Source organism: Ziziphus jujuba, chromosome 1 (assembly GCF_031755915.1).
Source record: "Ziziphus jujuba cultivar Dongzao chromosome 1, ASM3175591v1".
Lineage (NCBI taxonomy): Eukaryota > Viridiplantae > Streptophyta > Magnoliopsida > Rosales > Rhamnaceae > Ziziphus > Ziziphus jujuba.
Genome location: NC_083379.1, coordinates 9,767,417 through 9,903,984, shown reverse-complemented (window position 1 = coordinate 9,903,984; position 136,568 = coordinate 9,767,417). Strand labels below are relative to the sequence as shown.

The following is a 136,568-nucleotide window of genomic DNA, read 5'->3' as shown; positions in this document are numbered from 1 at the left end:
AAAGTAGAGTAGAAAGACTTTGGATTTCTAAGAATGGAAAGGAAAATTGATAGGATTAACACGGTCGTCATAACGCACTGGGGCAAGCATGTGGGGGTTTATATAAACTCGGAAAACACCGCGTTCCATATTGCGTCGAGGAAATTGTATCGCAATTCCATTCTTAGATTTTGCATGGCTTTTATAAGTATATGTGTGTGTGTGTGTGTGTGTGTATATTTTTTTTTTTTTAATATATTTTATAGTTTTCTATCGCTTTCCATTTATTTATTTGTTTTCGTCAGCTTTACGAAAATGATGTGCGGTTGATCAGCACGTCTGTGCCGCAGCGTGACCAAAGAATATATATATGTGAATTTTTAAAAGTAATTTAAATATTTCTACTTGCTACTGTTTGTTGTTTAAAATGCAGATAATATATAATATTATTAAATTATATTATTATGTTTTTGCTAAAAATGGATTGAGTATTTAGGACTGGTATGACATAATTAAATATTCGCAGATTTGTCGATGCGAGAACAGTCTAATCTAACGATAATGTTCATACTCCTACTAATTAAAAATAAATAAATTCCTATTGTATAAATAAACGTAAAATAAATTGTAGAAGCCGAGTTTTCTTTAATAGCAAATTGTGATATGCTAAATCTCATTTATTTTTATATTTTTTCAAAAATTTTAAAAAAAAAGTATAAGAAAATTAGAATTAGTACGAGTTTCTTATTTTTGTAAAATTACTTCCTCTAATTAATCACACAAATAAATAAATAAAATTATATATATATATATATATATATATATATTTATATCTAATTGTTATTGTAGATAAAATTAGACTACTGAAATGTTTGAGTAATGATAAAGTTAGTGAAAATGTAAAATTCTCCAAGAAAGTGAAATTTTTTTTGTTTGGATAATTTTTAAAAAAAAAATTTGTAAATTCCAGTAAAAAATAAATCTCATAATATGGAAAAAAAAATAAATCCTACTAAAAGATGTTATTTTAAAATTATCTAAAAGATTAATTTTATTTATTTTTTAATTATAATTTTATTTTTTATATTTATTGTATAAATTTATTTAATTACTTATTAGTTTTTTTTATAATTAATAAACATCATAAAAAAATTCTAAAAAGATTTATTTTTAGAAAATTAAATTTTAAAAAATTAATTTTTAAAAAAAAATATTTTTTTTATTTTTTTTACCAAATACCTCATATAGATGGACAAAAAAAATCTACAAAATCTATTTGGATTGACAATCAATTAACTATTTATGATAGGTAGATTTACAAGATCTATTTGATTTGACAACCAGTGGAAGACTTCTCCACAATAAAATTTTTGTGTTTATATATAGTGTTAAAAGTTATTAAAATCTTTATCTAATCTATTATCAAATTATATGTTAAAATTTAATTAATTTTTTTAATATTTTTTATTTAATAATTTATTATTTTTATAAATATATAAATCAATAATAATTTATTATGTAAATTTAATAAATATTTTAATTACTTAGAGCATTTGCGTGTGTGCATATATTGTTCTTTGGCACCTTTAGACAACGACTTTTGTCACCGTACGACCATACCCGATCTGCTTAGCATCTTACAACGTATTATGTTGTTTGGGACGTTTACACAACGACCGGCGTCACCGTACGACCATATCCCACCTACTCAGCATCTTACCACGAATTTTCGGAGTTATTGTTAACTTAGTTTGAAATTTGGTGACGACCACGGAGAGATACATAAATAGAAGCTTAGAACCAGGCCCTTAAATATACACAAACGCACATGCAGCTTTGATCAAAATTCTCTATCAATCCGATAGTCAAAATTTAACTTCCCATAAAATCAATTTCCATATATTTATATGATAGCGACAATTTGAAAAAGAAAAAACAATGAAAAGAATTAATTACCAGAATCTATGTAAATAAAATGAATTCGAGAAAAATCTTGCGTGTGTAGGTTTATTAACTTGTTTTACTTATTATTATTATAATTATTAATTTTTAATGTATTATTAGTTATTAGAGATAAATAAAAATTTCGGAAATCACAAATTCATCAAATTGGAGAGAGCATATACAAGTTATAAAATTTGAGTGCAATATTATTATTATATATTGGTTATAAATCTTTATCTTCATAAAGTCGCTAATTAAGAAACAAACTCTTTAATCTTATATATTAATTAATTAACAAATAAAGCACAGGACAAAAAAGAAAGTAAAAACAAAACAAAGAAAAATATGGAAGGTGTTTGTGGGATTCCATATTTCAGTTGGAACTACAGGGAAAAGAGACCAAAAGCCACAATATCAATAACCTCAGTCCCTCCTCTCCGATTCTGCTGGTCCACATGAAGAAATATTGAATAAGGTTTCACTACAAAACAAAAGAAAAACAAACCAGTCCACCAACAAAAGTTTATTAAAAGTAGTGGAGATTTTCCAACAAATTTAATCAATGGGATCAAAACTCACAACTTTTTAAATATATCATAAAATCTTAACCATATTTAGCTATTTAGAGTTTCTATCATTTTATCTTCCAAACTATGATATGCTTTTATTTTCCCTTCTAAACTATGAAATTTCTCAAATTGCCATATACATTATTGTTTTGATATCATTTCAGTCTAATCTAAATATTTTTTTATGAGTGACTCTAATGAAATTAACCGGCCTATAAATGTAATTTTGCTTAAAAACAATTTTATGATATTTTATTTTACTTTTATATAATGTACCTATATGGACTTGAATGACTAAATTAATTGGAAATAATTGTATAATCGGAAGAAAATGAAACACTAAAACAATAATTTGTAATGCTATGTGATAAATTTTATAATAATTTGGAGGCAATATAAAAAATATATATATATTGTCATAGTTTAACGGATAAATTAAATTATACTAACCCTAAAATTTCTGTCTTATTAATAAGAAAAATTTACATTCAATCTAGTTTTATTAAGAAAAATGAGGGTTTTCATATTAGATATCTTATCTAGACATCCCATCATATGCAGTCCTCTAGGTTTTTAATTGGAATTTCAAGGGTAACCCCACCAATTCTTCAAGTCTACATCAGAGCAAAAGCACCCTGACCCAACACATCTCTAACCCCATTGCTAGTCAACATCAGCAAAGACCAATTCTTCAAGTCTACACTAAAGCAAAAGCACCCTTACCCAACACATTTATAGCCCCTTTGCCAGTCTACATTAGCAATAAACACAAAAGATCCCCTTACAAAATTAAAAACCCCTCTAGACTTCTTTGCTTCTTTATGTTTCAAAAGTCTACCTCAAAAATCCTGTCCCCTTGCTTTTATTAATTAAAAAAAAAAAAATACACTTTGCTTACATCAAAGATCATTTTAATTAACAGGTGAAGTTGGCTAAGTGGTATTGTCCTTTACATTCATATGTTCAAGGTCGTTAATTCAAATTAATGAGGAAACTACATCATAGCAGCATGATTCTCAAATCATCTAACAAAAGGAAAGTCTTACAAATCTTCATTAGTAAGGTACAATTACAATTCAAATAATCAAACATAATAGCGCCTGCAATTATTTATTTATCTTTGGAAATTATATTGGTGCCTGCAGAATAAAAATAAACAAATCCCTTACAAAAAAACTCCTTACATTAAAAATCCTTCCTTACATTATAAAAGCCTACATCAATAACACTCTTTGCTAGATTAAATTAAATACCCCCCTAAAAAAACCTCATTAACTTAAAAACCCTCTCCTTTGCTAATGTTACACATTCTAAATGTCTACACCAGGGTAAAAAAGCCCTTGCCCCGTACATCTATAACCCCTTTGCTATCCTCGTATATTCCAAAAGTTTCCATCAGAGCAAAACAATTCCTCACCCTATGCATACATCTTTTAACTTCTTTGCTCACCCCCCACTTTCTAAGAGCCAATATTGGCAAACACATGAAAAGCTCCTTTATAAAACCTCCTTACCTTAAAAACCCCACTTGTGCTTCTTTGCTTTGTTACATTCTAAAAGTCTATATCAAAAACCACACATTTGCTTACATCAAAGACTCGTTTTGTGTACATCAAAGATCCCTTAAATAGACAACTAAGATAAGCCAAGCAATATAGCTCTCACACCCATATTTTTAGGTTCATAGATTTTAATCACCCTCCTCTCTTCTTTAAATTAGGATTATATTGTAATAAGAACAATAATTCTCTTAAAAACTCATCTTTACAATAAAACCCCACTATGCTTCCTTACTTTTTAAAAGTGTACATCAATAACATTCTTTACAAGATCAAATTAAAGACCCCCCTTAAAAATCCTCCTTGACTTAAAAACCTTTATTTGCTAACTCCGCACATTCCAAAGTCTACATAGAGCGAAAAAAACCTTTAAACCATACATCTCTAACCCCTTTGCTAACTCCATATATTTTGAAAGTCTACATAAGAGCAAAAAAGTCCTTATTCCACACATCTCTAACCCTTTTGCTAACCCCAACCATTCTAAAAGTCCACATTAACAAAGCAAGAAAGTCCTTTTATAAAACCCCCTTAACTTAAAAACCTTTTTATGCTTCTTTGCTTTTTCACATTTTAAAATCATTAAAAAATACACTTCTAATTTCTAGATTCAATTAAGCCTAAATGAAATACTTTTCCTTTTTAGTTTAGAGTAATACTTTAATCCTTATATTTTGAAAGTCTACCTCAAAAACCCCATTAATTTATTTACAACATCAAAGGTCCATTTTGGTTACATTAAAGATCACTTAAAATAACAAGGTTGGCTAAGTGTTATGCTTTTTACATCCACACTTTTGAGGTCATGGGTTCAAATCACCTTCTCCTCCCTTTTAAATCAAAATTTACTTGTAATCATGATTTAAAAAAAAAAAAAAAATTGAAGTTATGCTTCCGTACATTCGTTGGTAGATTAAATCGTCAACCCTTTTGTTAACTCCATATATTCTAAATACTACATAAAACATCTCCTTGTTTCTAAATGTGTACATCAAAAGCACTCATTTGCTTCCTTTCAATCCAGTAATTCTACGTCAAAAACCCCGCTTACTTACTTCAAAGACCCATTAAATATAAAGCCTCCTTACATTAAAAACCCCCTTTGCTAACTCCACATATTCTAAAACTCTACATAGAAACACCCACCCCCCCCCCCCCCCCCTTTTTTTTTTTTTCTTCTTCTGCGAGTCGTTCTTTCAACACTGGTTTTTGTTTTCCACTTTTTTTTTTTAACATAAAATTTAAAAATATCCATCTCACAAAATGTTTGTTAGACTCCGATTAAATAATATTAAATTGTTTATTAAACTCGGGTTAAACAATATTAACTCGCTCATTATATATATTAAGTGACCAATATAAATATATTCAACTAACTAGAATTACGTATTTTTTATATTGAAAACTAAATTAATTATCTTCTTATAACAGAAATAAAAATATTTAATCATCCAATAATTATAATAGATAAAAATGTTTAAGGTATTCAAAACTTGAAAACGTTAATTAAAATAAAAATTTAGAAATCCCCTTTGTCAAATAAAATTATATTTAAAACACTTCAATATTGCATATGTATAAATTATATTACATAAAAATGAATTAAAATTGTATATTTATATTGTGAACAAAATATTTTTCAAAAGTTAAAAGTATGTTTACTTATTGTTAAATGAACAAAAATAAAGTGTTTGGTGGTTGATACGTAAAGAACAATTTAAAATAAATAAATAAATCCTTCACAAAACATGACTCTGGACGCCATAGAAGTCCATTATTCTGACTAAGGCCCAAATAAGAAAGATCGTTAAGCCCAAGGTCAAAGAACCAGAGGCTCAAACGAGCAAGTAGGAAAAGAGAATCGGGGGCAAGGAAGTGCGACTGTGAGAGAGAGTTGGTAAAAGACACAGCTAGCTAAGCTAAGGGGGGAGAAGATGAACACAGACATCACAGCATCGACGAAGCCAGAATACCCGGTCATAGATCGGAACCCTCCTTTCACCAAAGTCGTTGGAAACTTCAGCTCCCTTGACTACCTACGTTTTGTTACCATCACCGGCGTCTCCGTCACCGTCGGCTATCTTTCCGGTTTTTCCATCTTTTTTTTTTTTTTTTTTTTTTTGGGCGCCATTTTTCAACCCCTAATCCTTTACATATTTCGGATTCGGTTTTCTTATTGTATAAATTTTCGTTTGATGAACTAAGTTTTTGCCTCTAAATCTGATATGCAGGAATAAAGCCAGGGATTAGGGGACCGTCAATGGTGACGGGAGGTCTGATTGGGCTGATGGGTGGCTTCATGTACGCTTACCAGAACTCCGCTGGCAGACTCATGGGCTTTTTCCCCAACGACGATGAGGTAGCTCGTTACAGGAAATGAACCCCACAAAAATTTTAAAAAAATAAAAATTTAAAACTTGAAACATAATTTCCAAGTTTAGGGTTTTTCTCTTCTTAATTTCTTTTTCCAGACATTTACATGATCTTCAACTCAAATGAGATTGTTGTTGTTTTTCTGAAGAAATTCAGACTGTGGAGTGGAATTTTTGTAATTTTCTGAGGTTAATTGTGATTTATGGATTGCAAGTCTACTCAGAAATGCTTATTTTTTCATTCTGTTTTCCAAATTGTCGTGAATCCAGCACCAGTAGATTTGAAAGCTAATATATGGGTTAGCGTTTCCTCATTGGTAATTATGCAAGATGGAGTAGTGCATTGTCTATCGGCTGCTTTTTTGAGTGGATTAGTTTTCTTTTAGCTCGGTACTCTTGTTAATGGTAGATTATGCTGCAGTTTTGCTTGCTGCTGATTTGGTGTTGGTTAGCACACTGCATTCGTTTTTATGTTTTTGCTTACGTTGAATTTATCAAATTTTGAGATGCACCATGTTATCGGCGGATCCAAATTTTGGAATGAGAGTGATAAAATCTATACTTCCATTTTCTGTTGAATTTGCTTGTTTTCTATGTCTTTAAGGCTTTAATCTTTTTTGATAAAGCTTTTTGATAACAGTAAATATGAATCCTTTAAGTTTTTGGTGGTGTCTACTACATTTTTTTAATTTATTATTATTATTATTTTTTTTTTTTTTTGGGTGAAGGTGTCTACTTCATATGGATTTGGTTGTTGTTGAGCATTTATATAATTTTTGGGTATCACATAAATAATCACGAAGGGTGCACCGTGTTTTGTCAAATTTAACAATATGTTCCAATGCATTTTCTCATTTGATTTAACAAACACCATGGTGTTGCATTCAAAGTAACCACCAGTCTTACCACTAGGCACATGTTTTTGTTGTTTTTCTTAATTGATAAGCATGCTCATTGAACCATATGCTTTCGGTCAGGCTTTTTGCCTTTTATGTAATTAAACCAGGTGATCACAAGTAACCCTCTGAACCTAAGGTGCAACAATATTGTTGCTCTCTTTTCCATGGTTGTTTCTAATTGTCCACAGCCATGAGACTGGAATTTTAAATTTGTACTTGGTTGCTGAGAATTTGGTGTCCTGGTATGATTTGGAATCAGAATTTTCATAGAATCTCACTTTCCAGAAGTCATGAAGATGACATTTTTGCCAACTGAGATTGAACTTTATTGTGAATGGAGGTCAGCCTTGGGTTAACAATACTGATTTAAAGGATAATTCTAATGAAACTAAGGGACATGTAATTTATTATGTTGCGGATGGAGAGGAAGGACTAGCATTCACACTTTAGCTTCAGATTGACCAAGGCATAATACAAACCTTTTGTTCACATCATAAGATTGTTAATTGAGTTACTAATCTGGCAAAATGGTGCAATGGCTTCAAAACAGGAGGGTTCTGGGCAGAAAATGAGGTATCAAATGCAGCTGTTTAATTGATTATTACATTTTTGACATTAGACTGGCTGAAAAATGTTGCAAAGTTGTGCACTAGAGCCTTCTTTTCTGCAAATCCACTGGGACCATGGTATATTAGGCGGATTTTACCTAGGCAGTCGTGGAATGAATTATTTTAAACATTAGCACAAATGAAATGTCTGACTTTTTAATGTTTTTCTTTTTGAAAGTTCACATAGGTTTTTAGAGGTGGAATAATGAAAGTCGCTAGTTTAGCATTTCAAATAGAACAAGTAGCATTTTGTATGATATGTCATATTTGATTGCAGTTACACTAATTACCTGTTGGGATCCCATTTTCTATTTTCAACACACAAGAATTTTGAAGTTGATTATCATATGATATTTGACGTAGGAGAGCAGTGGATGATGTTTGGATAGCTTATTAGACTATAGAGATAAGGTAAAAGAGGGGAGATAGATCTTCAGGTAAATACAGCTTGGAGTTGATGTTTGTTTAGCTTGCTTTCGGTGATACTTAAGGATCAAACTTATCATGAATGTTATTTGCTGAACGTGAGTTTGAATTGTGAGGAGTTTATGTTATAAGCCATCTAACTCTTCATGCTTCTGGAAGACAGCATTTAGTAATGACCACCCATCTGATTTAAGAACGAACTGAGCTTGCGAGCTGTTAAAATCTTTTGATGATCGAAATTTGTCTGTTAACCACAAGCTAGCTAGTAGCTTACTCTCTAGCTTCCCTTGGTTTACCCTTAACAATTTATATATATATATATATATATATATATATATATATATATATATATATATTTTTACAATTTGATTATGCACAGTATTACTACGTTTCAGTCATTTTCTGATCAGAATGAAAATTAAAAATTAAAAATTCCTCTTTCTAATCGCTATTTCTTGAGTTGTGATCGGAATTAATTATAGTAGGGAAAGGAGGAGAATGTATTCATGATTAAAATTACTAAATTTTGTACATTTGTATTCGCCTCGAAGTTCAACAAGTAATGGAAGCATTTGGTTTATGGTAATTTCCAAGTACCAAACATATGGAGGGAAGGAGGAAACACCTCGGGTATTACTTGGAGTCAGTGGTGTTCTTATGGACCAAGTTTGTTTTGTAGGCCAGAATATGCTGAGGCCGTTAAGGCCTGCTCTTAGACTTGAAGGTGGAGGAGCAAATTTGGAGCTGCCTCGCATTTTGAAAAATGTTCAGTAATCCTATTAACAAAAACTATATAATATATATATATATATATATATGCATACCCCACATCTGTGAAGACGTAAAGCAAGGAAAGATTACTTTTACCAAAAAAAATAAATAAATAAATAAAGGAAAGATTGCGAAAATTACCCAATTTACTTTAAGGATATGTTTCAAATTTGGTCTATGTTCTTCTTTTGATAAAGAAAAAATCAATGCCACCCGTGAACCAGACATCACCTAGTTATTAAAAAAATGATTGTAATAATTTTCTTTAAAATAAAAGTCTAAACAGATAAATCCAACCTATTAGTGGACTTGACCCAGCGGTTCCACCAGATCAACCAAGTCCGGATAAAAATCTCCTCCAACACTCGAAAGAAGTATTCAACACTTCCATTACACGTGTTCAACCTTCAAAGATGGTGATTCTATTTTCATTTACCAGCTTTGTTTTCCTTTTTTTCTTTTTTTTTTCTTTTTTTTTTATTTTTTTTTATTTTTTTTTTATTTTTTGGGATGATGAAAAAAAGAAGCAAAGTGATATCATCCCACCAGTTGTGTTTGGAAGCTTTTGGCCTTTATTGATGGCAAAAAGTGGAGATCGTTCCATACAAAGCCACTAAAGATCAATATCGTTCTATACACGCCCATACAAAGCCACTAAAGATCAAAGTCTTGTGCTACAAACAGTTATAATTTTCTCTTTTGCTTCCATTCAATAAGAATCGCGGGACCCATCTTTTTTCCTTTTTTCTTGGCTCTTGGAAAGAAAAAAAAAGTAATTTACTTGAACGAAGAAGATTAGGACAAAAAAATCTTTGATTAGAGATAAAAACATTGTTGCCTGAGGGCTTTTTCTAAATCAGTCAAGAAAGCTGAAATAGTCTCTCCACCCACATGACGTAGTGGATGATCCTTTTGGACCCCATGAAGATGACGTTCCTTGATTTTTATAAAGCCGTTTGATGATGGTTGGTGTGTAATAATTGACCCACTTGATTGTTTTTCTTCTGTTTTTTTTTTTTTTTTTTTTGGCATTTTATTTTTATCAAATTTGAGCATCATCTCATGTTTGTTACATTATTGTTTATTTAATGTTTTAATTTATTCTTATCTCAGTGGTCTGCCTTATTATAAGATTTTGCCATGACTAAATTGCATCCGCAGGTTCTTCGAAATACCCATACAAGAAAATTTATATTTAAAAAAAAAAAAAAGGTTAGACACATGCACTGCAACCACTAAGGCCCTGTTTGTTTTGGTTGATAAGTAGGTAAAATCAAGACCATAATACCTAACCATAGTGAATAATCCCTTAGCCTTAGGAGAGTAATTTTCTGTTCATTAACTTTTTCTAGAGGCGAGGATTACAATAATTTTCTTCTTTTTTTTTAAAAAAAAAAAAAAAGGAAGTATACTATTTATCAATTTTATTCGTTCTAATCTTGTTGAAAATAAGATTACAATAAAGTGTTATTTATTAATATGGTTAGTTTTTAGTTTTTATTTTTTCCTACATATTTTGCTTAATTTTTTAATATTAATTAATAATAATTAAAGTACAAACTATAATTACTAATAATGCAACTAAATTACATATAATTAAATAGAAAAATTAAAAATTAAAGTTCAATCACATTAACCAACCAAATTTAAGTTTTTGTTGATTCACTTTGTTTGTATAATTTATGCCAATCTTGACAAAAGAAAAGAGAAGAAAAGAAAAGAAAATCAAGTTGAGGATATGATTTGGCAGCATATTTTATGTACTTGTAGATGTGGAAAGACAAGAAAGAGGCATAGGCTTGCTCATGAAAACATCAAAAAAAATGAGTCCTAGGCTTCTTCACTCTTTATGGAAGCTCGAAGCACACATTATTTACAGCTTTGGGCAAACATGAGCTTTCACCTTTTCTATTTACCAAAAAAAAAAAAATTAATAATAATAATAATAAAAAGCGAGTTGATGAAGATAAGAAAAGTGGGGCCCAAAACTCTGCTCTTTCTCTGAAACAAGGCTACAAGATTCTCCTTTTGTCAAATTCCTTTGCCAATACCTTTATCATCATCACCATCGTTATCAGCGTCAGCAGATCTGACGGTTTCCTAAACATACCTGAGACATGAATTATATAAAAATGGAAAAAAAAATAAAATAAAATAAAATAAAATAAAAGAAGCAAGCATATACAAGCTTGGTATAAATTCCTTATGCTCCAAAAACTCCCTCCTAAAGTTGAATTCTGAATGATTAAAAAAAAAAACAAAAAACAAAAAACTTTGAATTCTGAATTATCCCTTCCTTTTTTTCTATTTTTTGGCTACAATTTTGAATTATCCCTTAAGGTATTTATCGGTGATGGGAAAAGTATTCGATTTCAATTTTTGATTTCGTTTAGAGGATCGGAATGGGGCATTAGAGAGAATTGATTCTGGTTATATAGACAAAGGAATGGACGTGGAGCTGTTCGTTTTGCAACAAAATCTGTCTTTATTAACAAAATCTTTGATTCATTCAATATGTCAATGTTACAACTATTGTTGTACACTTTTCATAATGGAATTGGTGGGGCTAATTGATAATGGCCGGTGGAGTGCTTGCCAATAAGTGATGTTTGAATTTTTTGAAAAAGAATGCCAATGTTAATTTTAATTTAAAATAGGTACTAATTAACGGGTTTATATAAAGCAATTACTAGTTCTACAAGGCCTATATAAAGCAGTTACTAAAGATATATATATATATATATATATGAATTCAGATTTCATTTATGCCAAATAACATTTTAAATAAATGATTATTAATAAAGTTTATATTGATATTATATTAAATTTTAATAGAATCTCATTTAATTTTTTATGTTTAAAAATTTTTTAACATTAAAATTCTATATTGGAAAATTAAACCCTTAATATTGGTATTTAAATTTATTAATCAAACTGTTATTGATTTCAAAAACTTAAATGAATTAAAAAAAATAGGTATTAACATTTTCAATGTCTCTAATTTTAAATTTTATTATTGAAATTTACATCTAAAATAAATTGTATGGGTTTCACTAGTATCATGGTTATGGAGACTTTTTTTTTTTTTTTTTATATCGATATAGTTATGGAGATTGGTTGGGGGTTTCAAAGTCTAATGAAAAGATAATATGTTTAAAAAAAAAAAGGGGGGGGGGAAGGTTTCTTCTAGAAACTAAAATGAAATAGAGCTTATGCATGAATGATGGAATCTCCATTTGCTAGTTACATTTTTTGTATATTTGGTATAAGAATTTGTTTATATCTTCCCTTTTAATGTTGATTCTTGGATTCTTGGGGGAAATAAATATGTGTATATATATATATATATATATATATTGTAGGGGTCAAATGGAAAAATAAACATAAAAACATAAGAAAATGAGATGCGGACTCGTGTCGCACGTAGCACGGTAGGGGGGTAGGGGCAAGGGGTACGGATGTGGCTATTATAATACCTTATCTTCCAAAAATAAAAAATAAAAAATAAAAAATTTGATGGTATTGGGATTGGTGGGTCCCACTGAATAAACCTCTCAAAAATTCCACATTTTCATCGTCGTTTCCTTCCGTACTGCTCCATTAAATGCATGTGTCGGAATATGATACCGCGTCCATTTTCATATTTTGATTTTGGACGGCGCCTCGTCCTCTTCGCTTTATTTAGTTATTTAGTTATTTATTTTTTTCCGCTTGAAAATAATTATATTCCAGAGATGAATTAAAAACTAAAGTTATATATTCTACAATAATTCTGCACATGCTCGTTCCCGTTTTATTTAGTTGTTGGTGTATCAAATAAAGCGATAATAATTTACTAGTTTTTATTAGAATTTATTTGATTTGTGTATTACTTAATTTATGTATTTTTTTAACCATAAATATATCAAACAACGTAATATACGTATCAATGATAAATAAATTGGAAAATAAAATTTTGTCTTTTATGGTATTACTATTACTCTATTTTATAACTAAATAGCAAAAGATTATTCTATATTACGTGCGAAAAAGGAAACAAAAGTCACCACGGAATGGCGATTAAAGCTTGCAATTATTTATTTATTTACTTTTTGGATTAATGTATGCTGTTATTCTCAATTTTCAAAAATTTTATAATTTAAATTTTTAAATTGTTGATTTAGGAATTTCATTTTTATCTTTAAATTTATTGTAAATTATATTTTGTTTGTCTTTTGACAATGGAATTTAACTGTAGTATCACAAGTCACCTAGCTGGTTTAAACTATATATATCAAATTACAAAATACTAAAATACTAAAATTCCATATTTTCAAAACAAGTTTTATAATTTTATAATTTAATGTTTTCTAATTTGTAATTTGATATAAGTTTAAGATTAGTTATATAAGATAAGTATTAAGCTTTATTAGTTGGATGAAAAAGAAGCTCAAATTGCCAAATTAAAAATTTAAAAGCCTGAATTGACAAGTTGAATAAATTAAAGGCTTGATATACCAAACTTTAAAGTTAAGGGTATTAAAATATAATTAAAATTTTTTTTTTTTTTATAATGGTCATTTTGTTCTTTTGGTAGCCACATGCACCAGCGCCTGTATATATAACATGGTTTGCATCTATAATTTTACTTCTGTTTTACTGTTTGCAATGATGATTCTATTAGATTAGTTAATTTTATCATAAGATGATGAAGAATAAAAAGTTTTATCATGTTGATGAGTTAGGCGCAATTGACCACCTTAATATTATCTTTATTTTTATTTTTTTGACATATGACACGTTTAAATTTAATTTGTTGTTATGGTTTTTATTTTTTTTATTGGTTTTTTTGTCTCCTTCAATTTACTCTCTACAGGTGTCTTCCCCAGCAATGTGCAATAGTACTAGTTTTTTGAACATTTAACAAAAAAAAATATATATATATATATATATATATATATGTGTGTGTGTGTGTGTTTCTTAGCAACTCTAAATAGACATTACTTTTTAAAATAACCCATTTCATTTTTTTTTGTAAAATTATGTATCAACTTTATTCTTTTCTCAGTACAGGAAAGATGTCAACTTGAGCAATCCAAATGACTAATAAATTTTCAAACCTCAATCCAAAGCCAACTCAATTAGTATCAGTTGCCCAAACCAAACCAAGTTTTAGTTAAGACTTGTATATAAATTATCTAGAAGGCTAACACTGTTTAAATTGGAAAATAAAGTGGAAATGCATGAATTTTGCAGATATTTTGTCTCAGGCTTTTATTGAGCTCTTCCATGACTCATCAATTCTACTCCTATTTTGCCCACCATAACGCCAGCATACAGCTAGCTTACTATTTTAGAAATGTTTTACCAGTTGGTATTACAATGGAAAGAGTATAGATTATAGGTACGTGTTTCATGTAATAATATGTTTTGACAAATATCTTTGATAATTCATCATGGCTTGTAATATTGGGTATATGCAAGGGTTCTAATAAATATTGAAAAGTTATAAATTGTTATATTCAATGTTTATACTTTATTGTATCTATCTATTTAATGAACAATATAATATTTGTAAAAAAATATTCGCAAAAATATCTTGGAATATATATATATATATATATATATATATATATATATATATTTTTATATAACAAATCCTTTATCAAGTGAATTTGATAATGTTATGGTAATAAAAAATTAATTTCACAAGTCTTTAGCATGATATTACAAAAAGTAAATAAAAAATTAACAATTTTGATATAATAAGAATTTGTAAAAATCTTATGGATCTAAGCATATCATTTTAACTGTTACATAGAAAAAAGAAACTAAATCAAACTCTAATAAGAGTTGAATCAACCACTAACAATAATCACCAGTCCCATACCGATTATGTGGTCTTTTTTTAAAAATTTATTTAACTATTATTTTAAAAGTAAAAAGAAAATTTAAAATATATGTCATTATTTTGATACTGTAGATAACACATAGGAATTAAAACCCACATTATTGACCAATGATGGATAATCATATTTCTTAGAGGTACTAAAAGAAACTCCATGAATGAGCAAAATGAAAGTAGCATTAATGATAAAGATTATAGGAAACCGTTAAAGAAAAAAAAAAAATCTTTCCGTAAGTTTCTAACAAGGTTAATATAAAAATATATATTATATATAGAATTTGTGATAAAAAGTGTATACATATATGCATTTAAAACATTTACATGCATATTTTATAAAGGATATATATATAAATTATTTACACATATATCATTTAATGATTCATTTATAAATGATTAAACACACATATTATGTAGAATGATAGATATTTACTATAACATTACTATATAAATAATTAATTTATATGTAAATTTTTTAAGATATACGTGTATCAATATTTTAAATGTCCATAGCTAGGCATTTTTTATAGTAAAATCATATATATATATATATATATATATATAAGTTTTATCATAGAGAGGTTTGTGTTTATTGGTGAAAATTTAATATAAAATATCATTTTAAAAATATCAACTTTGTTAAAAAAATTAAATAAATTCATTCTATAGGCATGTTACATGATAGAGTTGTTTACTTGTAAGCAAAATTAACCCTTTCAATATGATGTTCAATATTAAATTTTCATCTTATAAAATAAATATAATTTTTATACAACAAAACTTATATACATATATATCCTAACAAGTTTCTTACTCTTATCAAATTTTTATAAGAGAAAAATAATAATTTTTGTTATAGAAAAAATATATCATATTTAATAAAATATTTAGAGATAATAAACAAACTATGTAGTAGTTAATGTACATATAGCACATGCATGTACTTTTATTTTGATTTTATTAGGCATGCATTTATGATCTTTTTATAGGAAATAAAAAAATGACACAATTTTAGTTGTAAAGTGTCAAATACGGAAAAGAAAGGTTTTGTTTTACATAGTAATAGAGATTCTATAATAATTAGCTGCCATTGACCAACAAAATAATAATTGGTTGCCAATAATATTTATAATTTTGCCCTTTCCTTTTACTGAAAAAAAAAAAAAGAAAAAAAAAATTTGAAACTACTTGACTTCTTTTTTAAATACGGTAACATGATAAATTATAATTAATGGGCTATTTGATGAGTTACATTGCCGTCGATTTGTTAAATAAAACATTTAGTTTCATTCATTTATTGAAAGCTCAATTTAATTATACCCCAAAAAAAAAAAAAAAAAATCAATTAAAATCAGCGACAGTTTATATCATATGATTAAAGAATGCAAGATGACATGGAAAAAGGACGAGCCACGTCACCATGTTAATTTAATAATATTAGTTATCTCTAATTGTCCAATAAAAAAAACATTGGGTAAAAGGAAGGAAGAAGAAACGGAAGATGCTTCGGGGAATGTGAGGTGGCGTCAAGCTTCGTGGCAAAGGCGGTCAGTAAAGAAAGGGCTTGTTTTTGTGTAAATTTTACGAGTTATACCATTTGACTCTCATACGCGGTCACCAAAATCGCCCACGATTTTGTCTTAACGGGGAATTGGCATGCCAAGCCTCCTAAGCGACAAATATCCTTTTTTTTTTTTTTTTTTTGGTTTTTTTTGGCACTTAATAATGTCTCCATAGCTATCCTTATCTATCTCCTTCATATTTACTTTTCATAAACCAAATTTTTTTTTAATTATTGGTTTTCTATGGATATCTTCGGTTCAACTCTCACATCCTCACATGTCAAGTTTCTATCGATACATTTAATTTTAGAATACTGACTAATTTTTTTTTTCTTTTTTATATAAATAACAACTTTTTTTATTACTTAAAATTTGAACAATATCACATAATAGCTAATTCTTATAAAAGGTACAGTGAAATATATATATATATATATATATATATATATATATATATATATATATATATATATATATATATGTATGTATTTTACACTTTATTTGGTGCATGAGTTAATTAAAGTTATGAAGTAATTTATAATTGTTTTTATATTACAATTATTTATTTATTTTTTTAATGCAAGATCGATTATTGCCTATTTGACTAGAATTTATTTACACAGAAAACTAGCTAGTAGATAAAACTAGGCCATCAGTATGACAAAGCATGCAATTTTCTTGGCCCAATTTCAATTTTCAATTTTCAATTCCAGGTCCTTCAACTATCTGAAATTAAGTGCAAAATTTTTATGTAATTCATTGAGTCGGTCAACTATCTATTATATGTTTGTCATACTGTTTGTAAATTGTTCCCAAAATAAAACATATGGAGAAGAATTTACTAGAAGACGATATCTCACTTGATTCATATACGCAACTAGACTTTAAAATTAATCTCTGCTTAATAATCATTAACAAAGAAACATATCCGTTGAATTGCTACCACCAAAACTTTAGTTTCAAAAGGAAATAAAAATACTCAAAAGTCTTTCCCCATCTTATTTCCTCTTTGAAAAATCTTAAACCCCATCATTAATAGTAACTATTAACATCACGCATCTAGATCTTCTAAATATTGTAGATAATAATTTATTCATAAAAAAAATATTATAAAAACATTACTATAATATATATTTTTCTATGTATATATAAAATTAATTTTTCCCTTTTTTATTTTATTTTATATAATTCAATTCAATTCACAAAGTCCAGTCCCAATTTTAGAGGGATATATAAACAATGTATGAGAAGGTTTCTATTTGAATATTTATATCTGAGAAATTATTATGATTTTTTATTTTATTTAAATTGACCCGGTTGTACTATTTTTAAGCCTGTGTTAATCAAAGTACAAAGCACAGTCTACCTTCATCGACTTAACCCAAAAGGAGGCATTTTGCTAACGCACTTTTGGAGTGGCACTGACCACACGTTGTTAATAAAAACAAAAAAATATATATATATATATATATATTTTTTTTAAAATATAAGTATTTTCGTTACTCGGGGCGAAAATTAAATGGAACAACGAAAGTCTATTTTCAACGGGGGTACACAATGTAATTAAGATAAAACCCAAGGGCATTTATTGGTCATGTGCAGGTATAAAATCATTACAAAGCAAGCTGGTGGATCATTTTAAATTTTTTTTGAGAAGGCAGGTAGTAGTTAGTCTGTGGCTTCTGAAAGAGAATCTTGGAAACAATAGCCAGATGAATCTGAGCTGAGAGTGGGAGGTGTCTCTAACCAAAGGTATTTTACAGTATAAGCTCTTTGCTTTCATTTTTTTGTTTTTCTTTATTACTTGTGTGCTTTTGGATAAATAAGTTGTTCTTTAATTGTGGGTTTGAATCATTTTTGATCTTCTTCTTTGCTTTGTGGCTTGGCTGATTGTTTCTTTGGAAAGATTTTGAGGTTCAACTTCAATTTTTGTTTGAAAAATTCAGGAATTAGGAATATGGGTTTCCTTTGTGATTTGTAAAAGTTAGTTTTTTTAATTTATTTTTTTAATTTTTTTAATGAATTTTTCTTGGGTGGCCGGTCCTTTGAATTCTACTTTGGCGTCTGAAAAATGGATATTATATTGGAGCGATGGTGATAAATATTAAGATTTGTATTAAAAAACACCGATATCAAATTCAATGGTTTTAATCTTCATTTTTATGAATTACCAGCTTGGTGATTCATGGTCCTTCTTAATTCCAGGAGTTCTGAGTTCTTTTAGATCTGCTGAACTGAGATTCCTAATTTGAACCCTAACGTTACGCTTCGTTTATGAGAAATTTGTCGTATATGAAGTTGATACCTGGTAACCAAGGAATTTTTTTTTTAATTTTTATTTTCGCTTTTCTTCCATATATTTCCATATAATTACTTTATTTTAATATATATCCTTGTCCTTGGTAATACAGCTGCTTCTGTGTTCCCCACCACTCCCACCGTAACTTTTTAACTTTCAAAGTGCCTTTTTCTTTCCCTTGGTGGTTGGTGACTTTATATTTCTTTTAGTGGTGATTTGATTCTAATAGTAAAGTCAATTTCTTTTACAGTGAACACGGATGATAGTAAACAGTTATAGGAAACACAAGATCTAGCATTTGGTCATCTATTGTTTAATAAGGCTTAAAGCTGATTAGGTCTAGTTAGAGTTGTGAAATATGTTCTTTAGTCTGATTTATGAAGTTTGTAGGATGGGAAAAACTTATAGCCTCAGCAGCGAAAAAGAATCGAGGCCCATGGACATTTTTAAGCGTGCAAAGGTCAACATAACTAATTAAGAACGTGTACAAAGCAGTGAGGCATGCTACCCTTTCTCTCTCTCTCTGTTTATTTTGGCATGTTGTTAGTTTCAGAAATTGTGATAGATGGCATTTTTAGGCACTTGGTCATATTGAAAGGGAGTTATTGTCGAGTTTATTCTATGTAATTTTAGTATGGTTCTCAGGACTTTGAGTGGTGTATGTTTCGACCTCTTTGTGTTGCTATATAATCAATTTGAGTGTTAGGATATATTTAAGCAATACTGTTTGTCTCATGTTTGTGGATACCTTTCTTTATCTGCTATTCAGCTTTTGCTTGCATTATATGCAGTCTGATATTCTTGTAAAACGACTTAATCTGATTTTTCTGTTTGGGAACAATTCTTGATAAAACTTAGAAGACTTTGTAAGCGGAATACTTTAGTTATTTCTACAAAGAAACACCTGGATATTGCCTCTCTACATATCTGTAAAATGGTCATCTTGTAAACTTTTCTAGAACACTAAAAAGGTGGATTTCTGCATAGGAGGATTGACAAGGCTAAATGTATGAATCACTGCAATTGCTAATCACTGAATGCAATAAATTCTAACTATGGTTGATTGATTATGTTATTTTCTTCTTGGTGCAGATTATGGTTGTCTTTAGTGGTTTTTTTTTCCCAAACCAGAAGTAAGTAACCACAATTGCTGGTGACAAACAAATCAGCTAGCTAATTGGGACCTGACCTGACTGTGTGTGGACTATATTGTTATATTTTAACAGACACAATTTGACCATCTTGCGAACACATCTTGGAAAGGGCTAGCAGAAAATAGTTATTTGGCTTGTGTAGGTAATTTCTTGTATCTAGATGCAAACATCTCAAAAACACAAAGGTAGTGGCGTTATCCATGGCTTATACCATCAGCCTGTGCAAGAGATCGATCCCTACAATTTTTCTCATTTCCAAATTTTAGAAAACAATATGTGCCCAGACATTGGCAGCCGAGGAAAAAGTGTTTCCTTTGAGACCTACAAGGAACAGTACTTTACCCTGGAATCCTCCCCTGCAACTGCTGATTTTCTTGTCTGTGATTCTCCTTCTGCTGTTAGTGTATTGTCGAACAGGAGTTCCTTTTCACCTCAAGGTTCTCAATCATGCTTGTCTGATCCACACCATTCCCCTGATATCTACTCTGGATCTCCTGTTAGTGGGTGCTCTGTGGCTGATGATGCAAATGAATTTAAGCACAAACTACGGGAACTGGAAATAACTCTGCTGGGGCCTGAATCAGATATTGTTGACAGCTGTTATTGCTGCTACAAGAGAGAATCCACTTCTACGGCAAGGTGGACTCATAGTCAAATGGTGGAAATGATACCTAGGTTGGACCTAAAAGAAGTCCTCATACACTGTGCAAGAGCTGTATCAGACTCTGATTTACCAGCAGCGATGGATTTAATGGATTTGTTGGGGCATATGGTGTCAGTTTCTGGGGATCCAATCCAAAGACTGGGTGCTTACTTGTTGGAAGGTCTTAGAGCACGGTTGGAAAAATCAGGTAGTTCAATCTACAAAGCTCTGAAGTGTGAAGAACCAACAAGCTCAGAACTATTGTCATACATGTCTGTTCTCTATCAGATCTGCCCATATTGGAGGTTTGCTTACGTGTCTGCAAATGTTGTCATTAAGGAAGCTGTGGAAAATGAACAGAGAATCCACATCATTGACTTCCAGATCGCGCAGGGCACCCAATGGATGGCCTTGATCCAGGATCTTGCACGTCGGCCTGGTGGGCCCCCATCTATCCGCATCACATGCGTTGATGATCCCCAGTCAGCTCATGCTCGTGGTGGCGGACTTCGTATTGTTGGGGAAAAGCTGTCAAGGCATGCTGAGTCATGGAATGTACCATTTGAGTTCCATGGTGCTGCCATGTGTGGTAGTGAGGTTGTATTAGAAACCCTTCAGATTCGACCTGGAGAAGCAATAGTAGCTAATTTCCCATTTGTGTTGCACCATATGCCGGATGAGAGTGTTAGCACTCAAAATCATAGGGACCGGTTATTGAGGCTGGTTAAAAGTTTGTCACCAAAGGTGATGACCCTTGTTGAGCAAGACTCAAATACCAATACTTCACCCTTCTTTGCAAGGTTTCTTGAGACACTGGATTACTATACAGCTATGTTTGAAAGTATTGATGTGGCTCGGCCAAGAAATGACAAACAGCGGATCAATGCAGAGCAGCAGTGCGTGGCCCGCGACATAGTCAATATGATTGCATGTGAAGGGCCTGATAGGGTGGAAAGACATGAACTTTTTGGTAAGTGGAGTGTAAGATTAAGGATGGCTGGTTTTACACAATGCCCATTGAGTCCTTCAGTCAATGTTGCTATCAAGAATCTGTTGAAGGAATATAATGGGAATTATAGAGTTGAAGAAAAAGACGGGGCGCTTTATCTTAAATGGAAGAACAGAGCTATGGCAACCTCTTCTGCATGGAGATGAAAAACTGATATTGACGCCGGAAAACAAAAATTTGTAAATTTTTCTTCTCAATTATTCTTTTTTGGAGCACAAGAGACAATTATGTATGTAGTTTTGTAGAACTGAGATAGTAGCTCTCTTCTAGTGTCTGTTTAGATGCCACTGCCACAAACCCAACTCAGAAAAGTCTTCTGTAAATGTCGAGTTATACTGCACAATACGATACCTAGTTCACGCATTTACGCTTTTCATTCTTTATTTGCATCAGCTCAGAATTTGATATTTTGATGTCTTGTTACAGAGGCTCTGCTTTTTGCTCATTGTGTGATCCCTGAACCCAGTGACCAAAACCAAAAGCAAAGTAGACCAGAGCATTTAAATAAAATCTTAATATATATATATATATATATATGTTTGGCTTCTTTTTCAACAAAATGACTCGTTAGTAGTCATTTGATGACTTTAGACATAATATAATTATATGAGTCACTGTCACTTGTGCCAAAAGCTGTAAATATATAAAATTTACGTATCCACATGGGATTCAGAAACTCTTAAAGGGGGAGACCAAGTTGGACACGTTTATATGACCTGAGAGAAGAACCAAAACATATAGTCGAATTTTTGAACAATCAACGCGATTGTTATTGCTCTTGCAATTATATTTTCTCAATAAATTTTTTCCGAGTTCAACAGATAAAATTGGTATTACAAAACTTAAAAAAAAAAAAAAAAAAAAAAAAAAAAAAAAAAAAAAAAACAAGAGGTCGGATTTCAAAAAGTTTTTTTTCTCAAAATTTTCATGATTATCTTATCCTTAAAATATTATTAAGGGCAAAAAAAAAAAAAAATAATGGGTAAGGATCCTTTCAAAAAAATAATAGTGGGTAAGGATGACCAACTTTTGAGGCAAAAAAAAAAAAAAAAAAGAGGACGACCAACTTTTTGTACAAATCCTTTTGCCCAACCGCAGCCACCATTTAATTCGGGTTAACCCGAAGCGTCAACGATGGGCCAAATGCTCCGAAAACGTTCCAAGTTTTTAAACAAAACTAAGAAACGCTGCTTGGCCATTTTAATGTTTTTTTAACCCCAGAGAATTGGTCTTTCTGATACCTAAGGAGTACGGACTCCCCGATTCCCAAATAGATTTATGAGGTGTCAGTCATTTATTTGCCATCTCACTGAAACATTCATAAAAAGCCCCCTGCAAAAACCAAAAATTAAACCCCCCCCAAAAAAAAAAAAACAATTTTTTTTATATAAGAAATAAATTTTAAGAAGAAACAAGAACCGTTGTACGGATCACCTTAATCAAAATGGAAGTAAATTGCTCGCTCTCTGTCCATGAAAAGGTGCGTTATTAAATGATTTAGTTTCAACTTTTTCTTTTAATAAATGATTAAATTATTATGTGAAATGGTCCCATTTTCTTACGCATCGTACCGATACCATTTTTCTCTTTAATCAGATATTAGAAAGTCATAGTCTTTTCTTTACTGATCGCAAAGTCATCGAAATTTAGTAATTTTGATTATTTTAATTACACTGATTTGTTATTTTTGTGTTTTTGATTTATTACCGCCAGTCGAATCGAATCCAATTTTTTCCTTTTTTTATTTTATTTTTTATTTTTATAACATCACTTTAATGGGTCTTTCGCTTGCCAGTTTTTGTTTTTGGTTTTTGGATTAAAAACCCAATTTATTTGCTTGTTTGATTCATTATCACGCAAAAGAGCAACACTTTATTTGTTTATTAAGGAAAAAAGAAAAAAAAAAGAAGGAAACTGAAAGAAGCTGGTTTTTTGAGTTATAGACAAAGTAGATGAATTTGGGGATTGTTTTGGATGTTTAACGGCGGATTATTCAAATGGCAATGGAAGAGTCAGGAGAGAGATCGGATTTGCGCAGAATGCAAAGAGAGCAAGAAAGAGAACGACGTCGTATACGGGACAGACAGAGAAGGCAATCCATGACCTTGGAACAGAGAGAGAGACACCTCGCTAGGCGTCGTCGAAACTATCAGCTTAGAAGACTAAGAGCTGAGAGTTCTAGATTGGGTTCTCATTGTGCAGATCCAAACATAATAGCAGATGCAAATGAAATGGCATTTAACAATGAATATGACGCAATAGATTCAAACCCAGAAAGTGGTTTCCATTCTGATGGTGTTAATCCCATTGGATTTATTCAAGCAGAAGAACAAAATGCCCAAGGTTTACAATCTGTGGGTATGTTTTTTGGGTCGATGTTTATGCATATATAGTTTAAGTAGTAGATGCATACTTCTTTGCAATGTAAAATAGTTTTTGGGATTTTCTTGTAGGTGTAGAGGCTCTAGCTCACAACATCACAAGCAGGTTAAGGTTGAGTCACATAAGACGTCTTGCGCGGTCTTTGAATCAATCCCGGGGTGAGGCTCTGGTCACTGGCAATCATCAAGTTGTAGCAGAGCCAATGCAAAGGCATCAGGCTAATACTACTGGTGAGTTTGTTATTGTACTGATTTTGAGGTCATCGAATTATGAGTAGCAGTCAAGTTATATGAACTTTGTATTGATGTAATTTGATGAGTAGGTTTGCAAGTTGGAGACTGTGATCTGGTTAGATCAACTGGTGGACTGCGGTTGAACCGTGTTAAACGTCTTGCACGGTCACAGAATACTGGTACCGTTCAGACTAATGGTCAGAGCCACCAACGTGATAAAGAGACTATGAGTGATACATGTAAGCTTAGTTTACACTTGCATTCCGGGTATGTTCTTTTGTATAAAAAATCATTATGGTCCTGGCAATTGTTTCTGACTGTTGAGATTTTAATTCAGTGGAGCAGAGTCTGCTCCAGGGTGATACCCAAGTTATAAACAGTGACAAATCTAAACTTGGACGGCCTACCAGTGGCAGAGTTGAAGATGAACTACCTAGTGTGGATGGTAATTGCTAGCTGCATTTTATATTCAATTGATATTATTAGTTAATTTACACTAGAATTTTGCATAAACAAGTTTAATAAGCTTTCTGTATCACATTTCAGGATGAAAGGCTTCAATTGGCTAATGAATTTTTCAGTTCACCACAGACAAGGAATGAATGTTTTGCTCATTTCAACTGCTTTCTGACTGAAGACTAGTAAGTTAAAAGTGATTCATCAATTTTTGATAATATGTTCTCATAACAAAAACATTGTATATGTATTTTCATTTTTTCCATCGTTGATGCATCTATTACCAAGTGTCATCTTGTTTGCTTGTTATGCTTATAATGTGCTGTTTTTGTCAGTAAAATTGGTTTAAACTCTTCAAGGAAGTTGGTATGTGAAGTGATTACTTGCAATTTCTTAATAGAAGACGAAATCTTGCTTGTTAAACTACATCTATGAGATCTGAATAGTTATGGTAAAGGGATGTAGATCAAATGTAGTTTTCCCTTCAAGTAGAAGACATTAGAAGGATAGAATACACGAAGAATGCTGGAGATATTGTTGAAAGTGTGCATAAAAGATTCCTTGGCTTTTTGTGTAAGTATAGCCTTGGATATATATATATATATATATATATATATGTGAGAGTTTTTGTGGCAAAATTGGGGGTTGTTGGTTGACAGGGTGCTCTCCCCTTCACGTCAAAATACTAATATTATTGTCATTGTTGTTATCAACGGCCTGTTGCTTACTCTAGTCTTGAATCTTAAAACAAGTTGTATTCCATCTGAAGTGTTGTAGGGTTAAAATTTTGGCACACATAATATTCTAATTTTTAATTGGAGTGCGATCGAAAAAAGGAAAAAATGAATAGAAAAGCTTGGTTTGTTTACACTTCCTGAGTCATAGAATCACTCTGATTTGAAGTTTGAACATTGCTTAACGTTATGTTGCTTTTAAGGAGCTTGCAAAAATTGTCAGGTTTTTATGTTTTGTAGAGGGAGTTTTCTCTTACTCAGCTGTTGTTTGATGTTATTTTGCTTCATGGTGCTTTCATATTTTGCTTTCTCATGGATAATTAATCCATTGGACTAACTCTTAAACGCGAATGATTGGGTAATTATAAACATTTGCCTTGTTTTTCAAGATTGCAGGATGGTGAAAGGCAACAGTTTGCCAATGGCATGTAGAAACTTGGTGAACAAGGCCTCATGTATTTATAGAAATTGAATTACACGATCAATTTACAACTCAGCCGACGGATTTGGACAGGAGTGGAGTAGCCAAAGCCTAAAGGACCTAGGGCCCACAAAAAGAATTCTTAATATATTTTACTTTTTTCTTGTAATTTTTTTTTTCAAAATATTTTATTTGTTATATACAACAATTTAATTTATTGTTGGAAATATAAAACATTTAATCAAGGTGGTTATATCGTAAGGAATAGGCTCAAATAAGGTCAATTTTTTTTTTTTTTAAAATAACATCTACTATTCATGGTCATTAGATTTCCATTTAAATTTTTTTTAATGAAATAGATTTTGGTTTAAATGATAAAGCCCTGTCCAATTGAGAAATTAAATGGCTATGAAGGGTGAAATTTTTTTAAAAAGTAAAGTGCATCTCTTTTTTTTTTTTTTTTTTTTTTGAAGAAATAAGTGAGTCCTTTTTGGCCTCACTTTGTATTTTTCGGGCGTAACAGCGGTGGAACGTAACGTATAAGTTATTATATAACTTAGTATATTTAAAATATAAATAAGAGTAATAATAATTATATGATTTATGTTCAAATTTATTTGAACTAAAGAAAGGAATAGCGTTATAATACCAAAGAGGTTATAATATGAAATCTAACATATTTATTTATTTATTTTTTTCTTTTCTTGAAAGGTTAATATATTTATCTAGCTATTGTTCTTTCTTGAAAACAAACAAAAGGGTTATGGCCAAAAAAATGCCTCACTAGCTAAATAATTATGAATGACACATAATGTCACTTTTCCATAAGAAAAGACTATTTAAAAAAAAATAAAAATAAAAAAGCCCCTAAGCTCTCCCAGTACTATGTTTTTTTTCCTCAAAAGTATAAACCTCTTCTTTTTCAAATAAAAAAAAAATAATAATAATAAAAATTATTGTTACCCATACTGTAAACGAACTGCAATAATTAATTAGTCTACACAATTTTTTATATGAATTGGATTGCATTTGTGCAAACTATAATTAAAGCTTTAAAAGATTGATCAAGATTTTTTCTGGATTTTAAATTATCAAGGTTAGATTGTTTGGATTTTCTTTTTCAAAATATAATCATGATCACTCTATGGTAATAGTAATAATTTGGCGTTCTACGTTTAAAAATACACGTGCTTGAAATAAACTATTTCATAAGTATGTTGAGTTAAATATTATTCAAAAATAAGATGGCAACAAGCTTTCATAGCTCAGTTGGTTAGAGCACCCGTTTAGTAAGCGGGAGGTCTTGAGTTCGACTCTCAATGAAAGCAAAAATGTTTCTCACATTTAATTTTGCTTTTTTAATTCTTCTATCATACAATTTTTATTTTTTATTTTTTTGTCAATATAATATTTAATCTTGTTTTTTAGTGCATTTTTATGATACACGGAGATGGTTTTTTTTTTTTTTTTTTTTTTTTTTTTTTTTTTTTTTTTTTGGTGTGTGGATATATATACAAATATAGTTCTAGAGATAGCGTGCATAATATATTATTTGATTTTTATCCAACTGCATTATTAAAGAATTCTTATATCGTACAAAGACAGTTCTATCTTATTAGTGTTCTACTATGACTCAGCTTACTAGTGATTTACTCTGCCTAAGTTATTCAGCTAATCCTTGTTGTAGAAGTAGTAGAATTCTAATTCACATACCATTCCTAGTCACTGTATATTTCTAATTTGATCATACATTATATATAGAGTCAAAACCAAAAGCAACCAGCTCACCTTCTACCTTAAAAAGTTGGGAACTTTTAAAGAAAAAAATAAATAAATAAATAAAGAAGAAGCTCACCTTAGTTTCTTAGTGATTTGCTCTGCCTCAGTTTTCACATTCCTCATTCCTCATTCCTCATTCCTCATTCTTCTGTGTTTTTATTTTTTCTCTTATTGTTGTTCTAGTTCTTCTTGGTGGTTTTCTTGGTTTTATTACCACTGATCTCTACCGCTCGTATAGACATGTCTTACGTTAACCCCGACGGTAAAGAAGTTGATCCAGACGACGAACCATTCATGGAGGTTGACCCAACGGGTCGATTCGGGAGGTACAAAGAGAAGCTTGGTTCAGGAGCCGTGAAGAAAGTTTTCAGAGCTTTTGACATGAAAGATGGTAAAGAAGTTGCCTGGAACCAGGTTTGTTTGAAAAGGTTCATAGAGTACGACAAGCCCATGATAACAAGGTTGTATACGGAGGCAAAGCTTCTGGGGTCTTTGAAAAACGATAACATTCTCACTTCCTTTGCTTCTTGGACGGACAAAGAACACCAAACCCTCAACTTCATCACTGAAGTTTGCTCTTCTGGGAATCTCAGAGACTACAGGAAGAAGCACCACTATATCTCTTTGAAGGCCATGAAGAAGTGGTCAAGACAAATACTTAAGGGTTTGGATTTCCTCCATTCTCAACAGCCCTGCATTATCCATAGAGACCTCAACTGCAGCAACGTTTTCATCAATGGCCACTTGGGTGAGGTCAAGATTGGCGACTTGGGTTTAGCAGCTTTGGTGGGGAAGAGCCATCTTGCGCATTCAATTCTCGGGACACCAGAGTTTATGGCTCCAGAGCTTTATGATGAGGAGTATACAGAGAAAGTTGATATATACTCGTTTGGTATGTGTGTTTTGGAGTTGGTCACTAGGGAAATACCTTACAGCGAGTGTGATAGTGTGGCTAAGATATACAAGAAGGTATCTTCTGGGGTGAAGCCTCTAGCTTTGAGCAAGATTAGGGATAAGGAGGTTAAAGGATTCGTCGAGAAGTGCCTTGCTCATGAACCAGATCAGAGACCTTCTGCTTCTCAACTCCTTGAAGATTCCTTCTTTGAGGGACTTGATGATGATGATGATGGTGATGATGACCAAGATTTCTATGATTTTGATTCAGATTTTGCTAGCTTGTTGCACTAGTTATGCAGTTACCTAAATGAAAGATTCAGTTTTTGTTTTGGTCTTGTAAATTTATCGACCATATATGTATAACTGGTTTCCATTCATTATTATATATGTTTAGATCTTACTTTTCTGTTTGTTTTTCTCTCAAATTCTAGATAACTTATTCTTTTCCCTGCCTAATGAAAATAATAAAAAAATATATATACATCTATAGATCCAAGAATCAAATTGTTCATTTGGAGATGGGAAGGTCATGAATTACTACAAAATTTAAGCATGAAAAAATAAAAACACAAGAAAATACCAATTGTAACAGAGATTGGAAGAGGTAGAGAATAAACAAGTATAGGTCACAAGTTGTTAGATTAAAGGAGGGAACAATATAATAGCCGAACACAAGTGACCCCACTACAGAAAGGGAAACTTCTCCAAAAGCTTAAAAATAAAAAACCCCTCCTCAAGGAAAGCAGATTACTCCACTCTTCCAATGCCGTTAAAAAATCTTGCCCATTTACCTAAATTATACCAAAAACTTAAAGATTTGCTTTCCTTAACGACAAAAGCCGTGATTCAAATACTCAAATCCAAATTGTTTCCATCTTCGCCCCAGAGATACAGAATTCAACTACCAGTTTCAAAGCCCTGAAACGGCTATTTCTGTCTGTCCTCAATATCTAACAGCGATCAACATTTATAAATTAGCTATAAGAGGAGCGTAACAAGTCCAAACCAAACAAATTCCAATGGTCTAAAAGAAAGATACATAAAGTAATAAAAATTTGCGCCCAAACAAATATTCAATGAGATACATTTTTTGAAGAATACAAAAACAATGTGACTATCAGTTCAAACACATCCATATCATTTAACAAACTCAAATGACCCACCAAGAAAAAAAAAATTTCAAGAGCAGAAGCTTCCCTCAGCCACTAAAAAAATAGGCTAAAGAAAATTCCTACTCTCCTTGTTACTTCCTTTCACCAACATTGCTGAGCTATATACAAATGATTGCCACTTTCTTTAACCAAATTATTGACCAAGATATACCAAGTCACATCATTTGGTACAATGCCATTCTGAATGCCTCTATCTAGAAGTAAACAAGCATCATTAACCTTACCTTCTTTGCAATGCCAACTGATCAATGTGTTGTAAGTGATAACATCAGGACATATTCCTTCAACTGGTAATTTGTCAAGGAGATCCAACGCATCCAAAATGCGCCCCATCTTGCACATACCATTAATCAGGCTATTATAAGTGACTATGTCCGGATTCAAACCACGACTAATCATTCTCTTTAAAAACTCACATGCATCTTGTACTTTACCACTTCTACAAAGACCATTAATCAAGATATTACATGAGATGTTATCAGCATCAAGCCCCTTGCTCATCATTTCTTCAAAGAACCACACTCCTTTCTCAATAGCCCCAGCTTTACAATGTGCCTTTATTAGGGCATTATATGTGATTTTGTCAAGAGGACATCCACTGAATGACATGTTGCCAACAAGCTTGATTGCTTCTTGGATTTCACCATGCCTCAGAAAAGCATGAATTAGCGTGTTGTAAGTGACAGTGTTGGCAACAACACCCTTTGACAACATTTCCTGATAAAGTCCCCAGGCCTTTTTGATTTTATCAACCTTGCAGAGTCCAAATATTAGAGAGTTAAATGTAAATATGTCTGGCTTACATCCTTGCCCGGGCATTCCATGATACATTGCTAAAGCTTCATCAACCTTCCCACCCTTGCATAGAGCAGATATTAGGACATTGTATCCAACAATATTCAGTTCGAGTCCTTTTAAAAACATTTCATTTAAAATACTGCAGGCTCTCTCCAGTTCGCCTTCCTTGCAGAACCCATCAATCAATATTGTGTATGTTATCACATTAGGCTTGCAACCCTTCCTTGCCATCTCATTGAGCAATTCACAAGCTGAACCCAAAAAACCCTTCTTACAAAGTCCATGAATCCGTACATTATATGTAAGGATATCAGGATGACAGCCACTACTTAACATGTAATTGTACAAAACATCCTCAGCTTCATCATATCGTCCACCCATCACATAACCATTAATCAAGGTATTGAAAAGCACAATATTTGGGCTAGACGATTCATTCAACAAGGCCCTTGCTTCATCAAGCTGTCCCATTCTACATAATCCATGCATTAGAACCCCATACGTTACATCATTAGGGGTACAATCACGACGATGCATCCGTTTAAACAATTTTTTTGCTTCATTGATCCTGTTGACTTTGCAAAGGGCATGGATAACATGGTTGAAAGTCTGTACATCAGGTGTGCAATCCATCATAAACATTTCTTCCAACAGTGTCTTTGCCTCATTCACGTTATTATTCTTTAAAAGCGCATGTATGAGAGTCTGGTAAATCACCGAATTTGCAACACACCCATGTTTTGTCATGTCTTTAAGGAGAGAGCATGCGGAATCAACCTCATTAAGCATACAATGTGCATTCATCACCACTCCAAACGTGTAAACAGTGGGAGAGATACCCTTGCTCAGCATATCATCGAAAACATTGCATGCATGTCTAGCACAATCCCTCGCTACCAGAATATCCAATACGACGTTATAGGACTTAAAAGTTGGTTCACAAAGATAAATACTTTTCATATCCAAGAGCAGAGTAACTGCTTGTCCAGGAAGATTAGCTCTCCCATAGTGTTTCATGATCAAGATGAAAAGAGACTCTCTAAAAACAACCCCTTCTTCTTTCATCTGCATCAACAACTTATCTATAAGCTTAAGTTCCTTTGCTGCCCCAAGCTTATCAATTAGAACATAGTACACATCGAAAGAGGGGCAATAGCCCTTTTGGGAACCAGCCCATTCAAATATCTCCATCGACGTGGGCACATCGATTGGCAGCTGAAGCAACTTAAAAAGTTGAAATGGGGTAATCCCAGTGAGCGACTTTCGAAGCTGTTTGAGGTCAAAAGGCTTAAGTAGCCTCACCCATTCGTTCTCGGACTCTGACGCATTATCATTTTTATGAGCACTAATAGAATCCTTGACACCCCCAACGGAGCAAATTGCAAAACAGGGGATTTTGAACAGAGATTGCAAGCTTTTGCTCACATGGTTTGTGAGTTTTGGTCTTTTTAACATTACTCTTAAACATAAAGAGCTAAGAACTTTTTAGCAAACTAACCGAATAACCAGACGATTGGCGGGTCAGAAAAGCCAAATGCCCACGACCCTTTCTAATTGCGCGTTGTTGTTTTCCACTGGATTGGTCTTTTGGTACCATCTGCGCTGAAACTTTGCGAAGCTTTGAACGAGCTAAATATTGAATATTGAAAGAGTTACCATTAACGACGTCAAATTGGGGTGGACCGCAAAACAAAAGAAAGCGAGAAAAATCCAAACTTTAAGAATACTACTTACCTGGACGGGAAATCCATGGTAGCAAATGAGAAACAACTGAAGGGAATTGAAGCTCTGCCATGGAAGTATCTACAAGTACAAGAAGTCCCAAAGAAAAGACCTGAGCTTTAACGATTCGTGAAATCGGGTCTTTTCAGTTGTTCCCGGTTAGGTTTCTTCGACCCGGAAATGAGGAATAGGGAAAGGAAACAAATGGTACTACACAGAGACAGTCGTCCATTTTTTCTGTTGCATTTTTCAAACACACTTTATTATTAAAAAAACTGTAATAAATAAAATAATTCTCATTTCATTATTTTCAAAAAAAATATACATATAATTATTATTTCGTTTTGATTGCAATATCACTTACTTAATGCGTAAAATTACATATAAACTATCATATTTTTATATAAGTACAATAAAATATACTACGATTAATATTTACACATGTTATACATTCTCAAAAAAAAAAAGAAAAAAAAATTTACGTGAAAAAATTTTAGAAAAATATAAACAGATGACATCACAACAAATGAAATATCAAGGAATGTTCCTGTAATTTCTAAAAATATAAAGACATTTTGTGCAAAATTATTAAAGTAGGAGGGTGTTCATGTAACTTTCACAAAAATAGTATATGGCCTAGATTTTAGTGTGTACTAAGAAATGAAAAATAAAATAAAGCGAGTCCAAAGACACTCTAATTTATGACTTTACAAATTAACATTTCAAAACACCAAGCTTGAGAAATCTCGGAGATCACATACGCGCTTGCAAGGATTTGGATCCTTGATAAAGTTATATAGTATTTACGTTTATTTATTTGCCAAGTTGATCACGCCTCAAGACCAAGGGCTCAAGGATTCTCAGGGAACACCTTGATAACTAGTTTTTCCTTCAAAGATCAAACAAAAAAAAGTATGTCAAACATCTATTATTGAACAAATAATGGTATCTTTTTTTTGTTTGTATTTTAAGCAGACCAGTGCAAGAGTGTCATTGCAGGTTTCATGGAACAATTAGCCCAAAGAAATATTTAAAGGGCATGCACAACAGAGACAAACTCAACTTGTAAGGATTTGGATATTTTAGGGCATTTTCATAATCTAACTAAAAAACTCAAATTGAACTTCGAATGGTCTACAAACATTGGTGGATAGTTTAACAAGAGCCACAAGATATATGATATTCTTCAGACATGGAGGTGACAAATTTACAATCAGTGATTGAGTTTGAGACAAATGCAGCTGAAGATTCACTAATTAACATATGCAAACAACAAATCAAGCACATGTTGGATTTCCACCAAGTTGTGTTACTTACAACAACTAGCCATCCATATATTCCTATTCTAATCGCAACGCTACTATGAATAGGAGCTGCAAGTGACTTGAGATTCCAGTACAACTCTTGCAGCCTCTAGGACAACTTGCCCGCTAACATAGTGCTGCCGACAGACAGGCATGTAGACATCAGCCCCGCCAATGAGCTCTGTCTGTGTTTCCTGTGTCTTTCTTAATGTGAAGAAAGCACGTTTTCCACAAAGTTCACATCTAGCAGTTAACTTGGTTACAGAATCAGCAAGGGGGATTATATCAAGCACACAACCAAAACTTTTCCTGCAGAAGTATTAAAATCTAACATAAAAAAGGGGCATATAGCAGAATCTTAGACAAAACACAGCAAGGTTTGGGTATAGCAAGAAAGTTCCCTCAAAATATATCCAGTAATGAGTATATCAATCTTGAACAAACTGGAAGTGGATTTAAATAAACCTCAAATAGTCACCGTCCAGTCCAGCAACTATAACTGTTTTGCCATCATGATCAGCAGCTTCACGGCAGAAATCATATAGGTCTTCAAAGAATTGAGCTTCATCAATACCAATCACATCTAACTGTCACCACATTGGAGCCAAGTGAGTGCATGAAGAATTCTAATATAAAATACCCAGGTTGAAAACCAACACTGAAAATTGCAATAGAACCACACTCATCAACTTTCAGAACTCTTTTAGGCCTTATTTCAATTATGAATTGTCTCTCCACAGTTCCTACAGAGACTACTTCATCTTCTAACTAATACTATTGAGAAATGCAAATGCCAAGACAAAAAACCTTTTCATTCATATAACAAAATTATAATTGTAGATAATTCTTCTTTCTATAAAACATCTAATCACAGTTTAGAACAAAGATACCTGATCATATGCATCAGGACCAAATTTCTGTCTGAAAGATGACAAATTTGCCAATGGCCAACATGGCAATTTCACCCCGTCATGTGTCACAATTGAATCCAATCCATATCTTGTATCCTTGTTTGATTTTATTATGGCTACACTTCTGTAAAACAGACATACAAAAATAATAAATATACGATAAAATAATATTTGCACTAATACATTGATCTAGTTAAACCACCGTGACACTATGACTATCCACTTCAAATCATCATATTTTTCAAGAATTGCTGCTTTTAATATGCACCAAGCAGGAGAAGAGATGCAGTTGTACTCTCATAAATATAGTTGGAGCAGTTAAATAGTGGCAAATGATTTACAATTTTACACCATATTTTTAAAGAGAAACAAAAAAAAAATCAAACAGTTGTCAAATCTCTCGATTGTCTATGGAATACACAGGCCATTAAAGTATACACAAACCTAAATCTGACCAATTCAGGTGAACACGAATCTGAATAGTAGCCTAAAGGCAGTTCTACAGATACAATGATCAAGGTGCATTATTCAAACTTCAAAACAAAAGATCACATAATCTCACCATTGTAAACAATAAAACAAAACCCCTTAAATAGTTAGAAACCAGTTTTTCTTTTGGCTAACGAGAATATTCATCTTAAATCAAATAACGCTAAGAAAATTTAATTGGAAACAATTTTACCCATCTTACTTGCATAATGTGCATTAAATAAATGTAAACCTAATGTGATGGGTAACAATTTTTATTTGCATCACATAGAAAAAAAATTTGATTCTTTTGAATGTGACTGATATGAAAACAGCAGTACCCCTGTAACTGGACATGTAATTCTGCTATATAGATATTACTGCATGTTTGTTGAGTCTTCCATAGAGCGCTTTGTTGAATATTAAAGCATGAAGCTACTAAATCACTTAAAGAGCCCTACTTTTAATGCAAAAAGCAAGAAATTCATAGGAAATAAATTCTTTCCTGTTACCTAAACTAGTAGCCACCTAAATCTGGAACACATCCTACATCTTTTAGGATCCAATTAATTGATTTAACCATCTCATAAATCTCCTTATATTGTTTATGAGATTTATCACCCTTATGGAAGAAGTGGACCTCCTTTTGAACCTCAATCTTACTATAACCAGGCTCCTTTATCATCCCTGATTCCTTCATCACAGCCCTGACTTTTGCAACATTTTCCCACAGTCCAAAGGTGGCATAAGCATTAGACAAGACCACATATTTCCCTGCATTCTCTGGTTCTAACTCAAAATATTTGTTTGCCGCAAGCTTTAACAAGTCAATGTCTCCATGAATCCTACAAGCCCCAAGCAGAGCACCCCATATGACCGAGTGCTCCTTGCAAGGTGAGCTCAGAACAAACTCATAAGCATCTCGTAACCTCCCAGCGCGACCTAGAAGATCAACCATAGCTGCATAATGCTCTCCTCTTGGCTCAATTCCATAATCTCTTGTCATTGAAGAAAAATATTCCCAGCCTTTATCTACCAAACCTCCATGGCTACAAGCAGAAAGAACTGAAAGAAAAGTAACATAATTTGGTTTAAAACCTTCAGCATTCAGCCTGTGGAAGAAATCCAAAACCTCTGTTACTCTTCCATGCTGACCATACCCCGATATCAAAGCAGTCCAGGTAATGACATTCCTATTTACAGATGTATCAAACAGCTGATGTCCATCAGATAAACTACTGCACTTAAAGTACATATCCATGAGGGCACTATTGACTACAACATTTTCCTTGATTTTGCACTTTATCATGACACCATGGGCTTGCTTTCCTTGCTCCAGTGTTGCTAAAGTGGCACAGGCTTTGAAGACAGATGCAAAAGTAAACTGGTCAGGCACCAAACCACCTAGTCTCATCTGGTAATAAAAGCTCAATCCCACTTTTTCAAGTCCTTTTTGCACATATCCTGCAAGTAATGCATTCCATGAGACTAAGCTTTTCTCAACCAAGTTATCAAACAAAATGCATGCTGTTCCAAGATCCCCAGATTTTGAATACAATATTAGCAACTTGGTCTTCAAATATTCACCAGGAACAAATCCCACAACAATCATTTGGGCGTGGATTCTTTTCCCTTTCTTATATTCTTTCCTGAATATGCATTCTTGCAAGAGAAGAGAGTATGTCCCAGGGTCCACTTGCAATCCTGTACAGCACAACAGCCTGACAGCTTCCTTCAACCTTCCCGAGAAACAAAGACCCCTTAATGTTCTATCCAGCTGGAGGCCTTTGTTAACGGGCTTGACCTGAAAGCTGGTGATATCTCATTGGTAATAATTTACCCAATCAATGAAACCAGAGATACTGTTAAAAGTTTTGCCTTGTCTAACAATGACACAATGAACGATGAAGAAAATGGAAAATTCACCCCATTACAAATCAATGTTTAATAAAATCCTTGTCTGTTTACCTATAAACTATGATTTGATTCAGCAAGACTGCAATCGCAGTAAACTAAGAAACCAAGTAACAAGTAGCATAGTAAAGAATCAAAACTCCAAGCAAAAATAAATGAATGAATAAATAAATAAATAAATCATACTAATAGTAACTTTATACATGTATGATTAAGTAAGCAACCAAATTTCATTTCAAACATTATAATCCAAATACCAAGTCAACAATTCCACATACCAAAATCACCCTCAGCGGAAAGAAGAGTATTATCAACCAATTAGCCAAGCAAAAAACACACATAATTTCCAAACTTTGAAAACCTAAAACTCACAGCAGCAATGAAACAAAAAGAAGCAAAGTAAAAGGCCCAAAACCTGCCACTGGTGCTTTCAGATTGAATCCTGCGGAGGAGTGTGGTGGTCTTTCCGGCGAACATGGGGCCAACAATCACATGAATCTCACCGGAAGACGACGCCCGAGACGACGGCGCCGACTCCGATTCCATTTGCAGGCCTCGTTTCTGAACCGGACAAACGACTGAAGTTGGGGTGGGTTTAATGTGAAAAAGACTGGGTTTTGGGAAAAGGGATGGTGGGTTTTGCAGAATGGATTTACATGCTAAAGAAAACAGCACAAATGGTGCTTTCTGGGGAAGGTGGGGGGAGGAAGAGAAAATTGTCAACTTTGTTGGGGAAATAAGGGTTTTCATTCTTGAAATAGAAATGGACAGCATTAATTTTTGGGAGGAAGAGAGAAGAGAAAGGAGGTGTTAAAGGGTTTTAAGGGTTTTGCAATTTGAATGGTAAAGAGGGCTTTTGGTTTTTCCTTGGGTTGCGGGGTCGACCATGTCAGAGGCTTCCCTTTGGAGGGAAAACAAGGAGGCAGACTCCCCGGGTAATACGACGTCGTATGTGCTTGGTTTACATTTTTACTATTTTTTGAAAAAAAAATGATTTTTGACATTTATTAAGAAAAAAAAAAATTAGTAGTTCCAAATATATAAATATATATGTAGCACAAGTAATCTTTCCTGATATGAAATTTAATAGGTTGAGGTTAGCTATGCTATTAAAAAATAAATAAACAATTACCTTCTTTATTTTGTTAATTATGCAGAAATATTTCTATAAGTTGAGTTTTTACAGAAACATTCTTTTTGCCTTTTTATTTTATAGCATTGTCACTTATTTTGTGCATAGTTTTTTAAAATTTTCATATATATATATATATATAAATAGAGCTTATGAAAATATACAAATTTCGATTGAAGTTTAATTGATTATCTTTATGCACATGAATATATAACAATTCACATTTGAAAATTTTGAAGATAAAAAATAAAATGTGCAAGAGTGTCTCTGTAAATTTTGGAAAATACAAAGGGATATCTTCAAAAATAGATATAAACCAAACGGGATTTTTTATAATTTTTCCTAAAATATACTACTCTTTCTCTTTGGCTGTACAGAAGATCTGAACAGATTAAAGCTCAATCAACCAAGAGTTACGTATCATATTGTCTTAAAAAGAATGGAATGATCTGGACCATCCATGTCTTGTAATCTATGCTATGTGTGCAGATTTGTTATGCAGCTTTGTTGTTGTACCAAAGCAGTCGTTGTAGTAATGAGCAGTGTAATTTCTAAGCCAAGCTAAGCATTATTTTGGTAAATGGGTTTGGTAACCTAATGTTTGCAACTTGATGTCTTAAGCACCAGAAAAGAAAAAGAAAAATGTGTATGTATCCAAGTTGATATGCGTTAACGTTGATTCTTTTAGTATTTCAAATTTTTTTAGCCATTGGAAAAGACCCTTCAATTCATCAATTTATTAAGGTCCTTGGTTGGTTTTTACATATAATAAATTGGCAGATTAAAAGATCGATCAAATAATCCTATTTTCATTTTAAAATATCTAGACCTCCCATATAATAAATACGTAATGTATGTGTGCTTTGATATTGTGGCAATTAATAAATCAAAATACATGTGCAATTAAGAGCTGAAAATATATAAAATTCAATTTCATCCAAAAAAGCTGAAGATATTTTAATTTGCAAGCCATATATCATTATAATGGAAATGACTTTTATTTGAATCCTGTAGAGAGAGAAAAAGAAAAATAAATAAATAAAATTTTACAATAATTTTGTGAACATCAAATCCTCGCAAGTGTATAGTATTAGATGATGGTCTGTCATGTTAGTTGGCCTTTCATCTTGCTTCATAATTGGCTTCAATTGTGACAACATGTATTAAATTCATAATGTTTTTGTATGAGAGGTTAAATATCAATCTTAATTCGAATGTGAATGGATTATATATCTCCAAGTTTGCTAATTGATGTGGGTATAACCCACCATTATGGCTTTAAATAGTAAGATGATGGGAATCAAGGAGACAAATTATAGGGAACCCTTTTGCTAAATTATTATCTTCCATGTGACCTAATCATGCATGCAAATATAAATAAGTATGTAATTCAATAAGCATATCCATTATCCATTGGTCACCCATGAATTATAATATAGCTCGGTTGTTAACAACATGTACAGATAAGGTCAAGCGCAATACTTGGTCAAGTTTCAACCATTTCTGTATATATTTTTCCATTATCTTACATATTGTTATTCCAAATAAATAATATGTTGTAGACAAAGCGGGTTTTTTTTTTTTTTTTTTTTAATGACTTTGTTAAATGGGGAAGAAAATTTTTTTTTTTATTCCAAATCTAGATAAATCCAGAATATAGAGGTTATAAATATAGGTGATTATTGTTATTTAGATTGTTTCTATAAAAACATAAACAAATTAATTTATCAATATTTTAATTATGTAATAATACATGAGTTGAGTCTAATTAACAACTTTGTTTTTCGATTTCAATTTTACTTGAATACTAATCCAGGATTCTAATTTTCTTGCAATTTACAAAAAGAAACATAAGAACAACCCTTTTGGCTGCAATGTGATGGAAACCCCTAACAAGTTGATGTCTTAGCCTTAAGAATAATGTGCCCACTAGTTTACCACCACACGCCTTGATGTTTGAAACCATGAAGGGATGGATGGTCTTGGGAAATAGGTGTGTGACTAAACACCAATCAAAAGCCACAACAAAGACCCTGTTTGTTTTGTCATGTGCTGTAACTGTAATACTGGCCTGTCCTCCTCATCCTCTTTGGTGTCGATATGGTAAGCGTTCCCCTGGACTTGAGCCAATCCCAAGTTCATGAATATGATGAGAAGTCTACATTTTGGAACTTAAAAATATTTATGTCCCAATGGCCAAAGAGAATAAGATGGTCCAAAACCTATCCAATCATTAATTATTATTATTATGAAATAAAATCCCCATTTGAATTTTATCATGCAAACAACAACAAAATTAGAGTTGTGGTGTTGGAAATGTTCCACGTAATTGAGGTTTGGGAGGAAATATTTTAATGTGGAAATTAAAAAAGAGAAAATAAAAATAATAAAAAAATGAAAAAGAAAGAGCCAAAAAAAAAAAAAAAAAAAAGGGGTAGATGGTCATGGAATTGTAAGGCTAAAAACGTCATGCATGTGCAGAATGCAATAGATGCATCTACCTTCCTTGCTGGTGTCTTTAGGATGGGTGGGAGGACAAGCAATCCCTTCTGTCTTTCACACATCTCCCACTTTTTCTTTCCATTTTCCTTATTTAATTCCCTAAAAATGAAATAAAAAATAAAAAAGCTTTATTTATTTATTTATTTCTGATCACTATATTTTTATATGTTAAAAATAATCACTCCACATATTCAACTTTTTGTATTATTTGCTATCTTACCCTTGAACTCCTTAACAATTGCACCCTTTTAGTTCCGGCAATTTTCACTCATCAATTCCACCGCTTATGGTTATGGAATGAAATTTTCTATTCCGAAATAACGTTCTCCTTATAATCCACAACAAAATAAGGGATGCTTCCAGAAACGGTAAGTTCTTATTATTTATTTATATATATATATATATTTAATTCTGTTTCCCATATCCTTATAATTTATAAGTCAAAACACCCTTTGTCAAGTTATTACTTTTTTTTTTATTAAATCATCTTCATGCCATTTACATTGACTATTTACAAGCTTTTAACTTATGTAATGTTTTGAGAAAATCTTTTTATTATATATATATATTGGTGTCTAAAGATTTTTATAAAAAAAAAAATAAAAAATCGAATTTTGTACTTTTGCTATAATAGAATTTGTGGAGACTGTTTTTGAGATAATTGTACACACGTGTTGTTTTTAACTTTTTAACTTAGGACGGGGATAAATACATTTTGCTTGGTAAATGATAGGAAGTTTTTTTACAATTTTATAAATTCCATTCCTTTTAATTAATATTTTTCTTATTCTTTAATCTTAAATATAAATATATATATATATATATATATATATATATATTTTTATTGATAGTGTATCAATTTATTCAACAACTATGCGTCCATTCATGGGTGTTGGAGGATAGTATAAAAAATTATTATTTTCAATATACAATTCCCATTACTTTGGTTAAAAAAAGATTCAACTCATTCATTTAAAAATAAATAAATAAAATAATCTTATGGCATTCAGTGATAAGATATTGTTATTTCTATGAAACAGCCTCTAATAATAATAATAATAATATCCCTATTTTTTCTATGTTAAATCCTGTGTATATATAGAGTTCGTGTTCAAATAATGTAATAATAATAATAATAATAATAAATATTGTTTGTATCAATTAAAAGCTAGACCATAAATGGCATGATCTCATCTCCATTAAACCAAAATAACAACTTGCTCTCCTCCTTTATTGAAGATACCTCCATTGTTTTAAATACGTTTAACAAATTCTAGGTTTAGAAATATTTCAATTATAATATAACAATATTTTATGATATCATCATCAATGAGATTTGTGTTTGTCATGGTTCTTCTACATGTAACTAAGATGCATTTTTTAGTCATAAAAATTATAAAAAATAAAAAATAAAAAAAATTTCAGTAAACATCTCAACAACAAATTAGTTATCAATTATATCACCTAAGTTGAGTTTAATTTGTAAGGAAAGAAGAAGAAGAGCAAAATAAATGCATATTATTATAAACCAAAACGAACCATTTTCAATGTTGATTATAAAAATTATTTATATAGAATCCCAACTACTATTTAGAAAAAAAAGATAAAAATCATTACAAAGTAGAGAAGGACCACCTAAATGTTGCAAAATGGTTTAAGAAGAAAGTAGAAAACACCAAGTTGAGAGTGGCCAATCGGGAAAGGACTTGGAAGAATATGGGCTAAAAACTACAAAAACACAGAATGATGAGGGTGAAAATGAAAATAATGAAAGTTTAAACGTTTAACAGAAATAGTAAGATTTTTATTTCTATTTTTTGTGAAATCAAACTTAAACTTGGGAAGTCACCATCTTCCATCGTCTCCTTTGTAACTTTCTTACACGAGAGGATAGCCAAAGCCTCTCTCTCTATTTCTCTCTCACTAAATATATATTAATATATATATATTCATAACCCATTTTCAGATGCAAATACCTTTTCTCATACATATCTTTTCTTCTCTGTTTTGATACATAGCTTTCATTTCATTTCATTTTTTTTTTAATATAGAAATAAATATTTATCTAAATTGAATCAGCAAATAGTTGAAAGAACCAAAGGAAAAGAGAGCTAAAAAGAGGGCCTCTCGCCCTCTAATTTTATTATGCGTCCTCTCAGATCTTAGATTCTCACGATTTTTCCATCTGGGTTATCTTCATTCGGTAATTTTTCATTGGAAATGCTTTGCTTTTCACGTTTTTTCCACAAGAAAGTTCATGGGTTTTTGTTGGATCGTTTACTCGTTCCATGTTTAAATTTTTATTCTTTTTGGCTTTGCTTCTTAGAAATCCTGAGATTGCGGTTCGATCGGTAATTGTTCAGCGAAGGGTCCGATGCTCCTGGATTGAATCCGAGATCACCCATTTTGTATCAAATAACAAAGAACATACTAGCTTCGTGTAAATTCTCTTTTAAGGTACAGTTCTTATTGTTTAATCTGCATTACGATAATTTATAAAAGGTGGTTTCTTTTGATGTTGCATCGAAGTCTCTGTCCCTCTGAGAATTATGAAAGCGTATATGGGATTCTAGTTTTTTCTTGTATGTCTAATTTTTACCCAACTAATTCCTCAGAGATTAGATCCGATGTGTGACTTCGTATATCAAATATTTCTTTTTGATTGGTGTAGAACATGAATTTAGAATTGCTTCCCTTCTGTGTTAAAGATAGTTATTGTCAATCATTTTATTTTTCATTGTTGATAAGATTGTTGGTATTTTTTTACAAGCAGAATGGAAATGGAACCAGGCAAGCTATTCATTGGCGGTATATCTTGGGACACAAATGAAGACCGTCTTAGAGAGTATTTTCAATCTTTTGGAGAAGTAGTGGAAGCTGTGATAATGAAGGATCGAGCCACAGGTCGTGCCCGTGGATTCGGTTTTATTGTTTTTGCTGATCCTTATGTTGCAGAGAAAGTTGTTACAGAAAAGCATGTGATAGACGGTAGAACTGTAAGTTTTGCTCGTGAATTTGAATTCTTATTGCTTGTCAACATCTTGAATCTAGTAATACTGTTGTATTGATTTGCTTATATTGTATCTGACCATATGCTTCTGAAATATTTAAAGGAGTTACTTATAGATTAGGCTGAATGAGAATATTTTTCAGTGTGTCAATAAAGCAAAGTTTTTATGCATGCTTGCTAATTTAAGCATCATATAGTAAGTTCTGTTTATCTTTTTCTTGACTCATTTAGGTGGATTGTTGTTTTGAAGGATTGCATTTGTAAAAGAAAACGACTAAAAATTGCAACATTTGCATATGCATGGAAGCACATGGTCACACTCATAATCCCATATTAAATTACTGTGAGGATAATGTTGAGAAGAGCAAGTTAATCAAACCAATGACACTAGACAAGTAACCTGTTTTCATAACTTTCAGTGCCTATGGGATCTGTCATTTAGTTGTACAAGCTTTTCAAGATGGTCGTTAGCACGATTGCATTGCTGCATTAGAACAAAAATGATATGATGATGCCAAGGGATATTACAATTGGCGCATAGGGAGTTGGTTCATTCAGAAAGCATAGTTATAGATTAGTTGTAGGAATCCTCTAATTAATGGTTAGCAGGATCGTACCATGCCAATAGGGAATAGATTGAGTCTACTGAAAAAGATTGAAAAAGTGCATCGATAATCATAAACAGGGACAAATATTGGGTACATATACTTTTTTATGGTCTGATTTTGATACCTGGCAATATTTTCAATGATGCTTGCAGATATAGATGCCACAATAACACATTTTCAAGGATCACTAATAAACCCTTTTCTTTTTCTTTGTTGCTTGCACTGGTTAATTATGTTGCTGGTCAGCTTTGAAACTGTGTACCAATTAATAATAGAAAAATAAATTTAGGGATGGAAATTTTCTTACTTGTATTTTGGTTCTGTGTTTATTTGTTTATTTATTTCTTTTGTATCTTAAAATGGTTATAAGCCTAGTTTTCCTCATCAGTCCAAGTAATTCAAAATGAATATCATTGGCGTGAGAAAAAAAAGTAGAGAGGTCAGATGTAAATTTAAGTCTCTGCCATTTATATATACTTATTTAAGATATAATTAATTACACTCTCTGGAATCCATTCTGTAGTGTAATTTAAAATTTTGCAATCTCATTTGTAAAGATTGATATCCTCAGGTTGAAGCAAAAAAGGCTGTTCCTAGGGATGATCAGAACATGCTGAACAGAAATAACAGCAACATTCTGGGGTCACCATCTCCTGCTCGCACAAAGAAGATATTTGTTGGAGGTTTAGCATCCACAGTAACTGAGAGTGACTTTAAGAGATATTTTGATCAATTTGGGACAATTACTGATGTTGTGGTGATGTATGACCATAACACACAAAGGCCAAGAGGTTTTGGGTTCATTACTTATGATTCAGAGGATGCAGTAGATAAAGTGTTATACAGAACATTCCATGAACTCAATGGTAAAATGGTTGAGGTTAAGCGGGCTGTTCCCAAGGAGTTATCCCCTGGACCAAATCGGGGCCAGTTAGGTGGTTATAGCTATGGTGTGGGTAGAGTTACTAGCTTCCTTAATGGTTTTTCTCAGGGATACAATTCAAGTTCAGTTGGAGGATATAGTAGATTTAGTCCAGTTTCTGTTGGTCGGAGTGGATTGTCCTCATTTAATCCTGGATATGGTACAGGTCTGAATTTTGAGCCAGGTTTGAGTCCAAGCTATGGGGTAAATGCAAATCAGAGTTCTAACCTCAACTATGGACGGGGGTTGAGCCCTTCATACAATGGAAATTCAATCAAATATGGTAGTGCTGCTGGTTATGGTGGGGGCAATGGGGGAAACAGTTCTATCCTAAATACAGTAGGTCGGAACTTGTGGGGGAATGGAAACCTTAACTATGCTGCAAACTCCACAAACACAAGTTCTTTTATGGGGTCTGGAAGTGGTAACACGGGAATGGGTTCTTTCAGCAATATTGGAGCACTTTGGGGATCCTCACCTAGTTCAGGTCAAGGTGGAGGTACTGGTTCAACATTTAGTAGTGGAAGTCTGACTTATGGCAGTGGAGATGTGAGTTTTGGGTCAGCAGGGTTAGGATATGGGAGAAACAGTGGAGCTGGTGTCACGCCAGGATTATCATATGCTACAAATGATGGTTATGATGGGGCTCGTACCGACATTTTTGAAGGTGGTTCGTTTTATGGAGATTCCACATGGAGATCCTCACCGTCAGAACTGGAGGGGTCTGTCTCATTTGGTTATGGGCTTGGAAATGCAGCTTCAGATGTCATGGGTAAAAACTCTGCTGGTTATGTTGGTGGTTATGGTGTTGCCAATAGACAATCTACTAGAGGTACTTAATTGATCTATATTTTCTTATTTTTATTCTTTATGCATCTTATCTTCATTTAATTGAATATATCTTTTAAACGGTATTTAGAGAAGGTAATCCACATAGTTACAACAGCTATGATTTTAGTGACAAAATAGCACTGGCTTCTCCTTCTGCCTGTGCATTCATTGCATATGGCAATTGGATAGTCTGTGCTTGATCACAAATATTATGACCTGAATATTAACTTTATGTGGGCCTCTTTTGTTATAAATGCAAGCAGTTGAGCATTGTTCAGTTAGGTTTATTACAATAATAAGATTACAGGCTTACTATGTTGTCTATTGCTAACCTATTGGTTTTTGAATGCTTTTTAATTGTTTGAATATGAACAATTACTCGCAGGATACAAAATTTACTTGACATCAAATTCAACATGCTCATAATTATGCATACACGATACATGTATTAATATTGTCTTCAAACTCATGTATGTTACAATTCATCAAAAATAGATGAATGAGAGTATAATCAGCAACATATATGAGATCAAAGTTGTATTTTAGAAATTACCTATATCTATATATATATATATATATAAATATATTTTGTTGTTTCAATCTTGAAAAACATGTTAGTTTTGATTCTGTAAACATTTTAGTGATATACTTCTTCGTCATTGTTTTCTTCAGGAATTGCTGCCTAGGAAGTTTATGAATACAAATTTCAAAAGGTTATTACTGTAGGTGACGTGTATTTGGTGAGCAGGTCAAGAATTGTGAATTTTCATCCATTTTCCTTTGTTGAGATACTTCAGTTTACATGAAAAGCATGGTTAGAGCTAATTGCTTCGTCTGTTTTGAAGAACTTTTCGTAAAGAGCAAATTAATTTACAAGGTGATTTAAACGTTACGTTTGAGATAGTTTCATATAGGTTTCTTCTCTTTCGGATTTCATTTGAAATGTAATCAGATTGTGGGGTGTACACTCAAGAGTTATTGTATCATGTGTCTCTAGTGACAAATCGATACATAGAAAGTGTCAGTTTTTTTTCTTATCCTCCCGTCCCATTTTGCTGTAATATCGAGCAAAGTTGTTGTTTCTTGTCAGGTATGTTGTTTTTGTTTTTGTTACACTCTCTTTCGTTCCTGTTTTCTGGTGGGGAGATTGTATGAGATTTGTGGTTGGTTTACTAATTTAATACTCTCAACTCTCAAGGGATGCTGAAAATAAGTTTACGACGACATAGTTTTTTTCTTTTTTCTTTTTTATTTTGGAGACTGCTACTCATATACTCCATTTTGTGTTTGATTGTTTACTCCACCAAAGAGTAGTAGTTTCATGTAGTAAATATTTGAATGTTGTAAGTTGTGTATACACTGGCCTTCTATTTTTGGTTATTTTAATCTTGTTCCAAGCAAAAATATAAATATACACATACATTGGGAACATCTTAATATCTTTTTAGTTCTTGTCCTTGTTTTCTTCCTTTACTTTGTAAATTGAGTCTAATTACAAACTGAAGTCTAGTTCATGTAGATTTCTGTGGATTATGTTGTAAAGGAACTCCATAAATTATACAAATTCGAGAAGGGAAAATATCATAGACCACTTGTAGGTTTGATTAAATATTATTGATCCCTCTGAGGTTTCAAGTTCATCAGACATCCCTCAACTGTTGGTTCCTGTTAAATTTAATGATCAAAGGTTAATTTGGTAAATTTATTTATATTTGATATAAAAAGTGCCAAAAAAAATAATAATAATAATAATAATTCTGGGATTGCATAAAATATTTGAAGTTTAAATTGGTTCCCACTTTCTAGTCAATATTTTATATATGTTTCTTCAACGTAAAATAAATCATAATTTGTGATACACAATGTTGAAAGATAAACGTTAAATTAATATTTATTTCAATCAACGTGAGGGCAAAATATATTTTTTACAATTTAAATTGGCCAAAATAGAATGTTTTTAACAAATGTTAACATATAGAGGGTAAGTGATGAATTTACAAATTTTAGAGGGATGAATGATGTTTTATCAAACCAGAAAGGGTTATAAAATTTTCCCATTTGGAGATTCTAGAATATATAAATTCTTATTTATATGTTTTCCATCGTAATGTTGTGGTTAACCAATCAATAATCTACATTTTTTTTATCCGAATAAATTTCAAAGTTAAAAAATAACATAAAGTTTTTTTTTTTTTATTGTTATTGTATTAATAGATTTTGCAACTGATTCGAATGGTCCACAGAAATAGTAAACTGAACCAACAAACAAAATCAATGATAATGATAAATATAAAAAAAAAATATGAATATTAAGTAATAAGCTACAAATCTATCAACTTTTTAGTTTTTGGTGTATGTCTTGTAAGGGAGCCGAAGCATCGATATTAAACAATACAACTTCACAACCAATGGATGTGAAAAAGGGTAAAACTTTCTTGCTGAAGTTTTATATTCACTTGTTTTTCTTTTTTTTCTTTGTTTTTAAGGGAAAATTTCTACACACATTAGCTCTAAAATTTTTAATTAATATATCACTGCGTAGAATTTACCTTGGATGCTTCCAGAGTAAAAAGGCACACACTATTTAAAAAAAGAAAAAAAGAGGTCACTTTCCCTTCTGATTTGTTTTCTTTTTAACTTGGAAACTCATTTGAAATTGTCAATCTAGGCAGGCAACTTGCTTCTCTTTTTAAATATACATATAAAATTTTTGCTAGTTGGATTACATGCATAAACACGAGGACAGAATGAGAATGCACCCAAATTTATTTATTCCCAAAAATAAAAATAAAATGTTTTCCCAATTTTATCCAGTTAGCTGCTACCTTATCTCCATGACAATTAAAATATTTAATTTTCATTTGTACAGCCTCTTAATTTTTTTTTTTTTTTTTTTTCATGGATTTGCCTTGACCTTGTTCATGGGCTTGCAGACATTTATAATTTTAAAGTCCTAAAATATGTGGTGGCTTTGACTCTTATCCGTCAGGCTGTTCCTTTGCTAATGCTTTCAAAATCATTTTCATGGTGGGTAATCCCTGCATCACCCAAGTAAGAATATCGCTATTGGGTGGTCCATTCCCTTTAGAAAATGATCATGATTCCCTGTTAGATTAAGACGTCCTTTCAATTGGAATGCAAAATAAATAAATAAATAATCCTTTCAATTCAATATTCTAATCTGCGTTTTTTTTTTTTTTTCAACCATCAGCCATTTTATTTTAAAACCATCCATGAAAAACCCTAAGCGAAGATATATCATATAAAATATGATATGGTATCAATATAATATAATATATATCTCACCCAAATTGCTATATATACGCTAGGATATATTCTCCAATCAAGAGGATCAATCAATTAAAAGTTCAACAATTCACTTTATTGTCCATCTAACTCAGGATTATTCCTCTTACTTTTCGTCGTCCAGTTAAAAATTACAGAACAAGAGGGATACCATCCATCAGCTTAATGTCTTTCTTCCTTTCCTTTTGAGAACATAAAGCCAATATAATTTGGCAGAAAATGACATGATTCCACTAATAACTCAATGGAGTTCCAAGTTCATCCAAAAATAAGCAAAAGCAAGAAAACTATACGACCAGAGCACTACAATTGCATTTTCCTGTTCAGAATCCAAAAGGTGCCTTATAAACTTGCAGCAGCTGCATATCCAGTCTCATAGCACAATCTAGGTTCAGTATTCATAACTGAGCAAAAAATGGCCTAAAGTCTACTATTTTCTATAATGGTTTTGTATTGAGCATCACCAACCCTCCTTCAACATCCGTTCCTTCTCCAGAATATACATTCCTTCTTTATACTTTTGGCTTGGTTCATATGCCTTCTCCTATGATCAACAGCACACAGAAAGGAAGTTAGCTTAAGATGGAAAGCTGAATACTGGAAGTGAATAAGCGATGACTAAGAGACTGCAAAAAAGAGAGATTTAATCATCTGTGACAAAACGTAGTAGATGCTTGATTTGGAAAAACAATAATAGAGATTCCGAATAAAACAAAGGAAAAAGAAAGCAATTTTAATATCACTAAAACATAAGGAGCTTATCCATATCTATCGCAGATATACACATGCAGAATATCTTTGTGGCCCACACCCAAAAATGGAAACAGACATTTCTGCAATTCAATTACACAATGTTTGGAGTAACACAGATCTGCCGTGCTTGGCCATGTCTTCCTAGTTAACTGTCCATTAAGGCAAATCATAAATGCATGTTCTATTATCAAACAATAGCTATTCTCCAAGTAGATTGGAAAGTATCTCATGCTTTTCTACAAGGTATGACAACCTAAAATAAAAGTATACAAGCAGTTCAAACAGCTGCCCTTTCTCTTTTGAGAGAGGGAGAGGAAACAAAAGCTAGCAATTACAACGCATAATAGAGATGCTGCCAATACATACTACTGAAATCACTTGTCAAAGAGAATCCTTATTTTAAGGATTTAAAAATCCTAAGGGGTTGTTTTTTTTTTTTTTTTTTTTTTTCCAAACTATATGCAATATCAATCAGGAAAAGCACTATATCATAAAAGGACAAGAGGAGAGCGGGTCAAGAAAATACCAATGCAGAGGCAGCACTACATACTGATTCAATAAGCCTACATGTAGGTTATAATAGATATCCGAAATTCTTTGACAAAATGGGTAGTCATTCATGATGCAAAGTATTAAAAGGTTAATCAAAAATTCACAACTTACATATCTCCAACCCAGTATCTGTTGGCAAGAGCTGCAATAGATATCATTCACAGTATGCAATCCGCTGATGAGTTCTCTCTCTTCAATAGGACCAAGAGATACATTTACCCTGAAAAAAGTCTCCACTGATTAATCATCAATCAACCAGCCATTGCATTGTTTAGCTTGTACCTACCCACCGAAACTTGGTAAAGCGTCTATAAATCATACAATACTACAGGACACTCAAAATAGCAATTTGATGGGGGTATAACTTAGGCATGTAATCAATCTCCTGAAACTGCCAATTTCCACGAAACCCATCAACCATACAACACCGCCACCGAATCCTATTACGTAACTACTAACAATACGACCCCATAATTTCTAAACCTTTTTCATTTAGAAAACAATATCGTTCATAGGTCTTGAACACAAAATATTACCACCGAAAAAAAAAAAAAAAGGAAATATAAATACTCTTAAATGTGGAAATTGCCTATGATCAAATAAAGAGCAATAAATGAAGATTGGAAAATTATTTAAAAAAAAAAAAGAAAAGAAAAGAAAAAGGGGGATAAAAGGAGATACACATTGCGGAAGAGGTAGGCTCTGCCAAAACGGCCCTGAAAGTCCTTGGAAACGATGTCGTCGTGAGAGGCAAAGTCGACCTTGCAACACTTGCACTTGAAGATCTTAGGCCCACTCAGCGTCTCTACGAACAGCCGCCCCATGATTATCAAATATGGAAATATATGATCTTCGATTGTTACCTTTTTTTTTTTTTTTTAATTGCCCTAATTCCCAAATCAATTTGTCTCAAATTAATTTGTCAAAAGAACTCCCAAGAAAACCAAATTGGAATCGGCCACGGATGGGGGTTTCGTGTTTCTGCAAAAGATCACAAATATCATGTACGAAGCGGCAAACGAAGCGCATATAAAAACTGTCAACATCTATAAGGAGGAGGTCCCGAAGTCCAAATAATCCAATGCTGCAGGTGTCCGGAATTTCTATTCTCAGGGTTTAATAACATTGTGACACATCACTACTAAGTGGGGATATATCTGTCACTTTGTCTACTTTCTTATTTCTAACAATTTTTGTGATGGACCTCCACCTTCCAATCTCTGCCACTTGTCCCTTGCTTTCCTTCCCTTGAGGAGGGATGGCCAATCCTTCCCAGGTATCCCTTGGTTTACTTTTACTTTTACCTGTTGACTTTTTTAATTTTGTATATATATATATATATATATATATATATACTGGTAGAATTATCGACCAAATTTTATATATATATATATATATATACTGGTAGAATTATCGACCAAATTTTATCAAATAATACGACAAGTTTATTTCGCTAAGAGTAGATGACATTGTTTTATTGAGTTTTAATTCGTTTATATTAAATTTATCCAATATCAACATAATATCACAAAATTATTACTATCGTTTAGTAGATTATGTGATAAATGTATAAGTACTCGTATATAATTACAATAGGATTTTCATTAAAGATCAATAACATTTTATATTCGCTTATTTTAGGCTTTTTAAGTTTTTATTTTTTATTTTTTTGGTTATTTTTTATAGACATATCGGAAAGGAGGAATTTTTTAGTCACAAACCTGGTTATATGTACCATAGTTATTACTATAAGAGTTCAAGGAACAAAGAACAATTAACCTAAATTAACTATGGGTAACTAACTATATGCAGAGAAACAAATTACAACTTCTCAATTCATCCAAAAAAATAAAAAAAAAAAGTTTTCAACATAATCGTTGAATTTCACAACTCGAACAGAATCTAATTTGTCATTTAGAAAGTGTTATGTTGCAATTTAAACTACATATTATAAAGATTAAAAAAGGAAAAAAAAAAAAAAAAGTGATAATAGCAAGAGTGTTTGATTTCGTTAGAATGGTATCGCTTCCAAGCAAAGCATACATAAATCTCTGACTGACAGGAGCAGAATAAAGGACACAAGAAAGTGACAAAAACTAAGCAAAGGAATTTTCAGAGAAAGCCTAATAATGAAATTGACAATCCATTTTAGAATCCCCTCGTAACAAAAGCCAGTGGATTCAAAAGTTTCTTCCAAAATAAGCGATGCCTTATTATAAACGAAAGGGGAAGTTGGGTAACCTGTTAATCATAACAAAAACAAAAAACCAGCCTAGCTATGTAGAACATCAGGATTAAACAAAAAAAAAAAACTTAAAAAAAAATTGAACATTGTGTAACATAATTTTCTTATCCCCCTTTCACGTCATTTACATTTTCTACTACTTCAATTCCACTTCTTCAACCATCATTGGCTTATAATAAGTAAAACCAATTTAACTTAACTCAACATTTCAATATATTCGAAATCTGGTCACACGGAGAAGGAATGTGGAGAACCTGAGTGGCAAAGAGACTTAGTTAGAACCAGCAAAAGATTATTGAGAGCTAACAACACGTGGTGTGTTGCTCTAGGATGAGCAGCACCCAGCTTTTTTGGGCTCCGTACTTGCTTCTTGGATATCTTCTCCCTGTAGAACCACAGTTTTCCCATTCCCTACCCAGCCAGGATCTTGTTTCTTGAGCTCTTGAGACAGCATAACTTTTCTGCTTAATATATTATAGATCTCTTTCACAACTGTCTGAAAGGCAGAACTGACATTAGATGAATCGAGAGCCGACGTTTCCATGAAAAACAAACCCTGCGCTTCAGCCAAGGCTTTGCCTTCAGCGGTAGATACTTCCCTTGCATCCTTCAGATCGGACTTGTTTCCAACAAGTATAGTAACCACATTCATGTCGGAATGTGCTGTTCAAATGTACACCCACCCAATCAATCATCACTCCATTACATTGAAAAGAACAGAAAAATGCAAGGTAATCTTTCATAACCACCAATATATATGCTTGAATAAATATTATGCATTGACATGGAAATTCAAGGAAATGGATCCATTTGTCAGGGAACATACAGGAAGCAATAAGCAGAAACATCAACTGTAAATTTGTAAAGCTCAAACTTGAACATCTGGTGTGTTCATGTTAATCCCATTAAATTCAATAATTACTTTGAAAAAGAATATGGGGATGATGGTAAAATAGTCCTTCTCAAAGCAAATCCAGCTACTGTCCATGTGTATCATAGATTTGGGGGGAAAAAAATCTCAATGTAAAATCTTGCAGGAAGCTCAATTGAAAGCAAGTGCAAGAATTGTGTAATGTAGACAAAACTGCCTTACAAGAAATACAAAAAAGGAAGATACTATGTGTGAGTGTGAGAAAGGCAGGGAATAAAAATCAAAGATTAATGTCAAGACTCTTACTGTGAAGTTCATTAAGCCATCTTCCAATGCTCTCGAACGTCTGGCGTCTACTTATATCATACACCAGAAGAGCTCCAACAGCACCCCTGTAATATGCTGATGTAACAGCTCTAAATCGCTCTTGACCAGCTGTGTCCCATATCTGTGCTTTAATTTCCTTTCCATTGATATCCATCTTCTGGGTTTGAAACTCTACTCCTATAGTTGACTTTGAATTAGGGTAGAACTCATCTCTAGCAAATCTTGCAAGCAAATTTGATTTTCCAACGGCCGAGTCACCAATGAGAACAATCTTGAAAAGGTAATCTTCAGTTTTCTCCTCCTCGGAATAAAAAGCCATTGTCAACCTTCAAATTGTCACTCTACAGAACCATCTTAATAAAGAACAGCCATCTGGATTTTGGATCTCTCAGTGCTAAAATTTTACCTTTAAAATTTCAACTTTCCCCTATTCAAGGTGAGGATACGGAATTATACATACGAGAAGAAAGAGCTGAGTGGAGAAACTTTGATTGAAAGGCAAGTATATGGAGGCAAAAAGTTGCCATAAATAATTACTTGGATGCAGCATATAGGATGCAGAATCTGAAAAGATACCTATCTTATGAAGCTAGTTTTGGAATGAAAAGAGTAACTTGTCTGGCTCCACTTTCAGCTTCTTGCCACGGATAAATCTATCATGTAGCTTTCTCCTTGTCAATTCCAATCTTGCACTCAAGAAAAAGTGACAGATGTCCAAGGCCCCTGCAGCATCAAAAGAGCATCAGTAATATCGGACTAACGAAGATATGAATTTTAATTTTACGATCCAACAAGTTTTAACCTCGTATGGCCTACCAGCAATACCTCAATCTCTCGTTTGACCTTAATTTTCACCTCCTCCCACTCCAGCTCCCTCTCAAGCTTGTTGCTTCTTGATCAACCCTGAGAATGAAAATTTATTGCATGTCAGCGGTGTAACAACTTGAGAGCTTCTACCAGAAATCTCAATCGGAAGTTGAGAGATTCTCATATGACAAAAGGGACACAATTCAATGAAGATTTCCAACATTACTTGACCACAGATGTTGAAGATGAAAAATAAAACAACAAAAAAAAGGGGTACTATAATATCAGTATTATATTTATCCTTCAGCTTTTATGTCCAAAGATAAGAAATCTAGTATTTCCCTCTTTTTCTTTCAGTTCCAGCTTTAATGAAGTTCCATGCCAAAATTTTAAGGTGTTTCTAATTAATCATCCTTTTGGCGCTAGTTGACTAAATGAATGGGTGTATTTTCCATGATGAGTTATTAGCCTTATTATTTCATTATTAGGAATATTATGCACTGTGCCTTGCTGCAATAGTGATCATATGTAAATGATAGCATAACAAGAATAAGTGCAGTGAATTATTAGTGTTTCAGGCTTCCAGCTTCCCAACTCCAACTCCTTCCCACCTTTTCTACTCAATTCCTCTCCACAGGAGAAAAGGATTAAAATAATAAAATAAGGATGAAACCCAGAAAAACCTATTTCCAAAAGTCCAGCCTTTGCCTTGATTTTTAGAATACAGAAGTGCAAAGGCAAGAAAGAGGTAAACATAGGGAAGGAACTCCTCTAACATTGAAATAAATGAGTTCTTTTACTTCAAGAAAAGAGCATAGACAAAGAACCTAAATTGCAAAGTAAATCATTTACTGCCATTATATTATCTTCGTAGCCGGCTAAAACAATGGATTATAACTAAAAGGAAATCAACCTACCAAGTATTTATGAGAAATGTCTAGATGAACACCACCCACATTCAAACGTAATTCTTATTATAAACCTAGAAAATCCAATTAGACAGAAACTTCTTATTCTTATTGTTATTCTTATGTCAGGGGATCCAACTATTTAGCTCTCCCAAAACAATCCAAAGATTTGACATTTTCATGCCTGGATACCATTCTAAAGAGCTATATTTACAATGTCATATCTCATCGATTAGCTTAAAAGAAAGTACAGAATCACCAACATTTCCATCGAGAAATTAAGTTATTGCAGTAATATCTATCCCCCATTCAACACGGATAAATGCCCCAAATCAACACAGAAATTCTCAGAGCCAATTAAAAATCCTTAGATTCTAAATATTACCTGATTGCGGACTCAATTCTAGCTCATTAAGTTAAACTTGATCATATACCTGCCAAAAGCAATTCCATTTTAACATTTTCATATAAATTCAAAGGTATAACCATATTGTTATTATATAAAAATAAACAGCATCAATAATCGTAAAAATTCATACAAACAGATAATTAATCAAGATCCAAATAAAAGCAACGAAAATACTCTATAAGAAATTACGTACATTAGGAATATAACTGAAATAATCATACCCAAAATTTAAAAATTTAAAAAAAAAAAGTATAATAAAATCAGAATTAAAAAAAAAAAAAAAGTATGAATTTGATAACGACATTGCATCATTGGTTAAGGCTCTTGTGACAGAAGAGCGAGACCAGATGTGAGGGTGTCCTCAGAAGATTGGATAGAAAGAAACATTGAAACGTATATAAATATTATATATATATATATATATATATATATATATAGAGAGAGAGAGAGAGAGAGAGAGACTCTCACAGCGGGGAGTGTGAGCGAAGGCAATCAAAGGAGAAGATCAGGCGAGAACGGTAGAGGAGGAGACGGTGAGAAGAGGAAACGGCGAGAGGATGAGGATAAGGGTTCACTTCACAGGTACCCACCGGACTAAATGAAGGGGATGATCATCATCAAACTAACATCCTCAAAGGGTATCTTTGGTATTTTTCTAATTTGCCTTGGGTTTTTATGTCTCATTAAATTTTTGCAGTAAATTTTACATTCCACAATGGAAGTTACAATAATTTCACCTTTTAATATGAATAATATCACACCCTATCTCATCTATCAATATGTTATAAAAAAATATATATATATATATATATATATTATTTAATTAATTTATATTTAATAATATTTATTTTTTAAAAATATTATTTATTTTTAAATTATATTAATACTGTTAATCAATCAAATAATAATATATATTTTTAATAAATAGATTAATAAATTAATTGATTCATGTAATAATACTTTTTTAATAGAGAAAATTATGTATTGTTATCTTCTTCTTTTTTTCGGGATAATTCATTATTATCCTTAGCGGTTTCAAATTTTTGCGAGTGTATTATTTGTATTTTTGTCAATTAAATATATTTATTTTAAAAAAAAAATGATTTTGATTACTCCATTCTAACACAAATAGAATCAAAATGAATGAACAGAAAGATAGATTAAAAAAAAGGGGGCTAACACACGTGGATCATCTCTAAGCTTGTTACTCTCGAATTGGAAAAAAGGGAAAAAGATGATAATAATTAACCAGGAAAAGTGGATATGATAGTGAATATTTAGTAAGTTAAAATTTAATTACGAAACTAAACAAAATTGGGAATAATTAGCAAGCTTGGCTTTGCCGTATAATTGAATCCTATTGAGCAGAATGCCCTGGAAAAGCATATGGGGGGGAGGCAAAGTCCAATAAAAACTACTCACCATATTATTCGTTAAGCAAGCTGACACATCTCGTCCACCAGTTCTGAACCAAAAATATATTAATTAATTTATTAATTATACAATAAATATATGAAACTCTTAATATTATTGGATGCCAATATCACCCTTCCAGTCCATCATATGTTTTTCGTGAGATTTCATTTCTATCTTTGGATACTTAACGTCATTGTACTATATTATTATTATTATTATTATTATTATTATTATATAAAACTTCGAAACAGACAGGTCATTCGATAATTTTTTTTTCCCTTAATTTTGAAGGAAAAAAATATTATGTTTCAGTTTTTCTTTCTTCCTTAATTTGTAGGTTAGCTAAAGTATACTTTCTATTTTTGTTCTTTAAAAAAAAAAAATACTAAACGAATAGTTATGAAATTAATTTGTATATACATGAACTAGAGTCATAATTCTTATAAAAAGAAAGTAATCGTAATATATTTTTGTAATTTTATCTAAAGTCTTCTATAAACCATTTTGTAGTAGAGGAATGATCGATTTTTCAATTAAATAAATAAATATTTTGGTTTGCAAAGTAATAGAAGTCAAGATGGCCGAGTTGGTCTAAGGCGCCAGTTTCAGGTACTGGTCCGAAAGGGCATGGGTTCGAATCCCATTCTTGACACTAAATTCTATTTTTGAAAATTTATTTTATATTTTACCATGGTCAAGCAATCAAGTTAATAACCTTTTTATCCCTTTCCTTTTTCGTGTAGATAAGTAGTGTAATATCCTAACAAATGAAAAATCAAATAACCTTTTTATTCTTATCCAAATAAATAAAAACATAAGAATCAAATCAGCAGTGAAGCATTATCCAACAGCATTTATATAGTTTTATCCAAATAAATAAAAACATAAAGATCAAATTAGTGAAGCATTACACATTTGCATAGCCTTTAGTGTAGATAAGTATTGTAATATCTTAACAAATAAAAAATCAAATAACCTTTTTATTCTTATCCAAATGAATAAAAACATAAGAACCAGATCAGCAATGAAGTATTATCCAACAGCATTTATTTATTTTATCCAAATAACTAAAAACATAAAGATCAAATTAGTGAAGCATTACATAGTTAAATTAGCATTGGTCTCTGGATTTTTTTTTTTATTTTTAACATATATTGGTTTCTAGATTTGATCAACTGTTGTGTTACTAAAAATTTCCCATCTCCAACCAATACACATACACACACAAACTAAAGAAATAAATAAATAAAAATTAAAAAAATCCGTGTCTATTACACAATAAAAAAGTTGTGAAAGTAGAAACTTTTAATTATAATAATCTATTGTTTAAAAAAAAAAATCCTTTTTGTTAATAAATTTGGGACTGAAATGGTGTTAAAAAAAATATTCCTAAATCGTAGGTAATTGATAGTAAACAATCGATTGATAAACCTTGACAGTTATTATTGCTTATCCATTTTCTTTTGTGAATTGTTATTAATACAAAAATGAATTTTACATCTGTGTAACAAAATTAATGCTAGAAGTTTCAAAATATTTATCAAATAATATATGTTAGGAAATTATTGGTTGTTATATCTATACAACTTAAATATGGATTAATAAATAGTTAAATATTATATTTTAATAATTTAATATTATTGATAACAAAAACATCGTTTTCTTAGAAAAAAAATAAAACAGAAACAAAGACAGCTTGACTGTTTAGTGCAAAACTCTATCCTAGCGTAGTAATCTGTCCTTATTTAAGCAAATGCTGGCGCAATTAAGGGAACTTGAAAATAAAATAGAAAAGTTCATGGAGAAAATCATGTTTAGCCTCAAATTAGAGAAACCCTCTATAACTATCCAAAACTGTAGTATGAGTAAAGAGATTAAAGGAAATTGAACTTCAAAAAATCATATTGTACTGTACAGATCTTACCCTACTCATTCTCTATATATACAAATTAAGCTGCCATTTACAGAAATACTGACAACTTTTTTTAAGATAAAAATAAGAGCTGTACTGACACAGAAGAGAAGCTCCTCAGTCCTGGTAAGACATAAAATTTCTTTCCTTTTTTTTTTCTTTTTTTTTTTTTTTTTAATTTTTGTCCTTTACACAATTTCCCTTTATGAAATTCATGCTTAGAGGACTGGTAATTTTTTCGGGGAAAAAAAAAAGAAAATCGTAAATGAGACTTTGGGAGCAAAGAAAACCAATGATGATTCAAATGGAAAATTAGGTTGCCTTGCAGCTATAGCTTTATGTCTCGAATGGCCATCCAGAGATAAAAAGAATTTGTAATCACATATGACAGCTAGGTTTAAAAGCTTTAAATGGAAGGCAGAGCATGAACTACGTATATACCAGCTAGGATTTTGCTTTTCTTTCATCTTTTTATCATTGAAATGGAAATGTTAGGGATTTCTGGCTCGATACATAAATTGGAAAATGTCAAAGATAAAATTTAAGGATTTAGGGTTATATTTTATATCAATTTGTATATATATATATATATATATATAAATAGTATAAATAAGAGATTTTAAAAGCATTTCTAATGATTTTATATTGTTTTGCTAATATTATTAAAATTTAAATTACATAAATATATAATTAATTTCAAAATTGTTTTTCAATAATAAAACATTTTTAATATGAATTGTTGTCTATATAATATAGAAATTGACATTTTTAAAAAACTCACAATATTTTTAAAAGTAAATATCCATTAATTAAGACAATATTTAAATCACATCCATTTTATATATGATCAGTTGGAGAATATGTTTTCATTTGGGAGGAAAAACAAGATAATATTTTGAGAGTAGACTAGGAATATCTCTTATCTGTATAAATAAATAATATTAATTTAGTAGTGGAAATAAATGGTTCAAGATAATTAAATTTACATTGCATTCAATGGTAAAACCATTAATTCCAGATAATTAAAGAGCTAGCATTAATTGTGCTGTATTCTTAAAAACAAGCACACAGTATCGAACGTGAATGAACTTGAATTAGAAAATATTATTCATATATATATATATATAATGTTGGGTAATTAAGATGATTCATTTATATATAGTCAGAAAATATGAGAAAATATGAGTTGTTTATTTCCCTTAAAGTCTTATTATGGTGAACTGAATTGAATTCCATGTCAGAAATTACAAGCTTCTGCAATTAATGAATTTATTTGTAGGAGATTATCTAAGAAAAAACCATCCAATTAGTAATACATGTAATTTGAATTTTTCACAATACATATTTGCTTATCTTCGTATATTGTCATTTAGTTGGGGTTTTCCTTTTAGTGGGTATGTTCTTATCTTGTTTGACTTGTGAATAAGATGACATTTTGATCCTTTGATGTTCACATTCTAATCATGTATTGGAGATAAAGCAGGAAGAACCCTTCAACAAGTTCAATTAATTTGTTCGACAAGTACATAGTATTCCAATTTAGTAGCCAAAAATATACTGCGAAATTGACTTGCAACTCAAAATATGTTTTACAGAACCTGAAAGCATTTTTTTTTTTTTAACATTATCCTCATCTTAGTATTGAAATTTTTATCATTTTACTTTTGTACTAATAATCAAATGAGTTATTTAATTCTTTTTATCCCATTGAGTGTATCATGATTCTATGAGTGAATATAGGCAATAATTTTGATTTGATACCAAACACAGAAGCAGAATCTGACTAGGAAACAACTATCAAACATGCCTGAAATGAAGGCCTTATCAAAGGTGCTTAGAATAAGACCACAAAAATCAGACCGTCCAATGGCTAGGCATGGTCACCTATGATAGTATCAACGTGCTTTGCATGGTATGGATTTGGGTCCCACGTGTACACATTGTTTGCTCTTATCTTATTAGAACTCTTGATTTCAAAAATATATATATATATATATATATGAAAATGTTATTAGAACTCTTTTCTCAGATAATTTCCTTACTTGATGCAATTTCTTTTTTAAACTGTCAGAGGTCTATATAGAAACTCTCAATCCCATAAACGAAACAGTCCAAAGATATACAATTTCAATTCGAAATATTTTATCCAGTTTAGATAATATGCATATTACACAAATAAGAAATATGTATATAGTAGAGTAAGATAAGAAAAAAAAATAATAATAAATAAAACGTATATATTTCAGTCAGAAAAACCCACATGCAGAGTAATCTGTAGGAGAAGAGAACAGGTGGAGTTTTTCAAAACAAGGTAAAAATAGTTTTCAATAAAATTTTTTTTTTCTTTATCTCCTTTTGCATCGTTTTTCTATATTCTTCCAGTATGTTAATGCTTTTCGACAAAATTTGAAGCAAATCTTCCTTCACCAAAGGAATAAAAAATAAACCGCACTTTCTCAGCATAATTGTTTTGCTGACCAAAACAAAAAAGGGTAGCTTTTCTTTCTAATGGTGTTTGTTGTTTTCATTAAATAAAAAAAAAAATGTTTTTTTAATGCTGTTGAGAATTTCTGGTCCAAAGAGTATGTTTTGTTTTGACGTTATTCCCGCTTGGTGCCCAATAAGTGTTTGTTTAACAATCAGAAAATTGGTTGTGCATTGTTCTTCGATGTGTTCGCCTGTTTTGGCATAGCTGTGAGTGGAATAGAAACCTCCTTCCATCTTCTTCTTTTCTCCATGTCTATCGCTTTTGTTTGTTTCGGTTCTTTTTGTTGTTTTTCTATTTCTTATGGATTTGCTTCGAGTGTGTAGGAAAATTATCTACTCCTTTGTTTAGCCCTACAATGTTTTTAACTATTGTATTCTTATATGAATCTTTTTGAGATACACATGGCAAAAAGTTTATACCCTTACTATGAAGGGCCTGATTAAGAAATCAATTCTAATATTGAAATTTTATTAGGAAATCTAATTTGGGTTGTCTTTTTTTTTTTCTTTTTTCTTTTTTCTTTTTTTTTTTATGGTACAAGATCAAAATTCTCTTCCAGTATTAACACGTTATTTAGAAATCAATAATCATAATGCAGTCTCAATTTTAGTCCCATAATATAGTGGATTCTGTTTTGGCAATGACAATTTTAAAGAGAAATTTCTGTGTCTCTGATGTATGGAAAGTTAGTATCGGAAGGGTTAAAGAGTTGGAAAAGTTTTTCATCATACTCAACTTAGAGAGCAATTTTTCTAAAATATCAATATCATGGTGTTGAATGAGATGGTGAAATAGGGAAAATTGAAATACCATTCTGCATTTTCAGATTAGCTGTTATACTCTGGTGGTGATCTGCATGAAAAAATGGAAGGGGGCGCCCACGGTACCGATAGGACTGAGTTCACAGAGTGCTGGCGTACAACATGGAGAACTCCATACATCATGCGGCTTGCACTCTCTGCTGGAATTGGGGGCCTACTTTTCGGATATGACACTGGTAATATGAGCTGGAGAAAGGCAACTTATTATACCATGAAATCTGTAATTTTATAGCTAAGTCGATTTTCATTTTGCGAATGCTTGTATTTTTATGCTTGTTAGCCATGTTATGGTATGGCTTTGCGTTCCAATGTGCATATACAAATAGCTACAGCTCCACGTTCTTCAGTCTCAAAGAAATTTCCATGACATATATATATATATATATATAATATGTATTCTGAATCTTATATTTTGGGGATGCAGGTGTAATTTCTGGTGCCCTTCTTTACATTCGTGACGATTTCAGACAAGTTGATAAGAAAACATGGCTACAGGTTTGGTTAATTGCCTTTTTCCTATGTTTTAGTTAATTGAAACAGATCTTATGGGCTTCCTGAACTGTCAACTAACTCCAAATTGTGATTTGCAGGAAACCATTGTGAGTATGGCTGTTGCAGGTGCTATCATTGGTGCTGCATTTGGTGGATGGATGAACGACGCCATTGGCCGGAAAAAATCAATCTTAGCCGCAGATGTAGTGTTCTTTTTTGGTGCAATAGTTATGGCAATAGCTCCAGCTCCCTGGGTAATTATAATAGGAAGAATATTGGTTGGTTTAGGAGTAGGAATGGCTTCCATGACATCACCCCTTTATATTTCAGAAGCTTCTCCTGCTAGAATTAGAGGAGCCCTTGTTAGTACCAACGGTTTTCTAATTACAGGAGGACAATTTTTGTCGTACCTCATCAATCTGGCTTTCACCAAGGTATTTTGATTTTTTTTAGGCTGCTTTTAACAACGATTAGCATTCTTGGGTTTCAAATAGTTTTTTACCTTTATAGATTGAAAGTAGGCCTAAATAAAATTGTCTGAGTTTCTCAAATTTGATGTGGTTTTCAAATATGTTTCAGGCTAAAGGAACCTGGCGTTGGATGCTTGGGGTAGCAGGACTCCCAGCTCTGGTTCAGTTCATATTGATGTTGTCACTTCCTGAGTCTCCTAGATGGCTTTACAGAAAGGTTTTCAATCGAAGTTACTGTTAAGCTTTCCCTTATGATTTATAAATGCAAAACCTATAAAAACTTTGCTTATCCTGCTCATCCCCTATGGCAAATGCTAAAGCAAATGTCAAAATTTTAAGTACAGTTTTTGCAATATGGCATGAGTTACCAATCATTGCCACAAAAGTTGACACTTCACATTGGAATACAAAGCCAAAGTACCGATTCTATATTTTACAATTGATCACTTTTAGCATCCTTCTGGAGAATGATCTAATTGGTTACCTTTCCTTGTGTTTTACTCAGGACAAGGTAGAAGAGGCAAGGGCCATATTGCAGAAAATTTATCCGGCCAACCAAGTAGAAAACGAAATGGAAGCCTTGCGTACGTCTATCGAAGCTGAGAAAGCTGAGGAAGGAATTATTGGGGAGGGATTCATAGTGAAATTGAAGGGCGCTTTCAGCAACACAGTGGTCCGAAGAGGACTCTATGCAGGCATCACCGTTCAAGTGGCGCAGCAATTCGTTGGTATAAATACTGTCATGTATTATAGTCCAACAATTGTTCAATTTGCTGGTTTTGCTTCCAACCAGACGGCTCTTGCACTTTCACTCATCACTTCTGGTCTCAATTGTGTTGGAACTGTAATTAGTATGTGCTTTATTGATAGATATGGAAGGAGAAGGCTAATGATTATTTCTATGTTTGGAATCATTATTTGCCTTGTGGCTTTAGCTGCTGTGTTCTTTCAGGCCGCTTCTAATTCTCCTGCTATTAGTAGCTACGAGTCCACTCATTTCGGTAACAACTCCACATGTTCCGCTTATATCTCGGCCCCAAATCCTTCCTCATGGGACTGCATGAAGTGTTTGAAAGCTGAATGCGCCTTCTGTGCTCATAAAGCAAGCAAAGTAAGTTGTTCGTTAGCCTTATTGGTAATGCTCTTGTAAGAAAACATTTTAGTTAACTTATAAATGATGTAACTTCTAACATTCTTTTTGGTCCATGGAAACAGCATCAACCAGGAGCTTGCTTAGCTTCAGAAAATCACATCAGAGACTTGTGCAGGGGAGAACATCGAGTATGGTATGCACAAGGATGTCCAAGCAAGGTTGGATTCTTGGCAGTTATCTTGCTTGGTCTCTACATTATTTGTTATGCCCCTGGAATAGGAACTGTGCCTTGGATTGTGAACTCGGAGATATATCCACTGAGATATAGAGGTACAGGTGGAGGAATAGCTGCAGTTTCTAACTGGACTGCAAATCTTCTAGTGAGTGAGACCTTCTTGACTCTGACTAAAGCTCTAGGCTCTGCCGGCACGTTTCTCCTCTTCGCCGGATTTTCTGTCATCGGACTTACAGCCATTTACTTCCTTGTGCCTGAAACCAAAGGGATGCCATTCGAGCAGGTCGAAAAGATGCTTGAGAAAGGCTACAGACCTAAAGCATTTCGTCACAAGGATAAGGATGTGCGAGAAGGCAAGAATGTAGAATTACAAAACACTCATTAATCCGAGTGTTGTTTATGGACAACGTATATTCCTTTATAATAAAAATCTTACATTGATCAGTATTTTTGTTGGGTTTGTTTGTGTAGTTTTTAGCAACAGTATAGTATGGTTCAAAATATATTGATAAAAACATTAGAGAATGGCAATGCTGGTTTAGTTCAGGGTGTGTTACTTTTTTTGTTGGATATTATAACTATATATTAAAGGAGCTTCATATGTATTTATTTTATGGTTATATTTCTTTATACGTTTGCTTACCGTTTGGCTAAGAATTGGTCCCATATGACGAAGATCTTAGGACAACAGAACGACTAATGAGCCAAAATTTGAAGGTCCTCTATTTCAAATGTAAACAATCTAAAAATTAAATCAAATCAAGCAGTGACAGGGTGTTACATATTTACAATCCAAACTCTTGGTCCTAGTACAGCTTTATATAAATCACTATATTGACTGTGGCCAAATTTCCCTGCCAGATTATAAGTGAATAATATATATGTACATATATCTATACACATTTTGTAGATTCATGGATTCTATCAATGGTTGGTCCTAGATATTACAGAGGAACATATCAGGGAAACTTAAAAACTCAGCAATATAGAACCTTTTTTCTATGTTTTTTGTAATAATATAGAACTATTCCTGAGAAGGAAAAAACTGAATAATATTTGACCATACAAACCTATGATTAGCCGTAATTGTCAAGAAGAATCGGTTGAAAAATCTCATCATGCCAGGATTTTCACTTGTTAAGTGATGAGTATTGGAATGGCAATTGGGACCGGACATTGATGGTACACAGTCCATAGAACGAAAATGACACATACCCTCAAGATCCATCCACACGTTTTACATCTTCAATTGAAAGAAAGAGGCAGCTCATATCAACTTTTCATCTTGGATTATGTACTTTTGGTAAGCATTATGCAGGTCAAAGTGCCCAATTAAAAGAAAGGAAGTTTCTTTTCGTCCAAACATACCACGGCCGTGGTCAAACTCCCTTCTGCTAGTGACCTTGTTGAAACTATATTTCAAATTTACTCCTCCTCCAGCTTAATATGTACCTTTTTTTTTCCCCTTCTCTATGTTCTTTTGTGTGTAAAAAACTCACCCATGTAGATAAATGTGTGGTTAAAAAAAAAAAAAAAAAAGAAAAAAGTTGAGCCTGCCTTGATTCCTACTTTTTTGGCTTGGGCATCCAGATTTGATGTACAAACACTCAAAACACACATAAAAAAATAAAAAATAAAAAATAAAATAAAAGAAAGAAGTTATTATTATCGAAGAGCACCGACACGTTATTATCATATATACCAAAACAAATTGAAAAAAGCTCCAGACTCATTTTAGTTTCTGAAATTATTATTAATTTTGAGAAAATGCAACCACTGAAACAAACAGCGGGACAAAACAAACCTGCAGTGCCAGCTAATGCATGATGAGAAACGACAAAGGAAAGAAAAAGAAACATACTGCTCGAAAATTTTCGAAATCTCTTGTGGGGTTGGATTGGTTGTTGAGATTGGGCAGATTCAAATTTATGTGCTAATATTTATAAATTATACGCATTATACACGCATCTACAACAGGTGGTGAATGGTAGCACAAATCAAATGGCCTACTTTGCATCCAAGACGAGCAGGTTTTAAGGGGACCTGTCTACCATTACATCACATTTTCTCACCAAATAATTATTGTACTCGGGTCGGGATCTCTCAACCTGCGTTTTCTATTCTTCAACAATGTTTCAAAGACCTCTTTGGCAGCCCAGAGCCACAAAGGAAAAATAAAGTTTTTTTTTTTTTTTTTTTATCCCCCCCCCCCCCTCCCTCTCTCTTCTCTTTATGTCATGTTAATTAAAGTTAAAATCTTTGTACAGCAAATACGTTTGGTTTCTCACTTCGGCCTGGATGCCAGGCAAAGCATAAAGTTTGATTTCCACGTTATTAGGCATAAAGATGGGGGTTCTCTAGATTTTGATAGATTAGCGGTCAAGATCACCCACCTACAAGTTGGGTCTAGATTCCAAATTTTAGTGCCCACAAAGGAATCAAAAGGATTGGGAAAAATGGTTCTTATTCTTTCCAAAATATCAAGCATATATACCATGTAATAAATCCATTCACAATACACAAACAGAAACAATATTCCAAACAATTCACACCCTATCTAATATACATATATTAATCATCAATGTGTAATAACCAGATGATCGGTAAACCTTCCAACAAAAAATTTGGGTCACCCGAAACAAAACACAAGAACCCAAATTTCCATCAACCCAAAAACCCACAAGGCAAACAGGTATTCCAGCTCTAGGAAAAAGGAAAATTGACAACAAAAGTCAATGGAAAAAGGAAAAAAATAATACCCAAAACCTAATTAAAAATCAATACATCTAGAAGTCAGCTTCTTTTTTTTTTCTTTTTTTTTTTTTTTTTTATAAATACTCACTAGCAATTCCTCTAGTTTTTAATCCCATTCTACAATCATCCTTCCTAGTTTCTCTCTCAACGACACTGTACAAACCACTGAAGCACTCCTTATATACATCACAACCAACTACATAGTATAGTTTTTCCTCATCTAAATGGTAACGTTTTACCTCTCTCTTCTCTTTCACGGACTTGATGACGATGCTTCTTGTCTGGATTCTCTCAAGTACCCAAGAAGGGTCTCAGCCTGGAAAACCCACCAAACCAATCAACATAGAAATCATCGAAATTGGAACTAAATATGCTGTAGTACTAAAAATTTAATCTTTAAAACAGGTAATACATGCTAATTGAATAAAATTTGAAATTTTCAGTGCCCAAAAAGTGACTGACCTTGTGCTTGGCTCGAACACTACCAGTCTGAGAAAGAGCAACCAAAGGAGGAATACCACCTTCCCTAACCAGCAATCCTCTGTTCCTCACACTATCAGCACAAAGCTGAAGCAGCGTCAACACCGCGAACTCTTTCCCTTTCACAGACCCATCTTCAATGGCTTCCACAAGAGCCGCAATCCCACCTTCTTCTACAATCGCATCTTTACCTTCCTCGATAGCAGCCAAGCTGCTCAGAATCACCATTGCCTTCTCTGCCAGCCCCGTCCCTTGCTCTGCAACCAAAGTCACAAGGGGCTTCACTGCACCAGCACTCACTGCCCTCTCCTTGTTCGGATTTATGGAGCAGAGCTTGTAAAGAGTTGTCAAAGCGTCTTTCTTACCCCTAGTGGATCCATTCAGCAGTAAAGAAACCAAAGGCGGAATAGCTCCGCAAGCTCCAATGGAGCTCTTGTTTTCCTCCACTAAAGCCAGGCTGAGAAGCGCACAGGCCGCGTTCTGCTTCGAAGTCTCAGTGCCGGTCTTGAGGACATAGACCAGCGACTTTATCGCTCCGGCATTTGTAATCAGAACCTTGTTCACCTCGTGGAGAGAGAGATTCAATAGGGCAGTTACGGCGTGCTCTTGCGTCCAGGGATCGCTGCAACGGAGCAGAGGAATCAGAGAAGGGACCGCACCGGACTCCCCAATCAGAACACGGTTATCGGCCCGGTTCTTCGCTAACAGTCTGAGCTTCGCCGCAGCGGATCGCTTCACCGCAACAGATGGTGATTGGAGACTGTCGACACAGATCTTGACCGTCGGTTGGAGATCTTCAGGCGATATGCTCTCGATTATCTCCGTCGAGAAGGTCTCTCTTTGCAGAAACCCCATGCAGGGTTCGGGTTCAGGCGTGTTCTCATCGGACTCGTTCTTAGGCGCGTTTTCCGCTGACGGCAAGCAGGCGAGCCTCTGCAACTCGCCGGAGATGTCGCTGCTGCAGGCTGAGAAATCACTGAAGGCCTGCGAAAGGTCGAGAAAGTCGTCGGTGGGCGAAGAAGAGACAGCGGCTTTGTTGGCGCGAGTGGCTAGCTCGCCGAGCCTCATGTCGACAACCGAATCGGTTAAGTTCTCCGACACGCAACCGGAAACCCTGGGGGCCGAACCGGCGAAGGAGCAGCTATTGTTGTCGTCCTGGAAGATGCTGGAGCGTATGGTTCGCATAGAGCGACCGCTATGTCTGTGAATTTTGGACGACGAAACAGACGACGTCGTATAGTAGTTCCGGCCCAACGGGAACCGATTCGAACCGGTATGTGAATCCTCCAGCGAAACCATTGCTGAAATGAGCCGGACTCAGAGCTCAAAGGTTTCAAAATATTCGAAAATTTTCTTAATTTTGTATTTCTTTTTCTGGTTCTAAGTAAATTTCATGGTGAAAGTAAAGCAAGAGAGAGAGAGAGATTGATGATGATGATGAGGCAGTGGCTTTAAAGGCTGGTCTAGCTGTGCTGTTTGTGTGTGGTGGGCCTGGTGGCTTTGGTATGAGGGTCGGTGATAAAGTCACAGTGGGTTTGCAATTCGATTTCATCACAGGCCACACAATTAACGCATGGTCACCTCAGGTCTTGTCATGTGGGGTCCATTAAACAACAACGACATTTACGGAAAGTTGAGATCTGATGCTCCAGACGACAACAGCGTTTCATTTTGAGTCGACGGTACACAAATTAGGGGTGATGTGATTCTCATCACGGTCCTGTATTGGAATCCTACACTTCTTTTATTGGGTGTGCTTGGGTGGGACCGTCGGTAGAGGTAATCTACCACGTCGTCGTTTTTGTGTGAACTTTTTCGAAATCTTTTGATTTTAAAATTACAACATCACCCTTTTTGGTGAGGAAAACACTGTGGACTGTGGATGCCACGTGGAAATATTCTATAAAAGAGGCCCTAGCACAATTGTCAGGTCCCCAGTTGTAATTTCCGAATTTGAAGCCCGCAAGTTTTGATGTCCTCTAGCTGTACTTTACTCATTATGTTTCTGTGAGCCGCATGATCTACATCAAACGGTTAAAAAGAGTTTTGGATTAGTGAGCCCAGGTCAGATGGGTTTACTTTTTTATCCAATGGCCGTGTGATGGTTTTTTTGCCATAAAATCCTGCCACTTGTTATTACACATCAGCCGCACGTGCCTAAGCTCACGCATAAACCACACATATTGTTACTGCTAAACCATGTTTACCAGAAAAAACGCCCCCCCCCCCCCCCCCCCAAAACAAAAAATAAAATAAAATAAAATTATAATAAAAAATTTAATTATAAAAAAAATGAGAAAAAGTGCACTGACCCCTCGACAAAGATGAATGGGGTTAGTTCTGGTTCTTTAAAAGTAAAAAAGGTGGTAAAATTTTCATTCAGATGCTGACCGAATACATAAAATAAATTTGAAATTGTTTGCCTGGAAAATAAACAATTTGGTTACCTAATTACCCAACTGGTCCGTCTAAATATCCAACTTAATGAGTACTGAGTAGAACCAGTCTTAGATTTCCGTCACCGAAATCACTAATTAATGTTTATTTGTTTATAATAATTCAGTTTAGGTAGCCGCCAATTTGTTTTGAAGGCTAGTCAGAAATATAAAATTTTTTGTGACCTTTTTCTTTCTATATAATTTTGCAATTAATTTATTATTAATATAAATAAATAAAATAATTCCAGATAATATTGTTAATTTAAATTATACGCTTTTTCTGGTCCAAAAATGATGATTTCACGTACAATTTGATGTGCATTAAACATATAAATAAATATATATATATATATTATAGAATTATGATTGACGTGCTGTTTTTTTTTAATAATCCATATGTAGCCTAGCCAAACATGCTGAGGTGTTTCGCACCTGCAACAGCAATTTCTAGTAATAGTTGAAAAAGATCGTGTTTGTCCCTTGTTCGCAAAACAATATTATTATTATTATTATTATTTTCGTTTTTTTTTGGTAATTCGGCCCTTTTGCCAGTATCGAACCTGGGCAGGAAGGTGTGGTGGGAATTTAGCAAGCAAACAGTATTTTCAGATATTAGCTACATATAATTATAATATAAATTAACATGCATACAATATATATCCACAATATTATGTCACATTACAACCACTACATTATATATGTGTCATGCCAATATTATGCATGCACATTAATATATATATATATATATTATTATCTAGCTCAAGTTTTTAATGTTTTAATTTATTTGCTACATATATAACATGGTATTCATGATTTTTATTTGAAAATTGACATCCAACTTTTTATATATTTCATTATGATTTATACGCGTAATCAGATAATAAATGGTGAGGAAGAAAACAATTTGGTGGTGAGAGCATGAAAGAGTATTTAGTTAATAAGTTATATGACACGCAAAGAAAGCACTTTTCTAGTGTTTGAAAAGAGTGGAAATCAAAGTGGCTATTAGGAATTCTGTAGCTCCTACTAACCTGGGTTGATTTTGTAATTAGTCGGATCAGCCTAATGATGATTCCGCAGACTCGATCAATTTGTGTTTTCTGATGATTAAAACACTTTATGCGAATAGTTTTATTTTATCCTATCTATTTGGGTTCAAAAGTAGACCATCAAATTCATACATCATTTTCTTTAGGAAACTTAATTGTAAATTTAAAAATATTGTTTTTTTCAGACAACTAATAATCTTGGTGAGCTCGAATCTCTTCACTCACTGTTTAAAAGAAACATGGCTTATGAAAAATTACAAAGGTTTACAATGCTACATATTAATTAATGTGATGCAAAGTATGCATGCTAGTGGTTAAAATAATGTTGAAAAATGGTTTCGGGACAACGAACAATACATATTTTGTACATGAATTGGATAGGGCAAGGTCCCTATCATAAATTTCAATTAAAATATGGATTATTTTCGTGTCGGTGAGTCAACCACTTAATATTACCACAGCACGCCAAGTTAGAAAGAAATTGATTACGATTTGTTTTTTTTTTTTCGAATTTTAAAAGAAGAAGAAATAAAAAATAAAAAAACGTTTTGATTTTCCTGATGGTTTGGTCTTTGATTATTACCAGGGGTGAGTGACCTACACTTTGAATCATTGTCTTTTTTTGGCTTGTGCCTTTTAACTTTTTACACGTCAAAACAAAAACCAAAAAGACTATGATATATATGTTTGTGGAGGTCAAAATAAAAGTTTAGAAAGCTGTTTTCAATGAATTACAGTAAATGAAAAGTAATCATGGTGTTTTTGATAATGTTAAAATTTAGAACTGGGGAAGTGGAAATGTGGTCGTTTTTTGAATATGGTGGGCTTACACAATTCATTACAATGTCTAAGCAAAACACGTGCCAAAATCACCACCATAATAAGCTTATACACTTTACACTCATATTTAATGTCCTCCTCTTGTTGTGCTTGGATTAAAATTTATTATCATTTGATTGAAAGAAAACTATGGAGAAAGTAAAAATATAACATAAAAATTGTTTATGTATATATATATATATATATTCTGTATATTTCTATAAAATTTAAAACATGTGAGACTCTAAACGTCTTTTATCTCATCATTTATTTCAGTGTATACAAAACACGAAATATAGAATATTTGTTTTATTCTGGCAAAGAAAGAAATTGTAATATAATAATATTGTATCCTAAAATTCGAGCAATAATATAATACAGGGTACTCAAAAAAGTGACTCGAAGTATATTTCTTATCTGCAAAGCCAATGAGAATAGCAGAGCTTTGTAGCAAAAGAATAGTAATATATACTCTGGCTTAGTATATAATTGGTATTATTGGTAGTTACATTACTATTTACACTGTGAATATAGATGTATCGTGGGACTGTGGAAACAATGACTTAAAGGCCATTGTATGGCTATTTTGCAGAAGTCACTTTCTTGTACAAACGTCAAAGATGAGGAATAGAGGATAAGGACCATTGGTATGGAAGGCCCACAAGGTCCACAACTGGGGGCATTGAGACGGGTCTGGCCCAGTTTTTTGTTTGAGATTAATCAAATAGGGTTTTGATTTGGTGGTGAACAGCCCACGATTCTCTGCATCTAGAGCCTCCCTCTCTCTACCCCTAGTTGCCACCTGCTTTTTTAGCTTTGCATGCGTAAACCAGATCGTACCCTTTTCACTTTTTCTTTTTGGCCTTTCTAAATCTTTTTTTGTATTGGTTCACAGCATTTGATCTTTTAACGAACTTTTGGAGCAAATAGTGATTTTACCAGCAATATTATCTGAACAATTTATAGACATAAGCATTGTTATAGCAAAGCATATATAATTATTAAACGGTTGATTATGAGTGACTTGTTGGACCACGTCCTACATTTAACAGTTACTTATAAGTTTTTGGTTTTTTAATTTATTTACGGTTTTTTTTTTTTAAATATATCTGGAATGCATTAAATGATGTTCCTATAACCTTTTGCAGAGGGTATAATAATTTCTTATTTGCTGGCATGGGTCCACTAGATCAACTAGTCCACTCTGGCTCCTCCCTTAAAAGTTCAAACCTTATGAAGCTCAAATTTTGAGTTTGGGTGGTTTTGATGATCAATCGTCGGATTGGGGTCTCTTTTTGTGTGAGCTTAGTTTTGGGCTTAAACATTGGATTGGATCCTTTAATTTTGCGTAGCCCATAATGTTCAAGGCCTTCAAAAAAAAAAAAAACATAAAAAACATTGAGGAAAATTCCAAACATTTATTAAAGAAATATGACTAATCACTTTTACTTGTTCATGAAAGCACGTATAATACTTTATTTTAAACTTTAATGCTGTAAAGGATCTAAAATAAACCTTTATGAGGTGTTTGGATAATGATAAAATTAGTAAGAATTTAAAATTTTTTAATAAAATTTTTTTTTATTTGGATAATTTAAAAAAAAAAAATTTGTGAACTCCAGCAGAAAATAAATATCAAAATGTGGATACGAATCTTCTAAAAAATATGTCATTTTAGAATTTTTAAAAAAATTAGTTTTAAATTTTTTTTAAATACAATTTTATCCTTAATTTTAATGCATAAATTTATTTAATTATTTATAAGTTCTATTTTCTTTTATAATCAACTAAATACTATAAAAAGAATTTTAAAAAAACTTATTTTCAAAAAACTAAATCTCAGAAAACTAATTTTTAAAAATCAGATTTTTTTCAATACTTTTTCTTTTATCAAACAGGTCATTAGAGAAATTCTAAACATTTAGAGAAATGTGAATAAACAAGTTTTGACAATAAATTAACCAATTTAAAATATTATATTCAACAATATTCTAAACAATTTTGCTTGTTCAATAAATCCTTTAGAATAATTTGTTTTAAACTTTAAAACTCTAATCATCTAAAAATGATTCAATAAAGAGAATTAAAAATAAACATTTAGGGAAATATGACATTGCAAACAAGTTTTGACAAATATCAACCATTTCCAATTCTAAATAATACGTTCAATAATATAATCTAGAAAGCCTTTAAAATACTTTATTTTAACCTCAAACCTCTAAATCTCAAAATGTTTCGTTAAAAATGGTCTAAAACAAAAAAATTTGCAAAGTGTATAAACAAATTTTGATAATAGAAATGAAAGAGAGAAAGGTACGTAGAAGATGATTAATCAATGTGCAAGCATTTTGAATTTTCTTTCCATACGACTATTTGCTTTTTAATTGTGTACGTTATCCCAATATCCAATGTTATCCAACGTAGATATACACCATCATATTCCACGATCTAAGGCAAAATAAAAGAAAACCAGGTATCTTTTCATATTGATATTCCATTATATAGGTCCTGAAAAATATTTTTAATTGGTGTCCAAACCTTAACAGTTCATCGGGCTTGATTTGTTTGTTTATCATTCTACTCTTGAAAGAGTGTCGTAAGCAACAAGCTGGGATTCCAAAATGTAAAAATCAAGACTATATTATAATATCTATAGCAGAAATGAGGACAAAAAAAATGGTTGTTGCGGGGTTTGAATAATTATGTTAGTGATATATATATATATATATATATATATATATATATATATATGTATGTATGTAAAGGTAGCGATACATTGTTGAAGACTTCTTCGAAACCTCCTCATCAGAAACTTTGTTTTCCTTTTTCTGAGTTCAGGTCAAGGTTCGTAAAGACCGCCTACCAACATATGCCTCTTGGCCAATTCAAATTTTAAACAAATATATATATATATATATATATATATAAATCTATATTCAAATACCCATAAGCTTCGACATCATTTTATTTATTGGTCCTAATCCCACCAACTCTTAGAAACATTTAGCACACCTTATTGACAAATTGACCAAAGTCAGTGTCATAAATTTAATTTACCCCATTCTCTCTCATTAATTTTTCTTAAGAATAACGATCTATATAAATGTTACCTTTATTTCTCCGTTGGGAAAATCAGCAATATTATGCATGCACATGTTACTCACATTTCTGAAGCATTACATCATGAATTTCAGAAAACAAATATTATAACAACATCCATGTATGTGTATATATTTATCAAAAAAAAAAAAAAATTCATTTACGCATATATTTTTGCGTTATGATCTTCAATGGTAATTTTCTAATTGATTTCAAACGTATGTACGGCAATATAGCTTCTCCTTTCGTGTGTGCTAATTAGTCATTTTTTTAATCATAACAATTCATTTACTCAGTTAATTTAGTAATCTTTTGCATAGAAAATAAATAAATATATAAAGCTTGTCAATTTGATAAATTTTCCTTTTTCAGACAAATTATCATCAAATGGAGAATGGCTTATTTGTTTTTTCTAGAAGAATTGTCAATTACTTGTTCAACATGTAAATTAAATTTTTTCAGGTCGAAAAATCCTTATAAGAATAATTTGCGTTGGTTTTAGACTTTCTAATGCTGAGTCATTAAAATAGAAAATTTTTCCATTCTCTCATTGGCTTTTTCTTTTTCTTTTTTTGGTTTGGTCCACCAAATAGATCGACAGGGGAAATTTGATGCATCATGTATGCAGATTATGCAGAGTCCATATATTTACTACTTACCAAATTAATCTATTTATATAACGATTAGTTTAATTAATCGATCATCTTTATAAAAAATGATCAGTTTTGGTGAGGCATAAATTTAATTCATATAGGCTGCAAGACTCATGTGGAAGAGGAAGCAAAATGAGTCATATATTTTATCATAAGTAGTATAAATTAGTTAATATGAATCTAATTCTGATTTAGGATTAGATTGCAATCTATGGAAGAATTCTAAATTTGAAAACAACATGGAAACATGGAGAGAAATTTAGATGCGCATGGTGACAGTTAATATGATAAAGACCACACCCTGATCATACACAGACGCACACGTTGACATTATAATTGGCTGGATGGTTAACAACCATTTTCCACCTTAGTAACTTTGATCAAGACAGTTAAAAATAATAATAATAATAATAATAATGTTAAAAAAATATAAAAAAAACACAACAATATCGGAGTTGTTAGAGCAAAATCCTAACTTATTTTGGCCATATTAATTTGGACCATAAACTGTTTCTTTCTAAATGGTTTTTTTTTTTTTTTCTTTTTATGCACGGTTTGCTGCAATACACGTATATATTATCTTTTTAATTTGAAAATTCAGAAATATGCGTATGTTGGGGTACAAGTACTTTTTTCTGATTTAATTACTAAAGAGTCGCTTTCTGCTAAAACTTTAGTGTTCTTTTGTTTTTTGTTTGACCAGAGCTAAAGCCTGCTTAGTTGACTAATCTGGTTTCTTAACATTTATATTTTAAAATTATTTATTTTTTTGAAGCAAAATGCTGCAAGCTTTCCATCATGCTTACATTTGCTAAACTTGCGTATGTATTTAATTCGTATATACATATATATCAATTATCAATCTAATTGATCTAAAAACAAGATCTAACATTCACACCAAACAATCGTGGGTTTGAAACTTTTTTTCTCCCTCTTTAAAATAGAAATGATTGTAAACCGATTAAAAGAGTAGATAATGGTTTAATATCTCTAATTTATTTTTATACTCTGCATAACTAGAATCAGATACATTTAATGCTGACAAAAAGGTCAACATTAATAGTTTTAAACTCCGCACAGCTAAATAATCCTTCTTTTCCTTTGTTTTTTTTTTTTTTTTTGTTTTTTGGTTTGGGATATCAATTAAACATTCCTTTATCAGCTAATTAATCTTTGAGTTAATAATAACTTTTTGACCAAATATGTGTGTCTCACTATTGTCGTTGTGATTCACCTGATCAGGATCCTTTTGGCTGTACGAGTCGTGGCGTTGTCCCCCCAGGAAACCAATATATAAACGGTTTTAAAGATAATTTTTTAAGAAATTGTACCAATAAATTCTTCGATAAAAATAAAACATCTCAACAATAAACACACAACCCAGTATCAAACAATTGATGAACCAAGATCAATCAATATAATATTTGATGAACCTTGAAATTTTTTATTCACCTTGAAAGATTATATATATATATATATATCAGATTATTTACAGCTATGTCAGATTTGCAATTTACTTTTGAACTTTGCATTATTTGTCACCTATATTTTCTCTTTTTTTTACAGAAATGTACACTTATACCTAGTAAATTATGTATAGTCTATTTTAGTTTTTAGATTAATTGATTTTAAAATGAATGGCTATAATTAAGAACTAAGTATCAATAAGCATTGAAAAGAAATCAATAGAGAATCCAAGTACCTGAAGCAAAGAAGTTTTCAATATGGACATATTCAGTGTAAACATATTCCAAAAAGAACGCGTGGTGTTGAAAAGGTGATGAGAGCTTCAAAGTTTCGCACTGAAACATCATCAAATTAATCTTACCATCTGTAACAAATAAACTATTGTTTTCACCAAAAACCCCTTTTCACATTGTTGTTTTTTTTTTTTTAAGATAATCTCTTTTCACATTTAGATGTTAATATTGTCAATAATAAATTAGCAATTGACAAAGTTGATCAAGTCCCACTATATAAGCTCGTATATATAAAGTGAGAATTGGGTCTTCATTTACTAATACCAAAGTTATTTAAAAAAAAAAAGAATGAAATGGTAAACATTAGAAGAACAAAAAATAAAGAAACGGTAAACTTTATGGTTCTAATGCCACTTCCAAAAAGGACTTTTCTTCAAATTAATTAAGACCAATTTTAAAGTGTCGACCATTAAAGAACCCCAAAAAATTAAGCAATAAAAAAAAAAAAAAAACATATGTGGTGGGTACACTGTCACTTGCAATATTCAATTAATAATCTATCTTTAATTTCTCCTTAATTTCTCTTTCAATTATTGTCCTTTATTCGTATATGGAAAATTAGTTTACCTACTAGTTTTCAATTTGTTTTTTTATTTTAATAAATAAAAAGATTAATATACAATTTGGTCTGGGTCCATTATCGTAATGGGGATTGACACAAAACATGCAAAAATTAAGACAAAAGAGAAAATATTTTATAAAAATTTTCAGATTCTTTCATACACAAATCATGCTCGACATTGAGGCGTTGTCGTTTTGTATTGATTCCTGAAATTATGCAACAAGTTTATAATTAATCAAATACTAAACAAATAAAATTAAACTAATACGTACGAAGTTTCTCTTAAGGCGTACCGTTGAGGCTTCGGTGGCTACGCTAACACAGAAGATTACAAAGGGAAACGACAACGGACCAAGGCGGTGCATGAAGACAAAATACAATGTTGGGTGTGGGTCATTATCGTTTGTGAATCCAACTTGCTGGGCCCCCAAAAGAATTAAAAAGCCCGATTGTTGACCTAAGATTCCACGTGTCAGTGGGCCTAATGGTGTTAAGGTGGGGGATTTGGTTTGACTTTGACCAGGAGAGGGTCTACCTTATAACTTAGCTGCTCAACCGTACACCTAATTCCAACCCATCCTTTGTTGAACTCGTAAGAGAGATGTTCCCAAAAACGAAATCGTTTTAAATCCGTCGTCGTGTATGACGAGTTCCTACTTCCTTGTATATCCTAACTCGGTTTGATATTACAACTCATTAGGAAGTGAGGGGTTGTTGGTTTTCAGTGGCAGCTTGGCCTGCAAATGTGGATCTTTGACCTTATCAGCTCTATGACTTTAGTGAGACTAATTCTGGGTTGTTTGGCAACCAGGTTACTCTTTTAACTTTACCTTAGTTGAGGACTTCTTGAATAATTTCATTATTAGACTATATGGGAATGAATTCATGATTAACCAATTGGTAGTCAAGATTAATTTTTGAGAATTTATGCTATAACTTAATAGACATCTACATTAGGAAAGTTTTAGGAAATTTTTTTTTTTTTTTTTTGCTTCTTATTTAGAAAAAAGTTATTATTATTATTATTATTATTATTATTTTAATTTCATACTTAAAATTGAGGGCCAAATTTAGGAAATAACACCTCAATTGTATATGTGAACCGTTGGGAATTAAAAAAGAAAAAAGTATGAATGTGACTAAAGATGATTCATTATCATCACTATTCTCGATTGAAAAAAAAAAAAAGAGTATAAAGAAAACAACCGTTTTGTCAAATAGAAAAACAAAAAAGACATGTGAGCATGTAAGCCACCCCAACAATAGTTTTGTTTTGGCGAGCCCTTAATGACGCATCAAAAACCGGCTCCATTCTCCAACTCAATTTTGTAACTCTTTTCTGGCCCAAGTTTGGCCAGGACAGGTGTGAAAAGGGAAAGTCGGTTCTCCAAAGTCCAAACAATCATTCTTTTTTTTATTTTTTTTTCCTTTTTTTTTGTCTAAAAATAAAATATTAAAAAAATAAATTAAAAACTAAAATATTAGAACCTTCCCAAACTCCGACTAAATGCTCAACCAACCTAACCCCACCAACTCCTATAATAAGACCCCTTCTTTCTTTAAATTTTTACAACTCTAACTTTACCTGAATTCACAGTTTTTGGTTTTTTGTGCTTTCTGTTCCATTCTTCTTCAACGCTTCAACAGAACGCAAAACAGAAAAAAAAAAAAAAACCAAAACACAACACAAACTTAGATTTTTTTTATTTTTTATTTTTAAAATTTGCTCTGTCTTTTTTATTTGAAAGCTCTGTTTTGGGTTCTGTGTTTTTGATTCAGAAACCCCAACAAGGAAGGATGTTGAAGATCTTGGTAGCTTTATCATTGATAGCTTCATCATCACTGTTTTCCACATGCTATGCTCAAACATGCAACAGCCACACCTTCTCTAGCAACCAAAACTTCGCTACCTGCAATGATCTTCCATATCTGAACTCTTTCCTCTATTGGAATTACGACCAGGCTACAGGGAAGCTCCAAATGGCGTTCAGACAAACTGGGGTCACATCGTCCACGTGGGTTTCATGGGCTATCAACCCGACCGCCGCACAAATGCCCGGCTCCCAATGTCTGGTCGCGTACCCGAAATCCGATGGCACACCGCATGTGTACACGTCGCCTATTGGGAACAGTTATAGTACTAGTTTGGCCGAAGGGAATTTGACTTACCAAGTTTCCGATCTAACGGCCACGTATCAGAACAGTGAGATGGTAATCTTTGCCACCTGGTCGCTTCCGACAACCACCGCCACAATCAACCAGGTTTGGCAATCGGGTCCGCTTTCTGGAGGCAATCCTGGACAACATGGTAGCGCCGCAGCTAATCTGAATTCCAAAGGTACCGTTAATCTGCTTTCTGGCCAAACCCAAAGCCAAGCAGGTGGAAACTCCAGAACCAGAAAGAGAAATGTAAGTTTTTTTTTTTTTTAGCCCGTTTAAATCTCTACTTTTGCTGGAAACTGGGTTTTTGTTTTTGATTTTGGGTTTGTGTTTATAAATTTTTCTGACCGATTTATTCTTGATATCATCGAACATGAGCTTTTTTTGGTTTTAATCTTTCAAAGTATCGTGTTTTGCGCTGATTTTTAAGATGTTTTTTATTTGGTATTTTCTGCCTTGTTGACCCTGTTTTCGCGTTTCTTCCATTGTCTTATTTGTCAACCCAAAAAAACGTATAATTTTTATGATTAGAAAGAGCGTGACAGAAAGAGAGAAAAGAGATAAAAGATTTCAAGTTTATATCTTTTGTTAAATTTAATATATATTTATTTTCACAAGTCCTGCAAAGAATCTGTTTTCCCTTTTAATTTCCTTTTCTTTTTTCAAATAGAGATTTTTATATTTATTTTATTGGATATTTTATTATCTTGGTTTACTGTTCAGAAACAAAAACATATGGGCTTCGAATTTTATGTTTCAGTTCAGGCTTTGATAATTTTGAGAAAAATACTATTTTTGGGTCATTTTTTTTTTTAAAGAGTTTGGTTCACTTTAGAAACAACTAATCAAATCTAACACGTTTACTGGCATTTGAAATGGAATTTTACAGATACATGGAGTTCTAAATGCAGTGAGTTGGGGTATCTTGATGCCACTTGGTGCTATAATAGCAAGGTACTTGAAGGTATTCAAATCTGCAGACCCCGCATGGTTTTACCTTCATATCACCTGCCAAACCTCCGCTTACATCATCGGGGTCGCCGGCTGGGCTACCGGTCTCAAACTCGGAAGCGACAACGGCAAAATCCAGTATGACGCCCATAGGAACATTGGCATAACCCTTTTCTGCCTTGGCACACTTCAGGTACACAAAATTTTGCCAAATATCAATACCCTTTTCCAACTTGAAACAGTTTTACCAAATTGCATATATATATATATATATATAAGCCTAAGTCATGGAAAATGCTTGAATGTTCAATAGGTATTTGCTTTGCTTCTGAGGCCCAAGCCAGATCACAAATACAGATTGTACTGGAATATCTATCATCACACAGTTGGATACGTAGTCATAATCCTAAGCATCATCAACATATTTAAGGGATTAGACATCTTGGACCCTGAGAAGAAATGGAAAGATTCTTATATTGGAATTATCATTGCCTTGGGAGCTATTGCTGTGTTGTTGGAAGCTTACACATGGTTTATTGTGCTGAAGAGGAAGAGATCAGAAGGAAAAGTGCAGTACAATGGAACTAATGGTGTCAATGGCCATGGTGCTAGGCAACAACAGGGAGTATAGGAACTTACATGACTGATGGTTGAAGCATCTGCTTTTTTCTTCTTCTTCTGTTCCATTTCTCTTTCATCTACATATTGTTTGCTTCTTTTACCCTTTTGTATATTTTAAGGGAAGAGTTTGATGGATTGGTCAGAGGTAATTCTTTCATTAGGCTAGTTTGTAGGATTGTGTGTTTGGGCGGGTTTTCTTTTACCTTTCATGGAGCTCTACTTTGAGAGGTAACATATATGTTACTCTTATTTCTTCTGTTTATTTTATTATTATGCTTTCTCCTATTATATTCATTATTTTTCAGCTTATTGTCAATGTCTTTTACCTTAGGTAAGAATTTATACATCAACTTAAGAACCTCAACAACTCCCAATTGATCTTAATATCGCAAGAAAAAAAAATTAAATTCCCAAGACTCTTAAAATCATATATTACTCCTTTATGCTATGAAGAATTAAAAAAAAAAAAAGAAAAAAAAAAAAAAGAACAGGACAGAAGTTACTTCAAGCTCTTTGTTTTTTTTTTCGGCTCCTTTAATTCATTCTATATACACTTTCTTTTATTTTTACCGGAAGCTGACTTGTATTACCAAAATAAAAAAATAAAAAAAATGAGGAAGCTTTAAAGTAAGGGGATTTTTAGTCCAACCTTAATAATGGGAAAATGAGATGTGCACCAAATGTATTTGACTCAAATTTTCAATCATATTTGGGAAAAAAACAGCAATTGTTTAGACTTTAGAGCAATGCAAATTTCAATTATTAACCATGTGTCAACTGAATAGATTCTATAAATAATTATGATATTGCCTGAGGCCACATGGCAATCGGAAGAATCATTACAAAAATCAACTCTTTCTTTTTTTTTTTTTTTTTTTTTTCGGCAAAGACCTTTTGGCATATGACTAGCCAACTGCTAGATGCTTCTCGGCATGAACAATGTACCTAAAACTGGAACATACATTAAAATAAATTATACTTTCCAGTTCTCACATATTGGTCGAATCTGTCTCATTCCGACTCCTGCAATGCCTTGATAAATGCATCCTTAAGCAGAGGGTTTGAAGCTGCTACTCTTTGAGATGTGATGTCAAAGTCCTTACCAGATCTGAACCAAATCAACCATCACAATTTCTTAAGTTAGACAAAATTCCGTACAAAATCTTACGCATGCTAAGCTCAAGATGTTTTCTTAATTAAAAAGAAAAGAAGAGATGATGATTTAGACAGTTGTGCACTACCAGAGAACCATTAACATATCCAATGGAACAAAATTAGTAGGTAATCATGGACATATATATCCTCCTCGTATATCAATAAATGGAAACCACATGCAAGGTCCAGTTTTGAATGAGGAGAATAGCATGATGAAAAATCATTTAATCCAACTCGATGAAATGTAAATGTCCAAAAAATCAACATGTAACACAAGTTGAAAGAAAATACCTTCTCTAGAGTCTTTTATATTCTCGTTGTTAAGGAAAGTGGAAAGAAAATGAATGCATATGAAGTTTAATACTTACGGATCATATACAAGTCCCCCAGCTTCTTTAACAATAACAGCACCACCGGCCACATCCCTGAGGACAGGAGAAAACGATGTCTAAACTGTACTCTGTACAATAAATACTAACTGGATAGGAATAGTATAAAATCATACCAAGGACCCCCAAATCCAAGTTCGTAAAACAGATCAAGCCTCCCGCATGCAATTCCACAGAGATTCAATGCACAGGAGCCACTCATCCGAAGAGATCTCACCTGACAAGAAGAGAATCTGACATTATCTATACTCTTTGGACACAATAACTTAACCTCAATAGACAAAAGAATCTGATTTTACCTTATAAAGTAAGCTATTAATTCTGTTTGTAGTAGCATCTATTGTCAACTTATCACGTTTTGTTCCTGCCTGCTCTTGCAAGAGATTAAAACTATTAGTTTTCAACATGCTAGCATATTGAAAGGGTATTATCACATGAGCTATTCATTTCTGAAGCAGCAGAATGAAATATGGAATACAATCTAAATGCATTTATCAGCATTTTTACAAATTCAGATGCTATCATGCAAAAGCAATAAAGAGGATGCTCACAAGGACATTTAGTCTCAATGCCAAAACATTAGCTTATAGAACTTAACTGCAACTTAATCCCAAGGGAGAGCCTATCATTACTAATTCTCTCTAGATCCTTGTTCAAATAAACTGCAATTGAGTCCTAGTATATCCTGGGCTTCCTAATTCTTTTCAGTCTCTTGTCTAAGTAAAAACTTTCGAAGTATATTTTATCTTGCTCTATCAATTTACAGTCCTTTTAGGGATTAGAAGAGGAAGTAAGAATATTCATATGTCCAATACTTGGAGGATATGATAATATGTCTATCCTAACTGATTCTCTCTAGTTTCTTGTTCAAGTGAACTGCACTTTAATCCCAGTATATGCTGGGTGTCCTAATTCTTTTCAGTCACTCGTATAAAGTAAAACCTTTTGCTGTATATTTTATCTTGCTCTTTCAATTGACAGTCCTTTTAGGGAGTAGAATAGGGAAGAAACAATATTCATATGCCCAATGCTTGGAGGCTATGATAATATTTCTTCATTTTGACACAAATGTCTACACACTACCAGGAAAATGAACAGCAACTAAGAAAATATGCAGATGTGCAGGTCTCTGATACAGACATGTTCATAAGAAGAAACTTATACAAGGGATTTCCTAGCTGCAATAATTTAAAATATTTACATATCAAATTTACAAGCTTGGACCAAAGAAAAACTTTTGCAGACTCCAAAGATGTTCATGCTGAGACACATAATCAACACAAGGTAAACACAATTATGACCAAAAACAAAAGAAACTGAAACCAGAAAACAGGAATTAAGTATGCTGTCGAGCAAAGGTATCAGACTTTTCGGTATAATAATTTAACATCAACCACCAAGCTGTATGAAATGCTTACATACCTCAGTTGCAAGAAGAGACTTTACAAGTTCATCTTGAGATGACACTGCAAGATTCAAAAACACCAGTATGCAGATCTTAGATGTCACAAGAAAGAATAATTAGGAAAATGTAAGGTTACAGATAAAGGACAGCCAAATCACCTTTTATTGGATTTCCATTCAGAAAAGCACCTTTTCCATGGACTCCAGTGAAAAGCTACAAATTTCACAGACACCATAGTTACACTTTGTTCAGCCAGATATAACATACTAGAACTCAATTTAAGAATTGACTTTGGTACGAATCAAGGTTATTCAATTTATCTGTCATAAGTAATTCTAGCTGTTGATAATATGGAACTTGCAGCTGACTGCTTGGACTCAAACATGTATGAAGGTTACGAGTCCTCACCTCATTAATTATTGGATTGTAAACAACACCAACTGTGGGAACCTTTCCAATTGTAAGACCAATGGAGATGCACACAAATGGAAATCTGTAGATTAATGATGCCATGAGAATAATGATGATGAGCATCGCTTCATCTCATAAAAGTTACGTATCGCCAGACACAGCAAAAGAAAGTAAAATATACCCATGCACAAAGTTTGTGGTTCCATCCAGAGGATCAACTATCCAAGTGGGTTCATCAGTTAGCTCTGTAACACCATTAGCAGCAGTAGTTTCCTCTCCAATGAACTAAATTGAACACATTAAATTAATATTCAGGGGACAAAATTTGCTACATTTTTGAGCATCTACTTTTAAGTAGTATAGCAGAGCTAGAAAAAGATGAGTAAGAATTAACCTTGTGCGTGGGGAAATGTTTCTTAAGATGATTAAATATGAGATCTTCACATGCCTTGTCAGTTTCTGTGACCAAATCCACCTGCAACCCACATATGAAGTGGAGGTTGAAAAGAAAAAATTCTTTAATTTCAAAATTATAGGTAGCGAGATACTTCGTTTTATTCACATCTCAATAGATATTTTTTGCACTCCACCATGCTGGTTGTTATCACATTTACTCCTAAATCATAACCATTTATCAATGAATTAGTGTGAGATTTTTCTTCTAAACATACTAGCCTTTCGATAAGCATTGTAATGCATCATTGCTATCAAATAGCTCTTCCTTCGAATTCTACTTCAACGCAGTTCAGCCACATCCACACTTATCAATTGGTGCAAACTGCATTATCCCAACTTCAGAAATTCCTTCCTAATAATCTTCACTTAATTTTCTCTATCAATTCCCTTTTTTCAAGAAAAAGCATTTCATGCAAACTGAGATACCAAAATTGCGAATGTGGAATCTTAGAAAGACACTTGCCTAACCCAATAGAGTAATTGCTAAAAGCAAGCAACGCTATTTCACTCAGAATGGTTACATCAACACCTTTATAATTCCATGAAAATAAATGTATACTAATTTCAGATTTAACAATCTCTTTGATTACAGAGAAAAGGAATGTCTTATCTTTTAAGATTCACCACAATTTCGTTATTTCCCTCTTTAATTTATTTATTATTTTACTTTTTTACACAAAGAGAATCGAAGGAAGGAGAAAGAAAGACCTGGCCTTTATGCTCCACATGTTTGGTCTGATAGAACCCTTTACGAATTACCTGCAAAAGATATAAACTAGATTCAATAATAGTGGAACAACAGGTAAAGAATAAAACATTATAATAATAACTTTATAAAAATAAAATAAAAAAAGAGAACTTTTTTTTGTAGAAAACAGACCTCTCCAGCTATCTTGGCTGCATCAACTGCAACGGCGAGGAACTCGTCTACCGAATCTAAATGCCACGGATTAAAAACAAAACCAAAAAAATAACATGAAAATTCAAAATCCAAACACAGACATTGAAGCAAATATGAATTTAAACGAACACACAAAAACAAAAAAACGCGAGGGAGATAGATTGGAGAACGTTGGATTGAAGGTGGGCCCTACCAATTTCTGCCATTTTTGTTATGAATGAGTGATGAGAAAGAGAGAGTGAGAGAGAAAGGAGATGATGAAGCAGATAGACAGCTTCTTCTCACGGAGCACGATTGCACGAACACATGAACAAAAATGAAAGCCCCTTGGTTCCTATTTATTTATTCATACAGGTCAGTGCCACACCATAACACCCGTGGGCTCTCCCTTATTTACCCCCTTCCTTCCTTTATTTGTTTTTGATTGGTCGTTTGAAAAAAGTGCGGTCCGCCTACTTAAAGAAGTTATTCAAATAGACTAGGTTCTTCCCACGCCGCGAAAGAAAGCATAACGATGGTGGGAATTTTAAGAACAATACGAAATAATATGCCACCTTTTAAATGCAGAGAACCAGAGAGAGCAAGCAATTGATTATTGCTAATCACACATACAAATTATAATCCAGTTGAACTACTTTTTTTTTTAATTTTTTATCCTTTTTCCTATTCCATTTTGATTGGGAAAGTAGAGAGGTGCTCTTTAGAGAAAAAAAAAAAAAAAAAAAAAAGAAAAAAAAGGAAGGATCTTGCCTACTTGGTAAGAATGCTGAATATGTACAAAATATGGGGTTATGGGGTTATGGCTTTTTTTTTTTTTTTTTTTTTTTTTTTTTTTTTTTTTCTGGGCCATTTTATTTTCCGTTTTTGGGTGTAAATATAATGATGTAAAAGTGAGACTAATTTATGGTATCTTTTCAATTAGGGAACCTTCCTAAAGTTACTACAAAACAGTACGGTTCTTAATTCGATAAAGATATAAGAATAGGTAGATTCATGGAATATGCCGAAATATGCCTTGAAAAATAAGTTTTGATTTTGGTGTCTCGTGACTCTCACTGTCAGTCAGTACCACATGCAACATGATCCATGGCCTGTCTATCCCTCATCTAGACAGTGACCTTTTTTTTTTCAATTTTTAATTTTTATTTTATTTTAATTTTTTAATAATTTTGCTTGAAAGTAGACAGTGACCTTTATTCTCCTTTGCCTTTTCCGTGAAATAAAGTAATTTTTTTTTTTCATTTTTTAGGTCTTAAAAGATGAAGTAGTCAAGTTTCACAAATGTGATTTAAAGATCCTCGGATCTTTTCAGTTAAATGACATTTTGGGTACCTAGGATTTTTTCATCTTGATGTGGTATCATGCTTTAAAATTGTGTTTTTTATAAATCGCTCTAACGAGTTGTTTTCGACTCCCAAGTCTAATCCAGTATACAAATATTGAAGCAGGGGAAAAAAAAAAAAAAAAAAAAAAACACAGAAAACTTCATTTTACTTTTCTACATAAATATTTATTTCAGCTAACTTCGATCCTTTTACATACAACAAACTTTCATAAGTTCAAGAAGCTTGCACAGAGGAAGGACAATGGTATTGAAGAAATATACAACAAACGGTGATAATCAGAGAATATCAAACAGAAGAACAAACTTCCTGGTAAAACATTCAATGACCCCTTTTCACCCAAGTTCTGCATTTAACTTATATCATCAATTTATTTATCTACCTTTTACAAAAGCGTATTCAATTCTATAGCAGCCTTTAACTACAAATGAGGACTTACAGAAATAAAGAAACATGGGGCATTTTCAAGTAGGGAAAGTGCCCCATGTCGAAGACCATAGGAGCTATAACATTATATTTGAATTGCACAAACAACTCTTCATGCAAACAAAAGCTTGATCATGTGCGTTCTTTAGGTTCAAGGGCAGCAATTTCTTTCACCACTTGAGCTTTGTCTGCTTCAAACTGTTCATCCTCTGCAACACAAAATGCCAGAATGGTATAAACAAGTGCCTGGCAGACTGTTACAATAATTATTTATAAATGATTATGTACCTTTATCTGTTTTGAAATTAGCAAAGAGACGCAGTAGTTTGCTTCTATTTGCCACAAGGATGCTCACAATATCAGCAGGTTTGTTTTGATTAGCGGCAAATAGCTGTAAAATTTAAACATGTTAACTACAAAGAACTTAAGGAACTCTTAAACATTCACCAATGAATAAAGACGGCTTCATACAAAATTTCCTACCTTAAACACATGAAATGCTTCTATTTGGATGCTCTTGCTCGATTCCTGCAAAGGGGGGGGGGGAAGGAAAATACCATTCAACACTTTTTTTTGTAGTTAATAATATTGAGAACATTGCTTTTTGACCACCCAAAAAGTTATCATCAAAAAGCTAACAAAAGAACTTCAAACAAACTTATCCTCTTCTCTTTTTGCGTTGTGCATCCCTATGGGGGGAGGAGGTCTAGCTAATGAAAAGTTAAAGCACTCATTAAGCATCATAATGCTTTGGGAAGATTTATAATGTACTTTCCATGAAGAAAATAAAAGGACAAGGGAAGGTTGTCAAGAAAATTAATATCAAGCAATTTTTGAAAGTAGATCATACTCTGAGAAGATTCATAAGAATCCTTAAGTTGTCCCTTGAGCTCACATATCGAGTCATTACTGCTGAATTTGAACGATCAAGCAGCATATCCCCTAATAGCTGTGATTAAGAAAGAAGCCATATCAGAAAACATTATATTGGTCAGCTTTGAAACAGCAATTACACAAATGGCACAGCCTATCTCTAACTGATAACAATCTAATAGACAAGCCAACCTTTAGTTTTTGGGTTTGTGGGAGAAAGGGAACCGAACTCTCAATATTCAGAAAAGATATTTATTGTTTTCAATATATTGACAAATTAACTTTTTTCATTTTACATTTAAAGATAACAGGGCAAAAGTCAAGTATCTTACACACCTTGACAGCTTGTCTTCTGGTGATGTAATTGGTAGACTCCAGTAGCTTGGAGTTATACTCTTCAAAAAACTGAAACCAGCAAAAGAGTTGGAGAATGTCAAGTCAGGTCAAACAGAAACCTAAAAAGATATTGACACAGCAACAGAAAAGTTCAGTAAAACGAGGGCAGCAAAGAAGAAAAAAAAAATTTGGCAAAAGATATAACAATTGTTATCCTTAATGGCAATTTAAATTGTTAGAATTTTATATTTTAAACAAAGCACATCAGGTGCTTTAATTATAATTTCTCGACCAAGTATATTATTCATGCTTCTCATTGCACATATGTGGGTTTGTGTCTGGTGAGGTTGTAAACAGAAATCAAAAGGGAAACACACAAAGAGATTTACTTATGTAAACAAAGGAAAAGCAACACTAACCCAGTCATAATTTTTGGAAAGAAATTCAGCTACCGTAGATTTATGCCTTGTCAAGAGTTCCTGCAAGAAAATCATATCAATCCTAATGCAATGGCAACACAACTACATGACTTGAAGAATAAAAGTACAAAACCCTCAAGCACCTAACAAAAAATCAAGAAAAAAGTACAAAAAGAAAAATTCAACGAGCATATTGAAGTAGGCCAATATTTGCTCTACCATGCTCATAACCATTTTATAGAGTAAGAATATTATGGACAATCATATTTTTGGAAATTGGAAGACATTCTTTAGAAACAAAATGTAGCAACAATTGCCTGTTCAGTTTGAACAGTGAGTCACAGTGAATTCCTTAATAGAGCTGGAGTAATTGCATTTACCAGATTCCATCCACTGAGTAGGTTGGTTTTGTGAATATAAGAAAACAGATACATAAATACACACACACACACACACATATATAAATATATATATATATATATATACATATAGGGAGAAACACACACACACACACACACATAGGGAGAAACACACACGCGCACACACACACACACACACACACACACACATATATATATATATATATATAGAGAGAGAGAGAGAGAGACAGCGAGATTATTAATCAATACTTCTATTGGGTTAAGCTAACCTTAAATGTGGCCGCAGCATCTGCAGCAATATCAAAATTGGGAAGTTGTATATAATCAAAGAACTTCTTCATGTGTGCTGATTCCAAAACGTACCTGCAAACAAATGAGAAAAGGCTCATAAGTAGAGAGATTTCCACAGTTAAGCAATTCCTGAAACTATTATCATATCTTGACAAGATTTATATGCCATGTTTAATTACCTGTAGGATGAAATATAAAATGCTTGTCATTAATCAATAACCATTTAACATTTTCCAATCACTTATACTTGATATTCACCAAAAAGAATTACTTATACTTGGTAAACCAATAGACATGCTAATGTCTCTGACCATGATAAAACATAAATCCATCAATGAGGAAAAACATTGATCCAGAGGATAAAATATTATATTTCTCACAAGCAGTCAAGCACATAAATTTGAACAGGAAAAGTGAAATTGCAAATTAAACTGATCGACTCATTTCCTTACCTTGCAACACTTTGGTGACGTATACACTCCCTCAACATTGCACCATAATGTAAAGCCATTTCTGTGTTTTCGTACCTATATGAACAAGATATAACATCATCACAGGACTATCACTCAGTATTTGAACAAGTAATCATATTTTGAAAACTTTAAGTCCATTTACATGTATATATATATATATATATATGTATATCTTCAGTTAGCAACACCTTCAGACAATTGTAAATCTAAATCTTCACGGCAGAAAAGGCAATGTAGCATATTATACAATAGTGAATTATTTAGTGATTATATCAATCCAATACCTCAAGTGCTCTAGGCATGAACATAAATGAACAGTCTATTTCCAATTTAATGAAACCACAAAGACTTCTGAAACCTCCCTATTTCTGTGGAACATTTTCGCATCATCACTTAGTAGCTCAAACTTAATCAAATATCCAGATACAAGAAAAGGAACTTCAATCTGAACTTATACATCATAATAGGATACTAACATTTTTCTCCAGAAAAACAAAGAACTTGGTGACAAATGAATAGTCCAGGGAAACTCTTCTTTGAGCTTGAAGTCCATCAGTATCCATAATTCAAACAATACTTTTTACCACCAGAAGTAGGAAACAAAACAGTAATAATGAAAGGAAATGTGAAAGACAGTTTACCCATGCCAAAAGAGAAAATAAGTGAAGAGAAAGTTAAGACACAAATCAGTATGTAAATTAAAAAGTTCCTCTAATTTCCATTATTGTGATAAAACTTCTCAAATTTTAGCAGATTAAATATAATAGGTCCTTACCCTGATATCAGAGTATCCATTAAATCAATGTTAGCTTCCAAATAGTCGGATGCAATCAACTTCGAATGAACTTGCTGCCGTTGTAAATTTGCAACAACTTGAGTGGCATCTTTTCGGGTCTGCACAAGGTAATGCTGTCAGGATAACTGACAACACCATAAAAACACTAACTAGTAATAAGCCTAGTGATTGGAAATTGCATGTCCTAACGTCATCAAGCCAAACATGTTGATGAACATACAAATTGCTAATCAATATATCCCTTAGGGGAGCACATGAAACTGAAAAGTACATACCACATAGAAAAGAAAGAGAGAAACTAATTTAACTTAGAGACAATAAATAAACCCAAGGTGCTCTTCTCATGCTTACCTCCAAGTTCAATTTTGGAAGACACCTAATTAGAAGACGAAGTGTGTTCTCTCTAAAAAACTCCTGGGTCAACTGTGCACAGGCCTCTGAGACTGGCTCAGACTCACTATTGCCATAAAGAATTGACTTCATCTCCCTGATATTTTTAGATAATTCTAACATCTGCCAGTAATGCCACAATAAAGGAAAGGTTAAACTTTTCTATCAAATAGCAAAAACACATTAAAAATTGATTAAGTAAATAATAGGGAAGTTTGCACACACATATCATCACTATTTATGCTTGTTTTGCTGCATATTAAATTGTACATTCACATAAATAAGTGAATTGCGTGATTTGAAAAAAAAAAGAAAAACAGAGACTAAAATATTTCTACTTTTTCCCGTAATAGTCAAATTCAGTGAGCTCTAATTCATGCATCCGCAGATTTCTCACATTATCGCATCCATGGCCACTGTAACAAAATACTAAAAACACTTTTTCACGCACTAAAAGCTGATTTACTGGCAACACAAAGAAATTGAAGAATGGTCGAATACAGAGACTAAATTGCTTCAATACCCAATCCAATCAGGAGTTCAAAAATTGGATCTTTCACAATGCCCAATTCAACTACTTCTCAAAAGTTAAAAACTTTATATCCAATTCATAAACTAAAACACCAAACAAACAAAAAAAAAAAAAAAGAAGGGAAATCTGAATAATTTTTACCCATCCCTATGCCCTTTCCAGCACAAAGCTCATCAAAATGACCACCAATTCGGATCCAGTTAAAAAAATATTAAAAAAAAAAAATTCAAACAAAAACCTAATTGGGAAAGGAGAAGTGGAAATGGATTAGATCGGGTAAAGAGAAAAATCGGACCTTGTCTTCGCGCTTGCCCTCACGGGTATCAGACATGCGGTCGGCAAACATAAGGAGATCGCGGGTCTGGCGGACGACATCGACAGGAGTGCGGGGCTTGGGCTTGAAGAGGCCCTTCATTTTCTTGGTGCTCGGAGATGACTCTAAACTCACAGTTTGGGGCTGGCAAGGAGGCTGTTGTTTCTGCGACTTGGAGTGCGATAGCGAGAGCCCCTCGACCTCCGCCGAGGCACTCCGAACCGCCCCTTGTATTGGGGCACAGTTTCCTATTTTTCTTCTTTCGTCTCCAAGCACTGAGCTTTTCTGTGGTTTTTTCTCTTTTTCTTTTTTAAAATTTTTTCTCTCTCCTAGGGTTTCTCTGCTCCCAAAATCAACCTGATTTAAGCGCGACTCAGAAAGAGGAAATGAGTGAGATACAGGACGACCTTAGTATTTCCCCCTTTTTTCTTTTTTCTTTTTTTTTTCCCTTCTCTCTCTCTCTCATTAATTTTTTAATTTTGGATTTTTTTTTTTTTTATTCTCAATAATAAAATATCTGTACAGTGAAATTATTGTGTAAAAAAAAAAAAAAAAAATTGGCATAAATTTGGCGCCATCTGACAGTTCTGCTTTGGGATTCTCTCCAACCGTTGGTAGGTCGTTAAAATCTCAGGTAGGCATTGGGTGGCGGAGATGAGTGGAGCTGTAGAGCGGAGTGAGTGATTATATGGTTGCGGGTGCAGTGAATATGTGACAAGTGGCACCCACATATTGGCTTAAAAATAAACCTTTAAAACAGTGACATAATGTTATCCTTTATTATTTTCACAATTACATAAATTTAATAATCTATAATTACATTAATACATTGCGAATAAAACATATTCCACCTCATAGAATACTTATTAAATGTTTATTTGTGGATAATCTATCACATTACAATCTATGTCATCTATATAACGGTTTCATACAAGTGATTTTTTTTTTTTTTTTTTGGGTCATATGCTTGAGTTTAATTGAAAGAAGTTAATACATTTATTCATTGTTGAGAAAAAGGAAAAAGAAAAATATAGGTATATGTAGAGAATGAACTACAAGAGAAAAAGAAGAAGATAATTGTATTTGAAGCTATTTGATATATTTTTGATTGAATATTGGTTAGAAGTGATGAACCACTTAGTTAAATGAGCCAAATATAGAAAATGAAATCCACTTGAAAGTGGAGTTGAAAATGAATTAATTAAAGACAAAAGGGTGTACTTCCTGTGAATAAAAAAATTATAAGAGCAGATGATCTAGGTAATTAAAAAATAAAAAAAAAACATAATGCATGAACAAGCAAAGTGGCTAACCTCTGTAATTAGATAGAAGTGTCAAAGTATGTGTATATATATATATATATGTATGTATGTATGTATGTATGGTACTTTCCTCTCTCACATGCCTCGTTTTTGCTTCACATCACATGCCACGCCTACCAAATACAAAACAGAAGTGGTACTTACAGGATAATCAGCTTTTTGTCAAGAAAGATTACCATGGATATAGTTATTTGTCAGTATTGTCAGTCATCAGGTTAGATATGAAATTATCGACTGACATGATAATTATTATTTTGTTTTGATTAAAATAAACAAAAAAAAAATAAAAAAATATATTTGCCAATTAAATTATCATGTCGCTGTTTGATTCAATGAAAAATGATCAGAAATAGTGATAAATATATATATTTGTTTGCAATTTAATTATAGTAACGTCATTGTTTTTCTCATATTGTGCTAAAATCAGCATCTTCTTGAGAGTTCAAGACTGTTCAAGTCTAAATTGAAGGAAAAAATCAACAATACACCAGTATATTCGAGAAGGGAGTTGATACTCCCAAAGTACCAGAAATTTGTTCAAGTTGATGTTATAGTAAACTGGTTCCACTCATCGGTTATCAAGGTGAAAATAATAATAATAATAATAATAATAAAAGAAAAGATAAATACTTAATTTTGGTAATTAAAAAATAAATATTAAAATTGGCAAAAAAAGCAGATAGTCTTTCTGGGGGATCCATGGGCGGTGATAAACTTTATAAAAAAATAGCCCAAAAATGGTATGAAATGTATGGGTGTTGAAATAGATGCGTGTAGGCTTTTTGATGGGTATATTGCCCAACTTGCCTTTGGGTCAAGCCCCTTTACACCTTTTCATTCACATGCCTTCACCACTCAATTCAATGCATTTTCTGCTTTTCAACTTACTTAAACCCCATGCTTTCCGAGATCTCCATCGATCCCCTCTTAACGTCTATGATCATTTTCTCATGCTTCCCGAGCTCCTTTATTTATTTTTAATATATTTTTTTTATTAATATTTGTAACGTGGTATGATAACCTTTAGCTAGCTAGATTACGTATTTCCTTGTATCAAATATGTGGAAAGTAACATGATTATGTCGAAAAATTTGATGACTTCAATTATTTATGGGTGCATATTGTCACATATATCCAATACTCTCAAATTTCTAAAATTATTTTTATTTCCCACTAAGGAAATTGGGTTAAGCTTTTTCATTGTATGGTTTGGAATAAATAACAAATAAGCTGGCTAGGTCCCTCATTCTTGCATACATGTGGTATGAGGTGTTTGTTTCCATATAATTATAAGCAGACAATGGTGGAAGCTAAATAGGCTTATAATGGTTTCCAAAACAGCTTGTTCGCCACATTAATTGGTGGATATCAAAAGTCTAAACACATGTCATGTTTCAGATATAATACATGATTTATTTTTGTGCCTCTTTTTCTTCTTTGTGTTGGGATTCACTTACTTTCATGTCTCTTTTCTTCTTTCGGAAAGCAAAATCTAGCTAGCCAATAGTTAAAAGAATTTCATTTGTTGCATATCAGGGGCTAGCTATCAGATCGGGGCATAGTTCATGTGAAGATGAAGTTTAGGAGCTATTTCATGGTCTAGACTTGAGTTGGAAAAATTCGTTATAGAAAGATCAAAATCGAACTCGATTCAAAGTTTATGATGCATTAATTGATGAGTGAAGGCATTGAAAACATTGTCTTCCTCGTTACAGGTTGATTGCAAAGATTTAGAAATCATATATTTTGAATAAACATTTAGAAATGAATGAGTACTATATGATATAATATTTGACAAAAAATTTTGATGAATCATTCTAGCCATCAATTATCGATAAATGTTTAATTTTAATTTTCCATAGCTGATTAACTTTAAGTCTTTGTATTAACAAAATTATCAACTAAGATGTAGTTTGTCAAAAACCATAATTTGGTTAAAAACAGTAATAATACTTTGGTACATAACAAATATCAATCACCGTATATATATATATATATAGTCCGTCTATAGTGCGGACGGTCCTCATACGGACCACAGTATTGGTGACGGTTTTTTATAGTATTGGTGACGATTTTTTAAGAAACTGTCATTAATACAATGAAAAATCATCACTAATACTGCGGTCTTTATGCGGACCGTCCTCATCATAGAATTTCCGTGTATATATATATATATATATATATATATATAAGGAGCTGTTTTGAAGGAATGATTAGTAGATTCTGGATAAAAAGAATTGAAGCTAATTATGGTATTGGTTTGGAGATTGATAATCAGAGAGTAGACGGATGGACAAGATTGAGGAATTTTAAGTTGATGTTGTTGAAGTTCCGACCATATTTTTGTTTGGAAAAAAAAAAAAAATCAAATTCCGGCCTTGTTTTTGTTCTTAAATTTTTTTTACCAAGATCTATTAAATTAATGGGAGATGGCTTTATAGGAAGTGATAAATGTTTATTTTCAAGCTCATAATCATAATAACAGATATGGAAAAGCCACAACCCAAACCCACAACAGAAGAAAGCGTGCTGGGAGCACAAAAGCCAAGAAACAAGCTTAATTTTTAACAAAATAAAAAATTCAATTCTTAGGGCGATGAGGCAGGTAATGTTTCATATAAGATTTTCTGGATTTTGAGGTCCAATATTTAGATGAGAGACAATGAAATTAATTAGTAGTGATGGATGGATATTGTTATTGCAACTTGCACGCATCAACATCTCTAACAAGGTCGGTGCTCGCGAAGGACTTATTGGAGGTAGTTGTATCGTACGTACGTGGCCAATGTTAAATCAATTTTCTTGTTAATGTGGGTTTATGGCTCTAGAGGATACTCTTTTGGATAAGATTAGGAGCTGTAGCTTCTTCATGTTCTAAATTTGTGTTGGAAATTTATACAATTAATTATATATCCTAAAGGTTGCGGTGAATACTAGTGAATATGATGCATGAAGGCTTAGAAGATGTCAACATCCATGTTAATTGCATTGTTAATCATAATGTTGAGTTCAACAATCTTATGTTGTGGAATATGGTCCAAGGAAAGTCGTTAGTGTTGGTCCATTTGTTTAATGATTGAATCAAAAAGAAAAGGGCCAAAAAAAAAAAAAAAAAAGGAACAGTTTAAAGATTAAAAATTTAGTGGAGCAGTAGTTGGTTTGGAATTGAAATAGCAAAGTGTTTCAATATTCATCTCAAATAACCTACGACGAACTTTGTTGCAATATTCTTTCATCATATTTTCACCAAAAACCTTAAAACGATGCACACCAAAGTGCCAACTATAAGATCCCACTCAATTGATTTGGGTGATTGCTATATCATAATTACAAACAAGAATATTTTATATCTCTTTAAGTACCAACCAATTAAAAAAAATTTAGGATTTGACAGATTGATATCTTTTCATTGAATCCACCAAATTTGCACTTGTCTATCTTTAATATTCATTTGCTTGTCAAATGAAAGATGTATAATAATAATATTTTTCCATGAAGTTCCGTAGATAATATGCAAATTGTTGACTAAAGGATATCCAACATATATACTTGTAAAAATAAAATAATAATAATAATAATAAGAAAAACACATATATACTTACAACAATTGTAAATATTAAATTTTAAATTCATATTGAATCGAGACCTTCCAACAATATTAATTTTTAAATTTATACTGAGTCTAGAGACCTTTCAATTTCCATTAATTATAAAATATAAGTAGACTTTTTTTTTTTTGGTTAGATCTAGTTGTTGTTTAGCTCTCTCTCCGAACTGTTAAAAAAAATAAAAAATCCTTATAATAAAATTTTGTGCCTTTCTAAATAAACCTTGGTACTATTTCCCCCCAAAAAAAAAAAAGAAAAAAAAAGAAAAGAAAAACATTGGTGGAAAAAAAAAATTATCAACCTGCCATGTTTTGCCACTTGTCTAAAAGAGACAAGAATATCCCATATATCTACATCTACTAATTCATAATCATAAAGAAAGTCTTTTACGAAAAAAAAAAAAAAAAATAGTAAAGAAAGTCAAAAATAAGGGAAAAAAAAAAAGGGAAAAAAGAAGGAATCAGAACTCACAATTTTTATTTATTATTATTAATGTTATTTTTTTATGTATTTCCTTAATTTAGACACATATTTCGGCAAAATAATCGGAAAGTTAAAACTTGACACGTACGTACCATGGGTCTACCACACCAGCAATAAATCCCGCCCATAACTAAACATTATTATTTTTCATTAAGAATTCATTACTGTAGAGAATGTGAATAATTTCATAAAAAATTAATTATGTTAATCCTGATTAATAATAGGCTTAAAACACTCATTGGACTTTTCTGCTGAGTGTTAGAGACCGTGAAGCAAGGATTCAATGATTCAAGCAAAACTGAAGAATGAGTTTTGTGTTGAGAACAGATATCATTGTATTGAATGAAACTTTATAACAACTTTGATCTAATATCTGGCTGGTAATCACAAGGAAATGTGCAAGCAAGTTTCAAAATTAAATAAAAAAAAAATGAAAAATCCACAAAATTGATCTCCACCCATCAAACAATAATTCTCAAACTTTTTATTTAATAATAACAAGTTCTGTAAATTCTTACAACCAGAGGCATTATATTACGCGCTATCTTCCTCCAAAACATACCAAAAAAAAAAAAAAAAAAAAGAAGTAGATTGAGAGAGATTAGGCATCCTACATTAGTGAACAGGGTCAAAGGAAGTCAGCTTCTTGAAATTCTCCCAAGGCTTCTCCCAAACGACGGCCTGATAACGCTCCGATTTAGCCCCATTTTTCACGGCAAGGACGAGGCGGTAATTGGTGCCGGAGACGACCTGAGTCTCGCCCTTGACGACCTTATCCAACTTCAATTCCGCCTTCGATTGCTTGTTGTACTCCGACACCGCGAACTCCGCGATCCCTTGCACGTGCGGATCATTCAGGTTCTTCAACGGACTCCAACCTCCGACCAACGCCTTGCTCCGAGCGGCGACGGCCATAAACGGAAGGAGAAGAGCGATGAGAATGAGGAAACTGTGAGGACGCATCGTAGCCATTGGTTTTGATGAATTTCTGCGAATTTGATAGATATTTGTTAGAGAGAGAGAGAGAGAGAGAGAGAGGTGGTGATTGGTATTTATAGCTGGTAGTTAAGACTTTTTAGACGTGGGATAAGGGGGCGGAGAGTTGTTGTGGGGTCGAGTTTGCCCTTGGCGCTTGATGGATATTACGTGTGGAAACAGTAACGGACGCGTGAAAAATTTTTGTGGGGATTGTTCAGGATGGAATTTTGGGGGTCGCTGCGGTTTTTGTGTTGTGTAAGAAATGAAATTACGGTGGGAACCGGGTAACGTAAACGGGGGGTAGAAAGGCAAAATTGATTGCTTACTTGGCAAGGTATTGAACGCACCGACAAAGGCTTTATACTTATCATTCAATGTGAGAGCCTGGAATCCACGTTTCCCGATGCAAATTTGAACCGCGGATTTTGATGAAAAGGACTTTTATTGATACAAGGATTTGGATCTAGCCATTGGTCTATGGGCCCCCGGGCTGTCTTGATAAGGTCCATTATCCAAAGCCACGTTACGCTTTGAATATTGGATTTTGTTTTTTTTTTTAAATCCTTCTTATCGCATTACGGCAATATCTGATTTATCCAATTTAAAAATCTTTAAATTTTAATATAATCTTATTATTATTATTATTATAAATTTAGATTACAATTTTATTTTAAAAAAATATAATCTAAATTTGAACAAATAAATTTTGAATTTCCATATGCATTCAAATTAAGATAAATTAAATATAAACAAATGAAACAATCACACATGTTAATAGTTTTGATATCTTCAATATTTTTCTTAGTTTTTCCTTTGTAAAAATTTCTTTTAGGCTTATAAATTAATAACATAAAATAGTGAACTGAAATATAAATCAATCGGTATTAATTAAAATTGCGTATAGTGGGGGGAATACTAAAAAAGGGGAAAAAACAACAAAAACAACGTGTCAATGAATAGATATAAATTAAATGATGCATCCAAAATTATTAGAATTGATACTTTCTACATAAATTAAGAAAAATTTAAGTTTTCAAAAAGAATTGTTTGATCTCTAAATATCAAATAAAATTGATCACTATTAATTTTATGCTTAATATGTGAGTTAGATAATAGGTTTTTTTTTTTTTTTTTTTTTTTTAAGAATATCTTTTCAATTCGTTCTTCCAACCATCAAGCAAGCAGCCGGTTGTCCTTTGCTTTGCTTCAGTGGGTTGGCCATTTTGGCTTTTGGCTCTTATTTATCGTCCTAATTATAATATCCACCGAGTTGTCTTCGGTACTGACTCTTAAGAAGAAGAATATTTGATTTAGATCTTAACTATCAACTCGTACTGAAAAATAATATTTATTAATTTTGTTAATCATTATTAATGGAATTTATATATCATATGATGATTTCAATAATTATTAAAAAATTTAAAATTTAAATTAATTTTTTAAAATTAAAAAAATCCATGTATGGTTAAATATGTCAATGAGGAATTGCTATACTTAGTAATAATTTCATCAGTGAGACTTACTAATAATAACAAATAATATAAATTTAAAAAAGTTTAGATTTTGACCCTTTCATATTTTTTTTCATTAAATTTAACCAAAACTGCACTTATTTATTATCTACAATGTAAATCTAGGATTTTATTAACAAAAGCATATCGAACTTTCGCTAATGTAATTTTATCTCTTAAATTCATACAAAATCCACAGACTTTCCAATGCTTCAATATATTATATATATAATATTCAATGACTTTCTAACGCATTTACCCAAAAAAAAAAAAAAAAAAGAAGCAACTTCCAGAAAAATCTACTATTGGAAAAATTCTTATGCCTTTTTCAAAATAAACCTTGTTGCAAACAAAAGAAAAGAAAAATTATCAGCCTGCCGTGTGCTGTTCACTTGTCCTAAAGGAACTATAATATCCTCAACATTATTTCATTAATAATTCACTGCTGTTGTGGGATTCTTAGCCAAAAAAAAAAAAAAAAAAATCATTCACTGCTGTTGTGTCGAAAACGTGAATAATTAACGTTAATTGATCTCCACCAGACTCTGTAATTCTCAATCTCTACTTAATGTGTCCCATTACTTCCCAAAATCGGAGGTACAAGGTGGTATTAGGCGCTAGCTTAATAAAAAAATCATCATCATCCTATTACTATAATTGAAAAAAAAAAAAAAGAAAAAAGAAAAAAAGAAGAACCGAAATAAGTGAACAGGACAGGATCAAAGTAAATCAACTGCTTGAAATTTTCTCAAAAAATCTTCTACCAGACACCAGCCTTATAATTTCGACGGCAATTATGAATTTCTGCGATTAGACGGCTGTCCACCAAGGTGGTAATTGGTCTTGTCTTTATAGCTGGCGGTTGAACGTGGCGACTGGAAGCCGGAACAGTAACGCTCAGTCACATTAATTGTTTTTTTGGGGGTTTGGATGGGGTTTGGCGCTGTGGTTTTGCATGCAAAACCAGGCAATATACTTAGGTAGACACTGGACAGAGACTGTTTGCTTGGTAAGAATTTTTTCTTTTTTTGATAAATACTTGGTAAGATATTCAACCTTTTGGTTTTTGTTAGAGTAGGTTAGAAATTGAATGCAACAATGAAGGTTAATAAAACAGCTGGAACCCACGTTTCCGATGGAAATTATTATTGTTTATCATTTACAATAATACCTTTTTACATTTATGATAATTTTTTATTTTATTTCAAAATTTTAGATTTTAAAATTTTAAAATATAAGTAATTTATTAATTAAATTTAAATAGAAATTAATTTGGTTCTAAAATTTGTGAACAAGGAATATCAAATTAAAAGAGAAAATTTATCTTATTTATCTAATAAAAAAAGTTTATTTCTTTTTCCTTTTACCAAACAGTATCAACTCGATTTGAACCATCCATAAATTCAGGCAGCTAATGATGTGCAAAAACCAAAAAATTACGTCCAAACCTGACAAATTCCCAGCTGTCCAATACTGGTTAATTAATCCCATTGGACATTAATCCTTTAGTCAACAATTGACTACCTTTGCCTAATTTGCTTGGGGTTGTTCATTTTGGATTTTAGATCTAATTATAGTTCTACAAGAGAGAGAAAAAAAAAGAAAGACTGTTTTATATATTTTTATTTTTATTTATCATATATAATAACTTTTTTATACTTTAAATTCACAATCTTATAAATTATGAATTAATTTAAAATATAAAAGATATATCAATTAAAGCAACTTTGTTTGATAGGAAATAAAAAGGTTAAGCTATTATTTTCAAATTAAACTAACATGTTTTATTTTATTATCACATACTCTTAGCACATGTGGTTTATTTTAAATTTATTAACTTTTACTTTTGTATCAACATGGTTTTTTGAAACTTTGTAATTAGTGTTTTCTTTAAAAATTGTTATATAAATTTCATCCCAATTAAGTGCTCTTTTTATAACGTTTATGTTTTTTTTTTTTGTTTCGTATTTTCAATTTCTTTTAAGGGAGGATTTTACTTTAGTTTTTCATAGTTGAATCTGTATCTTAAATAACAGTTAGACTTCTCACCTAACTACTAAATGTAAACAAATTAACTACAAGATCTAAGAAAAAGAAAAAACAAAAACAATAAATCGAAAACAATTCAAAATATTTATAAGATGAAAAAAAAAAAAAAAGAGAAAACCAAAAACATTATCACAAAAAAGAAAAGCATAAAAAATTAAAAATGATACCAAACGAAGGTAAATTCATACACAAACAATTTGTTATTTTTAGAAACATACACACAATTGAAAGAAAGAGCTACAGCCTGGAGATCATCAAAGAAGCAAAGGCCTTGGTTGTTAATGATCTCCAACAATAGCATCGTCTTGACGAAGAGGTTTGAAGCAGTTTTTGCAAAGATCTTGGAAGGCCTTATCTGTGGAGGAACGCTTGCAAGTGTCGTCAATGGATTTCTTACCAGTAAGAACACTTACAACATCGAGACATTGTAGGTCTTGACAGTGGTGGATATAGTGGTGCACTTCACTGCTAGCTTTAAGATGATCTTGGCCTTTTCTCTATCAAAATCAGACAGACTATTATATCCACCAACTCCAGCTAGCTTATTATTTAAATCTACAACACAAACCTGCAATATATATTTGGACAAAGCTATCAAATTAATCAGTACCGAGTCATTATCATTATATTAAGTGCTCGCTTACGTCCTCTACAAGAAATTCACGCTGCTTCTGGTTGAATTTATGTCCTTCATTTGTCTTCCCATTAACAATTTCAAGAACAACAACCTTATAACTATAGGCATTGTATTTTTGTGATATCGTTTCGTAACTTGGGTACTCTGGTGCCGGGTATCCACTGTATCAATCCAGAAATATTGGTTATTATAATACTAATTCTTTCTCTTCTAATTTGATTATATGTGTAAAATTCAAAAGCTATTTCATTGACAAATTAAGACTAAGTTCAAAGGGGGTACTAGTTATTTATTTACTTACTGTGATGCGTCTACTTTGATGACCTTAAATTCATTGTCCTGTTCATCCTCTGCATAAAGGATTGAATTCCTAAAGTTCGATATCTTAGCCTTTAGAGCATCATCAAGAAGGATATTAGCAGATTTAATACCCCTATGTACCATCTACAGTTCAGAGTTCTCATGTAGATAATTCAAACATCTTGCAATTCCTCGGCATACCTTAAATCTGGCTCCTCAATGTAGTTTGTCTCTGGGTTTTGGTTCTGCAAATAATTAGAAGCCACTGTCTTATTCTTATATAACTTGTATGGCCGGATGGAAAACTCACATTCCCTACTCCATTTTCATACAATAAGTTTTGCATGTTATTTCAGAGCTATATATGATGGTAGGTAGAAAAATGCGTACGCACCAAACAAGATATTTGAGCAAATAGGTGTCTTTCCATTGTAAATATCAGTCAAACCGGGTTCTCATGTCTGTGATTTTAAGGTATAAAATTCACTTTTAATTTTGTTAATTCCTTCATTACGAAGACTGGAAAACTTCTTCACAGCTAAAATATGATTTGACAGTTGAGCCTGTATGATGCAATTCACAAATTTTTTGTATATGAAAAAACTCTAAGCAGAACAATGTCCCCTGCCCTTCAAAGCTCAAGTTTCTTTGCCAACATTTAAGGACATGAAAATTAACCTTGTAAACTGTCCCAAAATTCCCTTTATCAATCCTCATTTCTTTGTTAAAACTTATTGGAAAAAAACTTGATATACAATGTTGGGTCCGCATTTTATCTATTGTAGCTTTTAAGAAACTGCGATTTAATATAGCATCAGAACTCTCGTGATCAATAAATCTTGTGTTCAATTCAGTATTTGTGTTGAATTGATGTTTGTATTGTTTGACATGTATAAGTTCTAGTTTCTTACATTTATTCCAAAAACAAATCTTTCACTGACCTTTTTTGCTGAGGGTGAGAGGCCCTCTTTTACCTTCTTTTTTTTCTGTTCCATGAAAACATCAAAGAAAGAGTTACTTTAATCTCTCTTTTCGTGGAAAAGATCTTAATTTGCGCTTGCAGTTAATAAAAGGTTGTGGTTTAACCGTTTAAAGTATATCTCACATTGAAGCTCGTCTTTTCCAAACTAGCCCATTGCCCAAGCCAAAGCCAACGAAAGCAGTGCGACAAATGCTATTGAAGCCACCGAAATCAGTGAAATATGTGCGGGAGATATTTCCTCATCATCTTCGATTATGAACTCTGATTAAGCGATATATGAATGTCCCGTAGAAAAGAGAGGCAAAATTGATGCTTGATTGTCTCATAGTCTCGATTAAAACAATAAAAGGGAGTGTGGAAACATCTACTTATACGACCAGAATCTTTCTTTTCATACTTTTTACCTGGAATATCCATGAGAGCTGATATTAGAGGCCCATTTAAATTGAGGTGAATAGGCCGAGGACCATTTCCAGTCCGGTCCAGTGGATCTCCAACACACTGTCATTTGTGACATTTGCTTAGAGATTTGTTGTTGCTTTGTTTTTATTTGGACCCCTTGCCCTGATCTTTGATGTGGAAATGTGTTTAGTTGCCTCTCACCCGTTATATGCATAACAACTTCCAACTTCCTCAAATTTGGAATTGGTGGAGTTAACAAACATTCTTGTTGAAGAAAAGCAAACAAAGTCCATATGGGTAATAACTTAAAGAGAATTCACCGTATAATTCAAATTAGCTACACCACCTATTGTTAATGGGTTTTGGATTAGAATCTTATTTAGGCCTTGGCTACATCACCTATTATCAATTGGTTTTGGATTAGAACTTTATTTGGGCCTGGACAGAAGGGGTTGCACACCCTCATCAATTCGTAGGAAAAAAGAAAAAAGGTTGATGACTTGAATAGAGACAATGAAAAAACGTTTCATTGAACCTGCTGAAGTTAAAGTGCCAGTGCTACATTGTAACGTCCTTTTCGTAAACAAATTCCACAAGTTCCATTGTACTTTAAAGAGGTAGGTGACCGGCGAGCCTTTTCTTATAGGGGTGCCTGAGCTACGAAAATTCCCCGTTTCACCCTTTGATATGCACTGGAAGGGTTTTTTCGATAAATAGCCACCTTACAACTCCATTTTAGAAAAATAGCAAAATTTTTTTTTTTAAAAAACTAACCACCTTAGGACAAAAATACCCTTGATAAAATTGAAAATTACGCAAAAAGTTTTTTTTTTTACCCTTTCCTTTCTTCCTCTACATAGCAGTTCGTGGGGTTTCTACACAGCCGTTCGTGGGGTTTCTCTAAGGTCACTCTTTGCATCTCATCGCCTCTCACTCTCATTTTTTTGTATTTTCTCATATCTCAAACTAAAATCAGGTAAAAATTTTATCTTTTTTCTTATTAGATGAAAGTAAGGAAATATGTGTTTTTTTTGTTTTTTCTCTTTCTCTTTTTTCTTGTAAGTTTTATTAGTTTAGGGTTTTTTAAGCTTTTTATTTGATATGGGTATGCAAGAAATTAATTTATGAGATGTTATATGTGATTTTAAAGATACTTAGGTGGCATATGGTTTGAAAATGGGAGAAATTTTGTGTAAAACTGAAAAATCACGAAAAACAGTAAAAACGGAGGAAATTTGGCGAAAAAGATGAACTTCCGCCAATTTTGTCAGGACCCGTCCAGAATTCCTTCCCCGGAACCCTAGACAGCCCTGATCCCAGGGAAACCCTACCGGACCCTCCAAAGGAAAATCCGACAGAGCCTCCCCTAAGGGATTTACTTACCACAAATTACCTGCACTGAAAACACACTTCTAAAAACATCCCATTATTCCTCCCACAACTACAAACTGATTCCACAAATTCCAGCACTTCTCAAAGCAACAACAGTCCAGTGCATAAATAAAACAGAAGTATTCCAATAGTATACAGAGCTTTAAGAAGTGCTAAACAACAGAAATACAACAAGGCTGGAAAGAAATAATACACTGAAATGAAAGAGTACAAAGAAACTTCTCGAAACACAACAGCAGCGGAAAACTTGGTTCGCTCCGGAAGAACGTCTACCACCACTTGCACCTAAGGGAACGGAATTTAAGAGTGTGAGATGCTAATCATCTCCGTGAGTAACCCGAACTACTGAACACCTTTTGATAATAATAATAAAATAATAACAATTAAGGAGTGGAACAAATACCAACAATTAATAATAAATAATAATAACCTTTGGAAAATAATGATTTCCCTCAAAACTCTCACCAATCGCTCCGTTTGAAATGTTCCCTTTTTAAAACCTTTTCGCAAAACCCAATGTGCATACCTCCCAAAAACCAAGGGATTAAATAATTTAACAACAACAATTAAATAATTACATACCCCAAATATATAATAAAAATATAATAAATTATAATAAATAAATTTTGAACACCTTTGGGGTTTAAACCATTATTTGCAATTACACCGACAATTACACCTGACGCACCACACCATATACCGGTGATGCCCTCCGATACCCAGCGTCCCGAGCACCGACTGGCGGGAGGTTACAGAGAGAAACCTGCAGTGGTCACTTCGGCGTCCCGACAGTACCGACTGCTAAAAACCATCACCTGGCCAAGGAGGGGGGCGGCTGTGCGCAACAATAACCTTGCCTGCCCACGGTCCAATGGCAACTCACGGGTGAAGCAATAACCACACGCTAAACCATATAATAACCGCGTGCTAAACCACGTGTCCATACACCATACACCAGAACACCAATACTGTATGAGTGCGTCTAAAAATAAACATAAACAACCAACCGTACCGTTTTTCCAAAAACCACCGTGGGAAGTATACCAAAATTTCACAAAACACCATCCCACATATTTTATCCAATCACCCGGTACGAAACAGCGATAACAACAAACCACAATTTTCTCGAAATACAAAATGCAACCATAAAAATACCGCGGGCATAATTTATAAATTTTCACAAAATGTTTAACCCAATTATGCCCGAGAAATCACATTTGAAACCACGTAAAATTAATACCGAAACATACCTTGCTCATGCATAACAAATAAATTAAATTAAACCGCATTAAAACCATAATTAAACCACACCACATGAGCGTAATTAAATACTAAATTAAATACCAATTAAATTTAATTAATTGCCCAAAATAATTTTTGAAGGTGGGTCACTCACCTGGAGAGCGCAAATCAACTAAGATCCTCCTCGGGATCCACTCCACTACTCGCGCGTGCACCTAAACAACCACAGTGCACAAACCAAAAATATTAATATTTTATCCGGGTAATTCCCAAATGGATACCCGGGGAGCGAACACCAAGCGACATCTAAGGGTTACGAGTTATATACCGAATCGAAGCTCGTGTGATGAGGATCACGGATTCGGTCTTACTTTCCGGTGATCGAACCCGACGGGGTCGGAATCTCGCCGGAAAGCTTTTCGAGTTTCGGCTCCGCAATTCTCCCAAACCGTCGCGAATTGGCGGAAACGGAAGTCGGATTTGGGTTCAGGAGGTCGAACACTACGGACTTGAGCTGGCCGGAATTTTCGGGTACTCGCCGGAACAGTATTTTCCGGCGGGCCGCCACGTCACCGGCAACAGTCACCGGAACAGTATTTTTCGACGGTGGCCGTTTGCTGTGAAATTTTGCAGATTTGTAGATCGTGAGGAGAGAAATCCAACGGGACCGACGGTGAGCAAAACGGAGGTCGGACGGCGGAGAAATCACCGTTTGAAGATTTTTGACCCCTCGCCGGAAAACGCTCCGATCCCGGCGCGTCGGTGGTCCGATGGCCGTGATTTTTGGTGGGTAGGCCGGACTTGAGGAGAGGATCAAAGCTGTCAGGCGCGTGTGGCCGGAAAATGGCCGGAACAGTGCCGATTCGCGGTGGCCGGCGGTGGAGGGGAAAAATCGCCGCCAAACTTCGGACGTCCGATCCGGGCGCGTCCGGCGGCCGTTCGCCATGAAACTTGGAGGTTTTGCCGGAAATGAGGTGGGCAAGCTTTCTGTCCGGTGCGTGTACAGTAACTCAGCCGGAACAGTGGAAAACTCCGGTGGCCGGCGGTGGCTCTCTCTCTCCTCTCTCTCTTTCTCTCTCTTCTCTCTCTTTCTCTCTCTCTCTTCCCCGAGAGTTTTTCAAAATTAAAACCCTGCGTGACACTGTTCATGCCACGTGGACCAATCAGAAGTTGACACGTGGCATTTCACTGTTCACTGACCCAAAAAAACATTAAAATAATACGGTATCCGGTAAACTTCAAACGTCCATAACTTTTTAACCGGATGTCCGTTTTGAGCGTGCCGCTAGTCTGTGAACTCGTATCGACGAGCACTTCACAACCATGCATGAGTCAAAGCTCAATTCCCCATAAACAAAAAGTCAACCTCGGCACTCCTTGGACAGTTTGGACCGCAACTTGTTTCGTCCATAACTTTCAAACCGTAGCTCCGTTTTCGACGTGCTACCAGTCTACGAACTCGTGGCATCGTGCACTTCGCCACGGTACCCTAGTCAACTCGAAATTCCCACCGAGTCAAAAAGTCAACTTTTGACCCCTTTGGTCAACGGTCAACAGTCAACCTCGGTCAACGTGCACGGATTCGGGTACGATTTGGGACGGGGTGTTACAAATTTCCTCCAGTTTGTCAGTTTTCGCAAAATTTCCGCCAATTTTCCACCAGTTTTCCGCCAATTTTCCGCCAGTTTTCCGCCAATTTTCCGCTAGTAGGAAAAAGCTATATTTGGCCGAAAAAAAAAACAGAATCAACTTTTTTAATACAGTTATATATGTTTGTTTAGTATTATTCAAAATTTTATATATTTATTGATTTAGTTTAATGTTATTCATTTAATTTTGTAGTAAAATGGAAGATGATGACATTGTAATTGCAGTTTTATACAATGGAACATTGGTACAAAATGATAGTGGTGATTGGGAATATCGAAATGGTAAAAATGTAATGGTTTCCGTCGGCAAGAGATGCACAAAATCAGAGTTAGAGGATGAGATTTTCAATTCTATTGAGATAGATCGAAATGAATATTTGCTAAAGCTAAAATGGATATATGGACGATGTGCAAAAAAGTTGGATCCTACAGAAATACGATGTGATAGGGATGTGAAATGGTTTCTTCAAGAAGTGAGGAATGGAGGGATGACAATGATGCGGCCTCCATTGTATGTTGAGGTGATTTCGAAAGTTGAACATGTATGTAGAAATGTTCATCAAACAGCATTTGCTTCGGATAGTGGGAGTAATCTTCATTCTTTTTCTTGTCCTCCAATTGGCGCTTGTCTATCACAAGCTTCCGGTACTGAACCTATTCAGGCTACATCTCAGGAAATTATGGTTCAAGAAACTTAATTTAGAGATCAAGTTGATGTTCGTGGGGCCTGTACATCATTTAACATCCACGAAAGAGTTGATGTTGGAGGTGACTATGCTGAACGGTTTCCTAATGATGAGGAGTATGAGCAGTTGCATCATATTGATCATGATGAGAATTACAATGCAGTAGGGGATGATGTTGATCATAATGATGTAGATTTTGATCATGAGTTGCCGGACAATGATAATGATATGCATCCTGAAATGAACAATGAAGGAGTTGATGATGTTAGGGTTCATCGTGCTACAAGTGACCACATATCATCGAGCAACAGAAGTGGTTCTATGGCCATATTTTCGTCAAAGTTCACTGGCTGTGAGAGCATAGTAGTTGGATAATTATTTCGCAACAAACGTGACCTACAGAATAAACTAAGTATCTATTGCATGCGAGAAAATAAGGAGTTCAAGGTGACACGGTCAACTACACAATGGTATGAGGTTGTATGCTTGGAAAATACTTGTAAATGGCGACTACGTGCAACCACATTTAAAAATGGAGAAATATTTGTTGTGAGAATTTTTGATAATGTACATAGTTGCTCGTTAGATATCGTGCATCGAGAACACAAGCAAGCCAGTAGCCGGGTTATCGGGCAATGTATCAAATCTAAATATGAAGGTATTGCACGTGTTTACAAACCCAAAGAAATTCAACATGATTTTTTGCAGAAATATGAGGTGAATATAAGCTACAACAAAGCATGGAGAGGTAAAGAGTATGCACTTAACAATGTTAGGGGATCTCTAGAGGAGAATTTTGATAAGTTACCTGCCTACTGTTATGAGTTAGTGTCGAAGAACCCTGGGACTGTTACACGTATCAAAACAGACGATAATAACAATTTTGTATATTTTTTTATGGCGATTGGAGCAAGCATTAGGGGATTTAAATCCCACATAAGACCCGTGTTGGCTGTTGATGCAACTACATTGAAAGGGAAATACAAAGGGTACATGTATATTGCATCGGGCATGGATGGCAATAAGCAAATATATCCTTTGGCTTTCGGCATTGGAGATGGAGAGAACGAGCAAGCATATACATGGTTTTTCCAAAACCTGAAGGATGCCATCGGAGATTTTCCAGATTTGGTGTTTGTGAGTGATAGACACCCCGATATTGAAAGGGCATTACGCAAAGTTTTTCCCAATGCATACCATGCGTTGTGCACGTACCATATAAGCAGAAATATTAAAGCAAATGGACATGCGAAAGATGAATCAATAATACAATGTTTCATGCTCGCAGCTAGTGCATATTTGGTTGAAGATTTTGAGTTTTATATGGGGCAAATTGAGGCAAAAAACAGTAGGGCTGCCCAGTACATTCGATCATGTGACCCTACAAGGTGGGCATGTTCTCTTTGTCCATGTAGAAGGTACACTGTAACACCCCGTCCCGAACCATGTCGGAAATTTTTTGCACGTTGACCGAGGTTGACTGTTGACCGTTGACCGAAGGGGTCAAAAGTTGACTTTTTGATCCGGTTGAAATTCTAGGTTGACTGAGGTACCGTTACGAAGTACACGTTGGCACGAGTTCGTAGACTGGTAGCACGTTGAAAACGGAGCTACGGTTTGAAAGTTATGAGCAAAACAAGTTGAGGTCCAAACTGTCCAAGGGGTGCCGGAGTTGACTTTTTATTCATGCAAGGTTGAGCGTTGACTCATGCATGGTTGTGAATTGCTCATCGATACGAGTCCGTAGACTAGCGGTACATCCGATTTGGACATGTGGTTTGAAAGTTATGGATCTGTAAAGTTTTTCAAATATCGTATTATTTTAATATTATTTTTACACACATAACGATGTGCCACGTGTGACTCAATGAAGGTGGCCATGTGTCACCATGATGAAAAGCCACATGTCAACCATGTTTAAAAATCAAATTATTTTTATTATTATTTTAAATAATAATATTTTTTTTTAATTATTATTATTTTTCCTTTTTCCTTTTTCTTTTTCTTTTCCTTTTTCTTTTCTTTTTCTTTTTCTTTTTCTTTTCTTTTCCCCACGTGGGAAAACACCAATCCTTTCTTTTTCTTTTTCTTTTTCATTTTTTTTCTTTTTTCCTTCTTCTTCCCCGAAATACACACACACACGCAGCTTTTCTTTCTTCTCTCCCGACCGTCCCTCTCTCTCCTGTGTTTCAAATTCCGGCCACCCATAGCCCTCATGCGCCAGCCACCAAGGAAGCCCGCCACCTCGCGAGCTTGGCCGCCAAGGTTCACGGCCAGCCGCCGCCGGACGCGCGCCGATCGGGCCGGAGAAGCCGTCGGCCGGCCAAGTTTCTCTCTCCTCTTTTCTTGTGTTTTCCGGCCAGCCCACTCCCAATTGAGCCTCCTATCCCCCTATTTTGGGTCCTCTGAATCCAAAAATGACCTTCAATCCCAGAAATTCGAAGCGGTTTGCGAGATATGCGGAAGTGAACACCGGCCGAAACTTTCCAACCAAATTCCGGCCACCTCCGGCGGAATTGGGGTCGACGGAGACCGGATTGGTGATCCTCGTTCCACGAGCTTCGATTCGGTATATCATTCGATCATTTTGGTTAAAGTTTGTGTTTTGACCCCCCGGGTACCGGGTATTATTTACCCGATTAAAATATTAATTTATTTGACTGTCTGTTAATTTTGTTCTAGGAGCACCGGTGAGTCGTAGAATTGATCCCGTAGTGGATCGTGGGTTAATTGCGTGCTCCAGGTGAGTGATCTACCTTTAAAAATATTTTTGGGGTAATTAATTGTATTTATGTGGTATTAATTTGATATCTGTAAAATTGTACTCATGTGGTGTATTTTAAATATAATCGAAAAAAATATTATTTTATATATATATTTACCCATTGGTAATAAATGAAAATTTTGGGATCATTAGAAATTCCCGATTATTATTTTATTATGGTTTAATTTATTATGCATGAGCAATGTGTATTTTGGTAGTATTTGTACGTGGTTTTTAAAATTTATTTTCCGGGCATAATTGGGTTAAATATTTTACGAAAATATTTGTTTAAATTTTATAAATTATGCCCGCGGTATTTTTATGGTTGCATCTCGTACTTTGAGAAAATTGTGGTTTGTTGGTTATCAATGTTTCGTACCGGGTTATTAAATAAAAATATATGGGATGGTGTTTTGTGAAAATTTGGTATACTTCCCACGGTGGTTTTTGGAAAAACGGTACGGTTGGTTATTTATGTTTATTTTTAGACGCACTCATACAGTATTGGTGTTCTGGTGTATGGTGTATGGACACGTGGTTTAGCACGCGGTTATTATGTGGTTTAGCGTGCGGTTATTACTTCACCCGTGAGTTGCCATTGGACCGTGGGCAGGCAAGGTTATTGTTGTGCACAGCGGCCCCCCTCCTTGGCCGGGTGATGGTTTTTTTAGCAGTCGGTACTGTCGGGACGCCGAAGTGACCACTGCAGGTTTCTCTCTTTAATCTTCCCCCAGTCGGTGCTCGGGATGCTGGGTATCGGAGGGCATCACCGGTATATGGTGTGGTGCGTCAGGTGTAATTGTCGGTGTAAATTGCAATTAAAGTTTAAAACCCCAAAGGTGTTCAAAAAAATTATTTATTATAATTTATTACAGAATATTTATATTTGGGGTATTTATTTATTTGTTTATTTGTTGTTTATTAATTCGTTTGGTTCCTTGGTTTTTGGGAAGTACGTACAAGGGTTTTGTGAAAATGTTTTAAAAGGGGAACATTTCAAACAGAGTGAATAGTGAGGGTTTTGAGAGAAATTATTACTTCAAATATTTATTTATTTAATTGTTCGGTATTGCTTAATTAAATTCCTTTATTTTTATATTATGATTATTAAAGGTGTATAGTAGTTAGGGTCACTCACTGAGATGATTAGCATCTCACACTCTTAAATTCTGTTCCCCTAGGTCCAGGTTGGAGACGTTGATTGTCCGGGGCGAGCCCAACATCTCAGTTCGTTGCCGAAGGTTCAAGAAGTTTTTCTTCCCTTTTTCCTCTCTGTCTTGTATTGTTTCTTTATCCGTCATTTTATAAATTCCACATGTATCTGTATAATGCTCTGTATACTGTATTGGACGTGTAGTTGTTCTTTATTGCACTGGATTGCTGCTGTTGTTTTATTTTGAAGTGCTGAAATTTGTGGAATCAATTTGTAGTTTGTGGGAGGAATAAGGGGATGTTTTTAGAAGTGTGTTTTCAGTGCAGCTAATTTGTGGTAAGTAAATCCCTTAGGGGAGGCTCTGCCGGATTTTCCATTGGAGAGTTCGGTAGGGTTTCCCTGGGATCAAGGCTGTCTAGGGTTCCGGGGAAGGAATTCTGGACGGGTCCTGACATACACTATCATGACCACCAATATTGCAGAAAGCTTGAATGGCATTCTGCTAGATGCTAGAGAGATGCCAATAGTAGCATTAATAGAGCACATACGGGATTTACTGCAAAGGTGGTTTTATGAGCGACGTACTGCAGGTGCAAAATTGACAAAGCCTGTGACTGACCATATGGAAGAGCAACTCAAACTACGAAATTTAGAGTCCATCGGACTACGTGTGAAAGCTATTAATATGCATGAATTTCTTGTGGAAGGTGGGAGTTTGAGGGGTACAGTTAATCTCCAATCAAAAACATGCTCATGCAAAGTCTTCGATCTTGATCAACATCCTTGTGATCATTGTACTGCCGTTTGCAGAGACCGAAAAATTGCTCCTTATGGCATGTGTTTTCATTACTACACCGCGGATGCATATCGTGCAGCTTATGCTGAGTCCATTTATCCTTTGTTAGATGAAAAACAGTGGCATATCCCGGATGACGTGGCAAGTCGCATTGTTCTTTCACCAAGATGGACACGTAGGCGAGCCGGTAGACCGAGGATGCAACGCATACCATCCGAAGGTGAAGATGTTATTGGACGTAGATGTAGCCGATGCGGTGGTGTTGGACATTATAGGCAGAGATGTACGAATCCATTGTCTTATGCTTCGAATTAGAAAGTTTTAATTTAGTATTATGGTTTAATATGTTTTGATAATTATTTCATATATTGGATATAATATTTTCTACTCCACGGTGGAAGATTTATTAGCAATCTTTTTTTTTTTTTTTGAATTTAATCCTAAATGAAAAGAGGCTTTCTGGAATTGATTTTCAATCTTTAGTTTACATATCATTTTATGAAATGTCCAAATGATTTTGAAAAAAAAAAAACAAACATATATCAATTTTTGTTTTATTTAAAATGGTTATTGCTTTTAAATGTCACTACATTTTTTGTTAATTCCATCTTCATCTTATATAATATTTGTCTCCACTCCCAATTTTTTTTACCTACTATTAACTTATATAATCTATTAGAAATTGATTTTTCAAGTGGAGGAAATTAGTTTCTAATAGGAGTAAAAATTATTCAACGATTTCCGCTTGGAGGAAATGTTTTCCAACAGGAGGAAAACTATTTCCGCTTGGAGGAAAATTTTTCCACCTGGCGAAAATTTATCCAAAGGCTTCAATTTTTCTTCATATGGGATTTCCGACTTGAGGAACATTTTTCCTCCAGTCCGCCACCAAAATGGAAGCATGTGTCGTCTAGAAATTTGTGGGATGTAAATGGAAACAAATTAAGAGAGAAAGGGGTCAGGAAGAGAGAAGAATAAATGGAAATTAACAATACCAGGTTGTCTTTCAGCTGAAAAAAAAGAAAAAGAAAAAAATACAATACCAGGTTGTCTAACAGTTCTGTGGACAAGGTAGCCCTTAGAGAGGAGAAGGTTGATAACCCACGAAGCAACGAAGCCACCAGCGCCCGTCACACAAACACTGCCCTTGTGATGCAGAGCCATTACTATTTCATAGCTTCACCTACCCCCTCTCTCTCTCTCTCCGTCTATATATATATATATATATATATGTATGTATTTATATAATTATATTCCATCCTCTACCAATAACTTCACTATTAGTTAGTTCGCCACCAAAATGGAAGCATGTGTCATCTAGAAGACCACAATATCCCTTAAAATTGGATATAAATAAAAATGCTATATTAATAGTAGAAATGGTGCCTTTTTGGAATATTAAATTATACATATAAGAAAGCCACGGTTTCCCTTTGGCTCACAGAGTCGGCAACAGCAACTAATATTGACTAGCCCATTTGCGTTTCCAGCAAGAGCAAAGTGAATAAACTTTTAATCGGCTACATAAGAGGCAGAGGGCCAACTCAATAAATACACCGACTCATACTCAACAACTTGATTAACAACGTCTTGCCTCTTGGGAGACCCAGGACCAGGACAAGGACAAACATATGAACGAAATAGATCCATCGTCAATGACGATGACTCAGGAGTAGGGATTAGTCGTCTTGGCATCTCGTAATTCCTCTAACTGTAGGATAGATTCCAGGAATTAATCAAACAACCCGCGTTACAATTACTTATATTGATATATTTTATAATTAAAAGCAACTAGCTCGTTATGTATAACTATTACATATAGGATCCACTGACCAAACAAAAACATATCAACAACACAGCAGTACAGTACTAGTTCTAGATGTCCTTGACTATTACCAGTCATTTAAAAATGGAAAAGTAAACAGTTTAATAATAATGCTAAAGCAGTCCTCCCCTTTATCTTAATCCAAAAGTCCAGCATGCTGATAGATTTTCAGAGAATCAATAAGAGTTTCATCCAATGACCTGTACCTCCAACCCAACCTCTGCAACTTTCTGGAACTAAGATTTATTTCTTCCTCCACATCAACAAACCTGCATACATTGTATGGTGCACGCCAATTAATAAATATTAATACCATATACATATATTTAATATTTATAGAAGAATTCCTTTTGATAAATATATATATATATATATATATATATATTTAAAAGGCTGCTTAATTGTTTACTTGTTGGGATAGTCATTATGAGGGTATATACTCCTCAGCTTATCCACTAGATCATGTGTGTTGATATCATGAGCCGTGCATATATATCTTCCTTGAGCCTCAGCCTTTTCATATCCCAGAAGCAGTGCTTCTGCTACATCCCGTACGTCTACCATCATCCACTTTGTGTTTTCTACGCAGTCACTTCCTCCTGAATTAATTGATATCAATACTCTAAATATATATATATATATATATATTTATATATTCAATTCATAGTATGTAATAATATAGGGGCGTCTACGGATGAGGTACCTTTGAAATGTTTAAGCAGAACCAAAGTGCTTGCATTTGCATAGGACTGTAGAATCGGCCCCAAAATAAGACCCGGACAAACCTAATACTCTGTTTGGATGATGAGAAAAACATCCCGAAGATGCAAAGAATTCACTAATTTGGCTTTGGTAGAACTGAGCCACCAAACAGAAGGAGAACCGTCGGAACAAATTAAAAAAAAAAAATTAAAAAAATCAAAGAGTGAGCTCACCGTCTCAACAAACTGGTTCTTCTATGACACCGGCGAATGGGTAGAATGGTGCTGCTGGTGTGCTTCTAAAGGGAAAGGGAAAATGGCACTGCTGGTGTGCTTCTAAAGGGAATGACGCTGCTGGTGTGCTTCTAAAGGGAAAGGGAAAATGGCACTGCTGGTGTGCTTCTAAAGGGAAAGGGAAAATGGCGCTGCTGTGTGTTTTTTGCTTGAAGTGAAAATGACGCTGCTGGTGTGTTTCTAAAGGGAAAGAGAAAGCTTTGTTTTTATGCCCTAGTTCTGTTTCGAAAGGAAAAGGGAATGGAGGAAAAAAAAAAAAATCCAAAACAACAAACTAAAACAAAGTTGCATTTCGGTAGAGAAAATAGACCCAAAAAAAAAGTACAAAAGGGTATTTTGGTCCTGATGTACTAAAAGGTGGTTATTTTTTTTTAAAAATTTTTTTTTTTACTATTTTTCTAAAATGAAGTTGTAAAAGGACTATTTTTCGAAAAAACCCCTTACTGGAATTCACACTTACTGATAATATGCATCCAAAATTGCTATAAGCCCAGTTTTCTTTTGGGCTGCATAAAATTGTGATGTTTCAGTATCACTATCATATTGATTCCCATTCATTTTCATTTTTGTTTCCTTCCTGCCACAATTTATGAACAATGAATGGTCTGCAGATCTAAAACTCGTTGACTATTAACCAGAATTTGAATTTAATTAGTTGATCAAGAATTAGTAAACTTTCATCAATAGGTCTATACATGTATTTTTTTGAAGAATAAACGTACTTGTAGTCCCACTTCAGTACTATCCTGGCATCATGGAATACTAACTGAAGTAGTTGCATCCAGTTCATTTTAGTTTGTTATACTGGTTACTCTTTTCCACGAGTTAGTTAGGTAAGGAAAATTTTTTTTTTCTCTTTTTTTTTTTTTTTTTTTTTTTTTTTGTAATATGTCTGATATATAAAAACACTGCTGCAAAGCTCTGAAAAGCTCTGTACTTGTAACAGTTCTTGATAATACAAAAAGGACTCTCACTCTCTTTTTTTATCTTTTTCCTTCGTTTTCCTTTATTTTCTTCCATTTTCCTGCATTTTCTTTTGCTTTTTTTGTTTTACGTCCTCTCAGTCTCTCTCGTTTGGGAAGCGGTTTTTCTTTTTCTTTCTTTCTTTCTTTTTTATTTTTTTTTCCTTGGGAAGTTGAAATTTTTTGAGAAAGTTAACTTTTTCTCTGTTCGGGTAATTTGTAAAAGGTATAAAATATGGACTTGGAAATATAAGGAAATCTAATTACCAAGATTTAGGAAAAAATGTGGAAGTAATTCCTATAAAAAAAAATACTATTTATCACAAAAATTTATATGTGAGATAATAATTTAAATAATTATAAATATTACAATTAAAATTTACAATATAAATTGAAAGTCATCACCAATGATAATAACAGCAGGACATATAAAATAAAAAATATGTATTTTTAGATTCCTAAAAACACTTAATTAATTTATATATGCTTTTAAAAACAAATTTACTTGATTTTAAAACATAAATAAATTCTTTTCATGTCCTAAATTTTCCCTTGCTAGCCAAATATCAACAAAATAAATTCTTAAAAAACCAATTTATGGAAAACTAATCTCGAAGAAAATGAATCCTGAAAAATTATATTCATTCAAAATTTTGACAGTTCCCAAATAAGATCCAGATAAAATTTGATCAAACAAATTGGGTTTTTGTTCCAAACCCCAACCTTATCATTTTTTTTTATTGCAAAACCACATAACAATATAATTGCAACCTATTTACCAGCTCTTTTGGGTGGCAGCTGATTTGAAATTATTTTCTTATTTTATATTGATCTTAATTTTTTCTTTGAATGAGTTTTACCTGTTAAAAAAATTCATTTATTCAAATTTATTTTGTGTTATTTTTTCGACTACTAAGATGTTTCTCATCTATCATAGCAATGGATAATAAATAAGTTGGTAAACAATAAAAAAAAATCTAGAAAATAAAAGGTTTTAGTTGTTCAGATGCAACATCTGCCAATTAAAAAAAACAAAAGAAAAAAGAAACAGCAAAGTTTGAGTATATATATATATTTTTTGGCTAACTGAAAGCAAAGTTTGAGTTGGTAGGAAGGAACATGAGCAAGTTAATGAGTCAATTTAATATTATAGTACAAATAAATATAATATTTTCAAAATAGGGTAAATATGTTAATCCAATAAATAGGTTGCACAACACATTTCACCCATAAAAAATTACCACCCCAAAGTGCATACACGTGAATTATGCCTAAACCTGACCTGTATTTTTCATCTTACAATATTGCATTATTGCTATGAATGAAATGATAAAAAAATATGGGAGTTATGCCTAAACCTGTCCTGTCGTTTTCATCTTTTAATATTTCATTATTGCCATGAATGAAATGATACAAGAAAGAAAAGAAAAGGATAATAAAGCCGCTTTTTGCAATTTTCTTATATTATCCCATCACTAATTTGAAGAGACAAAGATTCCTTTACTTTTTGGAAAAATATAAATAAAAAAGCATCTTTTGCTATTCGAGTCATTATATCATTGGCAAACCGGGATTACATATGGTGTGATGGGAACTTTATCTACAAACTAATTTTTAAATTTATAACCATTAACGTTGGAAGAATGTCTTCAATTTATTTGATTCGAGGGTGTTTTTTTTTTTTATTTTTGTCTTTTTTCTTTTTTCGCTTTTGCGTTTTTTCCTCTCAAGATTCTAGTATGTTTTAATCGATTAGCCATTACAAAATTTAATTAAGTGAGACCAACTACTGTTTTAAAATGAACCACCCAACAAATTTAAACTGGTTACTTCTCTACTTCTTAAGAATCCATCTTTGCCACCACTTTGAGCTTTGGGTCAGCATATATACTATTGATTCGCAGCTTTATTAATGTTGTATTTTGTTATCCAACACAATTGCTTTAAGGAAAAAATAAATACAGTCATTTTTAAGTAGGAGTTCTTTTTCTTTTTAATAATGAAATTTTTTTTTATTGAAAAGTTGTAATTGTACTATAGAATTCTATACAGTTTCATTATAAATTTTTTTTATTTTTTTTAAAAATTAATATTAAAGATATTTACTAATTAAATATATTTATGCTTATAAGTATAAAATTGAATATTTTAATTGTATTAAAAAATATATGATTGAACATCTTAAATATATTTAAAAATATGCGATCAATTATTATTAGATATGAATATCTCAGATGTGTTTAAAACTATGCGACTGAATATCTTAACTGCATTCAAAAGTATGTGACCAAATATTTTCAGATATGAATATCTTAAATATGTTCAGATGTATATAATTAAATATCTCAAATGTACTCAGAATTATATGATTGAACATATTTATTAGATATGTTTATAATTTTGAGACCGATCATTTTAATGAATATATCTTTCCATTGCCCAAAAATATTTTAATTAGAAAGAAAATCTTATGAAATTTTCATAATTATCAGTTTCGTCCAAAAGTATTATGGAGAATTTTCATGGAATGATATTTGATTTGTACCATTTATGGGGAAAAAATGTTTTTCAGCTTAGTTAAGACTATAAATTATGGGTATTTTAGGTGTTAAAAATATTATAGAAAATTATTTTATATTTTTATATATTTAAATAATAGTGTGTAAAGAATAATACTGTATGGAATTATTTTAGAATAAAAAAAAATCATTTTATTAAGAATTTTCCTTAAATACAGTCAATATTAATGTTTTTATTTTATTTTTTGTTTAAAAGATTAAAAATGATAAATGATTACTATAATAGTCATATACAATAACCAAAACAAAAACATTATCTAGCCGAGCCTAAGTTTAGAAACTGTTTGAAATGATTATTATTATTATTATTATTATTATTATTATTATTATGTACAAAGTTTGAAATTGTTCTTAATTTAGTATTTTTTTTTCAATAATACTTGACTAACTAAAATATTTATTAAATTTGTTAATGAATTGATGTGATAAATAATATGATAATATTTAATTAATTTATTTTTTATTTACTTTTCAATTTAAAGGTTCGTTCATCTATAATTAAGTTATATGAATATGTCAACCAATAATTATCTTAATACATATCATTTGTTAAATAATTTGGTGAATATTATACTATCTATATCATTATTTTTTTAACTTTTAATTGGAAAAAAATCCTAACAGTCATTTAAATTATAAAGTCGATTATAAACAACTCATAGTATCTCCAATAACTCTGTCTACTGTTAATTTTTTATTTTATTTTACTAAAAAAATAGACAACTATTAATAGCTAGCCCCTTCAATGGGTCTGTCTAAATGTTTTATCAAGTTGATATTGTAAGAAAAAAAATAGATATTGTCAAGATGATCTTCTGCTTTTGGAGGTCTCTTAGACATTTTAAAATTTTCAAAAATATAAAATTTTCTTTAAAAATTCAATACTTTCAAAAAAATAAATTATTAAAATATTCAATTAATTATTAGCCATATATAATTTTTATACATGTTACTGTTGAAGATTAATTTTAAAATTGATAATATATTTATATTTCATAAATTTAAAGTATGTCAGTTTTTATATTATATAAATAAAAATTAACATTCATCATTAAATATGCTTTTAAAATATCGTTTGATAACATGTATATTGGTCTTTGGTTAGAATTAGAAAACAATTTAGAATTCCTTGATTAATTTTATGAATATCAACAATTTATATGAAAACTATCATATTATATTAGTTAATTGTTTTTTTCTACGAACGTTGCTATATTATAATTATTGTAGCTAGTGATATAGAAGAGAAATACATACACAATTATTTATTGACAGGAAAGATCGGGATATCTCTTGACATCTTTTGTTTGTTGCAGAAACGAAAATTGCACCAGTTTGTAATTTTTATTATTATCTGTTACTCAATCTAAACTTTTAAGAGATTCCAAGGGATATTTGGGTATTTGATATAAATTTTAAAATTCAAATCAAATACACCCATAATTTTTAAAAGTTGAAAAAGTATAATGAAAAATTGGTCCTTACAAAAATAAATAAAAAAAGTATTAATTTGAAATTTTCTTAGAAAAATAGCTTTATATATTTTATAAAAAACAATTTTATCTTTAATTTTAAAATATAAATCAATTGTTAAAAGTTGATTACGATAAAACTAAATTCCCATAAAGCGGGCCAAAAAAGGAAAAGTCTGCTTCCTGCCATGAGCCATTCCACTAAAACACGGTAAAGCCGCTTTTTGCAATTTGTTTTTATATTATCCCAATAGCTTTGAAGAGATATAGACTTTTTACTTTTGGAAAAACAAAATAAAGAGATTTGTTAGATTCTCAAGTTTAGGCCTTAATATTCATAGTGATGATCATATATATCATGGCGACATGGGATCAGAGATTGTTTTTTCTTTGAAGAAATGTGAACAAAATGTTTATTGAAGTGCCTATCAAACCTTAAAGAGGATATTGAAGTTTTAATGATGTGTTTATTTGGCGTAGTATTTCAAATCATCGGCCTAACATGTATTTGTCTTTGTGTGGGGAATCAATTATACATGGTAATTTTAGAAAGAACAATACAAATCATGTTAGAGAGCAATGCAAAACTTGTACTTTTCATATATATAAAGTGATTATATGATTTTGTTGGAAGAACTTTAAATGTGGCAATGTACGTAAGCCAAATAATTACATATTATTTAAATAATATATTTTTTTGAAAAACAAAATAAATAGAAGAATAGCATCCCAATAAATAACCCACTAGTAATAATTTTTAGTGTCACTTAAATAAAATATTATTAGGAGCGACTCGTGCATCTAAAATCGTAGGATGAATTGTTTCGGCAATTTAATAAGCCTTCTATAGCAAAACTCTCTTTATATAATCTTATTCTACTGGATGATGTTTTCTAATATCTTATGGAATATGTAAATATGTACAATTAGGTTTCTATTTGATTAACGGTTAATCTAATAATTTTATTAATAGAATTTTTATTTTCAATCATTGGATTGTTTTGTTCATTACATGTTTTTTTTTAATAGGATTTTATTTTGTCACTAATCCCATATTTAATCACTAATTAATATTAAATTTTAATATTTGATGTTATTCAATAACTAATAAAAAATATTTAATATTAAATTTATCAGATTTATCTAATGTGAAACTGATTCTCCCTTTATATATTTATATATATGAATTTGAAACAGTAATGACACTGTAAAAACATTATTGTATGTGAAGGAAATATCAATTGAAGCCAATTCTAGTTTTTCTTATTCAATCTTTTTTATAGAAATAGAACTCGAACAAACTGGAACATAAGCAAGTTCAGTGGTTGAAACCTCTATAACTGATAAATGGGAACCTCAAAATGTTTTAATATGTTTTAAGAAACTTAGATTGTTTTTATTTTATTTTATTTTTTCCTATATGATAACTAATATGAATGACCTGATTTGTTGCAAAAATATATATCTTTATTATAAAATTCTCATATCATATCATATTAAATCATATATACAATATTTTTATAGTGCACATTTTTTATGTTCACACCAAAAAAATTATATATATATATATATATGTATATAATTGATCAAACTTATATCAAGATGATTTGATAATTTTAATATTAGATTTTTCTTTATTAGATATTCACATTAAAAGTTAAAATTTAAAATTAAAAAAATAAATTTAAGTTTAATGATATATCAAAATCCTATTTAAATAAAATAAATTCTATTGAAATTCGATAATTAATAAATATAATCTTAATTTTTAATTTTTAATATGATTCAAGAGAAAAAAAAAATTATGATATTAAATATTTGATTTGAATGTAGTTGTGTGTATATATATATATATATATATATATAGATAGAGCATGTAACACATTATGTTCTTGTTTGGTGGAATAACTTTAACCAACTTTACTTTTTTTTTTGGAAAGAACTTGAGCTCCTATGTGCAGGCTAGTATACATAGTCCTTTCTCTTCTTTGTCGACGTCGAGACCGGGATTGGCATGCGTGGGAAAGACCGGCCTCTATTGCGGATATTCTGCGTGGTTGGTAGGCATACTTACAGGTCTAGTACGTCTCACAAGCCTCGTTGTCTCGATCAGCCAACCAATAATATATAATTCGGTATGTCTTCTGACGAATATTATTACATCTTTATTGCATAAGGGGCTTCTCTTGTTCATTTACTTATTATTATTATTATTATTTTCTCCCTTTAGTCTGAAATTTTAAACACAATCCAAAACAATAAGTACTTAATTAATCAAGTTCCACGAAAACTTTTCTGCTTCATGCTATTAAGTATCAACCCAGTTCAACCCATAACGAAAACCCATCTAAGTTGATAATTACTATTTGATGAAGTACTTAATTTTAGTGCAAAATCTCCATTGTAAAAAAAATAAGCTGTTTTCAGCCCCCCAAAAAAAAAAAAAAAAAAAAAAAGAAGAAAGAAATAAGCTTTACAGTTTATTAGCCTCCCTGCATCTTTCCCTTTAATTTGGATGTTTTGTGGAAATGTTGTACGCAGTGCCCTTCTAGAGCGTTCCCCTCCCTTATATCTGTGGTCGATTTATTCATTTCTATATATATGCATTCGTTACAAATTGTTATTGTGATGATTTAATCCTCAAATATATCTTATATTGCTGCTGTAATGTGCCGTAGAAACTGGCGCAGAAACTGGTGCAAAATCTGGTGCAGAGTCTGTTTCGAGTGTTTTGAAGCTTCAGGTAGACCTGGCAATTTGGATCATGACACGGCGACACTACTCGAAAACGACACGGAATAAATGGGTTTGGGTTTATTATAAATGGGTTCGGGTCATAATCGGGTCAACCCGTTTAACACGATTATTAATCGTGTCATTTTCGGGTTGACCTGTTTAACTCGAAATTGACCCGTTACAACCCATTTATTAAACGTGTCAGTTTCAACCCGACACGATTATATACCTATTACAACCCATTTAAATTTAATTTTAAATTAATATTTTATCACAATATAATATTTAATAACTAAAAAATATTATAAATTAAAAATTTTATAAAAATAATTTTCTATTACTAATTTTTTAAAAACAAAAAATACATCTTTAATAAAACAAAAACATAAAAATAAAAAAAAATAAAAAAAAATTCGGGTTAATAGGTTAATTTTCGGGTTAACGGGTTAATAGGTTAGTTTTCGGGTTAATAGGTCAATTTCAGGTTAACGGGTTAATAGGTCAACACGACCCGTTAAAATAATCGTGTTAAACGGGTCGTGTCGTGTTGACCTGTTTATAAACAAGTCGGGTTAGTGTTTTAGGTACCTGACACGATTAATAAATGGGTCGTGTTCGGGTTAAGCATTTTTGACACGATTATTAAACGGGTTGACACGAACACGACCCACCAACCCGAATTGCCAGGTATAGTTCTATCTATGGTTTCCTTCCTTCACAATGAAAAAAACAGAGGAAAAAATCAAATTTTTCCAGAAAGTTGCAGAAGCGGGAAAAACTCCAAGAAATCTGTTTTCATTCCCTCGTGTTCTTCTTTGTGTGTGTAATTGATGTTCTTTGTGAGGTTCTTTGTGAGCTTGGTTGAGAACAGGGAGAGAAAAGAGTGTAACAGGGGTTTTAGGTTGTGAATATCTGAGTGATTCCATAGTTGATTTTAGTGACAGCAGCTATTCAATAATGCAAGAAGCTCTCACCGGAGCAACGAGGACGTAGGCAATCTTGGCCGAACTTCGCTAAATCTTGTTGTTGTTTGTGTTACTTAGTTTTTCTAGTTTTGCTTTCTGATTTTCCAACAGTTATAAAGTAGCTCATGTCACTAAATTTTCTATCTAATGGAAAAAATTTATAAATGAGAACCCTTTTTGTTACAGAGCTATAATGGCTACCAAGCACAAACAAATTTCTTCATTAAAATTATAATTTATTACAACAATTTTGTAGTTGTAGCTAATAAGTTGTCACTATAGCTTTTTCATGTACAAGGTTCTCATTGACTTTAGGGACAAATAGAGGTATTCATATACATACGTGAAATTAAGGGGACAAGGGATTGTAAGAACTAGAAAAATATCAATATAATAATCAGGAAGACAAATTAATCATCTGAATTCGTAGGAGGGCAAGCAAGAAGGAACAGTAGAGAGTCATGATTTCTAGTTTTGTGTATTTATTAATGTATATGTTGATATTTTAAAATTTAATTGTGAAAGTGAGGGACCAAGTATTATAACACCACTATGGAATTAAACATATGTAACAGATAAGAGACAAATCGAGCAGGAAGCAACCGTGTCTGTGGTAGATGCAATGCTCCAAATCCTTGTGGAACAAATATATACGGCCGTAAACAACGAAGTTCAATTTGCACTGGACTTCAAAGTTGAGTTTGATAAAATGAAGTCACGCCTTGATCTTATGACAGCCTTCATGACTGACACTGAAAATCTCAAGACTAAGAATGAAGTTGCCAAGGCAGCTTTAATCAAGCTTAGGGAAGTGATTTATGTTGCTGATAATATTCTCACTGATTGCATTGTCAGAGATGAATACAAGAAAGATGGGTCTTGCTTTGGTTTATCCCTCTCTGATCCATTGTTTTTGCATAAGACGAGCAAGAAATTGAAAGACATCAATACGAAAGTGGAGCAGATTGAGAAGAGCTTGGGTGGTTTCCAGAGAGCACCACATCATAATAATGTCCAGATTGAAGATTCAAACCATGCTAGAGGATTCATGTCTCAAGATTGTAATCCTTCTGAGACATTTGAATTGGAATCGGAGTTGACGAAGCTCAAAGAGTGGATTCTTGAAACCCAAGAAACACTTTTACAAATTGCTGTTGTGGGGATAGAGGGTTTGGGAAAAACAACCATTGCCCAGAAAATCTTTCATGATAATGAGCTAAGAAGTCGGTTTGATAAGATCATCTGGGTTTGTGTTTCAAGAGCTTTCAGCAAGAAGCATGTTGTGAAGTGCATGCTGGAAAGGTTAGACAAAAAGGTATCCGGGTTTGATAGCAGCCAGCTGTTTGGGGAGCTTCAACAAGTTCTTGCTTGCCTTAGCGTCATGGATGATGTATGGGAAATGGACGTGGAATGGTGGACAACCTTATGCTCCATTTTCCCCAAACGAGATGGTAAAAGCAGCTGCATCATTATCACTACAAGGAATGAAGACGTTGCCAATGATATGGGAGTTGAAAACTCGAAAATCCATAGGCCCCCTTTTCTAAATGACAATGACAGTTGGTCTTTGTTCTCCAAATTTGCATTTTCTTCAAATAAGGGAATTTGTCCACCACGTAACGGATTTGAGGAAATAGGCAAAGATATCGTGAAGAAATGTGGGGGGCTTCCACTGGCAATCAAGACAATAGGAGCTCTATTAGCACGAAAGATGGAATCCTCTGCTGATTGGACTCAAATTAGGGAAAGTTTTCATGACTTGACAACTGAAGGAAGAAATAAATCGATTATGGCGTCTCTTCAACTGAGTTATGATGAACTCCCATCTCATTTGAAGCAATGCCTATTGTCTTTCTCCATTTACCCTATAGATTTAGAGGTAAGAAGCGAACAACTAATTCATTGGTGGGTTGCTGAGGGTCTCGTCCAGGGGAAAGGCTCAAAATCAGCAGTTGAAATGGGGTATGAATACCTCTTGCAACTAGTGAAAAGGTGTCTTGTTGAAGCTGTACAACAACGACGTTATGATGGGAGGATCTACAACTACAAGATACATGATATGGTGCGGGAATTGATTAGCATGAATGCTCAAGAGGAGGCATTTTGCAGCTTCGATGAAAAAGGCAGGCAAACATTGAATGCAGAGTCTCGATGGTTAGGTTTCAGTGATGCCATGCATGGAAAGCCATTAGGAAACAGATCAAAGACCGGGCATTAATGTTCCTGGTATCAAATGATACAAAGCTTGACTTTGGGAAATTTGGGTTGCTGACATCTCTAAGGGTGTTGGATTTCTCATACAGCAACGTGAAAGACATCAGTGCAGAAGATTTGTTTGAGTGGATTAGTTCCTGTTAGAGTTTGTGACCCGAATTCTTGTTGACCCGACCCGAAAAGCTCGCGGTGCGACCCATTTGGTGAAACTAAATTTTGGAGAAAAATTTGGGGCTCTGTGGTGGAAGCGGAGGTCTCGGGCCGATAGGGTTTCTTCTGTACTATATATATATATCTGTATTTTTGTTCGGCCGATTGGGGTTTTTTAGGGTATCTCGAAATTTGGCTCACCTTGTACAAATCTTTCGATATTGGATTTGCTTCTCCCTGCCCGTGGTTTTTCCCGTCAAGGGTTTCCACGTTAATTATGTGTTTGTTCTTCGATTTCTTTGTTTCTGTTGCCATTTGTTTTTCTCCTAATTCCGTAACAGTTCCCTCAAACGATTAGCACATTTGAATCTTACTGGAGTTCGAGGACTAGAATCAGTACCATCTTCAATTCGAAAACTCCTAAATTTCCAGCTATTGGTTTTGACCAGATGTGCTGATCTAAAAAGGATACATCCATCCGTTACTAGTTTGAGGAAGCTGCTGGTGTTGGACTTGGGGTCTTGTCCACTTGAGAACCTACCCAGGGGATTGGGAAGGTTATCTTATCTCCAAGAACTCTCTGGATTCATGGTGACGAGTCAGTTGAAAAGAAATTGCTGTAAGCTTATTGAGCTCGGGGAACTAAAACATATAAGAGTACTTCGGATCAGTATAAGTGATGATACAGAAATCTCAGAAAACAAGCTGAACGTCCCAGCTCATCTCGGAAACCTAAAAGTTCTTGCAATTGATGCTGACAATTGTAAAAGGAACTCCTCAGAGATTTTGAAGAAGGTCGATCAGCTTATTCCTCCTCCAGCCTTGCAGGAGCTGTATCTTAGGAATTACCATCGCACAACTCTGCCACTGTGGGTTTGTCCATCCCGGCTTACTAAATTGCAATATCTTTCCATTGAAAATGGAGATCTTATCAAATTGCAATATCTTTCCATTGAAAATGGACATCTTATCAAATTAACTGCAGAGGTTGAGGATGGCAATTGTCACGCTGCTTGGAACATCGAGGGTCTATGCTTGAAGTTCTTGACCAGGTTGGATGTGAACTGGACGGACTTGCAAAAGGATATGCCTGTGCTACGCTACATGGAGGTTAGTAATTGCTACAAACTGAAAGGTTTCCCCTGTTCTGTCAAGTCTCAAGCGATCTGGAGAAAAAATCAAGATAGTGGAATTGATTCACTTGAAGATAATCACAATATCCAGAAAGTCCATTAATTGAGTGATGCCAAATTAATATTTGCTTTCTATGCATTGATGTTGTTGTTGTAATATGTGTCGATATTTTTATGCTTTATTCTCTTGGCACCATTCTGTAATATTGGTATTGATGTATTTTGTGTGTAATTGAAATAAATTTAAGTTTGTTGATTCTGTAGTAATTTTACTGAAGTTTTTAAGAAGGTTGAGAGGGATGTCTCTTCTACTCTATGCCTTTTATATTAGCAGGTTTTATATAATTTATGATGCAGCTGAGGGTGAATGCGTGGGAAAACAGATTAAACAAGTTGAAGAATCAAAATAAATGCGCCAATTCAGAATATGCTATTTTACAAATGAGGGAAAGCTAGCCTGCACTGCTAAATTTACATTGTCATCAATTTCATGTCTATCCCCTGTTAAAAAGTTGATCTATTATCCATCTTCTGAATGTCCCTCATAATTAGGAGTCGCAAGAATCTACTTCAGCATGGTTGCCAGAGGTTTTGGAGGAAGGAACACAACTTTCAGTCACAACACTCACAACTTCAAACATTGTTGGCGGATATACGTTAGCACTCCAATTCTTTGTATCTTGCAAGTAATAAAATAAATAAATAAAACTTTTAAATCCATAATTTTTAGGAGATTTCCTTATGCATCTCTAGATTGCAAGATAAATCGGCAATGGAGACGGTGAAAAACCTCTTTAGAGCTACTATGTGATTTGGCAGTTCTGCCTGCATCCACGCAATTGATGAATGTTGGTAGTTAAAAGAGCCATAAGATGAAAAACAAGGTTCCCTACGCTTCAAATCTCAAATTTATACTCGATTATATAGGCACGAACATTCACTCTATAAACTGTCATGAAATTCCCTTTACCAATCTCTATATCTTTGCTAAATTTTGAGTAGCATCTTTGAAGACAAAAAGAAGAAAGCAGAAAGGATGGTGAAAAGTAGAAAGCGACGATATAAAAACGGTTCGCATATAAGAGTTTAGCAAGAAACATAAGCGATCAAGAAAGCATGCCATATGGGGTAATTGTACATTTCAATGAGACAGATTCTAATTCAACTCGTTAGCTAGTTGATTCATATAATTTTACAATAGCACAATAAACAACATTTTACTTGCTAGCATACATTTAGAATACAAGCAAGGGCGCTGAATGGACCTCACTTCACTTTCTGTCTCTAATTACTTCAGCTCCGGGCTCTCTTGCTTAATTTGCTCACACTTCCTATATATCTTCTTAAACTTTCACAAACACATTCTCTATTTTTTGACACTCTGCAGTTTCACACATCATCAGTAGTGGTAGTGAATTTTACAATTCCTTACATGAAATATATAACAGCGACACATGCAACAGACACTTTCATTGCACATTAATCACCAGAGAAGCTAAGCTTGCAGTTGGTCTCCAGCACCATCATCTTCATGTAGAGATTTGAAACAGTTTTGGCAAAGAATCTGGGTGGAGGCAGGCTTCCAAATGTCGTCAATGGTTTTATCACCTTTCAAAACACTCACAACTTCAGACATTGTGGGCCTGAAACTGGCGGATATATTGGTGCATTTCACTGCCAACTTTAAAATTGTCATGGCTTCTGTTTGATCATACGATGACAAATTTTTATCCACCATCTCGTGGAGCCTTCCTTCTGATTCTGCAAGAACAACCTGCAATATTTATCCAATGTTATTATATATAGCTTAACAGAGATTGAAAACAAAATTCCCTAGCACTTCCTCTTATACATAATCATGTACTACATAAATGGGATATGGATCCTTTATTCGACAAGAAAAAGCATAAGGCACAAGTCTGCCATGTTTGCTTACCTCCTCTACAAGAAAGTCAAGCTGCTCCTGGTTTAATTTTTGTCCTGCATTTCTCCTCCCACAAACAATCTCCAGTATAACCACCCCATAACCATAAACATCATATTTGCATGATATGGCTCCAAACATTAGGTACTCAGGCGCCATATACCCGCTGTTTCATTGGGAAATATCTTTTTAAAATCAACATGAATTATTATTATAGCATACACTACTTTCAACACAAGCTTACATGCTTAAACACAAGTTTTGGTAGAAAATACTGTTATAATATTGTGCTGACGTTCTTCTTGATTTTTTCCCCCCACTTAATTGTGTGCAAATTTATTTTCTTCAAATATTTATTACTTTTAGTTAGTGATTGTAAAAAGAAAAAAGACAACTATCACAATATTTCAAATGTGTTTGATTTGGTGTATTTATTTATTTATTTTTCCTTAAGCTTATAGTTAATTGAGATGCCTAATTAAAATTATTCAACATTTGGAATAAGCAAATAACATACAATTAATGGAAAAACAAAATAACCAATGTATTACCAATTAAGAAATTATATATATATATATATATATATATATATACATGTATATTATTTTTAACAATCATACTCTGTCTCCTTGTATTCAATTATCTATATTGAAAACTATTTCATAGACAACTTAAGACAAAGTAGAAGAATGAGGCACGGCCTACTTTACTTACTGTGATGCTTCTTCTTTCATGAGCTTAAATTGATTCTCTTGGTAATCTTCTGCATAAAGGACTGAATTTCCAAAATCTGATATTTTGGCGTTTAGATTACCATCAAGAAGGATATTAGAAGGTTTAATACCCCTATGAACCATCTTCAATCTAGGTCCCTTAGGAAGCTCATCATGTAGGTACTTCAAACCATTCGCAATTCCCAAGCATATTTTATATCTATCTTTCCACTCAAGTGTGATCTTGCCATTTGAATCTGCAAATCAATGAGTCATACTGCTTCAATTCCCAAATAATTACTCTGAGGGAAAAATAGAGAATCACTGCTTAACCCTAACCAATGACACTTTCATTACCAGTTTTCATACCGTACCCAAAATAAATAAATAAAGGAGAAAAGAAGAAATAGAAGATCAAAATTGCACATAATATATATATATATATATATATATGTATGTATATGTCTATATGTGTGTGTGTGTGTGTGTGTATATATATATATCACGTATATATTATATTATATAAAAGTCGTGTAATTTGGAAGAGGACACTTTTAAGAAATTGAAAAATTTTATATTATAATCAGGTAATTCCTTGAAATGGTACAATTGGTTCATTTTAAAATAATAAACTCTTATAAGTTTTTTTTTTTATTTGTGCACCAAATGATTGAAGTCAATCACAACTAGTATTTGATGTAAAAAGCTAATAATATTTATGAGCTATGATAGTTTGAACAGAAAAGGCATACCACCAAACAAGACATGTTGAAGGGATCTGTTTTCCATATATTCGTATATGAGCAAATACATGCCCTTTCCAACATAGACATCAAACAGTCGAATCAGGTTCTCATGTGTCAATTTCTGCAAGGTATTATAAAATTCACTTTTCAATTTGTTGATTCCTTCGGTCGAATTAGTAAAAAACCTCTTCACGGCTATATTATATTTTGGCTGCAGTTCAGCCTGCATTCATTCAAATGATTAATTAATATTGGATTGCGTTTTATGAAGAAACCATAAGATAAGATTAAGAACAAGATTTCCCTGCCTTTGGAACCTTAAAATTTAAATTACGTACCCTATAAACTGTCCCAAAACTCCCATGACCAATCTCCATTTCTTTGCCGAATTTTCGAGTGGCATCTTTTAATTGTTTGAGGGTGACGGGCTTCTCTAAGCCTACATTTATTTCTGTTCCATGAAAATATCAAAGAAAGTATACCTAGTTACTTAAACATATAAAATTGTTTGTCACTCTAATCCTTAATAATCTGTTGGAGTTTATGTTACCATGAAGATCTTCTTTTCCAAAGCAGCCCATTGCCCAAGCCAAAGACAACAAAAGCAGCGCGGCAAATGCCATTGAGGCCACTGTAATCAGTGAAATATGTGCAGGAGATAGTCCCTTATCATCTTCAATTGGGAACTCTGATTCAGTAAATATAAGAATTTGAGCAAAAGAATAAATAAATAAATAAATAAATAAAACAACAAAATTGATGTTTGAAGTGTGGGAAAAAATATCATTCTTTGCAAACTTTTACCAGGAGTTACAGCGATAGCCGATATGAGTGGCCCATTGAAATGAGTTGAATCTGCGGGGGAACCTTTTCCAGTCCAGTACAAGTGGATTTCCAATATACTAACATTAGTAACTTTTGCTGTGAGATTTGTTATTGCTATGTTTCTATTTGGACCTCTTGCCCTGTCTTTGATGTTGAAATCTGTTTGTTTCCTCTCACCCTGATATACATATAACAAGTTCCAACTTCCTCAACATTTGGAATTGGTAAAATTTGACAAAAAAAATTCTGATGAGAAAATTATGGTTGATTTGATGATTACCTGAATATAGACATCGAAAATCCGTTTCATTGAACTGCTATGGTCTTCATCTTCAGCATAAACAATTTCAGCAAAATGAAGTGTGACATTGTAACTGCCTTCACGCAAACAAAATCCATAGTACTTCAGAGAGGCAGGAGAGAGGCGAGCCTTTTCATAAAGAGGTGCGTCAGCTACTGAAATTCCACATTTCACTCTTTTAATATATTCACTGGAATTCAGAGTCCGAGATGTTGATAAAAAGCCTCCAGAATTGCTATAAGCCCAATTTCCTTTTTGGCTTACATAAAACTGTGATGTTTTATTATCACTATCATAGTGATTCCCACCAATATTTGTTTCCTCACCGCCACAATTTATGAACAATGAATGGTCTGCAGGTCCAAAACTCATTCGTTGTTATCCATACTTCAGATTTAATTAGTTGGTTGATGGAGAATTAATGCAAACTTAAAAATTATTTAAAAAAAAAAAAAAACGTACTCATATGTTTTTCTCCAGGACACCTTTTCTCTATAATTTGCTTGAAAGAAGTCCTGAAATTTTGACCATCAAATTGTTGAGAAATCTCTCCTAGCTATTAATTAGCACAACAGAGCAAACAATAACCTACATGGATGGGGCAATTGATTCGTTGCAGCATTGAAACAAGTTCCTGAAAAATGAGGATTAATTAATAAATTTCATAACTTAAGTTCAATCTACGCTATTTGCAGCAATTAAAGTTAACAATGATATTGTATATAAGATTGATCCTTACAAATTACTTTTCTCCTGTAATTTGAAGCCTAACTTTGAAAAGTTGTTGTTGGAAAGATCTCTGAGATAGATAAATTTGAGGAAATGTAATAACATTAGTTTCCCTGTTAATTACTAGGACATGAGTGAATTAACAAGCCTGAACAACTTGTAAGATAAAAATACAGTGGTTCATATGCAGATGCTTTCAATGATTAATAAAGAAGTAAATAAATATCCAGAGGATAGTAAACCGGCCCCAAACCAATTATGAAATTAAATTCTATGCCATTATGAGTGAATCATGCTATCCACCATTACTGTGATATTGTCACGGTTCATATTGTTGATGGGTATAGGCTCAATATTGTCCCCGACTCCCCATCACTGTCCAATTTTTCTTTTGTTAGGATGGAATCTAACTAAAAAACATCAATAAAAGAAATAAAGAGAAATAATTGTTTTTTAAATTAGATAGGATCGTTTTATTAGTGAGATAATAATAAAATATGAAAACGGAAACAAAAAAAATCTTTTTTTAAGAATATAACTATCTTTGTTACCTCATAAATATTTTTTATAATTATGTCCATTCAAAGTAGTGAATAGTAAAACATTACATCTTAGTCCCTTCAGCTGTACCAATCCAAGCTGGGATTGTCCCATCAAGCGTATTATTTGCAAAAGACCTGAGCAGAATATTGACCACGGATAATATGATATGAATCAGCAAGCCTGCAATA

General features: G+C 32.9%; 17 protein-coding genes, 1 long non-coding RNA gene and 2 other non-coding genes across 31 annotated transcripts in view; 10 read left to right on the top strand and 10 right to left on the bottom strand.

Moving 5' to 3' along the window:
• Positions 1–5,892: 5,892 nt before the first annotated feature.
• Positions 5,893–6,642, top strand: LOC107415331 (NADH-ubiquinone oxidoreductase 20.9 kDa subunit). Its single transcript, XM_016023638.4, has 2 exons — positions 5,893–6,139; positions 6,283–6,642. The coding sequence occupies exons 1-2, from the start codon at positions 5,986–5,988 to the stop codon at positions 6,429–6,431; spliced, it is 303 nt and encodes a 100-aa protein (XP_015879124.1). The 5' UTR covers positions 5,893–5,985; the 3' UTR covers positions 6,432–6,642.
• Positions 6,643–18,168: 11,526 nt separating this feature from the next.
• Positions 18,169–22,054, top strand: LOC107434862 (scarecrow-like protein 13). The gene is made up of 2 exons (XM_016046358.4): positions 18,169–18,325; positions 19,965–22,054. Exon 2 carries the CDS (start codon positions 20,187–20,189, stop codon positions 21,822–21,824), a length of 1,638 nt encoding a protein of 545 aa, XP_015901844.2. The 5' UTR covers positions 18,169–18,325; positions 19,965–20,186; the 3' UTR covers positions 21,825–22,054.
• A 667-nt stretch (positions 22,055–22,721) lies between these two features.
• Positions 22,722–26,165, top strand: LOC107434846 (uncharacterized). Of its 2 annotated transcripts, none has more exons than XM_025067672.3 (7): positions 22,722–23,158; positions 23,622–24,036; positions 24,132–24,290; positions 24,383–24,532; positions 24,631–24,738; positions 24,840–24,934; positions 25,880–26,165. In XM_025067672.3, exons 2-6 carry the CDS (start codon positions 23,676–23,678, stop codon positions 24,842–24,844), a joined length of 783 nt encoding a protein of 260 aa, XP_024923440.3. In that variant the 5' UTR covers positions 22,722–23,158; positions 23,622–23,675; the 3' UTR covers positions 24,845–24,934; positions 25,880–26,165. The 2 variants fall into 2 exon arrangements, with proteins under 2 accessions (XP_024923440.3, XP_015901826.3); XM_016046340.4 differs by having other exon boundaries at positions 22,724–23,158; positions 25,873–26,165.
• Positions 26,166–27,158: 993 nt separating this feature from the next.
• Positions 27,159–27,232, top strand: TRNAT-AGU (transfer RNA threonine (anticodon AGU)). The gene has a single exon. It is a non-coding gene; the product is annotated as a tRNA-Thr (tRNA).
• A 440-nt stretch (positions 27,233–27,672) lies between these two features.
• On the top strand, positions 27,673–29,469 carry LOC107435202 (probable serine/threonine-protein kinase WNK11). The gene has a single exon (XM_016046763.4). It carries the CDS (start codon positions 27,924–27,926, stop codon positions 28,869–28,871), a length of 948 nt encoding a protein of 315 aa, XP_015902249.2. The 5' UTR covers positions 27,673–27,923; the 3' UTR covers positions 28,872–29,469.
• Positions 29,470–29,600: 131 nt separating this feature from the next.
• LOC107434845 (pentatricopeptide repeat-containing protein At5g64320, mitochondrial) lies at positions 29,601–33,205 on the bottom strand. Of its 3 annotated transcripts, none has more exons than XM_016046339.4 (3): positions 33,034–33,205; positions 32,285–32,509; positions 29,601–32,179 (listed from the first exon to the last, which is right to left on the bottom strand). In XM_016046339.4, exon 3 carries the CDS (start codon positions 32,003–32,005, stop codon positions 29,834–29,836), a length of 2,172 nt encoding a protein of 723 aa, XP_015901825.2. In that variant the 5' UTR covers positions 32,006–32,179; positions 32,285–32,509; positions 33,034–33,205; the 3' UTR covers positions 29,601–29,833. The 3 variants fall into 3 exon arrangements, with proteins under 3 accessions (XP_015901825.2, XP_048332617.2, XP_048332621.2); XM_048476660.2 differs by having other exon boundaries at positions 33,080–33,205; XM_048476664.2 differs by having other exon boundaries at positions 29,601–32,509.
• Positions 33,206–33,419: 214 nt separating this feature from the next.
• Positions 33,420–37,796, bottom strand: LOC107434847 (pentatricopeptide repeat-containing protein At4g16470). The gene is made up of 6 exons (XM_048473664.2): positions 37,285–37,796; positions 35,474–36,766; positions 35,297–35,365; positions 34,467–34,611; positions 34,042–34,163; positions 33,420–33,885 (listed from the first exon to the last, which is right to left on the bottom strand). Exons 1-6 carry the CDS (start codon positions 37,641–37,643, stop codon positions 33,633–33,635), a joined length of 2,241 nt encoding a protein of 746 aa, XP_048329621.2. The 5' UTR covers positions 37,644–37,796; the 3' UTR covers positions 33,420–33,632.
• A 4,578-nt stretch (positions 37,797–42,374) lies between these two features.
• Positions 42,375–47,254, top strand: LOC107434863 (heterogeneous nuclear ribonucleoprotein 1). Its single transcript, XM_016046359.4, has 5 exons — positions 42,375–42,706; positions 42,830–42,960; positions 43,277–43,499; positions 44,693–45,875; positions 46,547–47,254. The coding sequence occupies exons 3-5, from the start codon at positions 43,278–43,280 to the stop codon at positions 46,558–46,560; spliced, it is 1,419 nt and encodes a 472-aa protein (XP_015901845.3). The 5' UTR covers positions 42,375–42,706; positions 42,830–42,960; position 43,277; the 3' UTR covers positions 46,561–47,254.
• Positions 47,255–49,207: 1,953 nt separating this feature from the next.
• LOC107435194 (putative yippee-like protein Os10g0369500) lies at positions 49,208–51,520 on the bottom strand. Its single transcript, XM_016046752.4, has 3 exons — positions 51,167–51,520; positions 50,597–50,705; positions 49,208–49,724 (listed from the first exon to the last, which is right to left on the bottom strand). Exons 1-3 carry the CDS (start codon positions 51,307–51,309, stop codon positions 49,641–49,643), a joined length of 336 nt encoding a protein of 111 aa, XP_015902238.1. The 5' UTR covers positions 51,310–51,520; the 3' UTR covers positions 49,208–49,640.
• Positions 51,521–52,594: 1,074 nt separating this feature from the next.
• On the bottom strand, positions 52,595–56,678 carry LOC107435191 (ras-related protein RABA5a). Of its 2 annotated transcripts, none has more exons than XM_016046749.4 (6): positions 56,521–56,678; positions 56,029–56,077; positions 54,745–54,831; positions 54,505–54,651; positions 53,908–54,355; positions 52,595–53,393 (listed from the first exon to the last, which is right to left on the bottom strand). In XM_016046749.4, the coding sequence occupies exons 5-6, from the start codon at positions 54,245–54,247 to the stop codon at positions 53,056–53,058; spliced, it is 678 nt and encodes a 225-aa protein (XP_015902235.2). In that variant the 5' UTR covers positions 54,248–54,355; positions 54,505–54,651; positions 54,745–54,831; positions 56,029–56,077; positions 56,521–56,678; the 3' UTR covers positions 52,595–53,055. The 2 variants fall into 2 exon arrangements, with proteins under 2 accessions (XP_015902235.2, XP_015902236.2); XM_016046750.4 differs by having other exon boundaries at positions 54,754–54,831.
• A 1,361-nt stretch (positions 56,679–58,039) lies between these two features.
• TRNAL-CAG (transfer RNA leucine (anticodon CAG)) lies at positions 58,040–58,120 on the top strand. The gene has a single exon. It is a non-coding gene; the product is annotated as a tRNA-Leu (tRNA).
• Positions 58,121–59,361: 1,241 nt separating this feature from the next.
• On the top strand, positions 59,362–67,814 carry LOC107434860 (inositol transporter 4). Of its 5 annotated transcripts, none has more exons than XM_060819184.1 (7): positions 59,362–59,506; positions 62,695–62,865; positions 63,114–63,184; positions 63,280–63,615; positions 63,761–63,868; positions 64,157–64,762; positions 64,867–67,814. In XM_060819184.1, the coding sequence occupies exons 2-7, from the start codon at positions 62,733–62,735 to the stop codon at positions 65,362–65,364; spliced, it is 1,752 nt and encodes a 583-aa protein (XP_060675167.1). In that variant the 5' UTR covers positions 59,362–59,506; positions 62,695–62,732; the 3' UTR covers positions 65,365–67,814. The 5 variants fall into 5 exon arrangements, with proteins under 5 accessions (XP_060675167.1, XP_015901839.2, XP_048335268.1 ...); XM_016046353.4 differs by lacking the exon at positions 59,362–59,506 and adding an exon at positions 61,432–61,691; XM_048479311.2 differs by lacking the exon at positions 59,362–59,506 and adding an exon at positions 61,733–61,872.
• Positions 67,515–69,648, bottom strand: LOC107434861 (U-box domain-containing protein 4). Its single transcript, XM_016046356.4, has 2 exons — positions 68,196–69,648; positions 67,515–68,049 (listed from the first exon to the last, which is right to left on the bottom strand). The coding sequence occupies exons 1-2, from the start codon at positions 69,510–69,512 to the stop codon at positions 67,987–67,989; spliced, it is 1,380 nt and encodes a 459-aa protein (XP_015901842.3). The 5' UTR covers positions 69,513–69,648; the 3' UTR covers positions 67,515–67,986.
• A 10,511-nt stretch (positions 69,649–80,159) lies between these two features.
• Positions 80,160–82,608, top strand: LOC107435206 (cytochrome b561 and DOMON domain-containing protein At5g47530). Its single transcript, XM_016046766.4, has 3 exons — positions 80,160–81,002; positions 81,643–81,897; positions 82,018–82,608. Exons 1-3 carry the CDS (start codon positions 80,391–80,393, stop codon positions 82,333–82,335), a joined length of 1,185 nt encoding a protein of 394 aa, XP_015902252.2. The 5' UTR covers positions 80,160–80,390; the 3' UTR covers positions 82,336–82,608.
• A 425-nt stretch (positions 82,609–83,033) lies between these two features.
• Positions 83,034–87,711, bottom strand: LOC107435207 (inositol-phosphate phosphatase). Its single transcript, XM_048470300.2, has 12 exons — positions 87,236–87,711; positions 87,022–87,077; positions 86,850–86,900; positions 86,080–86,160; positions 85,867–85,970; positions 85,683–85,767; positions 85,433–85,487; positions 85,292–85,335; positions 84,169–84,237; positions 83,986–84,086; positions 83,849–83,905; positions 83,034–83,433 (listed from the first exon to the last, which is right to left on the bottom strand). Exons 1-12 carry the CDS (start codon positions 87,246–87,248, stop codon positions 83,337–83,339), a joined length of 813 nt encoding a protein of 270 aa, XP_048326257.2. The 5' UTR covers positions 87,249–87,711; the 3' UTR covers positions 83,034–83,336.
• Positions 87,712–88,526: 815 nt separating this feature from the next.
• Positions 88,527–94,016, bottom strand: LOC107434857 (putative MO25-like protein At5g47540). The gene is made up of 11 exons (XM_016046351.4): positions 93,597–94,016; positions 92,731–92,892; positions 92,359–92,477; positions 91,563–91,637; positions 91,089–91,182; positions 90,440–90,499; positions 90,021–90,089; positions 89,662–89,760; positions 89,295–89,339; positions 89,100–89,202; positions 88,527–89,020 (listed from the first exon to the last, which is right to left on the bottom strand). Exons 1-11 carry the CDS (start codon positions 93,714–93,716, stop codon positions 88,944–88,946), a joined length of 1,023 nt encoding a protein of 340 aa, XP_015901837.1. The 5' UTR covers positions 93,717–94,016; the 3' UTR covers positions 88,527–88,943.
• A 5,472-nt stretch (positions 94,017–99,488) lies between these two features.
• Positions 99,489–100,073, bottom strand: LOC107435197 (cysteine proteinase inhibitor 1). The gene has a single exon (XM_048467687.2). The coding sequence runs from the start codon at positions 99,997–99,999 to the stop codon at positions 99,643–99,645; it is 357 nt and encodes a 118-aa protein (XP_048323644.1). The 5' UTR covers positions 100,000–100,073; the 3' UTR covers positions 99,489–99,642.
• Positions 100,074–117,262: 17,189 nt separating this feature from the next.
• LOC132799639 (uncharacterized) lies at positions 117,263–118,632 on the bottom strand. Its single transcript, XR_009634463.1, has 4 exons — positions 118,329–118,632; positions 118,097–118,186; positions 117,803–117,992; positions 117,263–117,662 (listed from the first exon to the last, which is right to left on the bottom strand). It is a non-coding gene; the product is annotated as an uncharacterized LOC132799639 (long non-coding RNA).
• Positions 118,633–127,449: 8,817 nt separating this feature from the next.
• LOC132800191 (disease resistance RPP13-like protein 4) lies at positions 127,450–130,749 on the top strand. The gene has a single exon (XM_060813237.1). The coding sequence runs from the start codon at positions 127,725–127,727 to the stop codon at positions 129,318–129,320; it is 1,596 nt and encodes a 531-aa protein (XP_060669220.1). The 5' UTR covers positions 127,450–127,724; the 3' UTR covers positions 129,321–130,749.
• Positions 130,750–131,698: 949 nt separating this feature from the next.
• LOC107434852 (probable LRR receptor-like serine/threonine-protein kinase At1g53430) overlaps positions 131,699–136,568 on the bottom strand; it is a 16,216-nt gene continuing 11,346 nt past the window's right edge. For all 4 annotated transcript variants that reach the window (XM_060817719.1, XM_048467589.2, XM_048467592.2 and 1 more), the window contains 12 exons: positions 136,446–136,514; positions 135,848–135,907; positions 135,701–135,742; positions 135,571–135,623; positions 135,088–135,461; positions 134,787–134,985; positions 134,533–134,670; positions 134,321–134,433; positions 133,989–134,205; positions 133,238–133,493; positions 132,536–132,689; positions 131,699–132,373 (listed from right to left, as the gene is read on the bottom strand). In XM_060817719.1, coding sequence (XP_060673702.1) covers positions 132,095–132,373; positions 132,536–132,689; positions 133,238–133,493; positions 133,989–134,205; positions 134,321–134,433; positions 134,533–134,670; positions 134,787–134,985; positions 135,088–135,461; positions 135,571–135,623; positions 135,701–135,742; positions 135,848–135,907; positions 136,446–136,514 — 1,954 coding nt within the window. In that variant the 3' untranslated portion in view covers positions 131,699–132,094. The remainder of the gene's footprint in view (positions 132,374–132,535; positions 132,690–133,237; positions 133,494–133,988; positions 134,206–134,320; positions 134,434–134,532; positions 134,671–134,786; positions 134,986–135,087; positions 135,462–135,570; positions 135,624–135,700; positions 135,743–135,847; positions 135,908–136,445; positions 136,515–136,568) is intronic.

What these genes read in the sequence shown, in the direction of transcription:
- LOC107435194 (XM_016046752.4), bottom strand. Translation starts at nt 51,309, where the DNA reads ATGGGGCGGCTGTTCGTAGAGACGCTGAGTGGGCCTAAGATCTTCAAG. An exon ending in GCCTACCTCTTCCGCAATGT is followed by an intron (nt 50,706 to 51,166) that starts GTATCTCCTTTT and finishes GACTTTTTTCAG; the next exon opens with GGTAAATGTATCTCTTGGTC. An exon ending in AGATACTGGGTTGGAGATAT is followed by an intron (nt 49,725 to 50,596) that starts GTAAGTTGTGAA and finishes TGTTGATCATAG; the next exon opens with GAGAAGGCATATGAACCAAG.
- LOC107434846 (XM_025067672.3), top strand. Translation starts at nt 23,676, where the DNA reads ATGGCAATGGAAGAGTCAGGAGAGAGATCGGATTTGCGCAGAATGCAA. An exon ending in CCAAGGTTTACAATCTGTGG is followed by an intron (nt 24,037 to 24,131) that starts GTATGTTTTTTG and finishes ATTTTCTTGTAG; the next exon opens with GTGTAGAGGCTCTAGCTCAC. An exon ending in AGAGACTATGAGTGATACAT is followed by an intron (nt 24,533 to 24,630) that starts GTAAGCTTAGTT and finishes ATTTTAATTCAG; the next exon opens with TGGAGCAGAGTCTGCTCCAG.
- LOC107435207 (XM_048470300.2), bottom strand. An exon ending in AGTCTCTTCTTGCAACTGAG is followed by an intron (nt 84,238 to 85,291) that starts GTATGTAAGCAT and finishes TTGCAAGAGCAG; the next exon opens with GCAGGAACAAAACGTGATAA. An exon ending in CTTGGATTTGGGGGTCCTTG is followed by an intron (nt 83,906 to 83,985) that starts GTATGATTTTAT and finishes TCCTGTCCTCAG; the next exon opens with GGATGTGGCCGGTGGTGCTG.
- LOC107434847 (XM_048473664.2), bottom strand. Translation starts at nt 37,643, where the DNA reads ATGCTGTCCATTTCTATTTCAAGAATGAAAACCCTTATTTCCCCAACA. An exon ending in TTACATGTCCAGTTACAGGG is followed by an intron (nt 34,612 to 35,296) that starts GTACTGCTGTTT and finishes TCTGTTTTACAG; the next exon opens with AAGTGTAGCCATAATAAAAT. An exon ending in GTCCTGATGCATATGATCAG is followed by an intron (nt 34,164 to 34,466) that starts GTATCTTTGTTC and finishes ATGTGGTGACAG; the next exon opens with TTAGATGTGATTGGTATTGA.
- LOC107434857 (XM_016046351.4), bottom strand. Translation starts at nt 93,716, where the DNA reads ATGAAGGGCCTCTTCAAGCCCAAGCCCCGCACTCCTGTCGATGTCGTC. An exon ending in AGGGCAAGCGCGAAGACAAG is followed by an intron (nt 92,893 to 93,596) that starts GTCCGATTTTTC and finishes CATTACTGGCAG; the next exon opens with ATGTTAGAATTATCTAAAAA. An exon ending in TTCTTATGAATCTTCTCAGA is followed by an intron (nt 89,340 to 89,661) that starts GTATGATCTACT and finishes CCCCCTTTGCAG; the next exon opens with GAATCGAGCAAGAGCATCCA.
- LOC107415331 (XM_016023638.4), top strand. Translation starts at nt 5,986, where the DNA reads ATGAACACAGACATCACAGCATCGACGAAGCCAGAATACCCGGTCATA. An exon ending in CACCGTCGGCTATCTTTCCG is followed by an intron (nt 6,140 to 6,282) that starts GTTTTTCCATCT and finishes TCTGATATGCAG; the next exon opens with GAATAAAGCCAGGGATTAGG.
- LOC132800191 (XM_060813237.1), top strand. Translation starts at nt 127,725, where the DNA reads ATGCTCCAAATCCTTGTGGAACAAATATATACGGCCGTAAACAACGAA.
- LOC107434861 (XM_016046356.4), bottom strand. Translation starts at nt 69,512, where the DNA reads ATGGTTTCGCTGGAGGATTCACATACCGGTTCGAATCGGTTCCCGTTG. An exon ending in GTGTTCGAGCCAAGCACAAG is followed by an intron (nt 68,050 to 68,195) that starts GTCAGTCACTTT and finishes TGGGTTTTCCAG; the next exon opens with GCTGAGACCCTTCTTGGGTA.
- LOC107435197 (XM_048467687.2), bottom strand. Translation starts at nt 99,999, where the DNA reads ATGGCTACGATGCGTCCTCACAGTTTCCTCATTCTCATCGCTCTTCTC.
- LOC107435191 (XM_016046749.4), bottom strand. Translation starts at nt 54,247, where the DNA reads ATGGCTTTTTATTCCGAGGAGGAGAAAACTGAAGATTACCTTTTCAAG. An exon ending in ATGGCTTAATGAACTTCACA is followed by an intron (nt 53,394 to 53,907) that starts GTAAGAGTCTTG and finishes ACATTTGAACAG; the next exon opens with CACATTCCGACATGAATGTG.
- LOC107434845 (XM_048476664.2), bottom strand. Translation starts at nt 32,005, where the DNA reads ATGTTAAAAAGACCAAAACTCACAAACCATGTGAGCAAAAGCTTGCAA.
- LOC107435206 (XM_016046766.4), top strand. Translation starts at nt 80,391, where the DNA reads ATGTTGAAGATCTTGGTAGCTTTATCATTGATAGCTTCATCATCACTG. An exon ending in CCAGAACCAGAAAGAGAAAT is followed by an intron (nt 81,003 to 81,642) that starts GTAAGTTTTTTT and finishes GGAATTTTACAG; the next exon opens with ATACATGGAGTTCTAAATGC. An exon ending in TCTGCCTTGGCACACTTCAG is followed by an intron (nt 81,898 to 82,017) that starts GTACACAAAATT and finishes AATGTTCAATAG; the next exon opens with GTATTTGCTTTGCTTCTGAG.
- LOC107434862 (XM_016046358.4), top strand. Translation starts at nt 20,187, where the DNA reads ATGCAAACATCTCAAAAACACAAAGGTAGTGGCGTTATCCATGGCTTA.
- LOC107434860 (XM_060819184.1), top strand. Translation starts at nt 62,733, where the DNA reads ATGGAAGGGGGCGCCCACGGTACCGATAGGACTGAGTTCACAGAGTGC. An exon ending in CTAGATGGCTTTACAGAAAG is followed by an intron (nt 63,869 to 64,156) that starts GTTTTCAATCGA and finishes TGTTTTACTCAG; the next exon opens with GACAAGGTAGAAGAGGCAAG. An exon ending in GTGCTCATAAAGCAAGCAAA is followed by an intron (nt 64,763 to 64,866) that starts GTAAGTTGTTCG and finishes CCATGGAAACAG; the next exon opens with CATCAACCAGGAGCTTGCTT.
- LOC107434863 (XM_016046359.4), top strand. Translation starts at nt 43,278, where the DNA reads ATGGAAATGGAACCAGGCAAGCTATTCATTGGCGGTATATCTTGGGAC. An exon ending in ATGTGATAGACGGTAGAACT is followed by an intron (nt 43,500 to 44,692) that starts GTAAGTTTTGCT and finishes TGATATCCTCAG; the next exon opens with GTTGAAGCAAAAAAGGCTGT.
- LOC107435202 (XM_016046763.4), top strand. Translation starts at nt 27,924, where the DNA reads ATGTCTTACGTTAACCCCGACGGTAAAGAAGTTGATCCAGACGACGAA.